Genomic DNA, 144,179 nt, shown 5'->3' with positions numbered 1-144,179 from the left:
TTGGGGATTTTCCTATAAAGTTTGTCCACTCTTTACAAAAAAACACCCAAACAAACAAAACCCAAGGAGTGGTGGGAGGAGTTAGGCAGTAACATTGCCCAGTGAGGCTGTGGAGACTCCATCTATGGAGATTTTAAAAGCCCAAGTGGGCCAAGCCCTGGGTTTCCAGGTCTAGCAGATGCTGCTTTGAGCAGCAGGGGTAGAGTGTAAACCTCCTGAGGTGCTGTTCAGTCTCAGCTGTCCTGTGATTCTACAGCATTCACTGCTTTGCCAGTTGCAGAGGATAAAGGGAAGATGACCCCCAGACAGCACTGCAAAGCCTGTGCTCCAGATTAAACCACCAGAAGTATCAGCCAGCAGACCTTACCTCTGAGAACCCTTGGAATTTGTTGTAATAAAGTGGCTGCTCTGCATGCATCTGCAGCTCAAAAAAATTAACATTTCATTTCAAAATTAACCTGTTTCCAATTAAGGCTCTCCTGTCTGTTACAAAAATGAGAAACATGCACATTAACTACCAATTTTTCTATCATGGAAAAAACAACAACCAACAAAGATATAAATTAACCTGAGAAATGTAGGAATAGAGCTCCCTCTGTAAGCACTAGAGGTGTGTGTGTGAAAGCTGTGAAACGGAGCAGGACAACAATCTAAAATCAGTTAAGCACAAAGCTGGTGTGGAGGAAGGAGGGCAAAATGAAGGAGGCAAAATAAACCATCAAGGCACTGATTTTTTTGTTTGAGTGCAGATTGTGGTGTTGGTTGCTTTTCAAAATGTTTAAGGTGTTCTGAAGATTTCTGAAAGCAGCCTGCTGAGAAATGATCTCTGTCACTGCTGCAGTATTCAAATAGCCAGAAGCTACTTGGAAATCACATGAAATTGTGCAGTGAATGGATTGATAACGTGCTGTCAGCCTCAACTGCTGTCCAGTGATGGCTTGGGTTTTGTTGTGAGCAAAGCCCTGTGTTCCTTCTCCTTAAAATACTGATTTATCTTCTGATCACTTTTCTTAAGCTCTAAGAAACCACTTTGGGCTACCCTGCACTGTGTAGGGACTGCTCTGTGCTGCAGACATTCAGTGCCAGCTTGCCCAGTTGTGCCCTTTGGTAGTAACAGTGCAGACCACTAGACCCTTTCAGGAGGTACCACTTTTCTAGGCTATGCCAGATTTGGACATCCATTTCCATTCCCCCTTTCCAGGCAGATATAAAAACAATGAGAGCATTGGTAACTCACTAAGCCAAGCTGTCACTTGTAGCTGTGCCTTGAAATGTTTAGCTTAAGTACTGTAAATAAACACTCACAGGACCAGACTTTGAGCTTGCAAATGAGTTCTGGTAGTGGAAGGGCATGGAAAAATAGCACACTGATAAACAGTTTATACATTTTTATCTGGAAAACCAGAACCCTGCAAAGACTCGCCACTATCAGCCTGGAGAAGAGGTGGCTCCAGGGAGACCTAAAATCAGCCTTCCAGTACCTGAAGGGGACTATAAGAAGGATGGAGAGAGACTGTTTGCAAAGGCCTGCAGGGATAGGATGAGGGGCAATGGCTTCAAACTAGAAAGGAGCAGATTTAGATTGGATGTTAGGAATGAGTTCTGCATTGAGGAGGTGGTGGAGTCACCATCTCTGGAGGTGTTCAGGAGGAGACTTGATAGGGTGCTTGGTTGCATGGTTTAGTTGATTAGGTGGTGTTGGATGATAGGTTGGACGTGATGATCTTGAAGGTCTCTTCCAACCTGGTTTATTCTATTCTATTCTATCATGAAAGTGGTGGAACACTGGAACAAGTTGCCTAGGGAGGTAGTTGAGGCTCCATCCCTGGAGATGTTCAAGGTGAGGCTCAACAGGGCTCTGGGCAACCTGATCCAGTTGGGGACATCTCTGCTGACTGCAGAGGGGTTTGGACTGCATGACCTTTGTAGGTCTCTTCCAACCCAGACCATTCTATGAGTGCATTTCAGGAATTGGGGGAAAAAAAGGAAATTTTGGGGAGAAAAAGGATAATCTGTCAACTGCTCAATATCTTAGGATTTGCACTTGGCTGTCACTTGCCCAGAAAGAAGCATAGGTCAGATTTTGATTGGTTGATTTTGTTTGGTATTTTTTGTTGCTTACTATTCTCTGGCCTCTGAGGTGCCACCCTTTAGTAGTTATTCATCCTGTGACCATCCTTGCCTTTGTTCTGGTTTGGGTTTTTTGGTTGCAATGCTGCATGCCTTTGTAATACCAAAGCCTCAGTGCTTAGAACCAAGCTTTCCAAACAAGGTAAGAGCTGCTTTGACTGCTTAGGCTTTACAGCGCAGAATACTTTCCTTTGCTACAAATTATTTGCTCAGTCACCATAATGAGAATAACCTTCATGATCTCTTTAATGCAAATATGGTTGAGACAGATGGTGACATCACCTAGAAACTTGTCTCTGAAAGGTTAATCTCTTTCCTAACTAGGAAACCTCATTAGCCAAGAGCTGTCATTCTACCTCCAAATTCACACCTGTAGTGGGGGAAATTGCCAACTTGCACACAGACTTGTAAACATTAATCACCTCTCAGCCAAATGACTTCTTTCCAGTAAATTCTTGCATTCTGCTCTCATATCTGTTGCTAGGAACTGGTATTTTAATATTTGCTCTTTGCAACCTAATATATTAGCTATCTAATTTAACTTCAATACATTTAGACTGAAGCTTCATCTGGGATCTGAAAATTGATCTGTCTGTGCAAATTGTTGTTTTTCCCCAGCTGAGCTGAGACACACACACTCACACTAGCAAATTAAGCCACAATGGTGTAAAAAGATATGAATGACCCTTGTGCTCTGTGTTACCTGAGCCACTTCTGTAGCCTAGGTTAGTCCAGCACACATTCAGGCTGTGTAATGTGCTGCATTGATGCTTGTGTCAGTAGTCCAGATACACAAAATGCAGGGGTTTGGATCTGTCTGTTTGTTTGCTTTCCCTTGCTCAGGTCTCAACACTCTGATCAATATGTCTGTAGAAGCTTCACCTTCCTCCTTTAATGTTTGCAGTGTTCAAAAGGTAGTGTCCTCACCATCATTTCTCTTAAGAGATGTGTTCAGAGGTAGTGTCAAGAAGACAGAACAGCTAAGGACTACTCATAGATACCAAGTGGGTGGATGGGCAGCCAGCCAGCCCCATCAAGCTGAGATCATAGGCACAAGATACTGCCCTCCTCCAGTCTTTTCTCACCACACTACCCCTTGTGAAGTACTCAAAACACACAGCACTATAGCACTGGGCTCTGCACTGCTAGTGTCTAGGTTTAACTGTTTGATTATCACATTAAAGCATCTGTTAACATTCTCTTGAGGGGTGAAATGCCAGCATTCGAATGGGGTGATGAAGTGCTATAATATATATACATAGGCACACATTTATGCATGAGATAGATTTCTCTCTATATATAAATAAATGCAAACTTACCAACCTGTCCCAATTTCATTGTTCAATTTCAACTGGATATTCAACAGCCATGCTCCATGGGGTCACTTACTGAAGACTAGGAGCTTTTTTCTTCCTGAGACACTATGGTCCGGGCAGGGAAGACTTGGACAGCATCATTTTGCACTCTGCCTGATGGAAGTTTCTGCATCAGCCCATGGTTTTTGTCAACATCAGCCTAATGCATATTTGAAATATCTCTACTTCAGGGAGTCTATGCAAGTTTAATGAGGTACTCTGATTTCCTGTAGCTGTAGACACTTTAGCATCAAATCAGCTCAGCTCCGGCTGCAGTAATTCTTTTTTAACAGGAGTTTAAAAAGCGATTAGAGTATCAATGGGAGACAATTAATTTCTGTCTGTACTTTTAGAAATACAGCCCTAAAAATCCTCCAGTTTCAAATCTACTGTATTTTAAATCAATTTCAGAAGGCCAGCCTAAACCCTCCATGAGAAAACTTCCCTGAGCTGAACATGGCTTTCAAAGTGAACCTTCATTAAATAGTTATTGTCCTTTTAATGGAATAGGAATTTTAATGGAATTTTAAAGGTACTGTTGAGTGACTTATTTTGTTTTTCAATGAACCAGGAAGCTTGACAGCCTGCTTTGCATTTGGAGGCATGCTTTCTATTGTATGTGCCAGATGGGGCCAGGCATCTGTAGGGAGCTTTGGCGAAGGTAATAAAGTTGGCTGCGTGGAGATACCCAAATACTAGGACGTCTGTGGGGGCTGACTATGGCCAGCCCAACTTGAACAGGAAATGCCAAGGGCTCTTCTATCTTCATCTATTCTTGAGAGGTGTTTTTTCCCCCAGCATTTTCTTTGGTTTTAGTATTCAAGCACTTAAACGTTGTGGTTGTATTTTTCAGAGAGCACTCTGAGTCATGCTCGGTGAACACTGCTGTGTAAATCATCTATTTCCACTGATTAACAGCTTAAAGCCTTCTCGCCTCAGAGCAGGTGCTAAATTTAGTAACACCACCAAAAAGGCTCTGTCTGTAATCTGTGACAATGTCTTAGCATTAGGTTACTCACTTGGAGTTGAAGTTTATGCAAGCTGCTCTGGTTTGGTCCTGGTGCAGATTAGATTGCGTTAGTCTGTAATGAATGAACGCAGGGTGCTTTGAGACCTATCAGTGAAACATGGCTCCAACAACTCCTCACCATTGCATTTGCTCACAATTAGAAAATCCAGCACCTTACAATTAGTCTGGATGATTTCATTAGCTCTCATCTTGATGTGGGATGTTATGAACAAGAGCTCCAATCTGAGTGCTTTCAGAGTTCCTACTATAGAGATGATTAAGGACAGCGTGTCTGCTCCGTAATGACATTCAAAATGCATCTTGACTTGGGGGTTTTTTGCAGGAATCAAAATGAAACACTTCCATCATCCAAAATTACACAAAAAAAAAATCTTCTGCAATCTGCTGTTTTTCTTGTTCTTTTTTTTCTTCTTTTCCCCATAAGTGAATATATTAAAAGTGGATGGGGAAGAAACAACAACAAAAAACCCCAGACAACAGCAACAACAACAAACCCTCCAAAGCTTCCACCTTTCTGAAATTGAGCAAATTTTAGAAGTTTATTAAAAAGCAAAAAGAAAAGGAAGAAGAAGTTACATCAGGGTTGGTAGTATGAAAAGAGAATGATTTGTACTTTACAATGCAAGTCTGATTTCTTTTTTTTTTTCTGCAACAGTTCTTGGTCATGTTTCAGCATCAGAGAATGCTTTTCTTGTCAGTAAGATCTAACATCTTCTAGCATGTCTAGTCCTGCATTTGTAAGAGGAAAGTCTTATTTCTTTAGAGCACACTGGTTCTCTGACTTCAAGCATTCGGGGTTCAAGCAGGACTATTCGTTCCTGGTTAAGAGAGAAGATACTGAGGAAATCCCCTCACATACCTTCAGCTGCTGCTCTTCTGGCCCCTCTCTCACAGCCCAAAACAGAATGAAAACAACTATTTTTTTTACCTTTAAATACATCTCTAAGTGAAATTGTAATCCTTTCTCTTGATTTACCGTAATGGCCCACAATGAAAAAGAGGAGGACAGCACAGTGAGCAAACAAACTTTTATGATGCTCTCACCTGAAAGGTCAGGTTATACCTTCCTGGTGGCAGTGTCTGTACTGTGGCTGAGGCCATGTGGGGTGGGGCAGATGAGGCTGCTTTGGTTGCATTTTCCCATGGTTTGCTTTTCCTTGACAATAAATAGGCTAATTGTCAGTGTCAGGTTGAGTCTTGATGCCTGAAGGACTGCACAACTGAACAGTTGTGTATTCAAGGTACCAAAATATAGATGAAAAATTTGAGATGATGATGGATGGGGCTCTGAGCAGCCTGATTTAAAGATGTCCCTGCTCACTTCAGAGGTGCTGGACTGGATGGCCTTTAAAGGTCCCTTCCAATCCAAAATGTTCCTTGATTCTGTACTCCTACCATTTGTTAAGGTCATTAGAACTAAGCTTGCAAGACACAGGTGTGGGGATGCACATCACACTGTTCAGCATGGCACATTGCACAGCTACAGCTATCAGCAGCAGGAAGTCATCCTTTGTGTACATAAGTGGGCAAAGACATGCTGAAGCTACCTGTATCACTCACAGGCTATAGAAATTTACAGATAGAACCTCCTCAGTTGCTGCAACCTGTTTAAAAACATCAATGATCATTTACACCAAAGGCAGACCTGGTAAATCTGTGGTCTTTGCCCAGAGTGTGCTTTCCTCTTTAGCTTTCATTTAGCTCTTCTTGGGGGTTTGGAATACTCTGAAGCTTTCTGGGCTCCACAGCTCTTTCAATGGTCTTGACTACCACTTGGTGTGAATCGGCTGATATCAGAGCAGTGTGAAGCTACATTGCTAAAGATCAGGTGGCCACATAGTGTGTGCTTATTGTACCTGGTACTGCATTGTGACAGCACTGAACTCCCATGGAAGAGCATCAGTCTAATGCAATACCCAGTCAGTATATCTGGAGCTATGGAGAACAAAAATCATTACTCTGACATACTAAAGTATGCTGTTTCCAAGTAATTCCCTCATTTTTTTCTGTTTACCTCTCTTCATCAACCTGTATAACCCAAAGTCAATATCTTCACTTTCTCATTATAGCTGACTGGGTTGGTGACTATGCCTTCCCCTCCTTCCCCTTCAGAAATAATGATTTTTCATGGAATTTATTGAAATGCATCAGGCACAGATGAATTAGTGTGGATACCAAAGAGCACAATGGTATGAACGTGTCACTACTACTTGTGTCCTCCCAGGACTGAGAGCACCAGTCCCGGAGAAGGCGAGATGTCATATTCTTGGGCAGCTCACTTTATTCTTCACTAACAAAATCAGCCATGAGTCTTCCATGGCTCAAATTCAAGGCAGAGCCTTTTCTTTTTTCCCTTTACTTATAATTTTTGAAAATAGTGGGAGGCAGTGAGCTCTTGTAACATTTTTCATTGTATAGCATATATCACTGAGCTACATATCAGGCTTTCCAGCTCTATACAAGCCGGAATGTTTGGAGGTCTGAATGACATAGACATTCGATTCAGAAACACAAGGTATGGTCCTGTCTCATGCATATTTATGCTGGCTCTCAACCTGTGAACTCATCCCAGAGGACTTTGAAGAACAAAGAAGCACTCCAGGGTTGTGGCAATGAGCTGGAATACAGTTTATAAAACTCAGAATAATTTTTGTCAGCTCAAAGTCACTATCAAACAAGTGTGCCTCTTGAGTTTAAAAGTAGAGCAGGAACTGCTCTTTATCTTTCTGTAGAAGGAGAGTAAGGCAACCTGGTCCAACCTCTTGCTCAAAGTGGGGTCAGGATATGGCTTCTTCACTTCATTAGAGAATTTACATGAGTGAGGGAAGCACAGATGAATGAGTACTTAGGCACCAGCCTTTGAAATCAGTTTGTACAGGGTAAGTTTTACATCGTGCTGGCATGGTGTGAATTGGTCACTGCTGCTATCTTGGCTATGATCAAAAATTAGTGCTGACAGCTGTCTCTGCAGTTCATATGCTTATCTTCTAATAACAGCAATTCATGTATTTGCAGGGCCTGTTCCTTCTAACAGTCTTCTTCTTTCTCACTTTATCTTAAACCCAAAATAAACCTAAATGAAACAAAAAACCTGCACAAAACACACACACACAAAAATATAAATAAAGCAACAAACCAAACCAACAAACAACACAACTTAGAACAGGATGTGAAGTTTCTTAGGAACCTTTGGACCTTCTGTGCTCCTGACTGGAAAGTGGGATGGAAGCTTCTGCCTCAATCATATTCTTGTCAAGCACAGAAGGACTCCTAAGCCAACTGCACACATCTCCTCACCAAAAGGGGCACCTCTATCTGCCCAGTATTCTGAGAGAAAGCTCTAGGGGAGAAGAAAAATGATCTTAAATGCAACTTATGGCACCCACCTCAGGCCAAAAGCCTTGTAAACACGATTCTGAGGTGTTTGACAGCTACTTAAGTCACCTTGCTGGTATCTGGGTTAGTTTGGGGCTTATGCAAGCTGTGAATCCCCAGTAACTGCCCTAGAAGTCTGACTAGCTACAAGCACTGCAGCAAACTTTTCCTTGTGTTTCAGATCACTTTCATTTATACTGCAGTGCAGCCTAAGATAAAGATATCTCTAAGATCTACGAGTATGCTGCTAGGAACAGAGAGCTGATTTCATATGCTTTTACTCTTTAATTGGCTGGATCTTTGCTGTGCAGTAACTTTCTTCTGGTGAAAAACGGTGATGAAAGGCAAGAGAGTATAATATCTAAATAAAGAGTTGTTAAAACAAGGGGAGATATTCTCAATACCACAATGCCATAGCTCTTCCTTCTCTCACTTGATGTTTCCTGTTTTGAAACAAGGATCTTTGCAACCCAGTGTCACTTTTGAATGGGCCCAGGTGAGTTTGGACCAGATTGTTTCTAAAGGCTCCTTCCAACCTATGTTTTCCCCTTATTCTAAAAGCAAAGAAGAAACCAAACCACCTCACCCCAGCCCCCCTAGTCTTCACTGGAAAGCAGAGACTTTTTTATTCTCCTTTTTGCTTTGTTACTGCCAGAAGAATGCATGCCTAGTCTAGAACTGTAGACACCTAGTGGTTTTCCAAGGGTGAAGAGGCACAAGATGTGAATCTAGAAAGGATCCAAGTCCAGAGCTTAGGGTTTCTTCAAGTCTGGCACTGCTATGTTACCTTAAGGATGAGATCCCAGGGAAAGCAGGTTGTTGTTTGCAGTGTTTGATATCTGTTGATCCTAGCTCCTCATGCAGTTCTCATACAGTGCAAAGGGTCAGGCAAGCAAATGGGAAATTTTGATTGCAAGTCTACCATGTCATCTTCTGCCTGACCTTTTTTGTGAACTGATGCAAGTGTCAGAGGAAGAAGCAAATCTGTGGCTGTGTGTGGGATGTGAATTAGGCTTCTTGAGCGCATTTCTCTAGAATGCATTATTAGTTCTTCTGACAGATGGAGAGTCACTGAGGGATGTTCCAGTGGATATAATTAGATTTAATGGGCCACAAAGACAAAGGAAATATGGGGGAAACGTTGGGGGAAGCTTATTCTTTATTCAGTGTGTTACAGCATCCTAGTGAACTAGGAGCTTACATTGGTGCTTGAAGAAACAACAAAGCAAAGAGGTGGAGACTGAAGCAGAATGGCAGTGAATCACTGAGATAAGATGCAAGTTAGAATGGCTGGTGTGATGTACATGTAATAAAACAAGGCTCTCTTGGTTGACTCACTCTTTTAGATGTGGGACTTCACAGGTGTTCGAAATCATGATGAGTAGTATTTGAATCCAGTCCTCCAAGTATCAGCTGGCTGAGACCTCCCAGCCTGCCTCTACATTGGCATCCTGTCTGAAATGAGTAATGCTGACTTGAAATCAACAGCACCAACAGAGTGGGGAAAGTTAAGGTGATTGTCAGCCAGACTGAAGCATCTGAAAAGGCAAGTGTTCATCAGGCTGCCAATGACTGCCTTAACTACTAAACCAGTGCTTTGCTTCTAAACAGGAGAAGTGGTCATATCTTATGGTGTGCCTAGAAAATATGATGTCTCTTCCTTACTTCCTGCAGGTGCTAAGAAGGAATCGTTGTTCTTTTTCTTTATCAGTATTTTTCTTTTGCCTAGATCTGGGTTTCAAAAAAACCTCTGCACCCCATTTTCTTCTATGTCATACTTGCAGGCAGGAACCATGTGTCTTGGAGGATGCAACTTCCAAAACCACATTGGCTCACCACAAGCAAGGGTTCCCAGGCAGTGTGTAAGCAGCACAGTGTAATTCTGGTGTCTGGCATTTTTGCTTTGAGCTGAGCTTTATTTGTAGGTGTGTAAGTACTTTCAAAAGTACTCATCTGGGCTAAGTAGCAGAAAGAAGAGAGGACTGGGAAGAAGCAGAACTGAAGCATCTCTAAACCCATAAGTTACTTGCCTAAAGTTCTTCATTACTAGAGTCTAGTGCTCATTTTAGAGGGCGAAGGTGAGAATGCCACTGTGCAAGAACAGTAGCACTTAATACCCACTTGGTACGGATGTGACTGTGTGAGATGACAAATATAGCCTGAGTCTTTCTTCCTGCCCTACCAAGAAAATCTGATCTGGAGAGTGAATAGAGCAGTGCTTTGTACTTCTTCTCCCTTAGTTTCTTTTCCTGTAACTTGTACTTTTCCTTCTGAACGTTTATCTGAGCTTCTCTTCTACTTGTGATTCCTAAGCTGACACGATGACAGCAAGGTGTAAAATAGTGCCAACATTTTTTTGATGCATGGTACATCACCTAGCATCCAGGGTTTATATGTTCTCAACTCATTGCCCTCCTTTATTTAGCCATCATGTGAAATCACAGCTTTTGGAGAGCTCTGAAATACTACCCACATCTTTTTTTCAACCCCAAGGATGTAGTATGAGTCACTGTCTCTTTTAGTTCAGCCAGTAACAGCTGTGTTCACGCAGCCTTAACGCAGGCAGAGTGATGTGACACAGCCCTGGAACAAAGCGCATGGTGGGACGCAGCCTCTGTAGAGTGACTGGGCAGTCTTGGAGGGCTTTGTTTGGCAAGTGGGAGGAGAACATCGGTTAAGGGGGAGGGCTTGTTCAGCTTTCTCACTGCAGCCACCTGATTTGGTTGAGTAACCAGAGATTAGAGTCTGAAAAACAGCTACAAAGATCAAGTTGCAGGGTGATGCGTTTTGCCCTTGGCATGGGTTTTGAAGCACATCCCTCTTCCTGTGAGTCATTGCTACTGGATGAGAGGCTGTGGAGGTAGTTACATCAAAAAGACCTCTGGGAGGGAAGGGAGAGCAGGGGCTGCTTCCTGATTTGTTGCATTCAGGGGAGTCAGCGTTGATGATAAGCAGGTAGTGCCTTGGCATGACAGTTGTTCAGGCTCACAGTCTGCTCCTGCAGTGAATAAGATGCTTAGAAAACTTAACTTCAGCCTTGCAGAAATACAGTCATCATGTCTGAGCCTTTTTGGCATGAGAGTGATGATGGCTTAGGATGGAAAGATCAAATCATACATGGGACCCAGAGGCACCTGCAGAGAGAGAGCTTTTTACTGCTTTCTATGAATGAAGCCATGAGACAAGACCAAGGTTTTTCAGCCCTGGTGTCTGGTTCTTTGCTGCCATCTGAAATGTCCCCAGTAGCTTGGTAATGTGACTGTGGCATTGACGCAGCCATTGCTATCCATAACCTCTAGACTGCTAGAGAAACCACACGTTGCCTCAGACTAGCTGCTGTGGTGAGCGCAGACAGAGCAGGTCTCACTTCACCACTAAAGAAACACCCAGGTAACGTCCCAAATAGGGCACTGCTGGCTCAAGGGAGGTGAGAAATCCTTGTGTGAGGGCTAAGATCCCTTGCAGTGTGTGTGTGTTATTTATAACCAAGCCTTTTTAAACCCCACAAACTGGCATATTTGGCTGCCTCGAGGATGATTCTGCTGAAAACACAGATTGTGTGATACAAAGATTTGCCTCATCGAATTTATGAATATCAAGTGTAGGAAAATCTGCTTTGCTCAGAATTTGTAATAATTCAGCATATGTTATTTTGCCACAGACTTTCATTTGGAAAGAGGAAATTGCTCTTAAACTGTTAGCATGGTGGGCCCATATATAGAGATGTCTGTTGAGGAAAGGAAATTCTCTTCTTATGTGGTTTTCTGGGGATTTTTTTGACTATGTCTAGGCTTATCTCTTTGACTTGCTTGTTTCTATCACAGAGTATTCAGGCAGGACATAACTTTGCTACAGCTGAACTGTATTATGCCTGTCAGTGGACTTCTCCTTGGTGAGGCAAAGTGAAGTGAAGCTTGTTTGATTTGATTCCCTTTTTAAGGGAAGCTGAATGCTGGCTGGTCTTATGTTGGGTGAGTGTTCTTGCATGGATTTAAAGGCCATGTGGCCAATCGATATTAAAAAATATTCTAGAAGAACTTTCCTGACTATTCTGAGATAGATTAACACCCAAGATTTTATTTCACCCCCTCACCTAGGAAGTTGTGCCATTTGTTCACCTCTTTTTTTGCTGGCTGAATCCATAGCTGTTAGTTCTGCTGGCTGAGCTCTCCATGTAATTGCTCTCTAGTCTCTTCAAAGTCATCACAGATCTACTAATTACCTTGTTTATTCTAATGAGGCTGGCTGACTGAAGAGTGTTTGTTCAAAGGCACAGTGTGCAGATGTTTCCAAGGAAGCATGTTGGACTGGGTTGATGGTAGGGAGGATAGAGCACACGTGGCATTGTATGGATAGACTGGCAGACTCACACAAGCTGTATAGAGACCAGGCCTGGGTTCACTGTCTTCTGCTCCTTCAGCAGTCTCTACAGAGCTTTTATATAAATCTTTCCTCTACTCTTCTCACCCCCAAATAATTCTGAATTTTTCCACTCCACAAATATTCCCTTCCCACCTCCACTTTCCTCCCCTTCCCAACTCCCAGCGCTGTGGATGGAGCTGAAATTATCTTAGCTATTTTTATTTGCTAACTTGAGTCTGCAGTACATAGCACCTTATTTGACTAAACAGCACATTTGTGCACAAGGACCCAGAGTGATACCAGTGGGGATCAGAAAATAGCATGTGCTTGCTAATGTTCAAATTCCGTCCCATTATTCTCTCCCACCATCCATGGTATTTAGGAAGGGGGGAAAAAAAGTTCTCTGAAGTTTGAAACTCGGAAGTAATCCCTTAATAATTTTACTGCTCCAGTTTTAAATGGAGGACAAAGGAAAAAATAGAAAAGAGCTCTCTCTTGCAGGTCAAGGTAGCAACCTCTCTAACTTTAGATCTCAGTCACTTATCTGATTTTCCTTTCCTTAGTTAGATGTAGAAAGCTCTGAGTTCTGGCTGGTGTGCAGTGTGATGCTTCCCTTTTATTGTGCAGCTTTTCAGTTCAGAAGGTCTTGTATCCTATCCTCATAGCTCTAACTTTGGTACTGCTGAATTAGACCGATCGCCTAGGAAGGGGTCGTACGGATGCCATCACTGTTCTGTCCCTCACTTAGGGGAAGTTCTGGAAAGATGTTTCAGGCTTCAAGGCCTGCTTTGGATCCTTGGAGGAGTCAGAGCTGTTTCTAGGCTGTATTAATCCATGCTGCAGAGACAGTCCCAACTGATCTTAGTGCTGCCACAGATCTGAGGAATTCCTCTGCACCATTAAGCTTGACCCAGGCCCCAGTGGGAAAGCAGAAGTAGGCTCTGACATGGTTTCCCTGTATTCTAGTGTTTGCCCTTCCAGTCTGTAATCCTTCCAGACATTTTAGAACTGTAGGATCAACAAGGTTGGAAAGTACCTCAGAGATCATCAAGCCTGACCTATCACCCAACACCTCATGACAATTAAACCATGGCTCCAAGTGCCACATCCAATCCTTTCTTGAACACCTCCAGGGATGGTGACTCCACCACCTCCCTGGGCAGCACATCCCAATGGCCAATTACTCTTTCTGGGAAGAACTTTCTCCTCACCTCCAGCCTAAACTTCCCCTAGCACAGCTTGAGACTGTGTCCTCTTGTTCTGGTGCTGGTTGCCCACAATGTAAACTACCTCAGGACCACGCTAGGAATCCAGAATTAAAACTGGAAAATATTTTGCAGCTTGAAAGCTAAGGAACTGAGCACTAGGGTCTGAATGGCTTTTTTCTTGTTGTTGTTACTGAAGCTGAGCCATTTGCAATGGTTTGAATTGTAAACTGTTTTCCATTTCCAGATAGCTCTGTAGCCAATTGATCAATTCATGTGGAAAGAAATGAAAGCAAAACTAAGGCCAAACTAATTTTTATAAATAAAAGGAAGAAAAAAAATCCAATTGAGAAACCCACAGCATCCAAAGCCTTGTGCCTGGCTTTCCAGCAATCCATTTCCTGAGTCACAATGACAAAACTCAGCCCTCAGTAAAGTACTGCCGTGCAATTAAAGTCATCTCATGAAGCCTAAACTGCTCTGCCCTCAAAGAAACACTGCATTTATCTCATTAAGGGCTTTTACCACTTTACAATTAATAGAAGACAAAAGCTTCACCTCTGTTGCAGACAGAAAGTAGCTTGAGAGGGGTAAAAGGCTGACCACGATCCAAAAAGGTGTTGATAGGATTGAGCTCCCAGCATCTGCACTGGCTGTAAGGAATTGTGGCTGTGGCTTTCACTACTGAATTTGAAATGATAGGAAATAAAAGAGGTTGCTCATCCCTATCAAGGGTTTTAATTCATGAATGTATTTTGTGACCATTATAGCTAATGTACTCCCACTCTCCTTCGCCACTGTGACCCAAACCTGATCTGCACTCATGGGGATTTCACCACAGGTTTACCCTGCCTTTAAGTACTGCATTGCACCAAAGTGCAGGACTTGATCTCTGCTACTGACTCTGTTGATACTTGGAGCAAATCACTACATCTTGTCTTAAATCTTGGTTTGACTTACACCAAGCCCAATATAGTTCAGAGTGGTGAAAACCTATCACTCTTGCTATGGTGACACCTATTGCAAAGCATGAGCTTGTTCATGCAAGATGGTGTTACCTCTGCTTAGAACATGCTATGGGGCAGAAAGCACTGGGAAGTAAGGAGGAAAATAAGGCCTTGGATTGAAAATCCTTCTAGTTTACATCTGTGTATTCCAGGCAATTTACAGAGAGTGCTCTGATCTACAGCTAGTTAATGACATCTTTCCAGTGATTAGTATGAGATGTAGGTGAGAATTCAGCTGTCTGCTCTAGGGCTTTTCTGTTTCTTAAATGAAAAAGGCAGCCTGAAATATAAAGTTAGTGTGTCTGTATCTCATAGTGTTGGATTCTTATGAACTTCTTATCCTACTGTTCAAATCCTCTTATAAAGTTATTAAGCAGCACATGCATAAGCCAGCATACAGTATAGTACTAGGGTGCTTATTAGTGGTGACCATTTGACTCTACATGTTGAGAAACAGTCAGTTGTTTGGCTGTCCATCTTTCTTTACTGGGAGAAAGAATTAAGAACATATAGGTGGATAAAATGCCTTCATTTTGATATGGTCTCTAGGAAGTGTATATAGTTTCCCTCTTGTCCCATCTGATCCAATGCACTGCTGCTTTGTTTGTTGCTAAAATATTCACCAGGCCATGAAGACAATTGCTTGAAACTTTCAAAATGCAAATGGGTAATGCAAGCAGGGCAATGCTATCCTTACAGATCCTGGTAGATAAGCAGCCCATTTCTGGAGTTTAGATGTGAAATGTGGCATGACAATGCATGGGAGCTGGGGGCAGTTACTGTCTATCTTCCATGAGGAAACTGGAGGTGTTTTGATGGGCTTCTGTTACAATGATTACAATAAGAACAACAACCAAAAAAACCCCTTCCCTTATGTTAGTGATTTACTGTGGTTCTTAATCTTGACATATTTCTTTTCATAAATCCAGGGAATTTTGCAGAAAGAGACTGCAATATCTCCGGGGGAAGATATTAATTGGGATAATTAATGGCATGACAAACACTTGATACACAAAATGCTCTTGTCTACTACTATTCATTCTCTGGCAATTTAAATCACATCCTCTCCTTGGATCGTTACCTTTCCTGCTGGTACTCAATATATATGCTGACAGTTAACACTTTGTGATGGCTTTTAGGCTTTCTGGTTACACACTGAGTTAATTACTAGTCTGTGTAAGGTGAAGTAGCCCTGTACCAAAGTCTCAGGTTTTGAGACTTGTCAGTGGGTCCATCTGAAATGGAAACTGTCTTGAAGTGTCCACATCCAGCTTTTGAGAAGAACAAAGATTTATTTGGGTCTATAAATGCAGGCTATCTTTTTAGATTCATTGCCATGTCTACCATGATTAGCCCTTCCGAAAAGCTTGCTTTCTTTTCCAGCAATTAAATGGATGCTAAAGCCTTGGAGAAACTAATCCCTAGTTGTGTCTGGTTAAATATTTCAGATTGAGGTGATCAATTCAGCAAAATTGTTAGTGTGATAATTAGTTAGGTATGAGAAATAGTGAAATCTGCATATGTTTGAATTCAGCATTGAAGAGAAAATAGGAAGCCTCTGAGGGGAGATGTGTGGTTGCCTTCTGTTCACAAACAGCATCTTCAAGAGGTGTCGACAAATTAGTCTGGGAGTTAGCCAGAAGAGCTAAGAGGAGGTTGCCACCAATAGTCACCTCTTTGTATCATCTCACACTTCTCTCTGTTTCTGTGGCAGGTATACTTCTTCATTTTATTCTTTTATCCTTTTTTTTTTCTTTTTCATACTCCAGGATGCCTCTGAATAGCTGCAAAATGCATGGAAAGCCCAGGTTTCAAATGCATTAAGCACTGCATAAGAGATTGCTGTAGTCATTGGTATTTTAAGTGTAGAAAGAGGATGCATGCTTAAAAGATATTACTTCTAATTCACAGGGCTAGGATCTCAAGCTACAGTTTTATTTTCACCTTATAATATACACCCTATAAATAGGAATATCTTCCTCTCAGAGTTTAGGGTAGAAATGTAAGATATTTGGAGACAAGAATGAAGATGGAAAGAAACCCTTGGACGACAGTGAATGCATTTAGCACATCTGTGAGCTAATATTCACGTTGAGTTATGACATTTGTGTTGAGTTGTGAATGCAAAGGAGACAAAAGAGGAATGGGCCTTTTTGTAACCCTTGGAGTAAGTAGCTATTAATAGGTTGCTCTTTCTGACCTTTAGAATAGTGGAAAACACACAGTTGAGATTATTTTCATATTTACCTGGGAAGCAGTGGAAGCCAGCAACATGGGCTGAGTAGTTATATTCCTCCTTCCTTGGCATGGGATCTGAGCTGAGCGTTAGGCAGGTATAACTTGGGAAGAGCTGGCTGAAAACAAGAGCTTCCCAGCTGGAAGAAGACCATGCTGTGAAGTGTGGAGTATCCTAAGGGGAGGTGCTACAAGGAATAAGCTAAAGAAAAAGTCTGTCTTTTGAAATGTTCTTTAGGAACACATTAAGAAGATGCCTCAATGCAGACCAGGGGATCAGGTGACAGAAAGCAGCCCTGCAGAAAAGGACTTGGGGGTGCTGATGGATGAGAAGCTGGACATGAGCAGGCAGTGTGAGCTTGCAGCACAGAAGGCAAATCACACCCTGGGCTGCAGCACAAGCAGGGTGGTCAGAGATGGAGAGAGGTGATTCTGCCACTTTACTCTGGTGAGACCTCACCTTGAGTACCGCAGTATAGGAAGAACATGGACCTGATGTCCATGAGGATGAGGAGGGCCATGAAAATGATCAGGGGGTTGGAACACCTCTGCTATGAGGACAGGCTGAGGGAGCTGGGGGTGTTCAGTCTGGAGAAGAGAAGGCTTCAGGGAGACCTAATAGCAGCCTGCCAGTACCTGAAGGAGGGTCTACAAGAAGGGTGGAGAGAGATTGTTTGCAAAGGCCTGCAGTGGCAGGACAATGGGCAATGGCTTCAAACTAGAGCAGAACAGATTGAGATTGGATGTTGGGAATGACTTCTTCATCATGAGGGTCACAGAGCAAGTTGTCCAGGGAGATGGTTGGGGCCCCTTCCCCAGAGTTGTTCAGGGTGAGGCTCGACAGGGCTCTGGGCAGCCTGATCTAGCTGAGGATGTCCCTGCTGAGTGCAGAGGGGGTTGGACTGGATGAGCTCTGGAGGTCCCTTCCAAACCCAGACCATTCTATGATTCTGTGGGCAAGGGATATGATTGTTTGAATTGCAGACTTAACTGATCGTGATTTTGCAGTGGTCTTCTCCAGCAGCAGGAGTTTCATTTCCTAATAACCTGTTCCTCCAGGCATGCTTAATTTGAGGTAGAATAAAGGTGTGTTTGTACCCTTTAATAAAACTTTGTTTTCCATGCAATCTGTTAGTTACTGTAAAGAGACCATATTGCTTGCACACACACACAAAATCAGTTCAGCCTGCTTATAAAAATGTCATGGAAACTAAGTAGCTGCTAGGTCATCTTGGCAATAAGTCTCATAGCAGCCTTACAACTTCAGCAAATTTTCATTAGCATGCAAAATGTCATTAATATTCTCCATATTGGTACACAAAGCACAAAAACTTCCACGAGGCAAACACACATTCAGGGCTTATTCCCTCTGACCTCTGCAGAGCATGTGGTGTGTGTCTACATGCAGGGACAAACTGCAGTGCCACTGGTTGTGAGCAGTAAGGCTTTGAGAGACAGTGAGCTACAGGCAGCACTGTGTGTGAGCCCAGGGAGCAAGAGTGTCTCAGGACCAGGTTTGGGGGAATGTCAGCTACATTCCAACCATGATGTTACTAAAGGACTATTTAGAGTCTCCTCACTGAGTGCTATGGCTTATTCTAGGTTGGTGCAATGAGCCTGGAATATTCTGGGGTTTATATAATTCCACACAATTATTTAAGTAACCTCTACAGTCTGACTTGGATTTCAGTGTGACAGCTTAAGTATCTGATGCATAATAGAGGTTTAAATCCATTGACTTTTTTAAGCATTCAAGCCAGTCTCCAGAGACATTTTGTCCCTTTTTCTTGAGTTTCCTGCCACCCCCCTATTTCCTTTTGTTGTTTTTATTTTTTCTGAAATCATTTGAGCCAGTTTCCCTGGCATGACTCTAATCTCCCCTGTCAACAAATAAGAAAGCAACAGAGGAATTGATGACAGCTCTGTGATTCTCTGCTTGGCTGGAGACTGACCTTGCCACAGAGCAGACCAGCTTCAAGACTACTCTCAAACTCCTTGTCCAAAAGTTGCATTAAAAACACTTGATGGGAATGGATGCAGTCTACCCACCACAGCCATCTGTTCACACTCAAAATATTCCAAGTCCAGACATACAGCAAATCAATCCTACAGGATCTACAGAATCCAAGCAGCAAGCTTTAGGAGTACCAGGATGACACTCTTGATAATGTCTGGGTCACTCACTGCTTTCAGATTACTGCACTTTTTTACTTGCCTGTTTTTTGATTTTAACATTTCTGGACACATTTTTCTGGGCTACTTTTTCAGCCTGAACTCCAAGGTACATTTTAAATGACCAGCCACAACTGCTATGCCTTGGTTTAGTCATTAAGAGAAATTACACAGGATCACGGGATGTTAGGGGTTGGAAAGGACCTCTGGAAATCTTCCAGTCCCCTGCCAGAGCAGGACCAGAGAATCCAGCACAGGTCACACAGGAACACATCCAGACAGGGCTGGAAAGGCTCCAGAGAAGAAGACTCCACAATCTCTCTGGGCAGCCTGCTCCAGTGCTTTGTGACCATCACAGTGAAGAAGTTCCTCCTCATGTTGAGGTAGAACCTCCTGTGCTGGAGTTTACATCCATTGCCCCTTGTCCTATCACAGGGCACAACTGAGCAGAGACTGTCCTTTCCTTCCTCACCTTCAGTCCTCAGGTATTGATAGACATTGATCAGATTCCCTCTCATTCTTCTTCTCTCCAGACTGAACAGCCCCAGGGCTCTCAGCCACTCCTCACAGGGGAGTGCTCCAGGCCCTTCAGCATCCTTGTAGCCCTCCCTTGGACTCTCTCCAGCAGATCCCTGTCCCTCTTGAACTGGGGAGCCCAGAACTGGATGCAATATTCCAGATGTGGCCTCACCAGGGTAGAGTAGAGGGGGAGGAGAACCTTCCTGGCTCTGCTGGACACACTCCTCTGCACCCCAGGATCCCATTGGCCTTTTTGGCCCCTGAGGCACATTGCTGTCCCATGCAGAACTTGCTGCCCACCAGCACTCTCAGGTCCTTCTCCCCAGGGCTGCTCTCTAGCAATCACCTCCTAACCTGGTGCAGCACAGGTTACATTACACTTCTAAATAATTTGGTCAATGATGTTAGTTAAAATATATCTTCTTGTAAGGGCTGCAATCCATGCTCTCAACCCCCTTGAATGAAATGTAGAAGTTTCTGCTAGCTTTTGAAGTCATGTATTCATTGACAGACCATAAGCTGATGCCAGGCATTGCCTGCTGCTCTTCCCTGCATTGAGGCTACTGGCAGGGGCAGTCCTATGGCTGGAGAAGGCACAGGCTAGAAATTAGAGCTGAACTCCACCTTCCAGAAGCTTTCTTTGAGATTTTCCTTGTGTCTACTCATCTTTCTTCTTACCACAGGGGTAACAAACCCCATAAATATTATGTGTAGTGAGGGATTTCATTGCCTTTCATTCATCTAAAGTGCAATTTTGAGTACTTACAAAGAGAACAATTTCTGATGGCTTGAGGGGATCAGCTGACTGATCAAACTGCTTACAAAGCCTTGCAGCTATGGTGTGCAACATGCTTCATCTCTGATTTCATTTTTACTTTGCAAGGCACTGTGAAGGCTATTAAAGAGAAATTCCAAAGTCTCTCTGTTTGAATCCTTAGTCTGGCTTTGTATGAACTGTTTGCATTATATCCATGCTCATTTATGGCTTGTATTACCTGCAGTAACAGGACACATCTTCTCAGGATGCAGAAATGGAAATCCATAGGTTGGTTAGCATAAATATTCCAGAGTCATTGTGTTATGCAATGGAATTACATGGTGAATAAGATTTCATGTAGGGAGATGATTTCCCAAGGGCATTGGTGCAAAACGGAACTGGTCTAATGTGGGTGATGGTGATAGAGGAGGATATGATACCATGCACTAGGAACTCCCTGCTCAGTGTTTCGCTTACAGTCTCTCAGCAATTCTAGCTGTGGGATCCTGTCCCCTAAATGCCCTACTTTAATTAGATTGTACTTTTGGTAATTAGTTTTCCTACTGCAATGTAGTCAGTCCTATCTGAAATTCTCTGCTGATGCCTAGGGACATGTTATGTCAAAACCTGGGGAGTGCTAGGATCTTTTGCATTCAAAAGATGATGCATAGTCAAACTTGCTTCTCTCTACCAACACAGTGACAAAAGGAAGGACTCAGGAGACCTTATTGCTCTCCACAACTACCTGAAGGGAGGTTGTAGCCAGGTGGGGGTTGGTCTCTTCTCCCAGGCAACCAGCACAAGAGGACACAGTCTCAAGCTGTGCCAGGGGAGGTTTAGGCTGGAGGTGAGGAGAAAGTTCTTCCCAGAAAGAGAGATTTGCCATTGGGATGTGCTGCACAGGGAGGTGGTGGAGTCACCATCCCTGGAGTTGTTCAGGAAAGGTTTGGATGAGGCACTTGGAGCCATGGTTTAGTTAGTCATGAGGTGTTGGGTGATAGGTTGGACTGGATGATCTCAAAGGTCTCTTCCAACCTAGTTATGTTATTCTATTCTATTCTATTCTATTCTATTCTATTCTATTCTATTCTATTCTATTCTATTCTATTCATCATCCAATTCAGAAATGTTTCAGCAGTTCCAATGAAAATTCTCAAAGAGTGATTCCTGCAGCCCTAGAGCAGGCTGCCTAGGGGGGTTGTTGAGTCTCTCTCTGGAGATATCCAAAACTCACCTGGATGTGTCCCTGTGTGACATGCTCTAGGTGATCCTGCTCTGGCAGGGGGGGTTGGACTGCTGGAGGAGCTTTTGAGGTCCCTTCCAGCCTTTGAAATTCTGTGATTCTTTGAAATTATATCTTGCTTTGAGGTAACTTGTAGCAGCACATTTCCAGCTCTTGTGCCCCCAAAGTAAGAAGGACATGAAACTGCTGGAAAGGGTTGAGGGCCATCAGGATGATCAGAGGGCTGGAGGACCTCCCCTGTGGAACAGGCTGCAAGAGTTGGGGCTGTTCAGCCTGGAGAAGAGAAAGCTCCAGGGAGCAGCCTGAAGGGGGTTTACCAGAAAGCTGGGAAGGGATTTTTTTACAGGACTTGTTGTAATAAGATGAGAAGGAATGAACTGAAGAAGGGCAGATTTAAACTGGATGTTAGGAAGGAATTCTTTACAGTGAGGATGATGAGGTGCTGGAACAGGTTGCTGAGGGAGGCTGTGGATGCTCCCTCCTTGGGAAATGTTCAAGGCCAGGTTGGATGAGGCCTTGAGCATTCTGGTCTAGTGGAAGGTGTTCCTGCCCATGGAAGGGGGTTTGGAACTTCTGTGACCTTCAAGGTCTCCTCCAATCCAAACCAATCTGTGAATCTATGAATTTTCTTCCCTACAAAAGAAAAACACCAAAAATCTAATGCAAGTCCTTCTGTATCTCCATCCAGTTGGAACATCCATCCCATAGGAGGCATCTGCCAGGATGCTCCCATGCTTCAGGTACAGTGAATCAATAGAGTCAGATGGATGGCTGTGGGAGGCATTACACAGGGACATACTGCACTTGCCAGACAGAGACACTCTGGTCCTCAACTGCTCTTTCCATTCCCCTGTGCTGATGCAGATTTTGGCAGCCACAGTGTAAACCAGATTAAAAATAGGCTTCCAGTCTGATTGTTGTTCTAGTGTGGATCACTGAGGTGATGCAGGTTAGAGCACAATCTACTGGAGGATAGTGTGGGAGGCAGAGGACAGGAAAAAGCAGGTGCTGCTGTCTCACATCCCTTTTGCTCTGGAAGGAGGAGTGCTGTAGAACTCTACCCTGACAAAACTGTACTTTTAGGGAATGGAAGTTATTGGGGGGGGTGCAGAGTGGGGGAGGAAGACAGACACTAAACTCCTTTTTCTCCAGTCTGTTCTGTGCTATGAGGGACATTTTAGCATAATGTTTTCTCAAACTGATATGTGGTTAATGCTTTTAGATGACCTGGGTAAACTGGAATATTCTGGGCTGAACAAATACAAACCCCCAATAGATCCTTTTCTTAAAGTAAAAACCTTTTTTTTTACTTCTTTTTTCCTTTTCTTTTCCTCTTCTCTTCTCTTCTCTTCTCTTCTCTTCTCTTCTCTTCTCTTCTCTTCTCTTCTCTTCTCTTCTCTTCTCTTCTCTTCTCTTCTCTTCTCTTCTCTTCTCTTCTCTTCTCTTCTTTTCTCTTCTCTTCTCTTCTCTTCTCTTCTCTTCTCTTCTCTTCTCTTCTCTTCTCTTCTCTTCTCTTCTCTTCTCTTCTCTTCTCTTCTCTTCTCTTCTCTTCTCTTCTCTTCTCTCCTCTTCTCTCCTCTTCTCTCCTCTTCTCTCCTCTTCTCTCCTCTTCTCTCCTCTTTTCTCCTCTTTTCTCCTCTTCTCTTCCTCTTCTCTTCCTCTTCTCTTCCTCTTCTCTTCCTCTTCTCTTCCTCTTCCTCTTCTCTTCCTCTTCTCTTCCTCTTCTCTTCCTCTTCTCTTCCTCTTCTCTTCCTCTTCTCTTCCTCTTCTCTTCCTCTTCTCTTCCTCTTCTCTTCCTCTTCTCTTCCTCTTCTCTTTTCTCTCTTTTCTTTTCTTTTTTCCTTTGCCTTTCCTTTGCCTTTCCTTTGCCTTTCCTCTGCCTTTCCTTTGCCTTTCCTTTGCCTTTCCTTTGCCTTTCCTTTGCCTTTCCTTTGCCTTTCCTTTGCCTTTCCTTTTTCTCTCCTTTGCCTTTCCTTTTTCTCTCCTTTGCCTTTCCTTTTTCTCTTCTCTTCTCTTCTCTTCTCTTCTCTTCTCTTCTCTTCTCTTCTCTTCTCTTCTCTTCTCTTCTCTTCTCTTCTCTTCTCTTCTCTTCTCTTCTCTTCTCTTCTCTTCTCTTCTCTTCTCTTCTCTTCTCTTCTCTTCTCTTCTCTTCTCTTCTCTCTTAACTAATATCTCTGGCTGGTCTGAACTTTCCATCAAGTTGTTCCAGTGTACAATTCCCTACTGGTTCTAATTAAGCAATCTAAATATAAAATATAGTAATGGCCACATCAGCTCAAGTGTTTAATGCCCTTTGCCAGACGCAGAAAGTGCACTCCATTTGCAGTGCAGAGATAGTGCTACAGACTTGTAGTGCCCCTAAAATGGGAACAAATTCAAATGAACTCATGAGAATATTGTTTATAGCAGGGGGAAAAAAAACACAAACAAACAAACAAAACAACCCCACAACTAAGTCAGCTGAAATGTTTTGGTTTGTTAATTTCTGTGCATCCTGTTGAGGAAAATGAGAGCAAAAAAAGCAAAGACCAAGTGATGTTCTCACTTGTGGGCACAACCCTAATAGTGTGCCACAAAACCAGAAAGCCAAGCAGCACACATCCCAAAGCTGAGCAAAGAAGACCTCAGTACAGTAAAAGTGTCCATGGAAAAGGAATATGAAAGCAATTTCTCATTTCCTTTGCCTACTACAGTTCTGCAGCTGTGGCTCAGCCATATCGAGGCAGGGATTTGTACTGAATGTGAGACAAAAAGGGAAGAGTTAGCAGTTTGCCTTTGGGGTGGATGTTTGACTAGGGAGGGACTGGAGCCTGCAGTCTGTTTGTGGCCCACATGCCCAGCTCCCTTCTCCATCGAAAGCACACCAAAGGAATGGAAGACAGAAACTGATCTTCCACCAACCTGGAGTTCAAATGCCACCAGGTAGAGCTCTCAGCTTTGGGAAGCAGCCTCTACAGTGCACCTGCAGATTTCTAGCCCCAATGTGTCTCCTACACAAAACGAGGCCAAACACTTCCCTTGGTGTTCTCTCTGTGGTGTATGTGGATGTGCACTGAGGATGTCAGGTTGCTCTTCCTCATAACACACAACAGAGTTGCTCAAGGCAGAAAATGCTGTCCATATGGGGGACTGAAGTGGGAGTTTTTATCATGGGTGATGTTGTTCTTCACTGACTCACTTTTTTAGGAACATTTTCTCCCACGGTTTTCAAAGGCAAGGAAGCCTGGGATGGGGCATTCAGTCTGTGAAGTCAGAGAGAGGATTAGTCTAACTTTCCTGTATTGTAGTGGCCAACAGAGTTACAAAGCACAAAGTTACTGCATTTAAAGGTTGTTACACAGCATGCAAGAAACCCCTTGCTGTACTTTTCACCTTCATTCCACAAGGAAAACGTGAGTTTGGCACAATTCCACTGCAACGTGCCTCCAGCTCATCCTTTGTGCCCTCACTCCTGTTGTGTATAGAAGAATCTCCTTTTCACCAAGATCAAACTTCACTTTAGAAGCTCTCTACGTGAGCACAAATGAAAAATGGGGAGGTTTCCTTAGGCAACCCTTCAATCTCTTAAGCAGCAAGTTCCCAGATTTTGGACAGCGTTAAAAACCCCACAGCCAAGCCCCATCCCAAAGATTAAGCACACAAAGGGCTGGAGACTAGTTCTGTGCAAAGCCATGACTGGAAACATTGATGGTTAACAAAACTAATACTGATTGTTTAAAGAGCTAATCAGAACTTTGATGTTGACACCATTTGAGGCTGAGGGGGGAGAAAGAGCCTCTCTCTTATTGCCTTGCACTTGAAAATTTGCTCAGAAACTTGAAAAAAACAACCAATTATTGGCTTAACCTCTTAAGTTAGTAGAGGCTCTGCAAGGAAGACTTTGATGTAAATCCATTCAGTCCTCTCTCTACCAACACCGTGATCACTTTAATTACAGCCACGGCATGTGTACAAATATTTATTTACAGCTTCCTACATGAAAGCACAAGGAAAATATGGGAAGAAATTTATATAATTACAGTTGAATGATCTGCATTTTAATTGAGGTTTTACCAAATAATTATGTAGGAAGTCAGGAGCACTCCAATGATGCTGGTGTTATGGTTAAGCGCTTGGGGTTTGTCGGGGAGTTCTACTTTGTTGTATTAGCACCTGCAAGGGCATGAAGACAGGGAGATGAAAATCATTTTTAGTGTAAGGATTTTAGGTTGGTGTTTGGTTTTTTTCTTACTCATATTTGCAGTATTCCACAAAAATATGTCTCTTTTGCCTGGCTGATCAAAGTGCACTGCAGGGTGTTTTGAAGAAGCAGTTTAATTAAAGTTGGTAGTGAGGTCTTGTATCTGCAAAACTCTTAGCTGTGCTGCTATTACTCTCTGGGATGGCTTCTCCACAATTCTTCTTCTCTGAAGACAAAACCACACTTTCTTCATTCTGCATTTGCCCAGGCCTCCAGTTTCTGCCCCATTTCCCCAGCTGTTACTTGACCGATATTGTCACTTACTGAACACAGAGGAAAGAATGAGATACTAGAGGAAGTTGCCAGAACTGCTCCTAAGATATCTGTGTGCATAATTTATGGTAGTGTGACAGTTACCATGTTGGCTAAGCAAGCAAGAATTGAACCAAGATTTCTAATGGCCTGTGATACTATTATTCCATCCTTATTTGGAGCTGTAACACACTCTTCTCCCTTGTTGCTTTGGTCCAGAAGACAAACACACACTTGGTAATAATAAAAGGGATGCTCTCCCCACTAAATGGTGTGGGAGACAAATTTTCCAGAGTGTTTTTCTGCATTTCCTAGGGGCAACAAAATGTCAATGATTACAAAATCTGGGTACCAGCCTCCTCCCTTTCACTTACCCCTGGTAAGTTTGACATCATTGTGATAACAAGCTGGGTGGGAAAGGGAGACCCAAGTTTGTGTCACTATTTGAATATACCCCTCTGGGTATTTTCAGATGTGCAGAGGGATTGCTACCCTTTTGGATTTGAAAGGTCACACCTGGGAAGGAGGACTGAGAGGACTGCTGGGAATGGATTGAAAATTGTGTTTTAATGTGGTTCTCATAATACTCTAACTTTTAACGTGCTGGGTTTAGTTTTCTTGGGAATCTTTTCCTCTTTAGTGCCTCACCCCCCCTGTCCAGCTTTATCCTTTCCTTTGAAGTTCTCATCCATTTAAAATAGCAGTTTCAGTCTGTGGAGTTGTAGGTGGGAAATCAGAGTATTGCCACTTCTGGGCAGCTAGATTTGCATCAGTGACCTCTACCCTACCTCTCCCAAGTGACAGGAGGCTAATTGAGTGTAGACTTGGGTGGCAATTGAAATCAGGCATAGGCACAGCACCTGCCACACAAAGTGCATGGTAAGCAGAAAGCTTATGCTCATGTCTCTGCAGGTAGTGTTCTAGCTGTGTGCATGTGTAAAAATAGGTTGTGTGCTTAAATTATGCATAGGAGTAATCCATAAACAGCCTTCTCTCTTGGCTAAGAAAGATCCCTCATGCAATGCACAAACCTCTCTCTTCTGCATATAGCTTTTACACTCTGTGCCTTGGGTGTTATCCTATACCTGACTTCACTGGGCATCTGTCAGGTTAAATATATATTTTATTTTTCTTTATTATCCACCTTTGTGCTTTACCTCTTTGGCAAGGTAAGTTTTCTCTCCCAGGCATGACACAGAGCTATCTCCAGGTAGGTTGTAGTGAGAGTCTCTGGATTTCACCTCCTGTGGTTACCTTGTTTAGAGTTTTCAGATAATGTATTCTGTGCTTTGTCACAATGCTAAGCAGTCTGACTAATTAAAAGTATACAATCACCAAACAAGCTGGTGTTAATAACAGCAAAATCAATGCTGTGGCTAATTATCTGTACTCTCCTTTAACCCTACCTACTAGACTGTCTGCTAGATTCTGATCCAAGCTTCCAGCAAGCACATATATATGTATATGCCTCAGAAAACAGTAGTGAGCAATGTTGCATTCTTTTCCACAATGAAAATACCATCTCATCACTGCAGTAATAGTGTTGCTTATTATTTGTGTTCCACCTAGCCTGATAAAAAGGATGTTCATTAGCATTAGACAAAATCAGATGTCATGGAGGGTCTAAAGTCTGATACCTACCTCAGAAAAGTCTAATACCTGAGCAAGACATTTTGTAAAGGACAGGTAACTCCATCATATATGAAATATTTTGCCTTTCTCTACAACAACCTACTGACTAGCTGTGGAAAAAAAAGAAATATAGTAATGGAGCAGAGGGAATATCATTGTGGTATCGTCAAAATAATATATCAAGTGTAAATATAACAACTTGAACTGTTTTCCTGTACTGGAATCAGCAGCAAAGTTTACAGTGGGGTCAGGGCAAAGCAGTTGAGTTGATAATGTAAGTCTCAATCCTTGGGGGGAAAAAAGGGAGCTCAGACTATGGTATTGTCCCACGACTAAATATAGGGGAAAATGAAGCCTTTCCCTCTTGTTTGTACTACTGCAGGGTTGTTAAACCCTCAGCAGATGAAAGGACAGATCTGAGTGTGAAAGCATGTGGTATTTTCTGAGTGAAGGATGTTAGTTTTGTGAACCTAAATATAGAAGGTGGACAGACTGCATGACAGTCATAAAATCCTAAAGTTAGTGCAGGAGAATTATAATTACCCTGAGTGTAAAATCGCTGTTTATCTAGTGTCAAAAGAGTCCTGACCCGTGCCAGAAAGAAAGGAAGGAGCCAGCATTTTCAGACAGTCTTTATTCACCGATGGGACCTCCCAAGGTTGGCAGAAGGATATGTCCCACCTTGTGAGAATGGATTTCCTACATAGAAGGTAGATATGCATAGAAAAGGAGACGCTGACCATGTGCAACTTTGTTGGAGGACTCAGGATTCAAAGGATTAGCTGCAGAAACTGAGTGTAAACAAACACCACTTGCCTCTGAAACTGTCTTTATGCAGAAAGCCAGATTGTACTCCTGAGCCTCATACAGCCTTTGCTCTGACTGTTCTCCTTGACCTGCATTTGCTGATAATAGGAAGCATGGAAAAATATCATCTTATTCTCCTTCTCCACCACAAGAATCAGACTGTATGAAGTGTTGGGGGTCTTTTGTATCCTTTTATGTCATCTTCTTCATCTCCTTGGGTGCTGCTAGTTTCACACTGAACTAAGGTTATGGTAAAGCTTGGGTAGGTTGCTTTAGAGAGTTCTGTAGGGAGGCATTGGCCTCTTGATTGCAGAGCTGCCAGTGAAGGAGGTAGCTGTTCTGTAACTTTGCACAACTTCTTACCCAGGGAAAACTCTACAGATGGCTATAAAATGAGAAGTGATGCCTGTGAGAAACTCCCTTTCAGCTTAGGGGGAGGATGGTTACTTCACACTTCATGGTCTTCCCTTTCATGCTGCTGAAAGAGAGAAACCAGGGCTGCCTCTACACTTATTTCTGTCCCCATTCATTTGTTCATGCTGTGGGGAATCAGGTGAGAAGCTCCTGCTCTTCCCATCCAATGCAGCGTTTGTCTGTCTGGGGCTGAGCAGGGTGGTGTTGCATTGAACATACCCCAGGGTACAGACCCATTGCACTCAGGGAAGGCTGCTGAATCCTATACTTAGAAAATAAAAGATTTCTACCCTCTCTGCTGCAAGGGCTTCATTCCAAATCCAACAGCATGGGTTGTTAGTGGATTTGATGCCAGTTGTTAGTTAGGGAGCAGTGAGAGAGAATTGTTTACCTAGAGGGAAACTCATTTTAAAATCCTTCTAAACCAAAAAGCTGCTTCTGTTCTCTAACCCTCCTGTTATTTTTATTGCTTATTTTGTTCATAAAACCCAAAAAAATAATGATGAGAGGCTAAAGGGGAAATGTTAAAACAGTGGCAGAAATAATTTGATGGCCCTAATGAGTCGCAGCACTGCTTTGCTTGCCATCTCTTCCAGTTTTGTATGAGCAGCCAAGTGGACACACATAGAGGAACAGCTCCTGACACTAGCTTGCAGCAAAGCTGTAGGTTCAGCTGCTTGTGATCCCTCAGCCAGTCATCTCCTCTGCCTTAGTATAAGTGAATCCTCAGGATGCTATTGCAACAGTTGGATGTTTGGCTACTTCCAAAAATAATCCCTTATGAATGTCCCTGAGATTTTAAATGAGTAATTTCAGGCTCTGAATCACTGAGATGTGCTACCAGGGGGAAACAATACTCTCATTAAGTTGGAGTTAAGAAGCTATAAAACCCAAGGCTTGTAGAAACAGGATTCTAATTTAGTGGAATACTCCAAACCCAAGACGGAGAGCAAGGACAGCAAATGCCTCTGAACAGCTTCTTGTTGAGCTGCTTAAGCTGTTGTCTGTGGTTTGGTTGCTGAACTGCAAAGCTGTCCTGTGCTGCAAGTCTTCAGCCTCCTCTCACACTGGCTGCTTGGCAGTGCAAGGATGGGACACTCACACCTCCCGAGGAGAATTCAAATTCTCCAGAACCTCTTTAATTCCCAGTAGATGCAACCAGTAATGGCACATGGCCATGACTTGGGTATGTGTTTTAGGCCTGGTCTGACATGGCATCACCTGCTAGCATTGCCTGTCATGGTTACAGCAGGTAGTTTGCCCTAATTAAGGCAAATGACAGAGTGCATCTCCAAAAGAAGAGTGTTCTGCACCAGCTTCATGAGTTGGAAACATCAACCACAACCTAGCAGTGGCATTTTTCATGAGATTGTTGAGATCTTCAGAGGGGCAGATAGGACAGAGTAGCTCTTCTGGCTGCAAAAATTGCTATGATTTTTGTCAGAGAAGCTGGAGAGGCCCCAGAGCTGTGGCAGACCATTTGAGTTTCTGTTGCACGCTGCCGTTCTGCAGCTTCATCAGTGAACTGCAGGTAAAGGCAGGGAAGTGTTATCAGTCTATATGTGTCAGTGTGTTTCCCAGGAGAAAAGCATCGTGGTGTGCTTGCCATAGAGCACAAAATACGCTGAGATATTAATTGCCCATTTTTCTTCTTCCTAATGTCTTTTTATCTCCTTCCAGCCCTAGTGGGACTTCCTTCCTTCTTCCTGCCTCTTTTATTAGCCAGCAGCATTTTTGCATGTTGTTACATATAGGTTGTGTTAAGGTCTTTCCCCCCCACACCCCCCCATCATTGCAATTCTATCAGTGTGGATAATTTTTCTGTGCTGGTATCCTGTAGACCTCCTTAAAAGGTTTGACAGCCTCTAACTGGCATCTCCACATGTTTCAAAGTGCACAGAATGTTAAGTGTAGGCATTTGTATGCCAGCATGTCTTCTAAATGCATTACTGTGCATGTGGAAATGTGTTTTCCTCGGTGATTACACATTTTTCATCTAGGATTTGATAGTCCATTTCAGAGGGCCCCAGGGCCCAGTGAGTTAGTGCCTGGTAATGGGTGCTAGGAAACTCTTGGGAGTGTGCAGCCAGAAAAGACCCAAGGCTTTAGTATTCTCCATGGAAATGTGTGGTTACTGAAATCCACATGATTGAGTTGGATGTGCAATTTCTACCTGATGGAATGACATTTCTGACAGTTTTGTAAGTAAACGTTAAGAAAGCTGGAAAGCCACCTGTGAAATGAGGTTAGGATATGCAGTGGTTTTGACAAGTTTTCAGCTGCATTGTTTACTAGATGAAAAATCCCCTTCTGCATGCCCTAAATAATCTCTCAGTGGGGAACAAAGTCCAGGAGAGAATTTCATTGCAGAAAATTGAGGACCTTATCATAACTTTCCTTTTCGTATTTCACACAGCACTTTCCAAGTGAAAACATTTTCGCTTTTCAAATCTGTATTTTAGATAATGATTGAAAATCATCATCATAGGAAAACAGCAGCTAAATTTAGGACAGAGACAGCCAATGCCCACAGAAAAGTGCAGCTTTAAATTCTAGGAAATGGTTTTCTTGACCTATTTAGAGGTTGGAGGAGGAAATATTGAAGTTCAGAGCACCTCATCCAAACCAGGTTTTGTTTGGTTCCTGGCTGGCTTATTGATTCAGTCACTAATCCCAAATAATCAATGATTTCTGCAGTTTCATCTTTCCAAGGTCTGTGCTGAAAACATAGCTTTTAAATGTAGAGACTGTGATTAATTACTCCCACAGCTATGGATTTCTGCCTTCTCGGAGAACTTGTAGAATAGCAGAAGGAAAACTGACTTGCCTTCATGTCTGTGACTAGAAGGATGAGTCTAGGCTCAGGAGATGACCTGTTTTACTAGACAGAGAACTTGTCAGAGCTGGCAGTAAAATAAAATATCTGAGAGCTTCAGAGGAGTACTCAGACCTCCTCATACTGCTGTAACTGATTCCTCACCTTCCCTTCTTTAGAATAGAATAGAATTAACCAGGTTGGAAAAGACCTCGAGAGAGAGAGATCATCAAGTCCAACCTATCACCCAATACCATCTAATCAACTAAACCATGGCACCAAGTGCTTCATCCAGTCTCCTCCTAAACACCTCCAGTGATGGTGACTCTACCACCTCCCTGGGCAGCCCATTCCAATGGCCAATCTCTCTCTCTATGAAGAACGTCTTCCTCCTTCCAGCCTAAACCTCCCCTGGTGCAGCTTGAGACTGTGTTCTCTTGTTCTGGTACTGGTTGCCTGGGAGAAAAGACCAACCCCCACCTGGCTACCACCTCCCTTCAGGTAGTTGTTGAGATTCTGCCTACCTTTGAACTTTGTTTAAGCAAAAATAACCTACTTCTCTCTACCCCTCCCCAAAAGAATCAACTGTAGGGAAGAATATAAATCATTAGCATTTGTTTTCTTGGATGGCAGTTCAGATTAATTCTTCCTGATGTTTTAGCACATTCCTCATGAAAACAAATGCCATTTTAGAGAAGTGTTCTTGATCCTGAAGTGATATAGAATTTACTATAATAGCAAGCCTGGAGCCCTCAGCACAGGAAGGACAAGGTCCTGATGGAGGAGGTCCAGAGGAGGGCAAGAAAAATTATCAGGGGGTTGGAGCACCTCTGCTTTGAGGACAGGCTGAGGGAGCTAGGGGTGTTCAGCCTGGAGAAGAAAAGGCTGGGGAGACCTAATAGCAGCCTGCCAGTAGCTGAAGGGGGCTACAAGAAGGCTGCAGAGGGACATTTGTTAGAGGGTTGTTGTCTTCTTTTTACCCCAGATTTTTGTTTGTTTGTTTTAAAAAATATGAATTAGTTATAAAAGTGCTTCTATCTCTTGCCTTTTTTTCAGTCAGTGGCTCTTTGACCATTTGTCTTTGGAAATCTACTGTGAGAAAAAGTTTTGTGGTCAACACATTCAGGGCTGGGGTTTAGAAGTCTCAGCATTTAGACACCAGGCTCAGAAGTTGAATTTTCCATATGAGCTCAAGAGGCTGGAGTGTAGAGGTGCTTAAAATGTGGCAGGAAGATGCTGGTAGTTAGGATAGGATAGGATAGGATAGGATAGGATAGGATAGGATAGAACAGAATAGAATAGACCAGGCTGGAAAAGACCTTTGAGATCATCAAGTTTTCTAGCTTTCAAAACAAACACACAACAAAGTTCTTGGTAATTTGAAAAACTACTTTTGCACACACTAATGCCTGGGAATGGTGCTGCAGTTACTCTTGGACTGATTGCCCCAATACACTTGATGAAAATCCAGTTCTTCCTGTCACTGAGGGAGGATGGCAAGTCTTGTGTGTAGCAGAGAAAGTTTATGTGGCTTTGCTGCCAGATTTTTCTGTATTTGGTTTTTCAGCATGTAAATGAAACTTGGTTTGCCACCTGTAAAAAGCTGCTCAGGTCAGTGCATTTGCACATCTAGTGTAACTGCAGGGCAGCGTGGCTGGCTGGCTTTGTTCATTTGCTTTCAATTGCTTGAGGTTACAGTGGTTTGTGATGTCTTTTTTCTTGTAAGCAAGAAGACACAGTCAGCATACAAGCTTTTCTTTCAGGCCTTGTTATTCCAGTATAAAGCTACCATGTTCATAAAGGAGTCAATGCCTGTAGCTAGTGAGCAACAGTCAATACTGGCATGTAGCAAAGTCACCTTCTGCCTCTTGCTGTTCTTTTTATTTTGTTTTCAAAGTTCCCTTCTCCCTCCAAACATTCTTCTTGGAGTAGAAGAGTTGCTGGTGCTCAGTCAACACAAAAAGGGCGATGGCCTGCAACACAGGATGGATCTCCAGTTCATCCCTGGGAGGGCAAAGCTTTAGCATAAGCCATCCCCAAGGTACAAGATTAGATTTGCACCTGGGATCAGAGGCCAGAAGGGTGCTGGGAGTGGGCTACAAGGTTAAGAAAAAGCTGAGCAAGTGTTGGTGCTGACTGGAAATGACGACTCGCCTGTTTCCAAACTTGATGCACCACAGCCTCATGTTGTGGAGAAATTCCTGAGAGAACTGCTGTGGTACAGCTCCTCTTATTCCAGACATTTATCCAATGAATTTGCTTAGAATAATCTTTTGTTTTCCTTTTTACACCCAATAGTGATTTGTTTATATTTTTCTACCTTTTTTGCTCAAAATCTGTAAGTAAATTTTAAAGGCATAGCCTAAAACCACCACACCCCTTGAGGCTTAACTCATTTAGTGCCCCTGCATCACTCTGTGGGTATGGCACCAACTCTGAAATGAAAGATGGATAGAATGTTTCTGCTACCCCACTCACAGAAGGGAGAGGTTTCTGTTTTCTGTCGAGGAAATGCATTGTTTGACAAAGTGATAGCAGACAAAGTCTCCATCAAGACACTAAACCATTCTGCATGCAGCTATGAAGGAATGGTGACTGGAGAAATGGGGAGGGAGTGTAGAAAATTAAATCAGGATGCTCTAAGAACAGAACTGAGTGCCATTGTAGTCCCTTTCTGAAAATGTAAGGAGAGAATTTTGTACTCCCTCACTCCTTTCCCTTTTGCCATTGATAAGAAGCAGTTGTTACCACGTGCCCTGTAGGAAACTGTTTTGTTTCTTTGTAGGCTTTGGCACCTTCAGGATCCTTAGCCTCAGTTCTTAAAGCTGGCAGTAGCAGCCATTTTCCAGGAATCCTCTGTAGCTACATCCTCAAAGCAGCACTCTAAGAAATCTGTTACTCAGGAGAGAATTATCAAGCGGTGGGAACAGCACAGCAGGCAAGCATTTCAGAATGGAGCCAAAGCAGTAGTGAAGCATTTGCCTCAGAATAAGGCAGACAGGCTGGAACTGCAGCAGTCACACAGTGCAGACACATGCTGAGGAGGTGCAGCATTGCTATTTCATCATCAAATCTTCCACATCTGTGTAATGGAAAAAAAAGCATCAGCTGCTCAGCAGTCTGCTCTCTCAGGGTGGACTAGCATGAAGGCTAGCATGGTGGACTAGTTAGGAAGAAGTTCTTCACCATGTGGGTGGTGAGAGACTGGCACAGGTTGCCCAGGGAGGTGGTGGAAGCCTCACCCCTGGAGGTTTTGAAGGCCAGGCTGGATATGGCTCTGGGCAACCTGATGTAGTGTGAGGTGTCCCTGCCCATGGCAGGGGGATTGGGACTGGCTGATCCTTGAGGTCCCTTCCAACCCTAACAATTCTATGATTCTGTGATGTGAAGGCCCAGGTGCTGTTCAGATACATGGTTCAAAGTCACTTGGAGCAATTTGCCCATGCCTGATTTATCCATTCATACAGAAGCTGATTCTAAAAGGAATTCATCTGTGTTTCCACCAGGGACTGCAACTTACACTATGAGATGGGCGTTTAGGTTAGGTGAAGTTCTCCTGGGGTAAGCGTGTCCCACCAAGGGTGTGCAGCCTCTGTACATGTGTGACACCTCCTTGAGGAGATCATTGTACAGCTGTCATTGACAGGAGGAGCCTGAGACTGGACCCCACCTGCCTACTGGTCCATGAGGTGAGGTCACTCTGTGAATGCAGGGAGGGAGACCTGATTATCAAGACCAAGGTGATGGCTCCTGTTAATCAAGTCACAGTCACCCAGACAACATTAACAGAGGTGTTTCACCCCTGAACTTCTTGCTGGTTAATGGTGAAAGGACCAAAAGCACAAGCACATTTGGAGAGCATCCCATGAGGCACAAATTGTGAGCTGGTGTTTGCCCAAATGTGAGACGTAAGGAGGGTGTATTGGGATGGCAGTGAGGTTCAGAAGAAATATGTAATTTAAGACAGTTTCTTTCCCTATAGGACCAATGGAGACAATTATAATTTTTCATGTAGTCTTGGCTTCCCCAAATCTCTGACATTCTCTTAGGCTGTAGCTTCTTAGGACTGCTTCTTTTTCCATCCATCCATCCATCCATCCATCCATCTGCAGTCATCAGATGAAAGCAGAGTTGCTCCAAGTCTGAAGCTTCCCTTTGTCACTCCCCTTTGTCATGTTTTGAGTCACAGTGACAAGCAAAACTGCCAACCTTAGCTCTCCTCCCACTTAGGCAGCAGCATTGAAACTCCTTATTAATGCCACCTCTCCTGGGTGGTTGCAGAGGTATCTACTTTCACAGCATAATTGCTTTCTGCCCCTCATTTTAATTGGAGTCGGTGGGGGGCCTGTGGAATTCCACTGCATTCAGCTCCCCACCCCGGCTGGTTGTGCCTGTGACACAAATTCAGAAAGAGAGAACTACTTTCCAGATCTGCATCTGAAAGAAGGTGTTAAATGAGGGGAAGGGAAAACCAACATCTGAGATGGAAGAGGAATTCGACTGGGGGAAAACAAAATCTTTCCTTTTGGTTCCCTTTACTGGGAGAGAGAAAAACCCCAAGTGGTGAGAAATCCTTCCAGCATTTCTGTCTTCTGGCTTTTGTCTGATGTGGTGCAGCTCGTAACTAGGCTAACCCGACCCTGTAGGAGCCTAGAGGTCATTTGAGGCTAAGCTTAGAAGTCAGTTAAGGTTTCACCCATTGTGCAGAAGTGACCCTCAGTTTTCTGTGCCCTTGGAGTCTCACAGTGTGTAAGGAAAAGGTAACACAAGGCACAATGGAAAGGCAGTAGACAAGGTTACAAACACGACAAATTACTTCTTTCCATTCAGGTGTCAACTTTAGGCTCAGAAAGATGCCTTAATTTTATTGAATATTCATATGTCATTAGAAATGGAGCCCTTTGTGTGGAACAGATAGGAGCCATTTGCCAAGGAAACTCCAACAAGCCTACAGGTTACACAAAATGTAGTCAGGGGTTTTATTCTTGGAGAGAATATCAGGGTTTGAGGTATGTGCTTTAGCTAGATACTTCACATGAAATGAGTAGTAGTAAAATGGTAGCAGCACTGTTATTAGCAGGCTTCAGAGTTAACTTACACTAAGGAGGATGAAGCAATTCCTATCCATCCAAGCTATTGTTTCAGACAGTGACTGCAGATGCTTCAACTCTCTGTAATCTTCCAGTTAATGTTTTCTAAATGATAGTTATAATCATAAGGACTAGAAACTATAATTATTTAAAAGGGGGGGGGGGGGGGGGGGGGGGAAGTGGGCTGATATGACAGCATGAAAAGAAATTCTGTCTCTTGTTTCAACATTTGAAAAGAAGACTCTTTAAAAAAATTGTATTATTACTATTCAAACATAAACAACTTCATAAAACTGCAGAAATGTGCCTTTTTTTGTTAGTTCTCCCCCCCCCCCCCCTTTGCATTTTACAGTTTTGACAGTTTTCAATTAATTGTGCTAGAACTTGATTCCATCTTTTCTTCAGCTTTCCCTTCCTTCTTGGTAAGCCCAGTTACTAGAGCGCTGCTTCAGAACAGCCTAAAAATTCCCCAGTGCCACGCACAGAGAGACAGGAGGCTCTGCACCATGGGTGGTAATTGCAGTGCTAAAGTTTTGGTGCTTTGTCTCTGATAAAAGGCTGATTCCTCTTGCCAGCTCTGCACACAGTTAGGTGTTTCTGGAGAGGACAGTTGCTGGAACGTGTCCAGAGAAGGGCAACAAAACTGGGGAGGGGTCTGGAGCACAGCCCTGGGAGGAGAGGCTGAGGGAGCTGGGGTTGCTTAGCCTGGAGAAGAGGAGGTTCAGGGGAAACCTTCTTCCTTTCTACAGCTACCTGAAGGGAGGTAGCCAGGTGGGGGTTGGTCTCTTCTCCCAGGCAACCAGCACCAGAACAAGAGGACACAGTCTCAAGTTGTGCCAGGGGAGGTTTAGGCTGGAGGGGAGGAAGAAATTGTTCCCAAAAAGAGAGATTTGCCATTGGAATGTGCTGCCCAGGGAGGTGTTCAAAACAGGATTGGATGTGGCACTTGGAGCTATGGCTTAGTTGTCAGGAGGTGTAAGGTATAAGGTAATAGGTTGGACTTGGTGATCTCTCAGGTCTTTTCCAACCTGGTTGATTCTATGATTCTATTCTATGAAAAGAAAGAGATTTTGCAGCAGCAGCAGCAGGCTGAAAACACACAAGGAGGTACACTTGAAGAATTACACTGGAGCAGTGAGGAGGATGGAATAGGGCTCTGCCTGGAACAAGCTGTGAGACATCTGGGCTGCAAAATCAAAAGGGAAGCAGGGGAGAGGTGGAGGCTGCCTGGTGTGAAGCAGAATCCAGATGTTGCTTTGTCTTTCAAATCCCAAATTTTCAGGTGTTGTGAGATTCCTCTCCAGCGTGGTGACCCAGAACCTAATTCTCTGCAGGCTTTAATTCTTGTAATGGGAACAATTAGTGCAGTACACCATGGCAGAAAAGCATCTGTGGCATCTGTAGCATTCAAGTATGTATTATATATGTATTATATATATATAGACATACTATATATATATATATATATACACACACACACACATATATATACACACACTCTATATATATTTATTATTGAACTCTCTCCTTAATGTGGGCTTGCCCTACTGGCAAAGAAAACGTAACTCTTACATGCCAGCCTTTAAATTATCTATTACCTGTGACAAGCAGTCACAGGAATGCTGATTTAGCATTGAATTTAATATGGGCAAGTGGTTTTGGTGGTTTTTTGTGTTGACCCTTGTAAGGAAAAGGACTCCAAGTATCTGGAAACCTGAAGCTACCAGGTTCTTTACTAGGTTGAAGTTATGTTATAGTTAAGTCCCATTTAATGTTACGCTCATTAAAAAAACATGCAGAAATCCTGCTCCTCTGCAGATGAACCCAATCTGACAGACTTACATCAAACTCACAGACACATTTTGCAGTTTCCTCTGATTGCATGTGAGAGTGTTTCATAACCTAATATTCTGCTGGGTAAATTTAGAGTGCTGCCATTAGCTTCGAAAAGCACTGCAGCGAATTCCACCATCCATGCATCTGACTCAGCAAAACTAAACCCAACCCCCCCATTCCTTGACAGGATTCATGTTCTTAATGTTCTGCTTTTGTTCCTTTACTTATTCTTGAGGGATTCTAAAAAGAAAACCAAATTGTTCCACTTTGGGAGGCAAGGAAGCTGATACAGCTGTGACACCGTGCAATGTTTGATCCATTTTCCAACTGAATATGCATTGATAGGTAACAGCTGACATCCAAGAAGCATTTTGTGCTCAGAATTTGTGCACTCCCAGCACTTTCCCTCCTTTTATGGGAGCAGTTGCCTAGAAAAAGGCTTACTTCAGGCACACAACAGATAAGAAAGCACAGCATTTACACAAGCATGCTCCTTCCTCCTTGCAAGAGCTCACATGGCTTGATCAAGCTTCAATCATTCACAGCTTTATCCATGCCATCAATGATAAAAAATGGAGAGAGATAAAATATGCACAAATCCTTCTCCTCTGGGGACTTTCAAGACTCATCTGGATGTGTTCCTGCACAACCTATGCTGGATTCTGTGGTCCTGCTCTGGCAGGGGGGTTGGACTCAACGATCTTCAGAGATCCTTTCCAACCCCTAACATCCTCAGATCCTGTGAACTATTCTAATTAAGAGCTGAGGTAGGTTGTGGGTAGGAGAGAGCACTTTGCACTGGTCTCAGAGTGAGGGAATTAGGAGTTTGGTGCTGATGTTGGTATTAGCCTTCAGGGCGTATTACTGAGTGTCTTCATGCCAACACAACTAAGGCATTACAGCTGAAAAACTGGGCTTAGGCAGTGCCCAACAGGGATCTCTAGGGTACTTTACATCGTTGATTTAGAACCCCAAGCTTTCTCCTAACCATGGTCTGCAGCACCTACCTGAGTCTACCTGGTGTGAACACAGGCACAAGTGTTCTGTGCAGACAGATTGCTCTATAACTCCATTCTCGTTCTGGCCCCTCCTGAGGAAGCAGAGGATACCCTTTGAGCCACAGCTCAAAGGGGCATGCTCACATACATACAGAACCTATCCCCCAGGAGACCCTACTGTTGATGGTGCTCTACCAGCTCTGAGATGAGCCCTTAATAAAGGCCAAGACACCAGCAGCACTCCTGCTGAGCAGCAATTTGAATCCTCTAAGTTGGGGAAACCTGCTGGTTACAACAGTGCTTAAGATGACAGCCATGCTCCTCGACATCTGCCAGTGAATCCCAACAGAGCTAATAGTGGAATGATATTCTCTGAGTTAAAAAATAGTAGGCTAAATTTGGTGGAGAGCCTCGACAAATTATTGGTTTGATAAGACCCCCCCAACAACAAAGCTAGCTTGATGGAGAAGGCATAAATCATCGACATCTCCAGGACTGATAGTGGACTGTAAGTTGATAACTGAAGTGACTAATTAAAGCAGAAAATCCTTGTTTCCTAAACTAATGTATAACATTTGAAGGGAATTAATAGGAACCCCTGAGGCTGAACTAGGGTCGTGGCTTTTAAACTGTGCTGAAAAGCATTGGAATAGTTACACTTCATTGTGAGACAGAGCCTACAGAAAATAGGAACTGTGTGCTAAAAACAGGGACTGTCCTTTCTGAGGAGGAATGTCTGACAGCTAAGACGAATTGGCTTGGCTTTGTCATTTAAAATAGTAACTGTTACTTTGTCAAGTTGTTCCCTCATGGGTAGGCTCTCACAAAATGAGAACAATGATTCCATTAATTTGTGTCTCTTCTGTGGTCCCAGGTGATGTAGTTAATATAGTTTCTGTAATGGCAAGTTAATACTTATTCCTCCTTTGGTGCATTCCTTTCTAAATTTGCCCTCAGCTCACATTATACCCTCTGATAGTGGAGGAGCTGAAAGTTACAAATGGGACTTCAGGCTTGATCTTAAAACAAAAAAGAAAAGGTAGGAGCTATCAGAATGAAATTTCCACCGGTGTCTTCAGCTGTAATTGAGGTTCTGGCTCAGCCGCTTTCCAGTGCTACTCCTCTCCAGAAAGGGACTTTTCCTGCTCAAGCAGGTTGCTCAAGGCCCCACCCAGCCTGGCTTTGAACACTTCCAGGATGTGGTCTAATGGCTTTAGTGGTGGTGTTAGGTCAATGGTTGGACTCAGTGATCTTAAAGGTCATTTCCAACCAAAACAATTCTATGATGGGTTCATACTTCTAAACTCATGCAGTTGATCTATGGCTGTTTATCCCAGCTGAATACCAACCAGTGTCAGGCCAACCCAGTACCTGGATATTGCATAGGGTTTTCCCTCTGTTTCCATTCACCTTTGTGTCCACTTTCCTTTCCTTTGGGTTGTTGTTTTTGAGTCAAATGTCAACTTGCCCTTGGCTTGGCTTCCCAAGAAACTACAGGTCCTCAGTTCAGGAAACCTCTCCAAGGGGAAGATGGAAAGGAGCCAAGGGGTACTGGTCATCAGAAGATCTCCTCATTCAGCTGATTCATTTCTTGAGCTATATGAAAGAAGCCAAGCACCAAAGTAACGCTTTTAGGAAGGAATTTCACCTAAACTCTGCTTTCTGTTTTGTATACCAACCACAACTGAGGGGCTTCAGTGGTTAACAAAGCAGTTGCTGGTGGTCTGCAGAGCTCTAGACATTTGTGAGTGGTCTTCTCAGAGGTGGAAGTGAATACTGGTGTAAAACTTTATTTCACAAAGCAATTTTCTCTTTTTCTAGGGATGCTTCCCTCAAAAGAATAATAACAATAAAATAACATATTTTTAATTATTATTACTAATAATAACCAGGAGAATTAGAATAGAATAGAATAGACCATGTTGGAAGAGGCCCTCAAGATCATCATGTCCAACCCATCAACTAATCCAACCCACCTAATCAACTAAACCATGGCACCAAGCACCCCATCAAGTCTCCTCCTGAACACCTCCAATGATGGTGACTCCACCACCACCCCCGGCAGCCCATTCCAATGGGCAATCACTCTCTCTGCATAGAACTTCTTCCTAACCTCTAGCCTAAACCTCCCCTGGTGCAGCCTGAGACTGTGTCCTCTTGTTCTGGTACTGGCTGCCTGGGAGAAGAGACCAACATCCACCTGTCTACTCTCTACCTGGCTGCTCTCCAGCCACTCTGACCCCAGCCTGTAGCACTGCATGGGGTTGCTGTGGCCAATGTGCAGAACCCGGCACTTGGATGTGTTCAATCTCATGCCCTTGGACTCTGCCCATCTGCCCAGCCTGTCGAGGTCCCTCTGCAGAGCCTCTCTACCCTCCAGCAGATCAACTCCTGCCCCCAGCTTGGTGTCATCAGCAAATTTACTGATGCTGGACTCAATGCCCTCATCCAGATCATCAATAAAGATGTTAAAGAGCACGGGGCCCAGCACTGATCCTTGGGGCACACCACTGGTGACTGGCTGCCAGCTGGATGTGGCACCATTCACTACCACTCTCTGAGCTTGGCCCTCCAGCCAGTTCCTAACCCATCGCAGTGTGCTCCCATCCAAGCCATGGGCTGACAGCTTGGCCAGGAGTTTGCTATGGGGGACAGTGTCAAAGGCCTTGCTGAGGTCCAGGTAGACTACATCCACAGCCTGCCCCACATCCACCAGGCAATCACCTGATCATGGAAGGAGGTCAGGTTTGGTAGTCAGAAGGTAAAAGGGGCATTGGAAAGAGGCAGGTAAACATTTCAAAGTAATGCACCCCAGGGTTATTTGCTGCTCTTTTTTTTTCCCACACCACTGAAGAAAACTGCACAGCTAAAACAGAGTCAGAACGGATGCCAACACTGTCCTGAGTGAGAACTTCAAGGAAGTTTGGCTGTATTCCTTTTCTTTCCTTTTCTTCTTTCCCAGTTCTGTGTTCTTTAAGGAATTTTACTATTTTTTTCCTTCAATAATTAGCTCCCTGACATGGGATGTATATAATTAACAGGGGAAATGGTTTGCATGCTGGCAGTAATAGCACTCTCTGATCTGTTTGCCAGCTAACCGCTGTGGCCTGGTTTTTCAGAATCATTTTGCTCCCCACAGGTAGGAGCAGACGTGTCTGACTAGAACCACCTGCATTTGTTTGCAGGGATGAGATCCTGGGACTTTGTATTTACCTCAGTGGCTCCCAAGAATTTGCATGCAGCCTCAACATTTCCCTTTGAGATAGTCCTCTTTCAAAATATTTGTTCTTTTGGTTGTTGAATGTGAACGATTCCCCCTTGCCAACAGAAGAATAAGGCTGGAACTTCATGCTCAAAGCCAGAGTGTTCAGGAAAGACCTTTTTAAGAAGCTTTGACTGTCATTTTTGCAATGTGCCACTCTAGGTTGTAGCCAGGTGGGGGTTGGTCTCTTCTCCCAGGCAACCAGAACAAGAGGACACAGTCTCAAGCTGTGCCAGGGGAAGTTGAGGCTGGAGGTGAGGAGAAAGTTCTTCCCAGAAAGAGTAATTGGAATGTGCTGCCCAGGGAGGTGGTGGAGTCACCATCACTGGAGGTGTTCAAACAAGGACTGGATTTGGCACTTGGAGCCATGGTTTAGTTGTCAGGAGGTGTTGGGTGACAGGTAATAGGTTGGACTTGATGATCTCTGAGGTCTTTTCCAACCTTATTGATTCTATGATCCTAGGATATGAGGATGTGCTCTCCTTAAAACTTTAGCTCTGTCTTTTGTCAACCAGGACTCAGGACTGTGGTGCCATTCACATCTTGTGGAAAATTGTCCCTAAGTCTGGGGTTTTTTTGGAGAGGCTATTTAGCAGCTGCTATGCAAACAACACCTAGCAATAAATAACAGGGGGAAAAAATCCCCGTTGCAGCTGTATGATAAAATATAATGCATTTTATGCTACTTAAAACTTACTTTTTTGGCATTCAGATCAGGTAAAGTTTTGATTCAGGAGAGTGAAGCTTTCAATCTGGACTTAAAGTATAAATATAGACATAAAGTGAGTGAAGCAGCATGCAATTACTTTGTTATCTTTGTTTTCTGAGCATGAGAATCAGGAGTAATTTTCAGGTGTCTCATACAATGATACATAAATAAATGAGTTATAATAACATGGAAATTAGACTCAAACTGGTTTGGACCAAAGTGGTGTTGGAATTTGCAGCTAAGTGTTTGCTTATGGTCTAGCTTTTCTGGCCAGGTGACAGGAAGGTAGCTTTCACATCTGTGGAAGAAGTTGTTCCATGACAGGAGTTTTGAACAATGCCCTGGTGACCCAAGTGCAGTGCATTTCAGTTCATGGAGAAATGGCTTTTGAAGCATGTTGCAAACCATCTTCATAACTCCTCTGGGTGCAGTGGGATTAAAAATATGATCTCCCAGGAAGCCAAAACCTTTACCAGCTCTCCGCAGTTAAAGCCACATCATTCACAGCTTCTGTGCATCCTTTGCTTTTCTATGTGGAAGATAAAAATAGATTTCCTACACAAAGCTCTCGTTAGGGTGTCACACAAATACACAGCAGACACTGCTTTTTTCTGAATCAGATCATTCTCTGCACTATTTCTTTTGATGTATGGAGTCCTTACTGCAGGGATCTTTCCCTTATCTTCCCTGAGCAGCACTGCTTACTGTTGTCTGTCATTCAGCAGGGCTACAGCAGACTGAGAGTGTACTAAGTGTGCAGCATATGAACACATACATTAAAAAAATAATGTTTAGCTTCTACTTTTTTTTAACTTCCATGTCTTTTTTTTTTTCCAGCTTTCAGTCTTTAAAATGGCAGTGGGAGGGTGGTTCTTGTAATTTTAAAAAAGGTTTCTATTCTTCTTCCTCCAGCTGCTACCAATCAGTGCAGAACTGTGTTTCTCGTACCAGAGTGGTGGCAGCAACAGAGGAGGAAGTAAAAGGAAATTTTTGCTGAGGAAATCTTTGAACCCAGCCAAATATTGCACAGTTTAGATTTACACTGCCACTGGGATGGAGTAGACACAGATACAATGTTTGGAATCATAGAAGGGTTTGGGTAGGAAGGGACCTGTAAAGGTCATCTAGTCCAACCCCCATGCAGTGAGCAGAGACATCTGCAACTAGAGCAGGTTGCTCAGAGCCACATTCAACCTGACCTGGAATGTTTCCAGAGATGTGGCTTCTACAACCTCTCTGGCAAATTGGGCCAGTGTTTCACCACCCTCACTGTAGAATATGTCTTCCTTCAATCTAGGCTAAATCTTCCCTGCTTAAAATGTTTAACAACATTTTCATAGAATCACAGAATTGTCAGGGCTGGAAGGGACCTCAAGGCTCATCCAGTTCCAACCCCTCTGCCATGGGCAGGGACACCTCACACTACAGCAGGTTGCCCAGAGCCACATCCAGCCTGGCCTTCAAAACTAACAGGGATGAGGCTTTCACCACCTCCCTGGGCAACCTGTGCCAGTCTCTCACCACCCTCATGGGGAAGAACTTCTTCCTAACATCTAATCTGAATCTATCCATTTCTAGGTTTTTTCTGTTGTCCTGTCACAACAGACCCTGCTAAAAAATGATTCAGAATAATTATGTATATGACTGTAAGATTTAAGGCCAGACAGAAAGCAAAATTAGCTGCTAGGTGCTCTACAAACTCAGGAGTAACAGGACAATACCTAGCCTGAAGAGCTCACAATTTAGATACTATCTTTCTTTGTTTGCAGGTGTTGATATGTGAGGGTTGGCTACATCCCCTGGGACAGACAATGTCATCTGCTGGATTCCAGATCCATTCCTGGTACTTTTTTTTTCTCCATATTGTGAATCAAATGGTCTTTTTTCTCTGACTGAAGTGATGTCTTCCTACTCTCTGCATCTCTTGAATGTTCTAATCATGGGGACTACCAAATCTGCCATATTTCCTTACATCTGGCTTCCCAGAAGAATGTCCCAGTTCAAAGCAGTCCCTGACGGTACGAGATGGTGGCTACCCCTTCTGCCACAGAATGCTGTTTATTTAATGTCCAGCCTGCTGGATTTCCATACATCCAGCCACCTGTGTTCTCTTCTGTCAGCTCTGCTTTTGGCCTCCCACTGTGCCAGGGGAGGTTTAGATTGGGTATTAAAAAGAAATAACATTCTCCCCTGTGAGAGAGTGGTCAGGCATTGGAACAGGCTGCCGAGGGAGGTGTTCAGAAACTGTGTAGACAGGGCACTGTGGGACGTGGTTTAATGGCCTTGGTGGTGTAGGGTTGCTGGTTGGACTTGATGTTCTCAGAGCTCTCTTCCAGCCAAAACAATTCTATGGTTCTATAAAAAGCATCTTAAGTTTTAGCCATCCCGAGGAACTTACACTAACTTGCTTTTCTTCCAGAGCTCAGCCATGTTCATTGTGCAGTAGTCTGTTCTTTGTGGTCCACTAAAAGAGACTAACAAGATGCACAAGCATTATGGACTACAAAATGAAACCAGGTTTTTCAAATCAGACAGAGATATCTCTATGATTAGCTGCCTATGGGACTTTAAGTGTCTCAATTATCTAATCAAGGTCAATCTGACCAATCACATGGATAAATCTACAACATACTTCTGTACCCTGTTACTCAAAGCCTGCAACCACAGAGCTCAGCTATTAGATGTCTGAATCTGAGATCACCCATTCCATGGAAACAGCAGGAGTGGTCTGGCTCTTACTGGGTCCAGTGTGCAATCTCTTTCTGCCTGAACACTTGAGACACTTCAAAGCATCACAATGACGATTACAGAGTGGTATTATTGCAAGTGGAATGACTAACAAACAGAAGAAAGCCTTTAGTGATCCCCCCTCCTCCCTTTTAATTGAAGGGAGAATAGAAGAAGTGGAAGATAAAAGCACTCCCAATTTGGACAATGTTCCTGTCTTTTTTACTTTTATTTACCTTATTTTCTTATGTTCTTCTAAAAATCTTGACTGCCTGGCTAGTGAAATCACTTGCCCTTGCAGCTGCACTTGACCCTTCTGAAGAAGAAGAGGCAGTGATGTGTTCTCATCAAAAGAAGCAGTGGCTCCAGAATGTTCCCTCTTGAGATTTCAAATAGACATGATCATATCCTTTTCTATTGCTCTAAGATACAAAATACAACAATCACTTGCACTGGAGCACTTCAACCAGAGATGTTATGTCTATGAAAAAAATCTGGTTGGGAAGGTTCTCAGCTACAGTGTTCAGTGATTTTTATCACTGTTGGTACACTTAATAGTGAGATCTGATCCCCCCCCCCCCCCCAATATAAATTGACCTGAATCCTTTTAAATAGATGTTGATTGTATTTGATAGACTCATTGGATAGTAATAGTCTTTACCAAGACAAAATTATCTTCATGCTGTCATTTTGCCCTGAATCATAGAAGCGTAGAATGGGCTGGGTTGGAAGGGGCCTCCAAAGCTCATCCAGTCCCAACCCCCTCTGCAGTCAGCAGGGACATCCTCAGCTGAATCAGGCTGTCCAGAGCCCTGTTCATCCTCGTGGAATCATGGAATCAACCTGGTTGGAAAAGACCTCAGAGATCATCAAGTCCAACCTCTTGCCTTACACCCAACACCTCATGACAACTAAACCATGGCTTCAAGTGCCACATCCAATCCTCCCCTGAACACCTCCAGGGATGGCGACTCCACCACCTCCCTGGGCAGCACATCCCAATGGCAAACCACTCCCTCCGGGAAGAACTTTCTCCTCGCCTCCAGCCCAAACTTCCCCCGGTGCAGCCCGAGACCGTGTCCTCCTGTTCTGGTGCTGGGTACCTGGGAGAAGAGACCAACCCCCACCTGGCTACAACCTCCCTTCAGATAGTTGTAGGGGATTTTGGATTCTTAGAATTCTGGAGCTTTAGGAAAGTGCCAAATATCCTCATCAAGAATTTGAATCTCTTCACCTACGTCTCATGTTGAATATCTCCAGGGATGTTGGTCCAACCACCTCCCTGGGCAACCTGTGCTCCACTAATAGACTCTAAGATTGTTTTAGTATTAAAATAATATAAACCATTATAGAGAAGCTCTGGCAGTGGTTTTAAGATTTACTTCATTTTTAACTTTTTTTTTTTACTCAATTCAAAATTTGATCTCTGCTTTAATTTGAACTGGTAACTATGCAGAGAGATAACAACCCAGTTACAATCAGCATCTTTCACATTTTGCATCTTGTCAAATTTAATGAAGGAAAAAAAATGTATTTGAGCTGTGTTCACTTTCCCATCAGATTTGTAGCTGGCTGAGCATTTGTTTCCTTTGTTCTTGTTTGAGAGCTGTAATGGATTATTATCTGTTACATAATTGTGGGCAACCCTCATCACACACACTTCTATTCCAGTTGACACATGCACTAATCTGATAGAGTGGAATGTTAATCTTGATAATGATAATTTCTGATGTTTCCACAAAAGTTTTCATCCTGTAGTGTCCAAAATGCGCTGTGCCCAACTAAGTCCTACCACACCTTGTACAGAAGCCTCATTTCTGTGACAAAGCTCATTTTGGGCATTGGAATGAGCTTCCCAGGGAGGTGGTTGAGTCCCCAAGCCTGGATGTGTTTAGAGGTGGTTTGGATGTGGTGCTTGGGAATATGGTTTAGGGGTGAGCCTTGTAGAGTAGGGTTCTGGGTTGGCCTTGGTGATGCTGAGGGTCTGTTCCAACCTGAATGTTTCTGTGATTCTGTGGTACACTGAGAAATCCCTTTGCCTTCCAAAGCAAAAGATGATGGCAGAACTGCTGCAGGTTTGCAGTGGACAGTGAGGTTCATTCTGCATTCAGCATTTATGTTTGTGCCTCAATTATTACATTGGCAGGCAGGCTGTGACTACCTGATACAGGAAATACTGTGCATGCTCAGCCTTGGGGTACAGCCATAAGAAAAAATGCATATACATAGCCTGGTGTTCAGCACCAGCTATGCTGGGCATGCTTGCCAGATCTTATTTTGGATTCTATTTACAGTCTGAGCAAAATGTTGCTCTCAGTGCATTTTCAGTGACGTTAGTCAGGAAACAGCTCATGATGGCTGTATTCAACAGCAGAGCAAAGGGAGACAACAGTAACCTGAGGCAAATCCAGCAAAGCCCTGAGAGCTGTAATACTCATCCCATGGGTGGAAAGGCTAACAACTGGACTAACGAATTCAGGAGGAAATTCAGGTCAAGGAAGTTCTGGGAAGGAAAGAGGTGACTGAAAGCTTCCTTGTATCAAAAGCCCTTCAGGAAAGAAAACAAACTAAAACCCAACAAACAAAAAAACCCAAACCAAACCAACAAACCCACACACACAAAAAACCCCATCACCAACAACAAAACCAAACAAATAAACAAAAACCAACCAAAAAACCCAAACCCAAGATCTAATGTAGTGACCCTATGGGAGATATTCAAGGTCAGACTCAACTAGGCTCTCTGCAACCTGATCTAATGGAATATGTCCCTGCTTACTGCAGGGGGGTTGCACTAGATGACCTTTGGAGGTCCCCTCCTACCCAGACCATTCTATGATTCCTCCTGTTCCACCCTTGAAGAGGCTGAGAAAAGAGGCAGGTAGAGCTGACTGGTTCAGTTTGATTACAAGAGACCTTTCTGAGTCCAAGAGCCATCAGGAAGAATCTTAATGACTACCCAAGGGAACAGAATTGAGGTTAAAGCAAAAAAAGTGGAAGAGATTATATTAATTGTCATATATTCATTATCTCTTTAAATATTTGGAGGATGGTTACCCTGAAAGGATTTAGTGCACAGCCAAATCACCATTGCTGCAACCCATTGAGCTAGTGTGGGGCTTTCATGCTATGGTCACATCAGACAGGGTCAGTAAATGGTTATTAAATGGCAGGAGTTTCTAGGAGCATCTGTGCATTGCAGGAAACGGTGCTGCTGATTCCACAGGCTGCTTTTTATATCCCATTCCTATAAAAAGTGAGAAGGAATCATACTGCCAGCAGAGATGTAAAATCAGGTCGGGACTGTCGCTGGTTATTTAAAGGTATTGCAATGCTTTTTGTAAGTCTGAACATATTACATGTTGTATCTTGGAGAAATTCCATCTTTTATAATTACATCCTCTTTTCCCCTCCTCAAATGTTTTTTGCTGTCACCAGAGGATGCAGCACTCTTCTTCCTCCTGCTCTACCCTGCTCTGGGTAGCAGTGTTTTGGTCTCACGGTGAGCTCTCTGAAACACAGATTGGAGTCGCCCCAAAGGCAGCGTGATCTCTGCATCGCTCCCCGTGGCACTGCTGAAGAGGGAGAGCAAGAGGGTTTTGACATGAAGAATCAGGCAGAGGTTCCACTTCTCTCCCTGCTTAAATACAAGCACAAGTCTGTTGGTTTGGCTTCCTCCACCATTACTCGTTCGCCACAGTATAGCCACTTCCTGGAGCAGTGGGAGGTTGATGCTTTCAGCTCCACAAATGCTTTTAGACTTTTTTTTATTCAAAATGCAAACCACCAGTATCCTATTAGTCCTGGGAGTGCTTTCAGAGCATTGGCTAGCTTGTGCTTCCAGTTTGAGGACCTGGTGATTGTAGCCCTTACATGGTCTTGACAAGCAGAACATGGAAGGGGGGTTGGGGATGGAGTTCCTTCATTAGCTGCTCAGTGAACTGCCAAGACTGGACTGAAAGCCAACAAGGGAGGTGTGACTATAACCAAACCACCCAGCCACCTGACAGCAGTTTAGTATCATCTTCTCTGCTACTGAGAAGTGCCTACATGGCTATTACTTGGAAACACAGGCAGATACTCTACTGGAGTAAGAGAGAATGGCCAGCTCAGTGGAATGAGGGAGGTGGTGGAGTCACCAAGCCTGGATGTGTTTAAATGTGGTTTGGATGTGGTGCTTGAGGATATGGTTTAGGGGTGAGCCTTGTAGAGTAGGGTTCTGGGTTGGCCTTGGTGATGCTGAGGGTCTGTTCCAACCTGAATGTTTCAGTGATTCTGAGGAGCACGTGTCTGGTGTTTGCAGTCTAGTAGCCAACGGTGGGTGGTAACAGATATTTGAGAGGAGAGCCTAGTGAAGACAGCCACAGCACATCGGGCCAGATGAACCATGCCAAGAGTGCCATCACGATGGCACTAGAGGGTTATCCTGTTGCCAGTTTCCATACAGACAAAACAGACTTGACCAAGAAATGAAGAGACTATTTCTTACCTGGAATACTCATAAATTGGACTGAGGGGCTTGAGGAGAAGGTTAATCAGGTTTCACTGCAAACGACAGAACCTTTTTGTCTATGTCTAATACTTTCTTGCGACATTCAGTCTGCATCCACTTGGAAACTGGACTCTCAGTAGTCTTAATTCCTTTTTCCCTCAAGAGCCCTGCTTTGGTGGCACCCAGCCTGCTTTCTCACTGCTCTCTGCCTTTCTGGAAAGGTATTAGTGGTTAAAATCTGTGCCATTTATCAGCAGTGTGCTCTGCTCCCTTGCACCTCCTTTGCTCAGCAGTATGGGATGGTGCATTCACCAGGCAGCCAATAATGACATCTATAGCTCCCTTTCTCCATTTTAATTCTTATTTTTAGTCTAGCACATGCATGGAGGTCTGACTAGGAACAACATCTTTTGATTTCATACCTTCCTTTGGGTGAAATCCAGCTCTATTCATGTACCTTTTTTGCACTCAAATATATCAGAGGAATGAATGCCTGTACCAGAAAAAGAAGGTGAAGAACACGGCATGGACCAAAACTCCTTTACCAGCTTCATCTTGCCACTGTGGAGCACTTCAGCAGGTGGGACTCGACAACACAGCAGTGTGTATATATTCCTGGTGTAGGGAGACACTGGGTTGCTCTTATCATACCAGCTGCAGCCAGAGCCTCAGGAGAACTGCTGGAGGCCCAGCACAGAGGATTGCTCAGCATCATCACACCCTGTCACCACCGTGTGTGCAGCCAGAAGCACAGCACCCATACGGTCGCCCTCAGACCACCCATCTTGGCAGTGATTCCGGGTGGCGTTCAAGCGCCTTTACACAGTGCAAAAACTTCAGCTGAGGGCTGGCTCTCATGTTTTATTCATCCAAATTGCCTTCCCAGAAATTTACACTCATCTCTTCACTAGTGAAGCTGTTCCATTTCCTCTTGCTTTAGCGCTGTGCTGCAGTGCTCACATTTCTGCTGAGTACCTTCACTTAAAAACTGATTGGCAACAACCACGAGTCCAATCTCAGTGGAGTGAAGCAAGGGAGATGTAGATTCATCTAATTTGATCAGGCTCTTTGGCGATACCAAGTGTTTGATTTCCCCCCCCCCCCCCCCAGTTTACAGTTCCTGTGGAAGGAAATAAAAGAAATCCAGCTTCTTTTCCTTTATTTTTTTGTTGTTTTCGCTTTTTTGGGTAAGATTTTCGGTTTGACTCATCTTTCCCAGGCTAATTGTCAAGAAACTGACAGATTAGTCGTGGTTGACAAGTGAGTAATTGGGAGAAGAGAGGGAGTGCAGCAGGTGTCGGTACTGATTTGGTAAAACAACAACAACAACAAGAAAAGAGAGTAGAGAGTGGTATGATAAGTCACTGACACAGGCATGACGTTGCAGGCTTCTCACACAGCATGTGTGGAGGATTTTACAACACTTAGAGCATTAACTCCTTACCAGCCACTCGAGATCGGTTCCAAAGGTGACCTTACAAGTTCAGCAGAAGAGGATGGTTTTGAGCACCTGGTTCACAGCACTAACGGGGAGCCAGACAAAAACTAGTGGCTCACCTGTCACAGGGCTGAGCACACAGAACAGACCTTGCAGGGGGCAGACCCCACGCCCTTGTCCTGGCTTGGCTGAGCTAGGCTGGAGCATCAAAGAAGGATGGCATTGCCAGAGCTGGATAATTCCATCCACGCCGCTCTGCTAAGGTCTCCACTGCCCACAGCTGCCCTAATTTTCCCAAACTGTGGCTCTGCCCAGTCTCTGCTCATTGCTAAGAGGCTGATTTTACTGCAAAGCCCAAATCTCACTTGCTGAGTGGAAGAAATGAGCTTTGCACCTGGAGAATCCCTCCAGCTCTCATCAGAGCAGTCTAAGACACTGCTGCATTTCAGAAATCAAACCCTTGGAAATATTTTTTTTTTTTTTACTAACCTGCTGAATCTGCTCCTCTGAGCTCTGTGTTTCCTTGCTTCAGGCCCAATTGTCACTGACGCTGCCTCAACAGCAAGCAGTGGGCTCGACTGATCTCAGTGGTGGTGTTAGGGACAACAGGCCAAGCAATGGGCTCTACTGGCAGATGAAGATGCACTTTTGCTCTGAAGCAGCTGCACAAATAGCATTGCAGCATTTCACCCTCATTGCCTGCTCAAGATTTCAGCATCTTAGGTGCTCCCTTTCAAAAAAAGAAAGCCTTTCCCCTCCACCTAACTGCTAGTCCTGACAATTCATTGGGGATTCAAAGAAAAGATTATTTTTCTTTCTTTTTATTTTTTTTTTCCCCTAGCTTGTGCATAGTTATTAAGACCACAGATGCTGCAGAGCAATTTCTGCTCTGGCTTTCTTCCATATAACCTCCAGTATCTTGAAAACTTCCCTTCAATTTCACACGTGGATTATTTCAGGTGGAGGGAGCCTGCCAGGCAGCTCCATGTAGCGACTCTGTTTCTAATGGAAGGGGCTGGAAGGGAAGCCCTCTCCCAGAGCTCCAAGGTCCTCTCTGACTCAGACCTCAGCATATCACCTCCAAACACCTGTACCACTAGTATAGATCCACTAAATGAGATTTGTTTTGTTTTGTTTTCAGCTTACTTTCCAGATGTCAGTATTGCTTATTGGAAACATGTTTGAGTTCCTTGTATTCTGTTTCCTTTAAAGGAAGGAGGCATCTCCACCAGCCATGTGGAGCAGCTCCTGCACTGCAAAGCATGTGTCAGGTGTGGAGTGCATCCATTCAGCCTTTCACAACGTAGACCTTGATGCAGCAGCAGGGAAGAGAGCTGACAAGCACCTTTGCAGCAGATTTAAATCAGAGGCAAAACCTCAAGCAACATAAAGCAATCTGAGCCAGCCAGCAAAGTCATGCTGACCTTCTGCCAGTACTACTGCAGCCCCAAGGTTTACTTCAGGTTCCTCATCCTCGGGGATGACAGCATTGGGGGAAGCCAGCAGGCCCTTCCCGATGGCTGCCTCTGCTCCGTCGCTGCCCGGCGGAGTGTTATCGCTATGACAACCTACACGTATAGGATGTGCACGGCAGTGGGAGCTCCGGCTGACCTTACTTGCGTGTGCATGGCCCAGGGCTGGGCTTCCCTAACCAGGAGGGGAGCAAAGAACACGTGGATCCACAGGTGACTCTCCCTGGACGCTGTCCTGTTACCTGCTATCAAGTTTGGGATGTAAGGCAAGGTAAGAGCTGTAGGAACACTGGGGAGCTATCATTTTAAATCATCTTCTCAGGGACAAGGTAAAGGGGAAGCTTCATTTTTCTGTCCTGTTTCTATAGCCCTTCTTCAGGAAAAGACTTGCAAGAATATAAATCTGCCCTTCAAACTCTGTCTTCTCCAGCCTGAGCAAAGGTAAAACACTTCCAAAGCTCAGGCACACTCTGTCTCTGCGTGCATGTGCACGCACACGTTGCTTTCTTTCACTACTATGACAGCACATGCTTCTCCAGAGCTATTCACAGCGTTAGAAATACAACTCCTCCCTCCAGTGCCCCGTGTGCGGTTGCCTGGCTCGGGCTCTCTGCTTCCAGTCGCTCCCCTCCGAGCGCGGGGCTGGCGGTCACGACTCTGCTCCAGGTCCCCGCGCTGCGCACGGGGGGAAGGAGGGTCGGGCACAAAGCAGAAGCAGGCACGCAACTGGGCTGCGGAGCCATCGATAACTTACTCGCCTCGCAGCTGAATTGCATAGGGGAGGGGAGGGAGGGAGGAAAGAGGGGGAGGAGGAGGGGGGAAAAGGAAAATCCAGAGAATTCTAGTCTTGCAAATGTAGTGAAACCGAGCGGACGGAGTTCATTTGCTCTAGAAGAGCAGAGAAGAAAGAGGGCATTAAATGAAAAGAAGCAGGAAAGCTCTGTAGCTCTCTTCCTGATAGTAGCAGCGTTTGAGAGGTAAAATGATTCCTCCGAGCAGCACGACTGAAGTCAGCGTGGATAGTGTGGAGAAAGAGAATGAAGTGGAGCAGCCCCCATCCCCAGCATCAACTACAAGCCAGGAATCAAAGGTACTTAGAGAATGATTTATTTTTTAAAAAATGTATTTATTTTTTCACTCCTTTCTTGTTTTCAGGAGAGATGTGTTCGCTTTGATTTTTATTTGGAACCCTGTGCCAGGCTCAGCAGCAGAGTGCTATGAGCCACCTCTGATTGCAGTGTCTGCCCTGACACTCCTCCTTCTGAATTCTCCTTGTCACCTGGGCAGTTCAGGCTCCAGACTGGGAGAATACCTGATTTGGAGATGGTTGGGGATTTTCCCCTCATTATGGTAGGGGTCTGGGAGAGTGGTAGGGCTCAGAGAGGGGATCGATGCCAATAGATGTTCTTAGCTGTTTTCACAGCAAGCATCAGGTCATTTAAAGGGTTTTGTTCATGGTTGGAAAGATTGATTTTTCTCACATCTTCAGAGAAGAGAATTTTGCCTGGGGGCTTGTGGTGTTTTACCTGCCTCACCTTCTCTGTCAGACACATCAGTGAACTTTCACTGTGCAAGGAGCCAGCAGCTGGAACAGGATGTGACAGTTTTGGCACAGTAATCCTTATGTACACCAGCCATAAAAGGATTTTTATTTTCACAGCCTTTTATTTGTTTATTATTTTTAAAACATGGCTAAGTTTACATTCCTGAAAACCAACTTCCAGCTGAAATGGCATGGCCTCTGAATTATTAATGGACTTGCTTAGGAAAAGTTTTTCTGCCTGCTGGTATCCTACTTGGAAGTTAGAGAGGTAAAAGGAGAAATGCAGTAACCTTATATAATGAATGTTCTTTGTAGCTTAGCTGGGTATTCCGGTTCCACTGATCCTCTATTGCTTACTTATAAATTGATACCATGATAGCACCTGACAGAACTTCCTGTGAACCTCATGGTGATGCCATGTGCTGAGTAGACATGTAAGAACAGGGAGGTTTGTGTCATTAGGAGCTTACAGCTGGCTAGAGCATTAGGAGGCAATGCATGAGCAAAACAGCTCCTTGACAAGGGAAGGTTTGTGCTGGCCTGAGTTTAAAGGCAGTGGCTGTCTGGGGCTGATGTGGGAAGACTGCTAGGTTATTCCACAGTTCTAGCTGGGTTTCTGGAGTGAGTCGAAATGATCTGTCTGTGTGGGTAGAGCTCTGACGTGGCCTTGGGATTTTTTAATTTGATTTCTTTAAAATTAGATGCTACACTCCCAAGAAGGAGAGCTGAGGTGTTACCTGTGTAAAACAGGCTCTTCAAAAGAGAAAAGCTCTCCCAGAACTAGTCACTGTACACATTCAGTACTACTGGGACATCGCTGCAGTCTTCCTGGTTAATGGGAAACAAAAGTAAGCAGGTTAGTGGTTTAACCCCAGACTCTAAAGGGATCTGGTTGATCAGTACCTATGTCCCCCCCAAGGCCGCTTTTCTTGAATTGCTGGCTTGTTATTTGTCTAATGGGAAACTCAGCCTCTCTCCAGTGAGGTCCCAAAGGCACCTGCAGCCTGCACTGCCCTGCCAGCACCAGCTCCTCATCTGTGTTAGGCTGTGCACGGGCCCTGGTGGATTGCATGCTCCCCGTACTCCCAGTCGTGGTCCTCACTCAGTGCTGGGCAAGTGATTACGAAGCTTGAGGTGCCACTCACATGGGCAGGCACTTGGTTGCAACGGTGCATGAAGGACTTTCCCAGTGGCTCACAAAACACTGCACCCAAGATGAACTGACCAGCACAAACACTGCACAGAGAGAAAGTGCTGCCTGTAGGGCTCCTGCTCACTGTTTGTCCATCCATGTGCCTGCCAGGATGACAGTAGCAGTTAGGCACTTGTGGCCAGGGAGCAGAGAGGCTACAAACTGGTTTATAATCAAATGTGGCTATCATCAGTTGTGGCAGTCTTAGGAGAATTTGGAGCCATGCACTGGAAGAGGCAAAAGCTGTGACTGTGCAGCTGCTGTCATGACTTGCATACAGGTATTTGTAGTGAACACATCATCTGCACACTTACAGTATGGAACTGCAAACACGAGCAGAAAGCACACTGTGCTGTCGTTTCAGTAGATGGAGTCAAGAGAACATTCTGATCACAGAGGTAGTGAGATAAGCTTGCTTTTTTCAGTCCTAGTAAACAGCAGGCTGATTTCATAAAGATGCTGTTTGTGCTTGGTTTTTTTTTCCAACAGAACCAACGTGCTTCAAAAGCCAAAGACTTTGACAAAGGCATAAGTTAGTGCCTGCCAAGGGCCTGTGAGCAAGCTTTTATCCCACAGTGTTCCCTGTTGAGGGAGCTATCCTGTCATTCACAGAGGGCTAAGCTTGCTTCAAGTACTCTCCGTTGCATAGGTTAACAAGTTCATGTTTGCTGCAGTTACTGCAGAACAGTTTGTGCAGTGTCTAATTACCCCACAGTGACTTGTTTCTGTGGCTAAACACTATTAGGACTCCAAATATAGGAACAGAAACAACGTGGATAATAGCCACCTTCAAAGTACACTTGAAAACATTTCAACAGAAAAACCATTTTGTAAAACTGATGTAGAACTAATGATGCAACAAGCTTGCTGCCAGTCCTGTGTAATCACAGACAACCGTGGCACGTGGTTCCTTCTGCTACTAAAGCCCCGGAAAAAGACTTATCCAGCACACTCCAGGCTGTACTTGGAAGATGGCACGGAGGAGATACTGCAATTCCTGACTAGAATGTGCTTGAGAGGAGGAACTTCAGGCTACTAGGTGAAATTTGGAAGAATGACTCTCAAGTTAGTCATACACCCCTGTCATAGGGGAGCAGCTCAGTTTAGTAAATGCTGAAACCTCCCACCACCCTTTCAGTGCATGTGTGCTGGTGAGCACCCACAGCTGCTGAAAGACTAGACTCACTGAATCACAGAATGTATCTGGGAAAGACCTCAAAGCTTATTCAGTCCAACCCTCAATCCAGCACTGAAGGGTCAACATCAAACCGTGTCCCTAAGCACCAGGTCAACAAGCCACTTGAACACCCCCAGGGAGGGTAACTCCAGCAGTGCCCTGGGCAGACCATTCCAATCTTTGAGAACCCTTTCTGTGAAGGAATATTTCCTAGCACCCAGCCTGAACCTCCCCTGGTGCAGCTTGAAACCCTCTCCACTGGTCCTGTTGCTTGCCACCAAGGAGCAGAGGCTGCCTCCTCCTCACTCCAACCTCCCTTCAGGTAGTTGCAGAGAGCAATGAGGTCTCCCCTCAGCCTCCTCTTTTCCAGAGAGAACATCCCCAGCTCCCTCAGATGTTCCCATACATGTCCTCCTTCTCATGAGCACCACTAACGCCTGGACTTCAGTATACCTCCCAGAATGAGGAAATGCAAATACACTTTCAGTCCACCACATTTCCTGGGCCCGAAGAGCAAGCCCATTTACATGTTCTACCTGCACTTACCTTAATGGTATATTGCTCTATAAAGTCCTTTGGTTTTTATGTCCCCCTTTACACATAGCACCTCCAGTGCTCAATACTGTAACTTCAAATAGGTGTCTGAAGGGTAGCAGGCACGCTGCAGCTGAGCCATCCTGTAGCACTATAGATACCATTGCTCAGCTAAAAGTCATCTCTTGAATAGCTAAGCATGTTACAAACCTATTAATTAGTTTATTAAATTAATTTATTGGCTCTTGAAAACATTTTCTTCATACCTAAGTATGCCTTGAGTGGATATCTCAAGTTTGTTAGGGTAATTTTCTGAGGGTACCATGTCTAGATCTGTAGTTGTTGATCTGATCACACTGCTATGGTTGTAGTTATGGCTCCCACCTGTTTGGGTCCCTCACATCTGGTTTCCAAATTACCAAGCTGACAAAGCCTTCTGTAGATTTACAGCTCAGCAAGGAAGGAAGTCATTAACTAGTGAATCCTAAGGGAAAATTTCCTCCTGGTGGTAACCATCAAGGACACACTGCACACTTGCACAATCACTGCCTTAGCGATAAAAGAAGAAATGTAGTGCTAGCAATCAGAGATCACATTTCTGATGTCTTCTATGTGAAGACACCTTGGGATTTAGCAAAGAAAAATAGAATTTGAAGGAATGTGTGTGTAAAGAGATGTTCCTACACCTGGCAGCATTTCTTTATGCTTGGCAGAGTTGGCACATAACTCTGTTAGTTTTGTCCTTCTCGTATGGAAGTGTCATTTCTCTATCAAGAGGAGAGAGCCCATTTCTGACTCCGTGAAGTGTAAGACAGGTGATACTCACTGTGTTGTGAATAATGGCTGGGACTATTCATAGCCAGTAGTGTATTCCTTTGAAAATTCTTTTACCATTTTAAGTCCTAGATATGGTTTGAGCCAACCATATGCTGGGATGCACCAAGAGAAGTGTGGCCAGCAGGTCAAGGGAGGTGATTGTCCCCCTCCACACTGCTCTCACGGGACTCCCCCTGGAGCACTGTATCCAGCTCTGGAGCCTCTATTACAAGAAAGATGTGCCAGAGAAAGGCCACAAGGATGATCAGAGGGCTGGAGCTCCTCTCCTATGGAGACAGACTGCGAGAGTAGGGGTTGGTCAGTCTGGAGAGGAGAAGGCTCCAAGGAGACCTTATTGTGGCCTTTCAGTACCTGAAGGGGGCTACAAGAGAGCTGGGGAGGGACTTTTGAGGGTGTCAGGGAGTGATAGGACTGGGGGGATGGAGCAAAACTAGGAGTAGATTCAGATTGGATGTTAGGAAGAAGTTGTTCCCCATGAGGGTGGTGAGACACTGGCACAGGTTGCCCAGGGAGGTGGTGGAAGCCTCATCCCTGAAGGTTTTTGCAGCCAGGCTGGATGTGGCTGTCAGCAAACTGATCTAGTGACCATGGGAGGGGGTTGGAACTAGATATCTTTAAGGTCCCTCCCAACCCTAACAATTCTGTGATTCAGTGATCTATAATGTTTGAGCTAGTACCAAGAGAATCAATCAGCTCTGCTGATCTTCAAGTTATTAGTGCTCAAGTCTGTTAAACACCTTTCAGTCTCCCTCATACACCCCTGAAGGGTTATCAATTCCTGCCCCTGCCATTGCAGGCAATCTGACATGTACAAGTTTCTTATGTACAAATATCAGTGGATATCTACAATGACCAAATATTCATGCCACAGCTTTACCAATTTCCATCTATGCTTTTTCCCTCTGCACCACAGATCTATGGGCTTAATAAATCACTTGCACTCAGGTCAGTTAGGTGAGTTGAATAGCTGAGATGTAGGGGAAAGCGAAACCAACAAACCGATCACACTAGGCCTCCAAATAAATGAGGCACCTGAACTATGTATTTTGCATCATAAAAGAGCCTTCTATGTGCTGTTCAAGGAAATGCAGAGCATTATCTTTAAATTCAGGCATGGAAGTTCAGGAGGTGTGGTGCAATTGTCCAAATGCTAACAGACTTGCTGTGTAGTAGATGAAAAGTTACTGAAAAGTAGCAAATCAAGGGAAGGATGAAACATTGAAGTGCAAGCTGCAAGCTTAATTTATATTATTTTAGGTTGGACTTGATGATATCTGAGGTCTTTTCCAACCTTATTGATTCTATGACATCCCTGCTCTGGTCAAGAAGATTGAACTTACTTTCTTCTGCCCTGCTGGTCCAATTGCTTATAGGAGATGTCAAATCCAGCTGTTCATATTAGATTGTGAGGTAACAGAAACAGCTTAAAACTCCTTGGATTTCTATTGGGATTGTGTGGGATTTAAATCAGGTAGGATTTGTGCTCCTCTGTTAGACAGAGATCTTCCCCAGTTAAAGAGTTAATACTTTATGAGGCTCCATAGATGGTTACTCATCAATTAATATTTTAAAAGGGCAGGGAGTATGGTGTACAGTTAGTGTTTCACCCTCTGCACCAGTGATAAATACCCAGAATGTAAACTACTGCTGTAGTCTTCAAGGGAATACCAAGCAGCTTAAAAAAGTCCTGGGAAGGGAGAGGACAAAAAGGGTCCATGCCTCTGCATAAAATGGTGAGTAAGGGGAAGAAATGAGCTAAGTGGTTTTATGTCTTTTGATGAAGTGTGAGGACAAATTGCATACAGGAAGATTTCATTAAGAGCAGGAAGGTAATACTTTATCTGTAACTGCTCAAGCAGACTTGTTCTTGTCTTTAGGTTCATTTCGCCTTTTCCTTCTTTCCTACTCTTTTTCTGATTGAAACGCTCTGGTATTGGTCTTCTCTTTGATATATACATGTCAGATCAGTTCCCAGACACCTCGGGGTATCTGAGGGAAAACAGAAATGTCATCAGTTCATTCTTTTCTGAACATGCTTTCAGCATTACCAAAATAAAGAATGTCTCTTACCTTGCAGTGACTAAATATCCCACGATGGAAATCTGCTGTGGCTAAAAAGGGATTTACTGAAAAGCAAAACAAAGAGAGTTCTTTTCAAAGCTGGAAGACAGTCCACTCCTGCCTTCTCAGTCTCTTAGGCTGTATTCTATTTCATAAGCTAATCCCATTGATCCCATAGGTTATGCCACTACTTTTAAAAGGCTCTCCCAACACCTAGATTCTCCTGTAGCAAAGGAGTGCCCTCCGCTCCTCGCTCCCTTTACTTCCAGCCTATTTCTGGCCAGCTTGTGTGACACTGTAATTTTGGATAATGTTGCTTTAGCCTAAACATCTCTTTTCCATTCTTGGTGCAGGTTTCCAACATGAAGGAACAGACCTTCATACCTCTTCCTAGCCTTTGATTTTCTGTACTAAACAAGCCAGGCTGACATAAACTCTGCATTGTTCATCCAATTCTAGTGGCAGTTCCAGGCACCTGTGTTCTGAAAATTCCTTCTTGAGCAAGAGTGACTGAACTTGTGCTTGCTGTTCTGCATGAGACCTTGTAGAGTATCAGTAATGCTTCACTAACTTTCCCAAAGTCATCCTTTGGACAACCAGAGGCTGACCACCTATTTTTCAGCCATTTTCAGTGGCTCCAGGGTACATTTGTCTATCCTTAACTAGAGTGGTTGGAATCCGATCTCAGGTGCACAAGCTTGCTGTTCCACGGCTGAAGTTCATTACATTTCTGTGACTCCATCCCTCAAGCCCTAGGCATCCTCAGTTTTGGCAGTGCCTCCAACCTCATGCCAGAAGCAAATGGCCTTATGTCATGCCTCATCAAACTCTGTAATAAAAATGTGGAGAGCAAGATTCACCTCAAGATTAGGCCAGCATTATTATTTGAAGAACTCCAACAGCCTTGTTTCAATCTTCTCCTTTCAGCAGTAACCATCTCCTAATGAGCTTTCCTTAGAATTTCTTCACTGCTTCCCTTCTCTTCAGTCTTGACTAATAAATTCCCTTCTGATAACCTGTTCAATAATTTTAATGAAACCCACATAGATAGACTCTCTCTTTGACCCAACACATTTTCCCTGTTGAGACAATTGTTTTATCTTACAATTGGTCTAGAAGGATCTACTTTTTATTTCCTTATTTGTTTTTATCCAAGTACTACTGAGGTCAGCTCTACAAACCTGTATTTCCTTGCTTTTCATGCTTCTTAAAACAGATTTCTGTTCTACTTTTTCACTTTGTGTCATTTCTGGTTTGGTAAAGCTTCCTGAGGAAACTTGTTCCTACACTTCCAAAGTCAAATTCTGTGGTGGAGATGAACCAGTTTCTGTCCTCACTTCCACCTCAGCAGACAAATTGAACTGCTGGTTTCATGTCCCACTGTCCATTTCTGCCACCTCCTTTCTATTATTCCTATTATTTTGCCTGAGGATCACTGTTCTGGAAAAAAAAAGAGGAGGAAAAAAAGTAAGATGAAGTGTTTGTTGAAGTTCTTAGTCAACCTTTTATCACATCCTTACTGTACTACAGCCTGTTTCTTCCTTTTCTATTCCTGACCTGAATCAATCCATTGACATTTCCTTAAATACCTTTTGCTAGGACTTGCTCAGCTTTCCTTGACATGCTTAGACCTAAGGAGCTGTGCTTGAAATCTCCAGTTCTCTTTGTACACTACTGCTGGGTTTTTGCCCTCCTTTTTCTTTCTCTTATTCCCCTCCTCACCATTCTCCTTTTGGACCTTCTGCTTATTCCAAATTTCCTGTTTGAGGTAACTAGTTTCATGCAGCTTGCCTGGAGCAGACATTCATAGAATATTTTTTATCTCATTTCTTTTCATACTCCAGGTAGTGCTGACAGGTTTGCTTTGAAGGAATTCTGTGGCTCTTACACATCCAAGTAATTGGCCATTTCTGATCAGTGATGTTTGTCAATGAAGCATGTCTCTAGCTTCCTACCTCAAACCTAGCAAAGGCCAAGGCTGTTCCACAAATCCATGGCAATCTGTGTTCATCAGCCCTCAGCATTTGCAGAGGGTCAGCATTCCTTAGCAGGTGCAGTAAGCTGTGCACAGAACTATGCTGCTTTCCAGACCATTGCTAAGACCTTCATGCCTTCACCTAGACCCTAGCTTGTGTCCTTTTGAGTCTCCAAAGTGTGACGTGCTCTAAAGAGAGCTGAGAGTGCTGAAGGCTCGGAATTTCTTCAAGGGAATACAGCATATCAGAAACTGTCCCCTTGAAATCTAAAACATGGCTTAGTGGTTCATTTTTCCTTTACATTTAATTTAATTTAACTGGAAATACTTCTCAGTCACCTGGTAAAATCAGAATTTCCTGTATGAGTGTTGTGTGCCTGTTCCTCTTGCCTACCTGAGCCCTTGCTGCATGCCCTGGCTAGGTAGAAGATTGCATGTTTGATAAATTTGTGCTCGTGTTTGCCAGGTAGAGGAATCTTCCAGATGTGAGCACATGGATGGAATATTCTTAACCCAGTTAAGAATAACCCAGTTGAGTTAAGCTTCCAGTTGCACAGGCCAAAATGCTCATTCAGTGTTAAAGGAGCGCCGTCTTTTCCAGGCAAGTGAAGGTCTATGCTCTACCTGAAGCAGAAGTAAAATTTGCATGTTCATTAGCAAAGAGAACCAGCTGTGAAAACAAGAAATCCATGTGTCAAGGGCTGAAACAACCTCACCTTGTTTTCCTTTGACATATGCCTCTGCTTGAGGAACCTGCTTTAGTTCAGTAGATCAATTGATACAAGATAAGCTCCATGTCAGGGAATTCAACTCAGGAACCCTGCAAAATATATTTCCAATGAAATGTAGATGACTTCTGTCCTTGACAGCAGCAGGTCAGTGTGAGAGATGGCTTGTGCATCTTCCTGTTTGGTTTTGTTTATAAAAAAAAAACAAACAAGGAAGAGAGTCTCATGTCTGTAGTTGTGGTGGGTTGAAATTACTTCTCCCCCCCCCAAATAATGTGGAGAAGACTAGCCCCAAAATAAAGTTGCCAGACCAGCTCAGTTGGGGATGGAAGCAAATGAAGCTCTAGTTACAAGCAAAGCTGAAATCTGGAAATATGAAATGCAGGGAATATGTACAAAATATACAAGACATGTACAATATAGAGTTATTTACAATTTATAAACAACACAGAAACTCCTCAGACCCCCTGAGTGGATTCAGGGGACTCATTCACCTCCTCCCTCCCTCCTTTGCATCGCCTCACACGGTAGTCAGAAGAGAGATTCCCCTGACAAGGCCACAGGAGGGAGAGAGGAGTTGCAAGCAGATGCAACAGAAGAAGAGAGAGCAAGAGCGGTTTCTGCCTCTGCTCTATATCCCATTACCAATCCAATGAATTCTACAGACCTTAGCATTATTTTCCTTGTGCATCCAATGGTCATTTACTTTGCTTTCAGTCTTTGCAGTCAGGATCTAGGCTCAAGTTCCCCCTTCAAACTGTAACAGTAGTCTTGCATCAATGTGCTCTGTGTTCACAGAATTTTTCCTTTGGACAGGTCAGGACCCAGTTTTTGCCTGATGAGAGCAGTTTGATGATCACTGTCAAATGGAAGTGGAGTTTTAGAGGCTGCAGTGGTGAAACTTGAAAATGCCATAGCTCTACTCCATTCTGGTGAGACCCCACTGGAGTACTGTGTCCAATTCAGGAGCCTTTAATACAAGAGGAATATGTAGGTGCTGGAAGGTGTCCAGAGAAGGGCCATGAGGATGATCAGAGGACTGCAGCTCCTCTGCTGTGGAGACAGACTGAGAGAGTTGGGGTTGTTCAGTCTGGAGAGGAGAAGGCTCTGAGGAAACGTAATTGTGGCCTTCCAGTATCTGAAGGGGGCTACAAGAAAGCTGGGGAAGAACTTTTTAGGGTGTCAGGGAGTGATAGGACTGGAGGGAATGGAGCAAAACTAGAAATTAGTAGATTCAGATCGGATGTTAGGAAGAAGTTGCTCCCCATGAGGGTGGTGAGACGCTGGCACAGGTTGCCCAGGGAGGTGGTGGAAGCCTCATGACTGGAGGTTTTTGCAGCCAGGCTGGATGTGGCTGTGAGCAACCTGCTGTAGTGTGAGGTGTCCCTGCCCATGGCAGGGGGTTTGGAACTGGCTGATCCTTGAGGTCCCTTCCAACCATGACAGTTCTGTGATTCTATGAATAATTCTGAGGGAAAGGTGTTTCCCAGCCACAGGAGGCTGCAAGTTCCATGTGGAATTGCAGACAGAGTCCTTCAGGGGCGAGCAGCAGCAATGATTTGAGTGCTTTGTTTTCCTGCAGACACAATGTGCTCCATTTCTGAGTGCCATTTCAAAGTTTGATTAAAATGCCACCCATGCACTACATTATTAATACAGATCATTTCAGCAGCCTAGTGTTCTGAATGGAAAGGCAAAATGAAGCTGACCTATAGTAACTGACGATTAGGTTTAATTCAGAAAGAAGCAAAATACTAGAAAGTGGTATTCACAATGCTATTTAAATAACCATTTAGGTATTTTTTTGTTTTCTTAGCTCATTCATCACACTAAGGGAAAGAAATCTTTGCTATGGAAAGCTCATGTGAGAGAGAGCAAAGTGAGCCTGTAGGTTGTTACAGCAAGTACTGTTGAATGTGATCTTAGAAACAGAAGTGCATCTTCATTATCCCTATATTGAACTTTATCTGGTTTTTGTACAGCTTGCTCATGGATAGGGAAGGGTGGCATCAGCTTTAGGTGGCCAGGAGTCAAGATATCTGGTATGACACATACAAGTCACCTCCTCAAACACCACATATTTGTCACTGATTTCATAGAATCAGAGACTGTTTAGAATAGAATAGAAATAACCAGGTTGAAAGAGACCTTGGAGATTATCGAGTCCAACTTATGACCCAGCACCATCTAATCAGCTAAACCATGGTGCCAAGTGCCTTATCCAGGCTCTTCTTAAACACCTCCAGTGATGGTGACTCCACCACCTCCCTGGGCAGCACATTCCAGTGGGCAGTCACTCTTGCTCACTCTTAGGGGTTGGAAGGGACCTTCAGAGATCGAGTCCAACCGCCCTGCCAAAGCAGGATCACCTAGGGCAGGAATTTGCTAGCATTTCCCCTGCCAGCTTAAATGCTGTGGTAGTGCTTCTCAAAGCAAACAAACAGAAAGGCTTGGAAATTAACTGAGAGGCTCAAAACTTTGACCTGGCCTCAGTTGCCTTCATGTATACACAGGGTGAGAAATGGCCTTGGTCTGGGCATCTCTGCCCTCACAACTAAACAAAAATGTATTAGGCAAACAAAGCAACACAATAAAGCTGAGAGAATGCCCCTGTCTCCCAGGAGGTTAAATGGAGGATCCAGTTTTGAGGACATTCACATCCATGTGCATTTTAAAAAGTGTACCTACTGTTATCAACCAGCATCAACCAACTCAAGGATCCATCAGTCACAACTTTTGTTGTACTTCTTAGTGTCCTCATTTATATTAAGTGTGTGCAGCTCTTTCCTCACTTCTGTTCACACATCCTCTTTGAATTCAAACTATCTAATGAAGGAATAATTTACAAATAGACACGAGGTGACTTGTAATGGTTTGCCAGACATGTCTGGTAATGAAATGTGTACTTGTCACAGGATCACAGGGTCAGAGGATGTTAGGGGTTGGAATGGACCTCTAAAAATCATCAAGTCCAAACCCCCCACCAGAGCAGGACCACAAAATCCAGCACAGGTCACACAGGAACACATCCACAGTATCACAGTATCACCAAGGTTGGAAGAGACCTTGAGGATCACCAAGTCCAACCTGTCACCACAGAACTCATGACTAGACCATGGCACCAAGTGCCACGTCCAATCTCCTCTTGAACACCTCCAGGGATGGTAACTCAACCACCTCCCTGGGCAGCCCATTCCAATGACGAACGACTCGCTTGGTGAAGAACTTTCTCCTCACCTCGAGTCTAAACCTCCCCTGGTGCAGCTTGAGACTGTGTCCCCTTGTTCTGGTGCTGGTTGCCTGGGAGAAGAGACCAACTTCTATCTGGAAGCTTTTCCCTGGCTGCAGTTGAAATTTTTTAGTGAAAAGGGGGGGGAAAAAGTACCCTAGGTTAAACTGTACACTCTTACCTGTAATTAGAGAGCAGGTTAGGCAGTAAAGTTAGTAGTTCAGTCTCCCTGTGTTATAAATGGAGCACAGAGCAGAATCATCTTATCAAAGGTGATTTAGAGGAAAAGCCTGCCTTACATGCTCTAAATTAGCCTCTCTGAAGGGAAATCTTTTTTCCATCGACCATAGGGGGCAGCTACAGCCGAGTTAAAAGCTTCAGTTTAAGTAGGGTGAACAGTGCTGTGAAGCTGTGAATTTGTCAGATTGAGGGCTTGACCTTTGCCTACAAAATCTGGTCAGTTGTCTGTTCCCATGGCACGTTAGTCTGTCTGACCGTCCCCACCTCTGCCCGCAGCTCTCTCACAGACACTTGGAAAGGCTGCGGTTGTGTTGTGTTTTGTTTTGTTGTGTTTTGTTTTTTCAACATGGAACAAAATCATTCAAACTTTGAAAATTTTTGCCAAGTGGAAGTGCTGTTTTGCAGCCAGCCCTGTAATGGAAAGTTCTGCACCTATGACAAAAAGAGAGAAAAATGTGAGCCTATCCAGGCTTCAAAGTGCAAAGTGCTGCTATTAAAGTGCAGCCACAAGACAAATGGTGTGCCAGCTTTGTGACGTATGGGCACACAGGAGCCTTTGGCAGGTTCACAGCAGTTAGATCTCTCTCCTGTACTTAGTTGCACTGACAAATGGACTTCATTCTCCTGGCCCTTAAAGATCCAGATGAACAGTTCACTTTTGTTTGTTTGTGCACCCACTCACTCTCCACCTTTCAAGGTTTCTCTTTATTTCCCCCTCTCTATTCCTCTTCTCACCCAAATGCTTTAATCCAGGACCAGGCTTTCTGGTACAAACAAAACTTTTGTCTTTACAGGAAAAATAAAAATAAAAATCCAGGTGTCCAAGCTTAGTCATGTTTAAAGATTCTTGTTATGAAATGGATGGTGGTTCTTCTGGTAGGGGCAGGGAGCTTTTATAAACCCTGTGTGGATGCTAGCACTCCTGCTGCGAAGCATGCTCACAAAAACTCCCCCAACTCTTCAGCTTGCACTTCCCTTTTCACCCATCCCCAAGCCATGCTTACTGTATCCACAAAGAAATGCCTTAAACTGAATTTTACTTTGCTCTGGTGAGACCTCACCTGGAGTGCTGCAGCCAGCTCTGGAGCTCTCAACACAGGAAGGACATGGACCTGATGGAGAAGGTCCAGAGGAGGGCCACAAAAATGATCAGGGGGTTGGACCAGCTCTGCTATGAGGACAGGCTGAGGGAGCTGGGGGTGTTCAGCCTGGAGAAGAGAAGACTCCAGGGAGACCTAATAGCAGCCTGCAAGTACCTGAAGGGGGCTACAAGAAGAATGGAGAGACTGTTGGCAGAGGCCTGTAGTGACAGGATGAGGGGCAATGGCTTCAAACTAGAGATTTAGATTGGATGTTAGGAGCCAAGTTCTTTACCATGAGGGTGATGGAACAGTGGAATGGGTTGCCCAGGGAGGTGGTTGAGGCCCCGTCCCTGGAGATATTCAAGGTGAGACTGGACAGGGCTCTGGGCAACCTGATCCACTGGAGGATGACTGCAGAGGGGGTTGAACTGGATGAGCTTTGGAGGTCCCTTCCAACCCAGACCATTCTATGATGATAGCTTCAATACATTGTCTGGTATTATATGATCTGTTCCTTGCACATGGATGCCTATTTCTATCTTGTTCTCTTTACCTGTGTATGAAGCAAGATATACAGAAATGTAAAACTCAGGCAAAGAGGTGACAGTAAGCTTTTCTTATGCAGAAATGTTCCCCTGTTTTCTTAGTCTCCTTCTTTCTGGCTAGGCAGTTGAAGACAGTGCTAATCAGATTCCTTTTTAACTGCACTGCCAGTGGAGGGCTGTTGAGCTCCTGCCTCTGCAGCAGCTTAGGCTCCTACAGACTTCCCTGGGCTGCAGCTCTTTGCTTCAATAGCCCTGGCCTTTTTAGCAGTCCCTGCCTAGTACCCCAAGAAAAATGCTCTGGGCAAATGATTCCTTGGAGATTATCAAAGCTAGAATGAATGCCAGCAGCTGTAGTAGACCTACTTGAATCCTGCCAGAATGTAGATAAACTTAAAAGCGTTTCACAAAGATTCAAAAAATGACAGCCAAGCCTTTAAACAGCAATCTTACAGGGTGATTTGCCTTCAAGGAGAATTCAGCCACAAGAAGTAGCCATTCAGTCTGGTCAAAAAAAAAAAGTCAGCCCTTTTTTAAACAAGAAGAGAAATCTAATCTTTTTTTGCCCTGGGGCTGCAGGGAGCATGCTATAACAAATACAATATTCCTGAAGTGGCATTAGAGGTAATGTCATTTGGTCTTTACTACCAGCTGTGGAGTTCCAGGGGGGGGGAAGAAAAAAATATCTTCTTTCCATGAGTTATCAACCTTCCAGTACAGTCACACTTGGAGCCACTACTGCATATTAAAAAACCTCAGACAGCAACTGACAGGAGAAAATGAATATGAATCTCAGAAGTCAGCACTGTGCTTGCTCTCCAGTTCAGCAGTGGTCAGTAGCTCTCATTTCTGCTGTTAAGATTTCACACTCCTTACTCAAAGCTGCTCCACTGATAGTAAGGATCATGCCTACTCTTTTGGCAGAACAGGGCAGACAAAGAGAGGTCCTTCATGAGAATTCACCCTCATACATATGATTCTTACTCTTTACAGCTCTCTCTCTGTCCTAACTTGACGTTTTCCTCTTCTTTCTGCTCTTCCCCTCCTCTCCAGGGAGGTGGTGGAGTCACCATCACTGGAGGTGTTTAAGAAGAGACTGGATGAGGCACTTGGTGCCATGGTTTACTTGATTAGATGGTGTTGGTTGATAGGTTGGACTCAATGATCTCAAAGATCTTTTCCAACCTGGTTTATTCTATTCTATTCTATTCTATTCTATTCTATTCTATTCTATTCTATTCTATTCTATTCTATTCTATTCTATTCTATTCTATTCTAATCCTGTCTGCCTGAATCCCTCATGCAGCCCCATGCAATGCATTGTTCCTGTTTAACTCTCTGTTTGTGTGAGACAAGAATTCAGTCTTGCTGCTTCAAAATCCTTCACATTCCTGTCAAACGAGCAGAAAAAGTTAAATCTGTTGGTATCTTCCACCAGCTCTGTTCTCTCTCTCAATACCAAAATGAGGAAATTTGTGTTGGTTTGTTTCTTCATTTTTCTTGTTTTGTGGGTTTGAATTAGTATTATTATTATTGTTGCTGTTGTTATTAATAATATTAATGTTAATATTATTAATATTGTTGTTGTTATCTGTGTTCAGGCTTTCATTAGCCATAGTTTAGATGATTCTGAGGGACTTAAAAAAATCTTTGTAAACATTCAGAAAAAAAATGTGTAGTTCTTCAGAGAGAGTCATTCTCTTAAATTCTCTACCTTTGTGTTTGTGGTATTCTCTGTGTAGCTATTTTTTTTTTTGCATGAAGCTACCTATCTCAGTATAAAAACACATTTTTGCAGTGCAGGCAGTCATTTTAATGTTGAAACCTTGATAGAGGTAATTTGAGGAGGAAAGTGGTGCAGCTGGTGAAGATAAAAATAAAATGTACTTATAGAATCACAGAATTGTTAGGGTTGGAAGGGACCTCAAGGTTCAGCCACTTCCAACCCCACTGCCATGGCCAGGGACACCTCACACTACGGCAGCTTGCTTACAGCCACATCCAGCCTGGCTGCAAAAACCTCCAGGGATGAGGCTGCCACCACCTCCCTGGGCAACCTGTGCCAGTGTCTCACCACCCTCATGGGGAGCAACTTCTTCCTAACATCCAATCTGAATCTACCCATTTCTAGTTTTGCTCCACTCCCCCTCAGTCCTAGCACTCTCTGACACCCTAAAAAGTCTCTCCCAGCTTTCTTGTAGCCCCCTTCAGATACTGGAAAAATATTTGCCACAGTAGAGCCTTCTCCTCCTCTCTCTCTTTGTTCTGCAGAGTTGATCTTGAAACAATAGCTGGCTGAAGATGTTCAGCAGCTTGGAGGTTTAGGGAAAAAAACTGCAGAAGAAATGGATTAGCCTGAGGCAAAGGGAGTGAAACATAAATGATAAATCTCATACACAACAGCTCTTGCCAATTAACATCTCCAAATACACCTATTTACTTTGTCAACTTCTTGAGGCCTTCAAACAGCTTCTTAAAGTGCCAAGGAAAGGTTTAACAAGGTCAAACATCAGGTCAAACAAGGTTCTTGATGTGGAGCGGTGGCCTATTCTTTATCTAGGACACTGAATGCAGTTAGTGCTGGGCATGGCTGGTGTGTAATAACAAGAAGCAAAAAGAGAGACTGAAATGGAAACTTTCTGTACTAGTGGCAGGTTCCTTGGAAGCTGGTACTACAGGCATAATTTCCCCCCAGATGATTTGGAATTGTTTTTCCAAAGTCAGAAAAAACCCAGCCTAGATGTGTTCAAAAGGCCGAATGCACACCACAAGTTGTACTTGGAGAAGAGCTTTAATGAAACATGTTTCAGATGTGGACTGTACCTGGAAATAAACCTAAGCTACCTGGATGCAGAACTAACAACAAGGAAGATGTTATTGAGGCAGGAAAGAATTTAACTGGCACAGTTTAATTGGTAGGTACTGTAGGACCTCAGACCTGGAAATGTGAGATGAAGGAAACTTGGTGGGTACCCAAGTGAAGCATGGAGAAGCCCAGATGAATTCATTATCTTTGCTCAAACTGTGCTGTTAGCAGTTCCCCTAGATCAAGGGCTTCAGGCCAGAGTGGTGCCATGGCAGTAACCCTATGGGTCCTGCTGGACTTGTGATGTCCAAACAGACGGTGCCAGGGTGGCCACAAGCCCTGGCCTTCAGGTGGTTGGCAAGAAGCAGCATCCATAGCATGAGACAGTGTCAGTCTTGAGGAGGAGGGAAAAGAAGACGGAAGGGAGCAAATTTGCTATCAGATTGCACAAACATGCACGAGAAGGGGAAAAGAACTGTGAAAAAGAAAAGTTGGAAGTGAACCAGCAAACACTGCTAGTATTTCGTAAGGCAGACGTTCTTCTACCAAGAAGAGTTTGAAATGGAATCAGGGGAGCAAGTTGTGAATTTTGGACCTGAGTCTCTGTGAGCAGGGAGAGAAAAAGAGAGTCCAGAAACTTATGTGGTCAAATAAGCCCAAACATCTGTGTCTGGGGGCTTGTCTTAAACCAATAGGTCCCATAGCACCCAAAATCTGGCCTTGTGTTTATGGTTCTTTCCTGGATTGGAAAATGAGGTAGCATCAGCTCAGAGTTCAAGCACAGTAGCTAAGGGAAAGGTTTGGGCAAAATTAATTCACACAAAGTTTGAATGTAGAGCAAGCATCTAGGAAAGATGCTGGAACTATCTATATGTTGTTGTGGGCAAGCAGGGATTGACAGAAGAAAAGAGGGGAGAATTGAGGAGGGTTGAAGAAAATCAGCTGGACCACAGGGTGCCAGACATGGCCAGGTAAGTTTTTTATGCAGCATGCAGCAAACCTTTGTTTTTAGTGCACAGTGTGAAACAGTCAAGTGAAGTTTCATTTCAAAACAAAAAAGCCCAGCAGCCCAGCCAAGGAGCTGGCACTAAACAAGGACCCTAGGATCTGGCCCAGTGACAGTAACTTTGTTTTAGAGCTGAGCACTTGCATGTTTTCATTGCAGAGCAATTTTAACAGCCTAAGTTTGGAGCCCTGAAGTAGAACTGGCTATGCTGACAGAATATTAACTATAACAGCTCCTAGCAGATCTGTCTTTCTGGTTTAAGATGGTACAAAGGTGATGAAACAGTTTGTGGGTTGTGGTGTTGATGTAATTTGCCCTCGTTTAGCATCAGCCTCCATGCCAGATGAATTTCCATGTTTACTTCCAGAGACATGCTACCATTTAAAGTATTATAAACCAGCTCTGCTAAAAGCAAAACAAAACAGAAAACAAAAGAGGGGGAAAACAGAAAACAAGAGGGGAAACAAATGGGTAAAATGAATTAGTAAGAAGAATTGCTATAGGTAGACCAGACCAGCACTTTTTAGCAGACCAGTGTAGGGTATTTTGTAAAGGTCCAAGCTGTATTGAGCTTTAATGTCTCCTAATATCAGCACTAGAAAATAATGATGGACAAACACATGATACAATCAAAGATGATTAATGTTACATTGTCAATCTTACATTCTCAATCACATTCACTACAGATTACTCATAAGAAGGAAAAGAAGTAAAATTCCAGCCCTGTTATTCTTCTTCTTGAAGAGTCCCAGCAGGCAGACACCAGTGTAGGTTCCTTCACCTTGGCAGAGCTGCCTGGATTTACATTACTCTGAAATCCAGCCTTTTAATCGCCAGATTTCATTGTGCTGCTTCCACTGCAGCAAAGATTAGTAAATGACTAAATTGGGAAGTTACCAAAGGGAAATCACTGTTCCACTTAGAAGCTGAAATGGAAAAGAGATGTCCAAACAGGCCAGGAAAATGTGGGATTCCCAGAAGGGATGTCAGAGATAACACTCCAAATCCATTCTATGTCAAGAGATAACCCCAGGTGTAGCTCATCCTAATGGGGACAGAGTATGGAGATGAGTGGCTGCTTAGCAACCAGATGCCTGAGGTGAAACCCAAAGTACCAAACAAGATGTTGTAAAACGTGTATCAGTCTAGAAATTGAAAGTACAGGATGTTGACTTGCTGGAGCGTGTCCGGAGAAGAGCAACAAAGATGGTGAGGGGCTTGGAACACAGCCCGGTGAGGAGAGAGTGAGGGAGCTGGGGTTGCTTAGCCTGAAGAAGAGGAGATTCAGGGGTGACCTTATTGCTCTCTATAACTACCTTAAGGGAGGTTGTAGACAGGCAGAGGTTGGTCTCTTCTCCCAGACAACCAGCACCAGAACAAGAGGACACAGTCTCAGGCTGCAGCAGGGGAGGTTTAGGCTGGAGGTTAGGAGTAAGTTTTACACAGAGAGAGTGATTGCCCATTGGAATGGGCTGCCTGGGGAGGTGGTGGAGTCACCATCACTGGGGGTGTTCAGGAGGATACTTGATAGGATGCTTGGTTGCATGGTTTAGTTGATTAGGTGGTGTTGGATGATAGGTTGGACACGATGATCTTGAGGGCCTCTTCCAACCTGGTCTGGTCTGGTCTATTCTATTCTATTCTATTCTATTCTATTCTATTCTATTCTATTCTATTCTATTCTATTCTATTCTATTCTAAACTTGACAGAAAATGGAAACACAATTCCAAACCATCTCTTGCTTTCTCCATGAGCTTTCCTGTTGGTTTCAGGAGGAAAGACAGGTGAGAATTCTGTTGTCAGATCACAGGATCAGAGGATGTTAGGGGTTGGAAGGGACCTCTGGAGATCTTCCAGTCCAACTGCCCTGCCAGAGCAAGACCTAGAGTAGATCATGAAAGAGAGGCAGGAGCCACACTGAGGTTTGCAGCTGGTTCTTCTAGCAGCCATGTTTCATAACCTGAGCTGTCAAAGATTTCCTGCAGCTGGTGCCACCTATGTTGGAACAGCTGTTTAGCAGCAAGGAGAATATAATCCTGGATATAAATACAGGATTTGGAGTCTCTCCCTCTGCTCCTGAAAGGGACAGCTGTTCTTTTGCCAGGTGAGTCTGAAAGCCCTGGGGGTGTTTATTCTAGTATCATAGTATTGGTCAGGGTTGGAAGGGACCACAAGGATCATCTAGTTCCAACCCCCCTGCCATGGGCAGGGATACCCCACACTAGATCAGGCTGGCCAGAGCCTCATCCAGCCTGGTCTTAAACACCTCCAGGGATGGGGCCTCAACTACCTCCCTGGACAACCCATTCCAGGGGCTTCACCACTCTCATGGGGAAGAACTTCCTCCCCACCTCCAGCTTCATTCCATTCCCCCTAGTCCTATCACTACCTGAGATCCTGAGAAGTCCCTCCCCGGCCTGAGTGATCTCTGGAGGTCCCTTCCAACCCCTAACATTTTGTGATTCTGTGTAGGGGGAGGGATTACACTTAGGTTTTTATATAAAAGCCTCAAAATGTTGTGAATTTGGCACGTATACAAGTATCATTATATTTCTATTTGCATACATTTCCTCCTTGTTGCAGGGTGTTTGAAACTGTTTAAATGACTATGAGTCTTTTGAAGTTAGTAGGAAAATATGTTTGGCAGGGAGGACAGAGCGAGCCCAGGGTAAGCCACAGCTGCAGAGTATCTGCCACAGGAGTTTCTCTTTTTATGCCTCAAGCCTAAGCATAGAATTCAGAAAATAATGGAGTTGAGGAAGGATTTCTCTGAGACTTGATGGCAATTGTTACAGCTAATAAATTGTGTTTCCTCAAGTCTGTTGCTCGCTGGATTGCATTACGTTGTCCTGTCTTATCTTGAGCTGAATTTTGAAGATATATAAAGGAATTTGGAGCTCAAGGGAGACTTTCTCATGTTTTCAGTCCTTAAACTTTCAACACTTGATTTAATGTTTGTCTCACGTATTTACTAATCCTGGTTCCTTGCAATATCAGAAGAAGGCAGACTCGAAACAATGGGATTGTTTCAGACCCACTGCAAGACCAATTGTTGAGAAGTAGATGATTTCCCCCCCCTCCCCCCGCCCCCAGCTTGGTTTAAACCAAACCAGAGGGAATGGCACAGAATGAAGAGGCCTCCTAAGCAAGCAGACTGTTTGGCTACACATGCAGACTGCACCTCTTGATAATTTAGAGATCTGCCAATTAGAGATGCAAATGCACAGCTGCCAAGGATGTCGTACATCAGCAGAGGGCTGAGAATGTCTAATTCACAGTGACATTTGTGGCAGCAGTGACAACTGAGCATCCCTTCAGGTGTCATACTTTCAAACCCTGAGGCTCTGCCAGGGATTTTTGCTGTTACACACTGGCATGCCAATCACAGCATCTCGTCGTAGATAGGACTCCCTGTGTGAAAGAAAAGCACTGAAAAATCCCTGCCATAAAAGCTTGACATCCTACATTGGTCTGAGGATCAGTGAGTCAGTTAGAGTAGGGCAGGGAAGACAATCTGCGGGTGACAATCAGAGCAGCAAGAGAGCAAAGCAGAAGAGCTGGAGGTACCCAGTAACTCCCTCACCATGTTCCTGTTAGGTGTTTTGGAGCAAGTCTCCCCTTTGACTCGGCCAATGCAGTATTCAAGCAGTTGGACTATTGTATTTATTTGTTTTCACAACAATAACAAACACATTTGTTTCAGTGCCAGCTCTGCAACCTGTTTGGGCAGGTACACAAATACCATACGTAGCAGAGTCTGCAATAAGGAACACTCCCTCTTGGTCTCTAGTGGGTTAAGAGCATACAGCTTCCAAGAAAGCTGTCTAGGGCAGAGACAAGTGCCTGATAGGGACAGATTCTCAGGCTGTATAAATCAGCTACAGTTGAAGTCAGTTTAGCTAATTCAATTTGTACTAGTAGGGCATTTGTACTATTTATTATGTAGAAAGAAGGAGGCAGGGAAGGAATCAGCTTTGCTCACACATTTTATCACAGATGCTTTGCCAATCAAGAATACCACTCCCTTAAGAGCCTGAAAGATCCTTTTATCTCATTAATGCTATAAGACATGATACTTCTCTCATCAGCAGGCAAACACAGATACACATTTATGAAATTGCATACTGGCTTTGGGCATTTCATGATCTTATTTTTGCTCATTAAACTGCCAAGACAGTGCATTTACAAATCAAATCCAGGAAAACAAACAAACCCAAACAAAACAAACAGCAAACCCCACACAAAACAAATAAGCAAGCAAACAAAACCCAACAACACGCTTGGTTTCGCTCAAAAATCACTTACTTCTGTATGGCACAGCTCTAAGGAGAAAACCATGAGCCTGCATGCTCACCAAAGGAGCTGCTTTCTTGCTTGTTCTTCATCAGCATGGCTAGCTGAAGCCCAGCAGTAACACCAGGTCACCTCACACCAGTCCTTAACAAATCTCCTTAGCATCTGAAGTGTGTTCAGAGGGTTGCTGGTACAAACTGAATGCTCTCTGACCCAGAAGATGAACTGCACTTACTAGAATAGATATGCTATCCATCAAGACCTTTGTAGTGTCCTTTGTTTGGAAGGCTTTTGGTACCTTTTTGGAAGTACCTTTTGGTTATATCCCCTGTACCTGACACTCTGGTGGATCTATGCAACATTATCTGGGCCCGATGCATTTGTGTCTTTTGTTGACAATGTGGGAGTCAATTAACTTAGAAAGTTGCTCTCAGAAGCTGAAAGGAAGAAGAAAGGGTTCCCTGCAGAAGGTGAATGTTTATCTCACAGCAGAGTGAAATCAGCTGAGCACTTTTAGCTAAACAAAATAGTTACATTTGGGAAGAACTGCAGGAACCAAGCTGTCTTGATGGCCCATTCCAACTTCTTTAATACCCTGCATTATTGGTAATCCATCTTATACTCTCTTAACACTAGTGTAAAGAAAGGGATAGAGAAGAGCAAGCCATATATTTTCTTTCTGATAGTTTTTTACTTTAGGTTTTTGTTGCTAGCAAGTAGCAATAGCGCAGACAGCTGATATCTGAAAATGAGGGCCTGATTATATGGTCTGTCAGTGAAGTACAGCCTGGTTCATTTGTTCTATTCACCTGGAAGTGAGTTAAGAGTGGAAATGTATAAAAATTCTCTCTGTGTTAGCCCCATGCTGCTCAGGAGCCTCTGCTGCAGGCAAAGGTGGTTGGCTGTGCCTGAGACTGGAAGGAGCCCAAGCACGTAGTAGATGTGGTGCTTGGCGATGTGGTTTAGTGGTGAACTAGGCTGTGCTGGGTTAACAGTTGGACTCAAGAATCTTAAAGTTCTTTTCCAACTTAATGATTCTATGATTTTATGTTGGTTAATAAGTTGATGTGGGAAGGCTGCATGGGGGGTTGCTCTGAAAGTCAAAGCTAATGGCCCAAGCAAACTGATGTAACCTAACACACAGCTTTTCCTCCTAGTAAGCAATGTGAGATTGATAAGGAGAGAGCTTCAGAAAGGGGATTGCAGCATTTATGTGTAGGATGTAGAGGGAATGAGGCTTTCCCTGAGCTTTGAATGGTGAGAAGGTGTGATGAAATAGTTGTGCCAGAGAAATAGTGATGGCATACGGGACACCTATCTTAACATTTTAGCCTGGTTTGGGAGTGTGGCTTCAATACAGATATCCTAGTTTTTTTGCTGCACTCCCCACGCTGGTCCATGTTGAGGTGCACAGAGCACAGAATAAATGGTTTGAGCATTTGCTTGTGTTCCAGATGTGCATCTAATTTATGCCAGGAGTAACAGGCTGGGCTGATTCCCAGTACTCTGTGCCTTGAAATACTCTCAGTGTGTAAGCTGAGTCCTCAACAGACCCTGTTTCATTTCAGCTCCTCCTGAGCCATGCTGACTGCTAATGTAGCTGAGATGGAGAGGCAAGGGGGAAAGAGTTTCTAGTTATCAGGCAGCAGTTAGGAGCCCAAATAAGTGACTCTTTGTAAGGTGGCCAGTGCTGCAGAGCTGGGGATTATAAAACAGCTCAAATCGATGATATCTTCCTGACATCTGTGGGAAGTTCTTAAACCCAGATTGTAGAGAAGAATTGTGTGCTTACAATGCTTGTCAAATAAAGTTTCCATGAGGGCAGGTGCAATTCCCACTCACATCAAATGCAGTGGTACCTCATTAACACTAGGAGTGAATTTCAATAGCTGCCTTTTGCTGCCTCCTCTTTTCTGGTTGTAGCAGCTAATGAGTTGCAGCACAGGGGCTTAGGAACTGAGGAGGCGCTGATAAACCGTGGTTAGTCAGAGCTTCCTGATCCCTTGAAGCCTGAACATTCAGTGTTTTGGAGGAATATGGAGATTGTGCTGGAAGATACTGGAAGAAGAAAGTTAACCAAGGTCTGAGCTCATTGAGCTATTGCCCTTATCTCTGCCTTGCCTGCAGGGTCAGTATGTGCAGTCACTGGCAGCCTGTATGATTGATAGCTTTTTGCTGAAGACAAACTTTTTTCCCCCCAAATCTAATTTCTAACCATAGGAAACAGTGGATTTGATATCAAGAGTTCATGTTTCTGAAGTGCCAGTGTTGGGAAGTCTCGTGATGCTATGGCCAGTCTAGAAAACTGTTGTGCTTGTGGGGATTTTATTTTCAGTGTGTTTAAATGAAAGCTAAGTTGTAGCCTTCCTTGCAGGGAAGAAGATGTGAAATGGTTAGGAAATTCATCTCAAATATGTTTCTTAAGGCCTTTCTATGTTTGGGGTTGGGTTTGGTTTGGTTTGGTTTTCAGTCCAAAGACTCAATTTTCTACTGAAGTGTGGAAGTGTTGAGTGCAGGGGGACCCTAGTCAGAGGTTTTCCAGAGTTTGGTAGTGTTTCTTCCTAGGGTTTGGACTCATTCACTTTGCAGAAAGAAATTACAGACAGTAAAATCTGCATGCTTGCCTCTCTATTGAAAGAGCTGATTCCTGCCTCAGGTGAATGTTATAGCAGCTCTGATAGGAGCCAGTGACACCACAAGTGCATGCATTTTATGCCTCTATTTAATTGCATTTGAAACCTTCCAGCAGAGGAACAAACCTAGGCCACAGCAAAGTTCAAGATGAGGAGCCGGTGTTATTTAAAAGTAAGGGAAGTGATGCTCACTTGCCTGCAGCATAATAATCACTTAAGCTTTTATGCTTTTACAGTTTACATTATCTGTACAACATCAGGCCCTTGCCCTTGCCTGGGCCAACTTTTCCTGAGTAAACAATCCCATACCAGTGCCCTACTTCAAATTCTTTCATGGGCATAGTATGAGAAAGGAAATTTGGATCCCATTTTAAAACCTGCTGCCAATCTTCTGCTGCCCTGTATAATCTCACTTATGCAAGAAGGGTGTAAAACACTTCTCAGCTGTACTGAGCAAAGAGCATAATGAGCTGTGCACAGTGCTAAGCATTGCCTCTGTTCTGCAGTTTTGCACAGTCACTTCCAACCTGTTTGGGATAGAATAGCTGCAGCCTTTCATTGGTGTTTTGGGTGTGCAATGCAAGCCAAACAGGTAGTTGTCTCCCAGCCTGAATGCAAATGGATATGAGATCTGCATCTGGTTACCAAGAAGAATGCCCACCTTGTCTGGAAGCTGTGTAACTGCATTAACAAGGGGCAGTGCTCAGGGAATAGCAGAGGGAACAGCCTGCCAAATCTCTGAATGGATAGTTCATAGAATGCCTTAGGCTGGAAAGGACATCTGCTATGAGGACAGGCTGAGGGAGCTGGTGTTGTTCAGTTTAGAGAAAACTCTGGGGCACCTTAAAGCTGCTTTCCAATAGCTGAAGGGAGCCTACAGGCAGGCTGCAGAGGGACTTTCCATAAAGGTATCTAGCAGCAGGACAAGGGGGAATGGTTTCAAGCTGAGGGAGAATAGGTTCAGACTGGGTCTTAGGAAGAAGTTCTGCAGTAGGAGGATGGTGAAACTCTGGAACAGGTTGCCCAGGGTGGCCAGTTTGGATGAGAACTTGAGCAGCCAGGTCTAGCTTGATGCCTCTGTATCCCTGCCCACAACACTGACTCTATGTCTTGCTCTGAACATTGTCCTTAGAGAAGCATGGACTGTGCACACTTGCATGCCCACCATGGTGTCTGTGGTACCTTTGGACATGAAGAGCCTGAATGCTGAATTACCCTTCTTGGGAAAACTGTTGGTTTTTCTGCCTGAGGGAGGAAAGGTTGTTGGTAGATCTCCTGGCTGGCAAATGGCTGTGCATAGGGAATGGGATGAGGATAGTTAAGTTGAGAGCTCCTTAAAATGTACTGCATACATTGTCCAAACTAGCAGGAAGGTTGTTTGATGGCAAAACAAATACTGTATTGCACAGCTTGGTCTTCTCTCTGTGGCAGAGGCAGTGTTTTGGAATAGAATTAACTTCATGTGTTACTGTAGAAATGGATGACAAATCAATAATGAAAGCCACTGCAGTCACCTTGTGCTGTTGTAATTCTCTGCGTTTTGCTACACTAATTAGGTCTGACTTGAGTGAAAAGCATTTCAGGAGCAAGGGGGTGAATTATTGTTGAGTTCTTGCCTGCCACTGGGGAGATGAAGTAATCTCAGTACTGAGTAACCTCAGTGATTTCACAAGCCACTGACTTAACATCCAAACAGCAAAGGGAAGATCTCACATTTTGGTGTAGTTGTGCAGTGCTTTGGGCTCAGCTAGTTCAGAATTTAGGCTTCAGCTGAAAGAGCTTCAGAAACCAGAGACTGCTCTTACCTCCTAATTGACATTTAATGACTTAATTGCTCTTATTTACACATCCACCCACAGACTGATTGTTTCTTGCAAACAGGTGAGTATTTCCTTCACCTGGAAGCATTTCTTCTTCTGGAGAAGCCAGAGAGAGTTGAGAGTGGTAGGGTGAGCCTGTGACTCTGAACCACCCCCCATGCCCAAAGTCACCATGGAGAAGCAGCTTGGGGAGCAGAATGCAGTTTGTTTCCACTTGGCAGACCCAACCACTGTTAGCTGGAGGTACTGGCACCTCTTGGCCTGTTTATTGGACTCAGGGAGTTGACTCTGAAGCATGGGGAAGGCGGCTGTAGTGTGTCCCTTCTCCAAGAATAAACTCCATGTGTTTGAAGGTTGAAGAGGGACTTACCCCGGGATGCCTTGAAGCACCTCACTAGCAGCAGGCTTTTGGCCATGCCATGAAAAAAAATGGATGGATCAGGAATAGAATCCAGGGAGGGTAAGTGCTCTGAGGTCACTAAGTCAGTGTGACAGATCAGTACCATGCTTTTTTGGGAAAGTATGTGAGCTCCTTTGCTTTATAATAGCCTGAATTATGATTCCAAATCATCATTGCTTCTAATGTAAACAGCTTCAGATATAAACCAGCCTTGCTCAGACAGGCTGAGCAGCATGGAAAATTTCAGTTGTTGCATCACATTCATCCAGAGAATTGCAGCAGTGATTGGATTGATTTTGTAATGGTTGGAATGAGGCTGAGTGAAAGGTGATATAGAGCTGTGACACTTCAGGGACAGCAAACATGAAGTGGATGCAGAGCTGGCTTGCCTCTCACCCAGGCTCCACTTGTGTGCCATTGGAGTCTACAAACCTGCATGTTTGTGTAATTGGTATCCTGACAGCTTCTATGCCTCATCTAGTGACCTCCTCAGCTTCATATGAAATTGGGAGGAGGGGAAGGGTGAGAGGAACTCTGATAAGGTACAAAATGGTTTACAGGTGAGGAGTTTGAGTTAACAAACTTAAGTTAATAATGCCTTACTCTGCTTCTCAATAGACACAATATGCACAATACCATATACAAGGACAGATGTCAATGTGTGCTCCTATGAGTGTATTAATGATTAATTGGCTAATTAATATACTCTTTCTGCTGCCTAGCCTTCGTTCCTTCAAAAACATAAAAGAAAACAAGAATTTCTCAGCCAAAACTCCACATGATTTCTGTTTATACCAAATTCCAGGAATTAAAGTGTATCCAATATATATGCAGCATTCACTCCTCTGGATCTGCCATTTAACTGCAGTTCCTGAAATGGCTTCACAGGCTGCTTAAGAACCATGCAAGGATGAATACTACTCAAAGTTCTCTTATGCCTGAATACAAAGGATATGTTCTCCAATGTGTACAACTCTCTGCAGTACCACTTTGCTTTGTGCTTGAAGGAAAATACCATTAGAAGTTTTTTGTTGGGGATATCAAGTTTATTGTCTGTCAGAAAGCACCTGTAGAGTGCTTTTCCTGGTTAGGATGTGTTCTCTTTGCTCTGAATTTGATGGTTACATTTTAAAGTCACAGGATCACAGGATGTTAGAGGTTTGAAGGGACGTCAGGAGATCGATCAGTCCAACCCCCCTGCCAGAGCAGGACCATAGAATCCAGCACAGGGCACACAGGAACACATCCAGACAGGGCTGGAAAGTCTCCAGAGGAGGAGACTCCACAACCTCTCTGGGCAGCCTGTTCCAGGGCTCTGTGACCCTCACAGTGAAGTGCCTCCATTACCCCTTGTCCTATCACAGGGTGCAACTGAACAAAGCCTTTCCCCTCCTTCTTGACTCCCAGCCCTCAGATTTATTAAATCCCCTCTCAGTCTTCTCCTCTCCAGACTGGAAAGTCCCAGGTCTCTCAGCCTATCCTCATAGGGCAGTGCTCCAGTCCCTTCAGCATCCTGGTAGCCTTCTGTTGGACTCTCTCTAGCAGCTCCCTGTCCCTCTTGACCTGGGGAGCCCAGAACAGAATGCAATATTCCAGGTGAGGTCCCAGCAGGGCAGAGTAGAGGGGCAGAAGAACCTCCCTGGATCTGCTGGACACACTCCTCTGAATGCACCCCAGGCATTCAAGATGTGCCAGTGGCTCCTGGGTTCCTTTGCCAGCAGCACAGCCCAAGCCCAGAAGTCTGGCTTTGGTGTTAAGGAAAAGGCAATCATTTTGACTGGCTTGTCTGTTGCAGCTGCAGAAGCTGAAACGATCCCTCTCCTTCAAGACTAAAAGCTTGCGGAGTAAAAGCGCAGACAACTTCTTCCAGAGGACTAACAGCGATGTGAAACTGCAAGTGGACTTGATGCCCGAGGTGAGCACCAGCACTGGGCAGCTCCCCAGCTCGGAGAGCCAGGCCTCCTCCCCTACCAGAGCCCCGCAGCTCTCGGAGAACAGCAAGACTCACGTTTTCCAGGAGCACATCTTCAAGAAGCCCACCTTCTGTGATGTCTGCAACCACATGATCGTGGGTAAGAAAGTGTTCTGTTTCCTTTCTAACCTGTGTGGCTGCCTGCACGGCGATTTGCAGGATGACCTTTCCATAACTTGTGAGCCAAGATGTCTGCTTCAGAGTATTCATGCAAAAAGGATCTGGACTTGTGTCCAGACAGGGAAAACACGGGCTACTACGAGTTGTATGTGTGCTGACAGGTCTCTTGCCTTGCAGACACATTCTGCTAGCACAAATTACAGTTGGGGGTTTCAGCCAGAGTCAGTCTCCTCTCTTGTTGAGGTTACACTGAGCACCAAGCACAAATCCTGTTGCCTGTTACGCCAGAAACAGCAGAAATCCTTCTTTCACATTGGTGTCTGCTATCCTTACTTTTTTGCCCCACAGCAGGAATTCTGACTCTGGCTCCTTGTGTCTGCCCTGCAGTGCACTTTTGCCCCTAGTTCCCGTTCACTGTGGCAACCATGCCTGCTTCCTTCAGCTCCCTCACATCTCTCCTAAGTGACACTTGGGCAAGGTGTAGCATCCGCTTTTGTTTGCATGGTGGCTGCCTAGGACACATGTTTAGGGATACCAGTGCAATAGAACAAATAACAGCTGAATTCACATCTCAAACTTCCCTGGGATTCTTCCACCTGATGGCTGCTACTCACAAAACCTAGCACAGACTGATGTATTTGGAAGATCACCTTGACTTCTCTCCAAGACTGTCCATGGATGTGCGAGATGCTGCCAGGGACTGCCTGACATAGCTAACAATTTATTATTGCACAGAACCACAGAACTGTCAGGGTTGGAAGGGATCCCAAGGATCATCCAGTTCCACCCCCCCTGCCATGGCCAGGGACACCTCACACTACAGCAGGTTGCTCACAGCCACATCCAGCCTGGCCTTCAAAACTTCCAGGGATGAGGCTTCCACCACCTCCCTGGGCAACCTGTGCCAGTGTCTCACCACCCTCGTGGGGAAGAACTTCTTCCTCGCATCCAATCTTAATCTCCCCTCCTCTAGCTTGCATCCATTCCCCCAGTTCTATCACTCCCTGACACCCTAAAAAAGTCTCTCCCCAGCTTTCTTGTAGCCCCCTTCAGATACTGGAAGGGGTCAGATAAGGTCTCCTTGGAGCCTTCTCTTCTCCAGACTGAAGAGCCCCAACTCTCTGTCTGTCCTCACAGGAGAGGAGCTCCAGCCCTCTGATCATCCTTATGGCCCTTTATTATCTTCAGTGTGCAAACAACTTCATCCTGAGTCTTGCTTGTAAATTAATTTTCAGTGGAGTGTGAAGACCTACAAAAGCAACCTTCATGCTCCAGATTATCTCTGGGGCTGTGCCTTGATCAGGGAAGCAGTGGTGGTGTGTAGCTGGAGATGTAGAGTATGCATGGTCAGCCCTGTGGGAAGCTGCAGGAGTTGCTGGTCAGAAGTCTGGTCCTGGAAACCCACCTTATTGTGGCCAGCTTATGTAGATGATTTGGTCATCCTGCTACTTACCATCTAGTTGTGCCTGCACAGGAGATCAGGAATGACTTTGGTGGCAGTGTAGGAGTATAAAAGTGGGTGTCAACGTTTCTAGGTTTATAGAAAGGACAAGCAGTAAAACACTGGCTTAGCTTCATGTAGGAGTGCTCTAGGTCTTTGAGTACAAGCTATGGGCTGTAGTTTCTCTAGCTTGCTGTAAGAAACTCCTGTCCTTTTGCATGGAAGCCTCTGCCTTTCAGATGAGAGTGTGGGAACTTGTTGAAAGATGTTGCTAGGATGGCTCAACCTTTTTCACAGCTTGATACCTCCTTTCCCACAGGAGGTTGCTCACTGTCCTCAGCCTGGGTGGGAAACAAGTGTTCATTGGAAAGGGCAGCTGTCTGTAGAACGTTAGATCTGATACAAGTCCATAAATTAAAGAAGTAAACACATCATGCCTGGTTTCACCTGCTCTGTGCCACAACCCTACTGGATTCAGGGGAGCAGTTTTCACTCCCCATTTTTGGTGTTATTTTGCATTTTTTAATTAAGTTTATTTTTCTTCCTTAAGTGGTAGAGCAAGTCAAAAGGAGCAGGAGGAAAGCATCAATACCAGGCAAGTTCCTAGCTCAGGAATTGAAAGGCAATCTGGGAGACAGGCAGTTGAAACAACTTTCTGTATGGAAGCAGGCCCAGAACTTGTCTCCTCCTGTAATGTGCACGGATGCTTTATTAAAGCTCAGCTTCACAAATATGTACTGCAAGTATAAGTCCTCCACATTTCTGGCATCTTCTCATGAAGTTGTATGGAGATTAGTACCCTCACTAATCTGCATGACTCAGCAGCACTCAAAACACTGCTGCTCAAGATGGATCATCACCGACAGTGAGCTTTGCAGGGAGTAGCTCCAGCAACACCCACCGAGCAATCCGTGCTCTGCCCTGGGATAGGAGAGTCCTGAAGCATAGCTGGAAGCTTCAACACATCAGCTTTAACCCCAGCTGCCTTCTGAACATTTCCTGCTCTTCTCTATCCTATCAGGGTTTCCCTTTTCTATTCTGTACCTTAGCCACTTCATTAAAGAGAGAAGCCTTTGCTAACTGCTGAAGAGGCTAATGTGATCCATTTTGTCTGGCTGAACCAGGTGAATTGCTCTGACCTCTTCCAGCTCATCTTTGCTTGGTGGTATGGCAGAAGAAGTTGTCAAGAATTCTGCCTTATGAAGTCGTAGAGTCCAGATACCCTGATTCTGACAGACAGATACCTACTCCATTCCTCTAGTCATCTCTCTTTGATCCTTACTGCAGTCATAGCTGGGTTTGCTATGCTGTGTTCTGGGCAGCATGGGAGAGCTGGGTGTGTGTTCTGAGCAGCATGGGAGAGCTGGGTGTTGCTCTTTGCAGCTCAGTTAATCCATAGAAGTTGGGCATCTGTTGCTTATGGGAACGGGGAAGCAAAACAGACAGCTTCTCAGGAAACAGTGTCAGGCCTGCTCCCAAAGGCAGACTGAAAAAAAAAAATCCCTTCTGTGCAAGGACTCTGAATTTACACTTGCAACATGGACCCTATTTGTTCTATTTGTGTTCTTCAGTCGGTGACATTTAAGAGTAATGAGTCTATGCCTTTAAATTCCTTATTGATGAGAATAAAGGCAGGCAGATACATATTTTGAAGACGAGGGGAAAGAGTCCAGGAAAATCTCAGCTTGACTTTAGATGGTTTCAATTTTGCCACCAAGAATGGTTCCAGGTTCACCTTAAATGGCTCTCTGATCTATGGAGCAAGCAGCTGTGTTTGGTACAGGGCAGCGTGATGGACTGTGCATGGCATGAGAGCGCTGTTCGTGCTTCAACCTCGCGAGCATGGCAGAATCTGCAGCTTCAGAGAGAGGAGGACACTCAAGAGTAGAGGCAGCAAGTATTCTCAGCAAATTTAAAGCAAAGGAACATGAACCATTATCTTCCTACGAAAAGCACATGCATCATCTCCCCTTGATTGCTAGGCTCTACGAGCCAAATGTTGCATTGGGATGCTGCACGTGTGCCTGTTTGTTCATTTGAAAGCTCTACAGTCGTAAGAGAAAGGCCAAATACATGTAATTGGTTTCAGCATTCAGAGAAAGACGTTTATGAGGATCAGCATAATGCAAACTTACTCATTCAAATGCTTCTCATGTGCCAGTGTGCACTTGCAGCTCAGAAAGCCAACCAGATCCTGGGCTGCATCAGGAGAAGTGTGGCCAGCAGGTTGAGGTAGGTGATTCTCCCCCTCTGCTCTGGTGAGACCCCACCTGGACCACTGTGTCCAGTTCTGGAGTTAGTACAAGAGGGATCTGGAAGTGCTAGAAGGTGTCCAGAGAAGGGCCATGAGGATGAGCAGAGGGCTGGAGCTGCTCTGCTAGGAGACAGACTGAGAGTTGAGGCTGGTCAGCCTGGAGAGGAGAAGGCTCCAAGGAGACCTAATTGTGGCCTTCTACTGCTGAAGGGGGCTGCAAGAAAGCTGCTGAGAGACTTTTGGGGGTGTCAGGGAGTGATAGGACTGGGGGGGAATGGAGCAAAACTAGAAATGGGTAGATTCAGATTGGATGTTAGGAAGAAGTTGTTCCCCATGAGGGTGGTAAGACACTGGCATAGGTTGCCCAGGGAGGTGGTGGAAGCCTCCTCCCTGGAGGTTTTGAAGGCCAGGCTGGATGTGGCTGTGAGCAACTTGCTGTAGTGTGAGGTGTCCCTGGCCATGGCAGGGGGGTTGGAAGTGGCTGATCCTTGAGGTCCCTTCCAACCCTACCAGTTCTGTGATTCTATATTCCAAAGAAGCTCTGCATATTGGTTCTATACTTTTCTCACAAATAAAATAAGGGAGACCATTTCAGGTTTAAGGGAGCCCTGAGGAATGCATGGAGGATCCCTTTTATTTTAATGGGGCTTACTTGTAGCATCAAATACTCCACTCACCAGTTTTTGTACTGAAGTCAACAGAAATAATTAATGTAATTTCAGAGCCAATCTCTAGTATGTTTTCTGCTGCTTATTGTTATGCCACTGAGAGCTCCAAGTTCAGGACTGAGGTTTCAGCTCCGTGCTGGCTACATACTTTTCTAAATGCATCCACTCATGGGTATCTTGTTGCAGTTTGGCTCTTACAAACCCATTCATTTGCTGTCCTTACTAGTAGTATTTGTTACTAATACCTAGCCCTGGCAAGTGAAAATGTTGAAAATCCAAGTATCTTGTGGAATGTATCATAGAATTGTTAGGGTTGGAAGGGACCTCAAGGATCATCTAGTTCACTAGATCATTATTTTAAAAGACCCTGCTTTAGTTATTGTCCCTCACTGTGAAAAGAAAATCAAGTCGGAACACCTCTGTGTTTGCTGTGTTTAGCAAAAATGTGGTAAGCTTTGGCAATGCCCAATCAAATTAATATTGCATCAGAAGCAAGATCTTGCTCTTTTTCAGTCTTTGCTGTGTCATCAGTCACCTCTGTGGCAAGTTACTCCTGTAGAAAACATGAGGCCAATACTCTTAAAAAACATTGTGTGTTTAAAAAACAAAACAAAACACAAACTCCATCTGTAGACTTCTCAACATTTTAGTCATTTGCAGTTCATTTCCTGTGCTGACTCATGTGGGGGGAAAAAATGCTGTTTTCTACACATTGCAAGCATACTACATACAATTAATGTATTCCCATCCAGCACATCCATATCCTTCTTGTAGTAGTGGCTCCAGAACTGGACACAGCACTCCAGGTGGGGTAGACATGTTTTACAGTGAGGGTGGTGAAACGCTGGCACAGGTTGCTCAGGGATGTGGTAGAAGCCCCACACCTGGAAACATCTAAGGCTAGGCTGGACAGGGCTCTGAGCAGCTTCATCTAGTTGAAGATGTCCCTGCTGACTAAAGGGGGTTGGACTACCTGATCTTTAAGGACTCCTTCCAACCCAAAGCATTCTATGATCCTATGATTTGAGAGACCTGGGTTCTCACTCCAGTCAGTGCTGAATGGCTCTGAGAACCTAAATCACCTTGCACTTGTGAGAATCGGTGTGAGCGAGAGATATTTTGAGGTACACAAACCCACGGCATTCTTTAACATATAGCTGCAAGAACTGATGCAAAGGAAGAATTTTAATGTACCTGCTATCTTGAAATTGAACCTGGCATCTCTTATAGTTTCTATCTTCAGTTAATAACTCCCCATAAGCACAGAGCTTCCCACTTTGGAGAGGAGCCCTGTAAGTCGGGCTGTAAGAAGCCTTCTGGCAGTGTGAAGTACCACATCATCAAACTGTGCAGTATGTAGTTAACTGTTAGTTATCAACTACTCAGGTGTAAATCATGCCACCTGGACTCCACAGATTCCAGAAAGTGGATAGCTTGTCTGTTAAACTACAGATAGTGGGGATGAACAGATGGAACAATGTCTAAACACACTGTCTGCAGCGTAGATGTCTCATCAGTACAACTCCCATTCTTAATGAGCATCACAGGAAGGATCCAACTCATAGAGCCCCACTTGCAGCTACAGAGGGCCACACATGACCCCTGCATTCAAGTAATGTTTTTCTTTGGTTAATAAAGAGTTAAACATACTTTAAAGCAAATACTGGAAGGCAAATATTTAGTCTGTTTATCCTCTGGGAGGGCTTCCTCCTCTGAGATGAGGCAAGAATGTTATCAGTAAATTGGATAATCAGGAGCTGCTTAGCTGAGAAAAGAGGGTGGAAATATATTTTAAATTCTAATTTGTCCTTGAACAGCATCAAGCATGTTGCACATTTGTTACCAGATAATTTTCAAGCTGACTGTAATTTGAGGGAAATAGCTATTAATATGAAACTGCAGTTAATCCCCTGTGAAAAGAGACTTTAAAGATGTTGACCAACATTTGCTGCCTAATTAGACGGAAAACAATAACATTTTGTAGCACATCTATAATCAGTGTTTTAATATCCTGTTGGCCAAGATGATTTTTAACCAAAAACTGCATTGAAAAGCTGCTCACTGGTGGCCAATTGCTCCTGAGATCAGCCCCTGGTGATGCACAGAATGGTAAGCTTCAAGCTTTGTAGAGGCCTAGGGATGAAGTAGGATACAAGATCTGGGGGGTTTATGTCCTGCTGTGTACTTCTCCTGTGATCACACAAGGCACTGAGTATTTTTAGATTACATGCACCTTCCTGAAGCTGACCTGCTAGGACAAGCATTGTTCTTCTATGTTTAGAGTCTTTGCCAGGGTGTCACTGTGAGGTGGGTAATGACATTGCCACGTAGCCAGCACAAACACCATCTAGAAGGGAAATTGATAGGAGCTTCACCTTATTGGGAGCTGCAGAAGCCATAAAATGAGGCAGCTGGCACAAATCCTTTTGCCAGCATGCAGAGTGAAATGCCTGCTCACACTTGCTCGTTGCTGTATTTAATGTAGAAGGATGTCTCAGAGACCAGTGGCTCTTGCAGATCACGTGGAGCATGGCTTGGGGAAGAGTGGCTTGAAAGTTGCTTTGCTGAGAGGGATCTAGGGGTACTTGTTGACAGCTGATGGAAGATGAGCCAGCAGTGTGCTCAGGTGGCCAAGAACACCAATAGCATCTCTGCCTGTATCAGAAGTAGCATGGCCAGCAGGACCAGGGAAAAGGTCTTACCCCTGTACTGGTCACTGCTGAGGCCTCACCTCAAGCAATCTGTTCAGTTTTGGGCTCCTCACTACAAAGCCTTTGAGGTGCTGGAGGGTATCCAGAGAAAGGCAACAAGGCTTCAACACAAGTCCTATGAGGAGGTGGTGAGGGAGCTGGTCTTGCTCGGGCTGGAGAAGAGGAGGTTCAGGGGAGACCTCATTGCTCTCTACAATTACCTGAGGGGAGCTTGTAGCAAGCCAGGGGTTGGGTGCATCTCTCACAGATGTCTTTCAAAATGAACCATCTGGAAATTTTTTAGGCTGTTTCTTAACTAAAGAAAGCAAAGTGGTAGTGAGCTCTTGTCAAGGGTGATACAGTATAAATGCTAATGTGGAGAGGATCTGGACACTGGTTTTATTGAAGAATCAGTGACATCACAGCTTTTACCCTACTTTTTCTCCCCCTCCCTCCCTCTCTGCTGGTCTGAGAAGGCTGGGCAGAGAGCTATGTGTGTTCCTGCTGAAATGCTGCTTGCAGTAACCCGTCTCAAGCACAACTGGCCACGGATCACTACATGTGATCCAAGAGAAGAAACAGTACTGGAGCAGAAGCCTGCATGTGGCCAGATCTTGACCATGAACTGGATTTTAAGTGGAGGCACCTGTAATTATCTTCTGTTGCTGCTTCTTCCAGCTGCATCACTATCAACTCTGAGAGAGGGAGGGAGAGGGATTGTGGCCATGGTAAGTCATACGTCAGCAATTTGTGTGTGAGGCTTTCTGCTGCAGGCTCTGCCTGTCAGTCTGTGCTGACAAAACCCAGGAGCAAGGAGAGCTTGTGCTGGTGTGGGAGTGTTTCTGCTACAGGAGGAAGGAGCCAAAAGCCTCAGTAAGTTTGAAATGTTAGAAGGCCAGCGAGCAAATGGCTATTTACATATCAGAGGGCTTCTCTAACTAAACCTTTTATAGTCCTAATTGATTGTCCTAATCTTCTGCGCACAGCAGCCTCTCATTGCATACCCATTGATGATGGAGCTCTGTAAGCAACAGGCAACATTAGAAAATCCATGAGCAGAGAGGATATTAAATTGCTTTGTTGAGGGCAAAAGTGCTTTGCTGTTCTTTGATTCTATGACTCTTCCTACACTTTCAGCCAGACCAGAGCACTGCTCATCATTTCACAGCATAGCTCTTGTTCAGATGCTTGTTGTCTTTTTCCCAACTCCAATAGAATAGAATAGAATAGACCAGACCAGACCAGGTTGGAAGAGAACTTCAAGATCATCGTGTCCAACCTATCATCCAACACCACCTAATCAACTAAACCATGCAACCAAGCATCCTATCAAGTCTCCTCCTGAACCCTTCCAGTGATGGTGACTCCACCACCTCTTTGGGCAGCCCATTCCAATGGGCAATCACTCTCTCTGTGTAAAACTTCCTCCTAACCTCCAGCCTAAACCTCCCCTGGTGCAGCCTGAGACTGTCCTTGTGGATGGGCACCACGTTGGCCAGCTTCCAGTCTTCTGAGACGTCTCCAGTGAGCCAGAACTGCTGAAAAATGATGGAGAGTGGCCTGGCCAGCTCATCTGCCAGCACTCTCAGCACCCTAGGATGGATCCCATCTGGTCCCATGGACTTGTGGGGATCCAAGAGGCTGAGGCGATCTCTAATTAGCCCCTCCTGGAACAGAGGGAAACTATGCTGCTCCCTGGCTCCTTCTGCCAGCTCTGCAGGCCAGCTGTCTGGAAGACATGGTACAAGGCCTCCAAAAGATGAAGATTTTCTTACACATAAGTGGCCCTACAAAATTCAACTGCTTTTTTCAAAGTGTTTCAAAACACAGAAGAGGAGGCAGGACTTTTCATTTCAGCACATGAGAGCACATTTAAGGTGCAAACAGCCTGAGTCTGCCTACACGGAGATCTTAGTTGAGATCTGACTTTCATCATCTTTGTCTCAAGAAGAGTTACTGAGCACACTCTGTTCACTGAGGCAAAGATCAGCCACTCATCTCTGTTTGTCCCTCCTTGGCACACCACTTGTCAGTTGGGAGGTAATTTCAACCCACCACACCACTCCATGTTTTGTCTCTTCATGTTCCCTTGCTCTTCCGTGTTCAGCTCTGGCACCACCATCATCTCTGAAGCAGTTCAGCATCACATTCCTTAGGCAATTCTCCTTTGAGCTGTTTTCCTTCTGAGCAGAGCAGCTTGGTACAAAGACCTCCAAGCACAGTCTCAGGAGTGAGCAAAGGAGGTATTGAGATACCAGCATCAGTCTGTTTGGAGTAAAGAACCTTAGATATGATATATTGTGTTTGGGTTTTAGAGAGCTGGGAGCTTTTCCTTTGATGATAGTTAGCTGTTGGTTTATTTATCACAGCATTCCAGCATCTTAATTAACATTTAGCTGATAAAAAGCCCCGAGGTGATATTTTAAGACATATGTAGGTGGATGTTTCCTTTCAGGGACAGACATTTATAGCAAAGCTGTTGAATATGTGAAAAGTGCATTGCAACAAACCTCTTGTGGCCTCACAGCAGCGAGTTTCATCCTCTTGTGATCAACAGGCATCAAGAATGAGAATCACTTTTTCACCAAAAGGCAGGAAAGGCCTATGTGCATTTTAAGTAATTCTCGTTGTTCCTGAACCACAGAATAAAAAGTCTGGCAACACTGGAAGTTCTTTGTCAAGGAGTTACAGACTTGGTTTGCAATAAGGATGAAGGCATTTCCCCTTGCTGATATGTATGATTTAAAACCATGAAGTTAGAAAGGACTTTATTTCTGCAGGGACATTTTTCATCTCTGTTAGAGCCTTGTACAAAACCCTGCCTGTTACTGCTCGAGTTTTTTCTCAGCATGCTGTTTTCTAAAGAAAGCTGTGTCACTAGGAAGTCACTTCTAATTTTATGCACTGTTTTGTAGCCTGCCTACACACAAGGCAAATTTCCTTGCTATTTAAACATTGGATATTGTTGTGTGGGGAAATTGTGTAGGCTAGACACTCAAACAGACCCACACCTCTCAGTGACATGTAATCTAAAACTCAATCATTTGTCAGGGCAGGTGCCATGGCTGGTCCTATTCAACAGAACATAAATACAGATGTCCCAGCTTCTCTCCACACCCCATTTGGCTCAGACTGGCACAAGATGGACTCAGGGCAATGGGGTCAGGTCCAGACCTGGCAGCTTGGTGCCAGATGGAAAGATTCCTTCTGCATCTCCTATGTGTTGTTGGACATCCTTGTACAGTGTAGCCCCATCCCAAGGAGCTACTGTTTTACCCTACCCACAGCACATTTTGAGCTGGCAGATTTAAATGTAAAACAAACAAACAAACACCCCCCCAATAAACCAAAATTCACCCCAAACAAACAAACCAATCCCACCCACAACAAATACTCAACTTACTAAAGAGTAAAACTTTTGATGTCAACCCTGTGCTGCTGCTGTTCACACACACACACAAGCCTAAATAAGATGTTTTGCTTAGTTTTCTCTGTGTGTTTTGAACATTTCCCTCCCATATGTCTATTATTCATGCACGGAGTGCCTGTACCCAGTGTGCAACTGCATGTAAACTATCTAGTCAGGTCAAAACAGGATGATAGCCAGAGAGTGCAATTTCATCTCCTCAAAAAAAATAAAAAAGGAAAATGGATCCTCTTAAATCATCAAAATGACAATGCAAAGGGCTGCCATAAGAGATTTGTCTGTGGGTCACTCAGGAACGATACACAGCAGTCCACAAAATTATGATGTCCTCCTCTTTTATTTTCATCTCTTTTTTTAGACAACCCATGCAGTCCTCTCTTTATCAGTGGCAAGTGCAATAGGAAGGTGGCTAATAGTAGAATAGAATTGAATAGAATTAACCAGGTTGGAAAAGACCTTCAAGACCACCCAGTCCAACCTATCACCCAACACCATCTCATCAACTAAACCATGGCACCAAGTGCCTCCTCCAGGCTCCTCTTGAACACCTCCAGTGATGGTGGTTCCACCACCTCCCTGGGCAGCACATTCCCATGGCCAATCTCTCTTTCTATGAAGAACTTCTTTCTAACATCCAGCATAAACCTCCCCTGGCACAGCTTGAGACTGTGTCCTCTTGTTCTGTTGGAGTGATAATGGTAACAAGAATTTAGTGAGGTGGGTGTTTGTATATCAGTCCACACACCTGGCAGCTGTGTGCCCACCAAGTTGCATTATCAGTCAAGCATCAGATGGCAGTGACTTCCAGAGGTCAGCCAGGGAAATCTGGGTTCAGACTTTGTTCTGTAGCTCTCCTGATGGCCAGCAGACAATCTGAGCCACTGACCTCTTCACAATGTCAGCCAATGGAGCCCCAGCATCAGTTAAGAAGAGGCAGAAGAAGGGTGCTAGAAGTTAGGACAGAGAAAGGGTGAATTTCCCAGGCAACTGAGGAGGCTGAAGGGCAAGCAGAAGGATTCCCAGTTCATCCTTACAAACCAAATGAATTGTGAGATTTAGCCTCCAGATTCTTACCTTTAAAGCTGTGGGTGTCTCTGCTCTACCCACAGCTCTTGGCTGTGGCAGAGTAGGGGAAGGGAGAGGCCAAGCACTTGTCCAGCAGCAGCCAGCTGCAAGAGCAGAACATAGCCATGGAGGAATCCTTACAAAGTCTCCCTTTGAGCATCAGAGCTTTTACACAAAAACAATTAGTTGATATGAAGGAGAGGGCAGGAGAGGAGGATGCAAAAAGGCCTAGAGATGACTGCAAGGGCCCCAGTGCCATTTCAGGGACTTTCCTTTCTCCTTCTAAGGTGACATCCTGAAGCCTTCACTGCTGCAATGCTGGCCCAGCTTGCTTAAAATTCTCCTTTTCCCATGAATTTTGGCATGGAGACAGCACTCTGGTGACAATCACAAATGCTCCTGGGGAGGAAGGGGCAAGACACTCATTATTTTTATCAGCCTCCCACAGCAGAATTTGGAGCTCTGTGGGAAATCTGTAATTTTAAATGTGTTTATTTATGAAAGTTTTAAATCAAAACAATTTCTGACTGGCATGTTCCTCTCAGCTACAAGGATAGAAAATAGTGGTTGGGTCATAGCTGGAGCAGCTGGAGGTGACAGCCTTCTGTGGCTCTCTCCCTTCTTTCTCTCTTTTATAAACCCAAATGTTTTTATTCTGTCCTTTGTTGTTTGTTGTGTGGGGTTTCTTTCCTTTCACTTCAGCATGAGTGCCTAATATAGTTATCTTTATGCAGTCAGTGTAAAATCATGTTGTTACCAACATTTGCAGGTTTGTTTCAGATTTCTCCAGGCTGTGGGGCTCATTTTCCCTCTCCAGCTATTAATCTTGTGTCGAGCCTCGAAACAACAGGCAGGAAAGCATCAGCCAACTGCGCAGGGGCCAAGAGGATCATAAAGGTTCCCTTTGCGTGTGTTAGACAAACAGAATCCTCATTTGCATTCCTGAAGATAAATGTCACTCTCCTGAAATGCAGAGTAGTTGCTGACTTACTTTTATAGGAGAGCCAAACATGAGGACTTGGAATCAAATTCTGCCTCCGTCTCTTTCTGCCCACAAATCTTCCTGTTCACTATATGTTGAGGTGCTCTGTTTCCATTTAGGCTTCCTCTCTAAAAAGGCTTAGATTTACAGAAGTCATGCAGCGTGTCCTTTGGTTAATATTTAAGGTCAGTTTATCAGAACAGTTTAAGATTCAATTTTCTGGGGCTGTTCTGGAAACCCTAGCCACCCGTTTAGCTATTCAAATGGGAGCTGACCCAGTCAGGGAGTATTTCTAGCAAGGTGTTATTAAACATGACCTGCTTTTCAAAGCAATCTGTCCTTCCAGGGCCAGGTGTCTGGGTACATTAGCTGGTATCTAAAGGAAAATGACTGTGGTAGAGCCTCCCTCATTTGGAAGTTTATTTAAGAGCTGCTCAGATACCCTGACATGAAGTTTCCTTATTTGCTTCCAGTGAAGCCCTGCTGCTTCTGCCAGGTTTGACTTTTTCATTTGCAAAAGAAAGAACAGACTGAGATGATTTATAGCTAGATGAATGCACAGGGCATGGAGGACATACATGCAAATGTATGTGTGAGTAGATTTTTTTCCCCTCTATGAATTTCATGACTCCATTGACAGTCATGTTTATGAGCACTACAAGCTAAACATGCCTGGTACTTTCCACTCTAAACCTGCAGGTTTAGTAGCTTGCAGTTTTTACAGCTTGGACACCAGCATCTAGGCCAAATAGTGCCCTAGCAGTAACACCTCTGACAGCTGTCCCCATTATTCCCTAAAGTGGGAGCCATCCTATCCCAAGTTTTGACAAACATGCTCATATTGCAAGGCATAAAGAGACATAGACATTGGGCCTGCAGGAAAGCTTTTCATTGCCTGGTATTTGGAATTAATGTAATATGGTACTCAAGAGATCACAGACTCACAGAATGGTAAAGGTTGGAAGGAAGACCACCAAGTGCAACCCCCTTGCCAAAGCAGGATCACCTAGGGCAGGTCACACAGGAATGCATCCAGGTGGGTCTTTCAAGTTTCAAGAGAAGGAGGCACTCTCCAGGCAGCCTGCTCCAGGGTTCTGTCCCCCTTAACAGCAAAGAAGTTTTTCTTCACGTTGAGGTGGAACCTCCTGTTTACCAGTTTGCATCTGCTGCCTCTCATCCTGTCGCAGGACACCACTAAAAAGGTATTAGCACCTTCTTGCCTCCCACCCTTCAGGTACTTGTAAACATTAACAAGATCCCTTCTCAGCCTTCTCTTCTCCAGACTGAACTACCCCAGGTCTTATGCCCCAAATGATGCTGAAGGGTACACATCGACCAGTGAAAGCTAAAAACTATTGAAAAGAGCTGCCCCTTCTTTCCACACTGCCCACCCTGTTCAGTGGATGGTGTTCCCAGAGTGGAAATAGTGCCAATCACATCCCTAGACTGCAATAAAACACTGGCTGAGCAGAACCTTTGTTTTGGCATGCTCAGCATGTGACAATTTGGTTAAGTAATTTTAGTAAGCATCTTTGGAGATGGGAGTGGGAGGGGTGATTGTTTTGTGAAGGTAATAACAAAGAGTTCATCAAGCTGTTGGTCTACTCCCCCTTTGAATTAAAACCAGGGAAAAAATGGTTAGGGTACTCCAAGCCTAGATGAATTGCTGAGCTTTTAGTTCCACTCTTTCTGATCCACCACAAGTGGACATTATTCCTGGTGGGCTAAGACATTTCAGTGACTACTTTATACCAATGGCTTCCAGCTGCACTTTAAGGTTAGCATAAGGGGATTTCTGCTGGAGGGAATGGATGGTAGGCTGCAAGCAGGCTGTGAGCTATTTAGGGGGACAGGAAGCAAACAAAGGGGTAATGGTCAGGCTTGCAGGTCACCAAAATATGTTCAGCAGAGGTCCCTGAGGAGAGTCAGTATCCCAGACTACATTACTTCTGCAGGAGCACATCCAGATGCTGTTGTGGCCATCTCAAAGGTGAACTTTCTCCGTGCTCTTCCCTTGCCCCATGCTTCAGTCTACAGAAAGATTAACCCCGAGGGAATAAGCACAGCACAGCACAGAGAGTCTTTCCACTCCAAACAAGCCCTGGTAGCCTATGGGAGATAAGTCAAATGATACAAATTCCCCTCAGCTTGCCTGCCCCGTTGTGGTGAAGGTGTGAGTGTCCTTGCCATTGTCATCAGCATTTACTTTAGTCATTAACGCCACCTCTTTTGTACCCGTTCATCTATGTTCAGACCAAATTCCTAGATTTCCTGTGCTCTCTGGGAAAATGTATTAGCAGATAACATCTGAGCACCTTGCTATACCCTGTGCCACTCCTTCAGGCATAATGAAGTACCTCTTACCCCAGCATGACTGTAGGACTGTTGCTGTACTTACTCAGCTTTACATAACTTGCTTGCAAGATCCATGTTCTGCCTGCCTTTCCCCCCTTTTCAAACTACCAGAGTACCTTCCCAAACTAGCCCCACTGGGGCAACTGCAATATCAGCAAGCTTGCTTACATGGGAGGCCAAAGCCTGATGCAATGGGTAAAACCTTGCTCTCACTTACACCTGTATTGTATATGTATCTTCTCCATAATGTGAGCTGAGGCACAGCCACAGGAATCTCAGGAGCTTTTGGATCAGATGCATTGCAAATGCAGAGTTGCCTAATCTCTGGCGTGCAGCTTTGAGATAGTTTAGCCACGATTCTCTGAGGAAGATTGATTTGGTGTGATGGAGATCAGAAACTGAAGAAGAAATAATTATCCTGGGGAAGAAAAAGAAAATCTGCCTTGTAGAAATGCCATCTTAAGAGCTTGAGATATGGTAGTTAAGTGCAAATACAGAATAAATGCTGCTTCTTTAAGCCCTTTAGTTATTCCACAGTGGGAGGCAGGGAGTTACATGCAAATTATTTCCAAGCTGCCTAATCCCACAGTAAACCAAGTAGTTAGAAGTGACAATGACTTAAAGATTGAAGCTTTTGGTAGTTAAAGGGAATTTAATTTTTATTTGAAAAGACTTCTTGTAAACTCAAGTGTTTGAAATACTTTTCCTCTCTCTGAGGCCACTGCTTACCTACTAACAGGTAACAAATGACCTTCAGCAGCAGAAATATAGAGTTGTTCTTTTATCATGTATTGTCTTACTCATTTTGACATGAGCTGGGTCTCTTTAGCCTGGAGCAGAAGATCCTGAGGGGTGCCTTCACTCATGTTGATGTGCAGGGCAGTGTCAGGAGGATGGAGCCAGGCTCACTGTCCCTGGAGGTGTTCAAGAGGGCACTGGATGTGGCACTTGAAGCCATGGCTTAGTTAGTCATGAGGTGTTGGGTGATAGGTTGGACTTGATGATCTCTGAAGTCTTTTCCAACCTTATTGATCCTATGAGTCTATGATTCTATGATTCTGCTCAAGGATGTCCAATGGCAGGACAAGGGGCAATGGGTGCAAGCTGGAGCAGAGGAGGTTCCATGGGAACATAAGGAAAAACTTTTGCCTTGTGAGGGTGACAGAGCCCTGGAGCAGGCTGCCCAGAGAGGTTATGGGGTCTCCTCTTGTCTTCTGCCTGGATGCATTCCTGTATGACCTGCTCTAGGTGATCCTTCTCTGGCAGGGGGGTTGGACAGGATGAGCTTTCAAGGTCCCTTCCAACCCCTAACTTCCTGTGAGTCTTTGTGATTCTGTGACCGATGGTTTCTGCTTTGAAGGAGCTGGGGTTTGACTGTTGAAGGTAGCACAGGTACCTTGCATTCATTGTGCACAGCATTTTGGCGAGCAGTTCCCTCGACAAACGTGTGGCTCTTGTGATCATGTGGTTACAAAACGTAAGGACCAAGGTCTGCCTCATAATGTGAACACTGAGATGGGTGGAAGGAAAGCTGGGAGAGGCTTACTGCCTTTTCAGCTGAATCCCAGGAATAACTTGGCACAGCAAGCAAGAGTTATGTCAGTGCAGACCAGCATGGAAATAGAATTAGATACAATGTAAGCACTGACGCCAAATCCCTGTTGTATAGGCAAAGTGTGATGTCATTGTCCCTTTTATTTTTCCTTCCACTCTATAAATATAATGAAAGAAAATGTGGAGGAAATGCTGTGTTTCCTCACTGTGTCAGTGGCTGATCACCAGGAAGGCTGATTCATAGCTTCACGATCAGCTAAGAACAGCACAGAAATCAATACTAGTTTGAGCACGTGCTAGTGAGAGGAAACCAGACCTGGAAAGTTCCTCACAGCACAGTGATCAGAGTGCAGCCACACTGAAGAGAAAAAGTGAAAACAAACAAAAACACAACAAAAAATCTAGGGATGTGTTCTTCTAGCAAATCCTCTGTTTGCTAGGGAAAAAGAATGGAGGAATGAGGCAAGATGCCTGCATTAAACTGAGCAGCAAAGTGCCCTGTGTGGGTTCAACTGAGCAGAGCCAGGCAGGCAACTAGCAGGGGGCAGATGGTGACCCTACTCCAGGGTGCTTAACCCCATTCACACTCCATCTCTCCAGCAGTCTCAGCAGGGAGGAAGGGAGGATGTCAGTTCCTTCTCCTGCAAGAACCACACAAGTGAAACATCTGAGCCTGGCCCCCTGCAACCATCTCTAGCTCCTCCTGCCTCCTTCTGTCTGACTGTCTTGGTTTGAGTGGACAGAAAGCTATTTTAACCCTCCACCAACAAAGGAGAGAAAATGCTCTCACAGAATTGGAAATTTAAATGGAAATACTGTTCACAAATGCAGACAGAAATACAAAATACACAAATTCATATTCAGCTCAGTTCTCCACCTGGGCTGTTTTCCCAAAACCTCACTAGGCCAAAACCTTCCCCCCAGCTGGACCAAAACCCAGGTCTCAATGTAATGTCTGTGTACACAGCGGGTGATGGGAATGAAATAACAAAGATTATGCTTTCCTGTGTCCACCTCCTTGCACTTCTCTGGTACTTGGGGGACTTTCAACTCCATGGTTAAGACATCCAGTCTTAAACCCACAACAGACTTGAAAGTGGCCACTTCAGGGATCTCTTGCCCTGAAAGCTGTCCTGCAGGGCTCAGGTTTTGTTGCTGACTGGCTGAGCCCTGCCCTACAGCGCTTCTTTGAGGCACGGCATTTCACTGAATGAAGCCAGCAGCACATCCATGGCAGTGACTGCACAAATAGCCAGGAGCTACAGGAGTACTTTCAGATGCAGAACCTCTTCTGACTAATTTTTCTATCATGTCTGACTAATAAGGGGTGGTTAAAATGTCAAGAGCTTTTGGGGTGGGTTTTCTTTTTATTACTACCTTGTTCCTTACTCACTCACACAGTAGATGCTAATGAGCTGACACATTGTTTACTCATTCTCTTTATACAGTCAGGTGGGGATAAAAGAGCTGGTGTAGCTTAACTGTAACTTAGGAAGTCTTATGAGTGCATGAATAAGAGTTCTTTTTGCCTGGAAGCAAACAGACCTGGCTTTGTCATTGCAAAACTGCTGTTGTCCAAGTGGAAGTCTGCTTCTGCAAGGCAAACTTCTCCTGAAGGTTCATGTTGGGTAATAGGTTGGACTTGATGATTTCAAAGGTCTTTTCCAACCTAGTTAATTCTGTGATTCCCTACCTGTGGCACTGAACTTTTCCACTCACAGTGAAGGAGGTGAAGGTCAGGCCCATGGACTGCTTGCTGCCACACACAGGGATGTGCAAAGAGCCATTCCCTGCACCCTTTGTGCAAGTGACAGCAGCAGTCCCTTGGCTCCTAGGTAGGCAATGGGGAGGGAACTGGCTTATCACACACTTCTGAAGCTACCTCTCATCCCTAAAAACCTTGTTCCCCATTAGTGGTCTGGCTTCCCAGGGCAGCTTCAGAGCCTGGGTGGTCTTTCAGTAGCTCCCTCTGCCATGCATGGCCCTCAGGCCAAGCCCTTTCAAAATAGCAGTGCTGATGGTTTTGAGGCAGACACCTCACTGATAAGGCTATCATACAACAGAGCATAATCCAATATGTATCTAAAGGCAGCAATAGCCTAGGAGGAGAATCTGGGAGAGAAAGGCTTCAAATGGAGACATTACAAAGAAAATGTGAATATATTAAAAAAAATCCCAGGGAAGCTAGAGAATGCTGCAACTGCTTGTTCAGGTCATTTGCTACATGTGTGGAAACTGTTGATTCTGACTTACTAGATCCTTTCCCTGCACTTCCCAGGGACAACTGCTAAGCATGGACTGCGCTGCAAGGCTTGCAAGATGAGCATCCACCACAAGTGTGCAGACAGCATTGGACAGCAGCGCTGCATGGGCAAGCTGGTAAGTGAGCAGGGCAGGGCAGCAAGTGCCATGGGAGACACCAGCTTGTGCTGGGGCCACCTACTTTGTGGGCCTGATGCCCTGACTGGCATTTAGCTGGTGCATGAGCACAACTGATACCAGGTCTCCTTACCGAGGTGGGAAAAGTAAAGCCAGGTAGTGTCCTATCATCAGCTTGGGTAATTGCTACTACTCAAAAACCTGAATGTAATGTAAACCCTTCCAACCCCTAACATCCTGGGATCCTGGGAACCTTCTCAGAATGATTTTTAGCGTGCCACAGGGCACTGTTATTTGCCATATTGTGATATTCTTTAATGGTATAGCTTGAGTTGGTGACATTTGTTTCTTTACAAATGAACATTGAGAGGGCTTCTGGTGATGACTGGGGGAGCTGTTTGACCTTGCAAGACAAGACCAAAAAAATAAAACCCCAGAAAAAGCAGGGGAAGATGCAGTCAGTCAGCAACAAACCTTAGAAAAACCTGCAGAAAGACTCTTAAGTTCCTTGGGTTTCACAGGTGCCTACATGGGAACACATGGCTTTGGTGCTGGGGTAAGGAAGGGTAGCCACATATTTAGCCTACATGGGAACACATGGCTTTGGTGCTAGGGTGAGGAAGGGTAGCCACATATTTAGCCTACATGGGAACACGTGGCTTTGGTGCTAGGGTGAGGAAGGGTAGCCACATATTTAGCCTACATGGGAACACATGGCTTTGGTGCTAGGGTGAGGGAGGGTAGCCACATATTTAGCCTACATGGGAACACATGGCTTTGGTGCTAGGGTGAGGAAGGGTAGCCACATATTTAGCCTACATGGGAACACATGGCTTTGGTGCTAGGGTGAGGAAGGGTAGCCACATATTTAGCCTACATGGGAACACGTGGCTTTGGTGCTAGGGTGAGGGAGGGTAGCCACATATTTAGCCTACATGGGAACACGTGGCTTTGGTGCTAGGGTGAGGGAGGGTAGCCACATATTTAGCCTACATGGGAACACATGGCTTTGGTGCTAGGGTGAGGGAGGGTAGCCACATATTTAGCAAATGCAAAACAGTGCAAATTCCTGTTACATCAGAGCAAAGGGAGAGGGAAACTTCCCAGCACCTCCGATGATTCAGCACTTCTGCTGCAATTCATTAGTGCTGCTTTTGTATGACACCAAAGCAAAAGGGGAGCTGAAAACCTCTTCCTCTTTCCACAGAAATATGAGAAACTGGGTTTGTTTTTTTTCCAGGAGAAAAATCAAATCAATCCCAAGCTCCCTAAACCCTACAGTGACTCCACAATGGGAGGCAAATTTGCAGCTGTGCCACGCTGTTGTGCCATGTGGTGGGTTGAAATCATCCCCCAACTCATTTCAAGAATCACCCACCAAATAAAATTGCCAACCCAGCCCAGCCCAGCCCAGCTGGAAGCAAAGGAAGCTGTATTTGCAAGCAAACTAAAATCTAGAAACCATGAAATGCAATGAATATGTACCAAATATACAATATTTACAGGTATCTACAATTTATAAACAAGGACTTCCCCCCTCCACCCCTTTCCCTCCTGTACAAGGGAAAAGAGCAAAGCAGAGGATAGCTGTTAGCCACAGGAAGAATGCAGCCAAGGTCAGCAACAGCCAAGCAAAAGCTGCCAGCTAGAGTGAAGAAGCTGAGAAAGAGACAGAAATAGTTTATACAACTAGCTTTATGTTAGTTATCAGACCAATGGGGTCACTACCATCTGGAGCTCTGTGTCCAGTTCTGGAGCCCCTATTACAGGGAGGATCTGGAGGTGCTGGAAGGTGTCCAGAGAAGGGCCACGAAGATGAGCAGAGGGTTGGAGCTGCTCTGCTATGAGGACAGACTGAGGGAGTTGGAGTTGTGCAGTATGGAGAGGAGATGGCTCTAAGGAGACCTTATGGTGGCCTTCCAGTATCTGAAGGGGGCTACAAGAAAGCTGGGGAGGGACATTTTAGGGTGTCAGGGAGTGATAAGACTGGGGGGAATGGAACAAAACTAGAAATGGGTAGATTCAGATTGGATGTTAGGAAGAAGTTCTTCACCATAAGGGTGGTGAGAGACTGGCACAGGTTGCCCAGGAAGGTGGTGGAAGCTTCATCCCTGGAGGCTTTTAAGGCCAGGCTGGATGTGGCTGTGGGCAAAGTGATGTAGTGTGAGGTGTCCCTGCCCATGGAAGGGGGGTTGGAACTGGCTGATCCCTGAGGTCCCTTCCAACCCTGACAGTTCTGTGATTCTGTGACTTAGACCTTATCATTATTTTCCCTTTTACATCCAATGGTCATTTATTTACATTCTGCCACTTTCTGCTCAAGATCTGTGGAAAATTTCCAAGGCATCAGCCTAAAGCTGCCACATGCCATTAGCTGCAGAGTTGACTTTGTTTCTGCTACACCAATGGTGGCGGCAGTGCTCTTCACTTGTCCTTGCTTTCTCTCCCTCCAGCCAAAGGGATTTCGGCGGTACTACAGCTCACCACTGCTCATTCATGAACAGTTTGGCTGCATCAAAGAAGTGATGCCTATTGGTAGGTTTTGATTGCTTTTCCATTCAGTCTCCCTTTGGCCAGTGCTCTGCAACAGCAGCGGCAGACTTCCAGCCATGGTGTTTGCCCTCAGCAGCCTTCCAGCTCCTTTCGGTGACTGAATGTCCTTCTGCCATCTCAGGAAAGGACCACTTCAAAGATACAAAGCTGGAAGAGGAGAGGGTGTGTTTATTGTGTGTTTCACTCCAAACCCCATGTGTACAATTTGTTTATATTAAGAACTAGCTGAGATTAAGGGTTAGAACTTGGAAGGCAAGTCCAGAGGAGGGTAGCAAGGCTGGGGAGGGGTCTGCAGCACAAACCCTCTGAGGAGAAACTGAGGGAGCTGGGGTTGCTTAGCCTGGGGAAGAGGAGGCTCAGGGGAGACCTTCTTGCTGTCTACAACTACCTGAAGGGAGGTTGTAGCCAGGTGGGGGTTGGTCTCTTCTCCCAGGCAACCAGCACCAGAACAAGGGGACAGAGTCTCAAGCTATACCAGGGGAGGTTTAGGCTGGATGTTAGGAAGAAATTCTTCCCAGCAAGAGAGACTGGCCATTGGAATGTGCTGCCCAGGGAGGTGGTGGAGTCACCATCACTGGAGGTGTTTAAGAAGAGACCGGATGAGGCACTTGGTGCCATGGTTTAGTTGATTAGATGGTGTTGGGTGCTAGGTTGGACTTAATGATCTCTGAGGTCTTTTCCAACCTGGTTGATTCTGTGATTCTGTGAAGGGAAGAAACCCTGGAATATTGAGGTGAAGGTCTGAGCTGGGAAGAACCAGAGAAAAGGCAGGGAGATCAAAACAGGAGGCATTCAAATCACTAGTACGGTTTTAGAGGGACATTGGTAGATTCCTGTCCTGTTTAACCCATAATTCTTACTTCTCTCATATTTTTTTCCCCTTATTAACCATGTCTGTGTGTTGTCTGAGTGTATGAAAGACCAGATTTTGCTCACTGTAATACCAAAAATCTGAAAAGAAACATTTTAAAATAGAGAATGTGAGTTGGTTCTGGAAGAGTTGTTTCCATCAGTGCTCTGACCAGGGAAGCCCAGCAGTTAAAAGTAAGCAGTCAGTTCACAATGATCTTTCTGAGGACACTTTGTTGGTTTTGGCAGCTTAAAAGCAGCCAGGACAAGTGAATGGCATGGAGTTCATCTCTGTTTCTCTTTCTAAAGATGCATCTATCGTTTTTGCCAGCAGTTATGGAAGCATCTTGAACTAACTGGCTACCAAATGAGGTGTGCTTTACTCATATCAAAATGCAAAGTCTCAGTGCTTTGGCCTAACTTTCCCTCCTACTACACAGTGGGATGAAATCGGCTTTATTCTATGTGTCTACTGCCTTGTGCTGCAAGGGAGGCTGAGGTCTGATAGTGCAGAGTACAGAAGAGGATTTGAACTGCATTTGCTCCTGCCAGCTGAAGGCATCCATTTTGTTGCCATGGGAGATAACTTCTGGAGCCCACTGTGAGGGAGAGGGGGAGTGAGAATTTGAATGGACGTGTGCCAGCAGGGGTGGTGGCCTTTTTGGCTCCCCCTGCCCTGAGCTAGGCAACCTGGAGCATGCTCCCAACAGCAGGTACCTGCCTCCAGACCCCATATGGCCACACAGCGAGGATGTCAGTACCTTTCAGGAAAGGTCTGGGCAATCTCCTTTATCCCCACCAGCCAGGTGGGAGCATGGTGAAGGTAGATGGGTAAGGTGAAGGTAGATGGGTAAAGGTGAGGGCTCACCTATGCCAAAAGGATGCTCAGATGCATTGCAGGGTTTTACCTTCAAGTGTCTACTGCTGAGAGCCTTGTAAAAGGTCAGTGTCAAAAAGAAGCAGAAAATACGGATTAAAGGCTCTTGGTGCTTTGTCTTCCTTGTTTCAGTGTAGGCAGTGGTGACTGGGGAAGGGGGATGGCAGGTGAAGAGAAGCAGGGCAGTGGCAGGGACACAGAAAGCCTGTAGGAGGGGAGGATGATCTTCACAGGAGCAGAGAGGCAGCAGATCATGGCTAGCAAAAGCCAGTTCCACTAAGTTCACCACAGGTGTTTTTGTCAGGATAGTCTCTCAGCTTGTGTCAAAGCACAAGAAGAGGCAGGTGTTCCTCCAGGTGGAGCAGGAATGTGACTAGAAATGACTTCCAGGGATTAATGCATGCTTTGCTCCTTCTGTTGCAGCCTGTGGAAATAAGGTTGACCCTGTGTATGAAACTCTCCGCTTTGGGACTTCCTTAGCCCAGAAAACTAAAAAGAGCAGCTCTGGAAGTGGGTCTGACTCTCCCAACAGAAACTCTGTAAGTACCCCACATCTTCCTTCTGTTTTCTTTCTGGAGTAGCAACAGCTGTTCATCCACGAGAGTTTGCATCAGGATTCACCAAACTTGTATTTCAAGCTGTCAAAAAAACATTACAACCTCACCCACAGCTTCCAAAATAAGCCCAAAAAACATGTTACCTTTTCAAAGCCAGGCTGTAATCATCTTTTAGATGACTCTTGAGGGAAAGAGAAAAAACACAAATTAAGCTAATAATCTCCTTTTATCAGACTGGAAAAGGAAATTACATTCTTTTGATGCGCATGTACAAGTCAAAGTGGAATGAAGACGTTTAGCTGTCACGCTGGAGCAGATACATCCTGCCTGGTGGTGGTGGTGGGTATTTACCCTTCATGCCAGAGCAATAGGTTGGAGTCCTGAGAGCCTAGATTTAGAAGTGCAAGCTCCACAGTACAAGCCCAGCTAAAATGAAGCCACTGCTACTGCAGGAAGGCAGTGGACTGGCAGCTCTACCCCTGCAGTGTAGACTGAGGAAGGAGGCCTCACAGATTTGGGCTCCCATCTCTAAAACCCAAGCACAGGCAGGTGTGCTCAGGTTCCTGATCCCAGACACCAGATTCTCACCTTCATGTTTGCATTCATCATCTTTTATGATAGAAGTCACTTTCTTCATGATCATGACAGGAGGGCTGGAGAGAGAAGACAAGGGAAACGATATTTACCTTAGCCATGCCTTTATTAAATCCATCCCTAGTTCAACAGTAAAAATTGGCAGTTTCTTCCTACAGAAATGGTTGTTTCAGCAGCATTGGGACCCATGAAATCAGGAGCTCTGTCATGGTGCTGAAGGAAAGCTTCATACCTGTTCAACTCTCATAAACAGGCACTTAAGCCTGTGCTTGAGGCTCTCTTTTTTTGCCAACAGACCCTCTCCACTCCACACACACATGCCCCCCACCCCATGCCAAAAGAAAAGAGGAATCACTGCTTGCTACACTTAGAGGCTAAGCTGCCTGTCCTGTCTGAAAATCAGGCCCTCATTATCTGGCACTCTCTTGCACTCACCTCAGGATAAAAATGCACAGGCACAGAGACACAAAGAGGCATTTTCTCCAGGCTTCAGGGTTCCATGTTTAATTTACCTGCTTATGTTTGGCACAACATTTTCCTGCCACTGAGATGCACTTTCACTCATCTGTAACCTCTGGTGGTATAGGTGGCCTCTAAACAGATGTCCATTTGTGCCACATGGGGGGAAAGGAGAAAAAAAAAAAAAGAGAGATCATTTTAAACAAGAACTAAGTGAAAGCTCCAAGGGAGTTATTAAAGGACATGTCCTCTATTCACCCTTGTTTGTGCCTTAGAAGGAATTTGGCAATTTCCATTCTCTTTTAAAACTCAAAATGACTTTGCCACCTGGCGTGTTGTGATTACAGCTCTGCTCTTTTCTCTTCTTTTTTTTTTCCCCCCCCCAATTATTTAATTTACTTGGAAACAGAAGCTCTACAAATGTAATTATTGCTTTCTAAATCAATAAAGCATTCTGTTGAATTATGAATGACAACTCAAGCCTAGAAATCACGAATGCTGCGTCAGTTTGCCCTCAGGAGCCGATCATAGCTAGGTGGGGTGTGGGTGTAGAATGAGGAGCACAAGTTCATTGTAGGAATTTCTTCAGGGTATTGAGGCTGAGAGAGAATACAACATGTATCAGGGTACAGAAAATAGGAAACATTAAAGAACTGGATAAACAGACACAAGAAACCACATCCTCTGGGTTCTCTTTGATGTTTCTATGATAACTTCTGCCAGTTCAAGCCTGTGGATTGAGAAAAAGACTAAAACCAGGGGCAGGCACAACCCTGATCCAAGTTATGAGGCCACAAAGCTTTACTACTGTGATGTGTGACCCAGGAGCAGGCACTGACCAATGACCAGAGCAGAGACAGGACTCAGAGACCTTAGAGCCCAGGTGAAAATGCACCAGAGCAGGTCAGCTGGTAGTATGTGTGCAGTTAATAAGGCAGAAGGTCCAGTGGTCCTCACTTCTGTGCATCCTCTCAAAGCAGAAGTAGCCATGCAGCTATGAGCACCATAGGAGCTTGTGGCTGTGCTGTCCCCCAGCCCTAGGTGGTGGGGTGTGCTTCAAGGCTCTGTCATTTCACCAAATCAAGGGCACAAGGGACAACTGGGATCCTAGTTCACCTTTCAGGTGGTGTCCAGGCTGCCATGTCTCTGCACAGAGGGACAGCCATCCTGATCCAAACTCGCCAAGGTATTTTTAACAGGGCTGAGCAGTGTAGATGAACCCTCTGTGACTTTGCAGCCCAAATTCTGTATTTCCCATAAAAGAAAGTGGCCATATGCTGCAGAAGCCTACTGCTTCCTTCAAAACTCTGCTTCTGCAACCCACATTGATAGAGGAAGTCACTTGAGGTGATGTAAATGTGATTCCAGCTTTTGCTAGGGTTTTTTTTTTTTTGTGGATCAGCTTCTCTAAAAAGCAGCTTAGTCATTTCCATTAGACCCTTTGTCATGTAGATCTGGACCAACAAATCATCAAAGGTAACTGAGAACACTTCAGGAGTGAGGTTTTGGGTGAGATATGTGCTGAAGAAACAGTCACTGCACATCTCATAGTGTACCCAATCAAATATGAAGCTATGAAGCAATTATGAAGCTAGTCTGTGAAGACTGAGGAATACATCATACCAGTGAGCTGAAAAATAGCTAGAACTTAATATTTCCACAAAGATAATCTTTCCCTTCTCCACCCAGCAAGCCTAAACCCCCTAGATAGGCTCTACACTAACTCCCCACTAACATTGCTGTTACTGTGCAAGACCTGCCACAAAAGGCTGAGTCTTAAGACATAACAAAGCAGTAAAGTAGAAGACTCTTAAAACATCAAGGGGGGAAAAAAAGAAAGATAGCCACAAGATACCTGTGGCATAAATCTCTTTGCTCATTAGTACCTTTAGATGGAGAAGTAGCTAGAAAAGTGCTAGACACAGGAGATAAAATTGTCCAAGTACTTTCTAAGAAAAGCTTTGCTGTCAATACCAGTAAAAGAAATAAACAAATAAATCTGTAAAGCAATTCAGATTTTGAACTCCCTGAACAAAAGCAGTGAATGTTCCCCACTGAGCCTTTCTTGCTGCAGTGCAGGCAAAAGTCTGCAAAACAATGGGCAGAGCTGTGTGTAGAGTAGGACTGCAAAGTGTCATGGAAGTTAAACCCTTCCATGTGTCTCAAACTCCTGTTAACAAGAAGTAAATAAAACCTAGGGGCAGGTTTTCAGATTAGAGAGAGCACCTGGCTCAGTATTTGGAATCTTTATGGTTATCACCCAAAAGAAGGCAGGTGTGGAGAGTTCAGAAAGTGAAGTTCCGTAAGGTCAGATATGTGCAGAGTTGTTTGGAGCAGCTCCTGGCTCCTGTCAGGCTCTGCACCGAGAAGCTGACTACCCAAGCAAAGAATCTGGCGCCTTATGCGGAGCACACTTCTGAGGCTTGAGATTGTCATCCCACGTTTTCCAACACCCTGGAACAATGGGTCCCTAATCATGACTGACATTAATGTAGTACAAATAAGGAATTGTAGTGACTCTACCAACAACATTTGTGTGATTTTTTTCCTAACCGTACCAGTCAGAAGACTGTTTAATAGGCAAGTGAGAGCAGGGATCTGATGACTGGCTTAATCAGCTCCCATCATATTCCAGCTCCTCCTTTCACAGCATGCTAACAGAGTCAAAATCACCCTTCCATCACAGGGATTCTGCTGAATAATGTGGTCAGGGTTAATAAATTAATCCTTACAATTATTGACTAATGTGCTTGGGAGATACCTACTCAGTACACCTGCAGGATCTACAGATTCCCCCAAGCCCCTTGTGTTTTACACAGGAACCACATTGTTTAACGTAACCCTTTCTTCCTTCACTTTGACTTCACTTCATACTGCACACATCTTTTGTTCTGCAGGCTGTGAACTTGGTCTGAAGTTCTTTCTGGGCTTTTCCTGCTCCCTGTGAAGCAGATACTTGCTCTGCATCACCAGTGATGGTGTTCTGAGCAATCCCATAAGGTTGATTTGCCCAGCTCTGATAGCACCCAAGTATTGCATTCCTGAAGGCTCTTGTGTGGTCTTATTTCACTTCACTGCTCACCTTTTCTGGCTTGTCCCATCTCCTTTGCAGACAGCTGACCTGGCAGAAGTCCCTGAGGAAGGTGGTAGCTCGGCAGGCACCCTTGACATAAGCAGGAAGCGCAGCAACAGCGGTGAGTGCTGCCAGGCCAGGAGAGCATCTCCAGAGGTATAGGCCTGTGTCCAGCCCATTTCACGTGTGTTTATGGCCTGTCCAGGTTTTAGCAGTGCTCTGATTTTCAGAGCAGGAGGTGTTGGGGGATGCTGTAGATTGTGCAAAACCTCGAGGAATGCTTTTTGCCATTTTGATGTAACCCAAGCCGCCAAAGCTTTCTCAGGTTGCAGGGACCTGACACTGGGTGAGGTCCAGGTCCGTTCCCTGTCTCCTATGCTTCACAAGCATGACTTTAGATTAATCACTTCATGTGCTTCATTTCCACTGTGGCAAAGTGGAACAAAAATTGTTCTTGCTTTTCCATATGTCTGATTTGTCTACATGTCTCTGCATACCAAAACTTCTTTAGGGCAGGAAGTTTATCAGATAGCATCCATGTGTCTGTAAAGCATCCAGCACAATAAATCCTGATTATAATTGCAGCTTCTCAGTACAGCTATAGCATGTGCCCAGTAATGTGAACAGCCCAATTTTGCTGTCTGCTTTGCAATAGAAGAGAAATGTTTTTACAGCATTAGTATGATGGGATTTTGAGACCATCATACCAATCAAGAGCTTAGAAAAAAATCTCAGCCACTGGGGGATGATGTTTGTGACCCTGTTCTTGATTTCAGTCATGGTGAGGGAAGCATTAAATGCAAAGGGTTCTGGAGCACTAAGCAAAACTTCAGGTTTCATCAGGACAATTTCTGTAGCAGCACTGAAAGGCTGCTTTGCTGAATCTCACATGAGATACAGACTAAAAAAAGGTAAATCATAGTGAGTAAATCTTCACAGCACCCCCAGTGCTCCCTAGATTCTGCCAGCAGTTCCTGTAGGTGAAATGCCAGCTTCAGGTCTATTTCCATTTTGTGCTACCACCTCATTCCTTTCCACCCTTCCTAGCCCTATCACTTCTCACTCTCTTCAGTCACTTTCTCCCCCTCGTTTTGGGAACATCTCATCTATGTTATCTGCTTTCCCCTGACCGTTTGTCAGCTTTCTCTGCCTTGCAAGTGCAGATTGACCTGATCCGATTAAGGCAAAAGCATTCAGTCTGCTTCACGTTGTGCTCTCCTGCCCACCTGAGATTTCTTTGGCCCTGCTTGAGTTTTCAGATGACTTTTTCCTTCATTGTTGATCAGTAGTTTCATTTCTGAAACCCAAAGAAACGTTGTTGTTGTTTTTTTTCCCCCTCTGGGATCTGCATTCAGTGAGTGCCCTGGAAGGCGTTCAAGGAAATTACGCAGGGAGATTAGTTGAAAAACTCAGCGTGTGTCGAGCCTCCAAATAACTTCCCCGGCACATTAGCAATTCCTTTGATCAGCACTGGCTTTTTACAAGCCATCCTTCAGAGGCTCAGGGTATAAATTATGCATCAGTCACTCCAAAAAATTTCCCTTTGGTAGGTTTTTAATAAACTGCCCTCGCTGTGTGCACAAGCTATGGAAATGGCGAGGAAAAAAAACCCAAACCCAAACCTTTTGGGGCTGTAAGAAATCCTTGCCTTTTGCCTTTTTATTTGTCTGCTGCTCCTAGGGCAAACAAATAGGAAAATAAATGAATTTCTGTTGTGTGGAGACATGAACTGCTTACCTCCATGGCCTTGAGAATCGAGTTCCTAGTAACATCCAGAGTCCATGAGCTAAAGAGAGATTAAAAATCTAACAAAGTAAATGCAAAATGTTGTTCCAGGGTGATTCACCTCTCCTCTTGCCTTACTTGTCCACTGCCTCTTTAGCACTGCCTTGATGAATCAGATCCATCCCAGTTCATTTTCTTCTTTTTCCAATAAAAAAAAGTAAAAAAAAAAAAAAAGTCTTCTGCAAATAAGATTTTAGTGAAATGTTGGGGGGTGGGGGGAAGACTCATTGCTGGAAAGGAAACAGCAGAAAAGACACAGCCTGCAGAAGGACCCAGCACGTGTGTGGCCATCCCTCCTGTGAGAACAGTCGCAAGGGAAGCTTCTTTGGTCAGGCTGTGGAATGCCCACTATGAAGTAAGGCTTCCTAGTTCCCACCTGTAAGGTGGCATTCCTAATCCCCAGCCCTTCAGCCTCCTGAAGTTGGTTATACTCCTTCCGTGCTGTGCGTTGCAATCTGTAACACAAGCCAAAGCACACTTTAAGTGGTGTGTATGAGCCTGTTATCAACAGGGATTCCAGGAATTACCCCTCAAGTCAAGTATGGGATATCCTCCCTCCAACCTTAGGCTTCTTGAGCACTTCTCAGACCACTGAGGGTGCAGTCCAGCTCCCTCTTCACCTGCTGGATCAGCTCCACAGCTCAGGAGACTGCACATTAGTAACTCAGCTTTGTTTTTTCTCTCCAAGCAGAAATTACCCCAAATGTGATGCTGAAATACTTCCACTTCATCTGGTGAATGACTTTCTGCAAGCCCCAAATGCTCCTGGTTGCCCAACTCATAGCTCACCAGACTTTTTCCACTTGCCCCCCTTAACTCCTTTTCCTTTGGATACAAAACCAAAGCATAGCAATCTGAATAGGACCAAAACACTGCCAGGTTGTACAACAGCAGCATTTTAGACCCCTCTGTGCAGATGTCAGATATCCATATAATCCTGTACTACAAGATACCAGAATTTGATTTTATTTTAAGTTTTTCCTTCTTCTACTAGTGACCATTTGAAGGGTGAGAGTCTCTCTGCCACAGGACTTGGTGAGGAGCACAGTGAGCCCCCCCCAAGTCAGACCATTTGGGCACAACTTGAGGCATTTTCAGGTTAGATGCTGAGGGTATCAGGTAACATGCTGCCTTCACATTCACACATTGGACTTCTGGACTGTAATATGTGTCAAACAAGCATCAATCAGCTCCTGAAGCCATTACAGCAGAGGGTAACTGATGAGGCATCAGGCATGCTGAGTGCTGTGACTGCTGTCTTACTCTGTGAGTTTCTGGTTTAGTAACTTAAAGCAGCGTTGCACACATACAGGCCTGTGTCTCAGATAACCCATCCCAATGTGAAAGCAATTCCAGTACCTCCTAGAAGATCAGAAAGAGGCAGTGTCCCTCAGATAAGGACTGCTGGAGGGGGAGAGAACAAAGAAGGAGGCTATCAAATATTTAGAGGGCAAGAAGGGGGCTTTACACAGTATTGCTTACATGTGGTCATCAGGTTGTGCAGGTGCTTGCAAACAGAAACACTGCTCGTGCTAGACAGGAACATACAGCAGTCAGTGTGAGGGGGAGGCTGCTGGACTTGAAGAATGCAATTAGGGGACCTAGTTTCTCTTCCCAGTGCTGTGCTTGTGTGTACTCATCTGATCAACATGATTTATTCGTTACAAGGAGGAATTCACCAGGACCAAGCTTGCCTGGTGCCCTGTGCCAGTGATCTGTGTGCTGTTTTGGGGAATGGGCAGGGGGTCAAAGGAGAGCAGAAATGATCTGGGGGGCAAGGGAACAGGTTAAGATGGGGTGAAGAGTCTCAAAGCCATCCTGCAGCGTAATGTATTTGCTTTCTTTCAGTGTTTACATACTCTGAAAACGGCACAGAACACTTTGGAGAAGAACCAAAAAGCCTCCATTCCCCGGTACGGGCACACATCCTCATGGAATGCAGTGGGAATGGGAAGTCACATAAAAGTCTGCTCTAATGGATAGCTGGGGACCTTGAGTAGTTCTGGAGAAGCACCCATATCTGACCATCACGTCCTGACACCATTTATGGGACACTGACCACAGCTGGAAGCAATATACAGGGCTGGATTGTTCCTTGGTTTACCCATTTAGGGTTCCTTTTTTCTTCTTCTGTTTATTGATATTGTAAACACAAAAGCTCCAGTCTGGAGGCCATGTCATTAAGATAGAACTACAGGGGAGGTTTAGGCTGGATGTTAGGAAGAAATTCTTCCCAGAAAGAGAGACTGGCCATTGGAATGTGCTGCCCAGGCAAGTGGTGGAGTCACCATTACTGGAGGTGTTTAGGAAGAGCCTGGATGAGGCACTTGGTGCCACGGTTTAGTTGATCAGATGGTGTTGGGTGATAGGTTGGACTGGATGATCTCAAAGGTCTTTTCCAACCTGGTTAATTCAATTCAATTCAATTCAATTCTATTCTATTCTATTCTATTCTATTCTATTCTATTCTACAGTGGCATAAAAATCACAGGTATCATTTAGAAAATTATTTAGGGCTGGGTTTGCCATTGTAGTGGTTTTAGGCTATGCCTCTAAAATTTAGTTAATGCTGGGGGGAAACTTCAACCCACCACAGCTGCCTTTTTTTTTTCATTCTATTTTTTTCCCCTTCAAATTGGCAGTAGAGAAAGTGAGGACAGAAAGTTTTCTCTGAAAAATCCAGCACAAGCAGCTTTCTCCTTAAGAAGGTCATTTCCCCACCCTTTTTGTGCACCTGTGGACTTTCCAACTCTGTCTCCATCCATAACAAGGACTGCATGACAGACATATAATGGCAGCAATGCACTTCTGGGCTCTCCAGAGAAGAAAGCTGGGCAAGGACCTTTCAGGGTGTCAGGGAGGGATAGGACTGGGGGGAATGAAAAAAAAAAAAACACTAGAAGTGGGTAGGTTGAGATTGGATGTTGGAAAGAAGTTCTTCCACATGAGGGTGGTGAGAGACTGGCACAGGCTGCCCAGGGAGGTGGTGGAAGCCTCATCCAGGCTGGATGTGGCTGTGAGCAATCTGCTGTAGTGTGAGGTGTCCCTGCCCATGGCAGGGGGTTGGACCTGGCTGATCCTTGAGGTCCCTTCCAACCCTGACAAGTCTATGGTTCACTAACAGAGAGCAAAAGGCAGACTCTTTTTGAAGATCTCACTCAAAAGACCAGCTAGGGCAGATTGTATCCTTTGATCTTGGGGTTCAGAAATATTCTTCCTAAATGAAGACAGTTACTGCTTTAGTGGCTTGCAATGTAGCTGGGCCATAATCCTCCAAGGTGTGAAAGCAATGAGATGATTCCAGTCTATTTCTGGGAAGATCAGGCCCTGGCTTCTCAGTATCAAGCAAAGTGAAGCAAAGTGCTGTACAGGGCAGATATTGAAACCTCCTCTTTCTCTCCTTTTTTTCCCCCTTACAGGGACCATTTTATAAAAGCACGTTGCAAATGAACACCTATGTTGCCTTGTACAAATTTGTACCACAGGAGAACGAAGACTTGGAGATGAGGTAAGGTTCCAAATATTTGTTAGCTAATATGACCCATGAGAACTGAGAGCCAGATGGCTGTATATCACTTCGGGGGAGACAGGGAGGGTTCATTCTGACCTTTCTACTAAATATTTTTCATAGGGCTATCCATTTGTAGACACAAAGATGCTCTCATAGACAAAAAGCTGCTGAGCAGCTTTTTTTTTGACAAGAACTCAACAGTAAAAGGTTTCAAAATGTGTTTAGACTACAATAGGAATAGAAATAGAAATGAGTGGAGTGGAATGGAATGGAGTGGAATGGAATGGATTGGAATGGAAGGGAATGGAATAGAGTGGAATGGAATGGAATGGAATGGAATGGAATGGAATAGAATAGAATAGAATAGAATAGAATAGAATAGAATAGAATAGAATAGAATAGAATAGAATAGAATAGAATGAAAGGGAGAAGAAAGGAATAGAATGGAAGGGAATAGAATAGAATGAAAGGGAAAGGAATGGAATAGAATGGAAGGGAAGCGAATAGAACAGAACAATTGGAAGGGACCTCCAATGATCATCAGTGGCTGTCTGACCCCCTCAGGGCTGCCCAGAGTGGCTGAGGTATCTCCTTCTCTGAAGACATTCAAAACCCACCTGGACACATTCTTGTGAGCTGCCCTGGCAGGGACATTGGACTGGATGATCTTTCAAGGCCCTCCCAACCCCTAATGTTCTGTGATGAGCATCTGTCTTTCCACCTTCTGAAATTCAGAGCCTGATTTCAACCACTGGTATACAGCAAACAGATTGCCCCCTTGCAGGGATTAGCATTCTAAGTCTAGGCAGCAAAAGTAACATAGATCCAGCTGGGGCTTCAACTTTGAATCCATTGTAGAGATTAGAGACCTCTGTGTTAGCCTTGCACCAAAAAATATCAGAAAGCAAAATCTGCAGGTCTGCCATCGAAAAAACTCAGTGCTCAGACCACTGGCATGCAGAGAGCTTAGGCTCAGCTGCCATTTTTCTCTGACAGCCAGACAAGTTTGCATTTTCTAAGTTAGTTTTCTAACAACCAGGCTGAGGGGTGTTTGGCGATCTAAATCCTTCCTAGCCTCCCAGAGCAATAAAATCACAGCCATCTCTGCTATCCTGAGCCTCTTTTCCTTGTATGGCCTAATTTGAGGTTCTGCAGCACCCCTGAGGTGGCAAATATCCCAGCCCTGGAGCTGGGAAGCTTGGGCATCAGAAAGGTATTCCCACCTCATCACTTCTTGGGGCTTGGAAGAGGGGAACATTGTTCTGAAAAGCCAATCAGCATGCTGGGGAGGAAAGGACCCATGGACAATGTGGGGGAAAAAACGATGGCTACTGTCTAGAAGAGGTTTCATAGAATCCCAGACTGGCTTGGGTTGGAAAGGACCTTTCTGTGATTCTAAGGGCTCCCCAGTGGTGTTGCAACCTGTTCACTTTGAAGTGGCAAGGTGGTCTCCCTCAAAACCTCTTCAAGTGTTACATGGTAACTGCAATAAGGGACTCAGATGTCCTTTCCCACGAAACAAATCTTTTACTACTGGGTTACCAAGCTGTTTTTCTCTAGCTTCTTTCTTACCTCACCAGCATTTAATTATTCAAAACGCATCAGAAGAGCTCCCTGAGGGGGCTTGAGGAAAATCCTACCCTGTTGCCCCACTGACAGTGAAAGCTGGAAAACTCTGCTTCAGGTTGTGCAGTGTTAGAAGAGCCAGTGCCTATTTCTCCACTTGTCAGCAGCAATGATAACCACTTGGAAAGTGAACCAAATCTGTACCTGCAACCAGATCCTGCAGAGGTCCACATCTTTCGTGTGTGCTCTGAAAGAGGCCCTTAAAAATTGCAGCCATTATCCATCTGAATGCTGCAGGTGCATTTGCAAGCTCTCCTGCTGATGCCTCAACAATAATGTGAGCCTAAGAGAGAATGCAAGGAAAACTGAATAATTAGAGGTCAGCCATTAATTTTACTAAGATCAAAGCAATGCTGTTGCCAAGCAGACAGAGCTTGCTGAGGTTAATCCACTTGGAAATGGACTGCCACTTGCTTTCTACAAGGCAGAGCTATTATAATTGCATAATAATGTTGACAAAGTGACACCAGTGGGGGGAAGGAGGTCAAATAGCTGTTTGAGTACCTGCACAGAATCAGCTCAGCACATTTTACTATTAACATTTCCAGCCAAATTATTCTCCTAGTTCAGCTGTGGAAGTAGTCAGCTGGATGCTGATACTTAGCAATTACAACCCTGCACCATGCATTGTAAAGGTAAATATGTCCCATTCAGATCCAAAAGGCATTCTTGGGCAGAATTGTAGCCCTGCTGACTAATTGCCTTTGTCAGTTAAATAGAACTCTTTTCCTGCTGCCTCCCTTCTGCAATCACAGCTTGAAAGCACAGATGATAAAGTGGTGTGTCCCAACAACGTGAAATGTCTTCAAGTAGCAAGATAATGCTCATAACAAATAGAGCCTGTGTTTGAAACAGTTTCTTGCTAAACAGGAAGCAAAACCTCCAGCTCCCAGGTGTTGTCTAGCCCCAATATACAGAAACATTACCATGTATGACTGAAGGATGCCTTTGTGCCTCATCGAGTCTACCGGCAGGGAATACTCCAAGGAACACCTTCCAGTCTCTTCTCCCAGGCAACCAGCACCAGCACAAGAGGACACAGTCTCAAGCTGTGCCAGGGGAGGTTTAGGCTGGATGTTAGGAAGAAGTTATTCCCAGAAAGAGAGATTGGTCATTGAAATGTGCTGCCCAGGCAGGTGGTGGAGTCACCATCACTGGATGTGTTTAAGAGGAGACTGGATGAGGCACTTGGTGCCATGGTTTACTTGATCAGATGGTGTTGGGTGATAGGTTGGACTTGGTGATCTCAAAGGTCTTTTCCAACCTGGCTAATTCTATTCTATTCTAAATTGTGGAAGCTGACACAACATAACAGTGTTGTTGAAAGAATTGGGGCTGTACAGCCCCAGTTAATTCAGGAGACCTTGTAGCTGCGTTTCACTATCTGAAGGAGACCTCCAGAAAGGCTGGTGAAGGACTGTTTAGAAGGGCTTTAAGTGACAGGACAAGGGCAGTGGTTGGAAACTGGAGCAGGGGAGATTTAGGTTGGACATGAGGAGGAAGTTCTGCACAGTGGGAGCCATAAAATACTGGAATAGGTTACCCAGGGATGTGGTTGGGGCCCTGGCCCTGGAGACATTCAAGATCAGACTTGATATGGTCCTGGGCAGCCTGATGTAGTTGGAAGGTCTCCCTGCTGACTGCAGGGGGGTTGGACAAGATGACCTTTGAAGGCTGCTTCCAACCCAAAGCGATCTGTGAATCTGTGAATGAAGAGTCTCTTAACTAGTGTTCATCTTCTAATTACAGGCCAGGAGATATGATCACTCTTCTGGAAGACTCCAATGAAGACTGGTGGAAGGTATGTGCTTATTATTTTATATCTGTTCTCTTTGCAATGGGAAAAACATGTTACTCTCAATACCAAAGTTGTATTGAAGCTACTGATACTGACAGTCTTCTCTCAATGTGCTTTCTCTACAGGGGAGAATTGATGACAGAACTGGATTTTTTCCTGCTAACTTTGTTCAAAGAGTGCAGCACGATGAGAAGATTTACAGGTGTGTCAGGACTTTCATTGGCTGCAAGGAGCAGGGACAGATAACTCTGAAAGAGAACCAGGTAAGTCTCCTTGTGCTGGATCCCTACCAGACTTGAGCAGCCATCAGTCTGACCAACCACTGCAGGAGAAGTTGTACAAGATGAGCACAGGCAGGTCACAGAATCACAGAACTGTCAGGGTTGGAAGGGACCTCAAGAGTTCCAACATTAATTATTTCTGTTGACTTCAGTACAAAAACTGATGAGTAGAGTATTTGATGCTACAAGTAAGCCCCATTAAAATAAAAGGGATCCTCCATGCATTCCTCAGGGCTCCCTTAAACCTGAAATGGTCTCCCTTATTTTATTTGTGAGAAAAGTATAGAACCAATATGCAGAGCTTCTTTGGAATATAGAATCACAGAACTGTTAGGGTTGGAAGGGACCTCAAGGATCAGCCACTTCCAACCCCCCTGCCATGGGCAGGGACACCTCACACTACAGCAGCTTGCTCACAGCCACATCCAGCCTGGCCTTCAAAACCTCCAGGGATGAGGCTTCCACCACCTCCCTGGGCAACCTGTGCCAGTCTCTCACCATCCTCATGGGGAGCAACTTCTTCCTAACAGCCAATCTGAATCTACCCATTTCTAGTTTTGCTTCCTAACATGTAATCTAAATCTACCTTCCTTGGATCCATTCCCCCTAGTTCTATCACTACCCAACACCCTACAAAGTCCCTCACCAAATGCTGCTCACTGCAGTTTCACTACCAGATTTATTGTCTGAATGATAATGGTGTCCAGCAGCCAGTTTAGAAAAGTGTTGGCCTTGTGCAAACCCCTCCTCCCTGCTAAGCAGCCAAGATGTTCAGTGCTACAGATGTTCAGTGGGATGCACCCTCCTGCTGACTGCAGAGGGGCAGCCTGAAGAGCACAGAGTCTTAGAGGCAGACCTTGTGTGCACAAAAAATGGTCACTGTTGGAGCTAATCTAATAACAGACAACGGCTCCCTCCCCACACCTAAACACATTAACAGAGCACCAAGCAAGCCTGTAAAGCTTCCATTTAATTTGTGTTCACTGTTTGTAAATAGGATGAGGGGTGATGGGTTTAAGCTAAAAAAATAAAAGAGGGGAGATTCAGAACAGATACTAGGAAGAAATTTTTTGCACTGAGGGTGTTGAAATACTGGCACAGATTTCCCAGAGAGGTGGCAGAAGCCCCATCCCTGGTAACATTCAAGGTCAGACTGGATAGGGCTCTGAGCAACCTCATCTAGTTGAAGATGTCCCTGCTCACTGCAGGGGGGTTGGACTTGATGACCTTTAAAAATCCCTTCCAACCCAAAGCATTCTGTGATTAATTGCTGGTGTCACCATTCACACACCCTCCCCAGAAGCTGTCATTTATTCTAAACTAGAAGTGCTGCTGTGTGATAAAGTACAGCCTGTACAGTGCAGACACTCAGGGTCCATTCAACCTGGCATACTTGCAGCAGTTCCTTCTACTTTGTGTCCTTCAGGTGGGTTCACTAGGCCAAAGCTACATCCAGCACTATGAGGTTTGCCTTTGGTCTGATTTTAGACATGATTTGTAACACCATTTTAACCAGTCAGTCAGTACCTTGAAGTGTCAGGCCTTGTGATGCTGCCAGAGAGGCTTGCTGGGGTAAAGTGAGAGAAGAAAATGGCTCAAAGCCTGCCCTTAAGGGAGAGTCAGGCTAATGGCATAAGCTCATCTAAATAGGAGGATGGCTGACCAAGGGTGAGGTGCAGCTCAAGCTGTCTGGCAGCTGAATGAAATAGGAAGTTAGATTCTTCTCACTGCATCTTGTGAAGCCCAGTGTGCTTCCACCTCATTTAGGGACAACTTTGGCAGAATTCTTTTGTTTGTTTGTCTGCTTGCTAGGGTTTCTTGTGCTGTTTGGGGATTTCTTTGGGTTGTCACTGTCTGTTTTAGCTGTCTCTCTCTGGGTGCAGTGTCCAGAGTGCTGGGAGTGCAGTATATGTTCTATGTGCAAAGTACTAGCTTTTGCCAGGTTAGAAAGGGAAATTATTCATTACCACCAGTTCCTGTCAAGTGTCACTTCAGCCAGAAAAAAATCATGAGCTTGTCTAATAAAGTATTGTGACTGTAGTATGGCCAGTTGTCCCAGTCCGTGCTGTTAATCCACTGGATCAGATCCTGTGGGGTCTAACAAGAGTCCAGAGCCTTTCTGACCACAAAGTCAAGGTTGATATGCCAACAGAAAAACCTTTCCAGGGTTCACTGATGGATTTGTGGGTCCTGAAACAACTTCAGAGGATGCTGGGTACCACAGGGCTCCATCAGGAGTCCCTGGGAAGGAGGCAGGCATAAGCCCTAATGTCAATAAAGCCAAAGTATTAACAGGGCAATAAACCCCAGCCTATGTCTGTGGGTTTCCACTCTTTAAGTTGTCTCACACACAATACTGGCTGCATAATCTCTATCTCTGATTGTACCAGCACTTGCTGGAGCTTTTTCCAGCCCACAGCTTCTGCTCTAGCATACCCAGATTCACTACTGCACATGATGCAACTGCTGCTTTGCCTGGCTAGAGGGTCTGATGTGACTTCTTTTCACCAAAGTCACTGTGTGTAATGTACCACCAACATTAGCAAAACGTGCTAATGTGGCTTAAAATGCCACCAACACTTTTGATCATCCTTATTTGTAAAGAGGTCATAACAGTCTGTTGTTTGAATGTCTGGTTTTGCTCCTCCTGTATCATCCTACCTAAATCAAGGAAATCAGTTATTTTAGGAAAACCTACTCACATGCCTCCCTGCCTGCCTCCCTGATGTCCTACAGCCACAACTAATACAAATTGCTTTAGAGTGAAGCTTTTTGTGACTAAATAACAGCATGGATTTGCATTTGCACAGGTCATCTTGTCCAACAGAAATGACCCCAAACCATGACATTTGTAACCAGGCTGGCAAACCAAAAGCTCTGTGTCTCATCCAGATGTGGACTCTGAGTTCAGGTAGCAACAGAGCCACGTTGTGATGGATAGGGTTTGTAGAAGTCACTAATGCAAGCCAAAAACATCTCCAGCCAGCCACTGCAGTGAATGCAAACAGACTGCTGCTGTTGTGATGGGCACAACCTCTGAACCAGGGCTGTCAGTCTTCCTGTCCCCTTAGCACCACAGCTCAGGGGACAAACTTCCCTTCTAGCCCAACACCCAGTCTTTCACATTTCTAAAAGAGCTGGTCAAGAAAGGTTCTCTGTCTGCCCTGGTGAGGCCACACCTAGAACATTCTGATCCCCTCAGTTCAAGAAAGACCTCAGGGAACTGCTTGAAAGAGTCCAGCACAGAGCCACAAAGATGCTGAAGGCAGTGGAGGACAGGCTGAGGGGGCTGAAGCTCTGTGGCTTGTGGCAGAGGAGCTTGAGGGGTGACCTCATTCCTTTTGATAAAGATGTCCAGGGCAGTGTCAGGTGGATGGAGCCAGGCTCTGCTCAGTGATATCCAGTGACAGCACAAGGGGCAATGGGTGCCAGCTGGAGCAGAGGAGGTGCCACATGGACATAAGGAAAAACTTTTTCACTGTGAAGGTGACAGAGCCCTGGAGCAGGCTGCCCAGAGAGATTGTGGAGTCTTTACTGGACACCCTCAAAACACAGCTGGAGGTGTTGCTGTCTGACCCACTCTGGGTGATCCTGCTCTGGCAGGGCAGTGGGACTGGATGAGCTTTGGAGGTCCCTTCCAACCCCTAATGCTCTGTGATTCTGTGGCTTTTAAGCACATTAACAGCTATGTGCAGATATGATCCAGCTGCTGCAGGAGAGCCTTGGGGATGGGCTTAAACATATCACGAGGCTTGATTCAGCAAGGCAAGATTGCAGCCCAGGTTTCCAGCCCCAGAGGACTCACCTGTCTTGGATCTTCCTGTGGTTAGTCTGAATGCTTTGTTGCTACCTGGCTTTTTTACCTCACTGCTTACAAATTAGTATTTTGTATTCCCACATTTTTCATTCTGGGATACTCTAAAAGGAGATGAGCTTCTGTGAGCATGACTCAGCTGCCTTGGAAAAGGAGTTGCATCACAGGGACCTACGCATTTGGACTGAATCACTTAAAACACAAGCCCAGAGCAGAAAGTGATGTTGCTGTTCTCATGTGCTCTTCAGAGCCGGCTACTGCCCCTCACACATAGGCTTAAGGAGAAAAGGACTTTTCCAGCTGTCTCTGGCTTTCACTGCTGTCAGCCTTGCTGAACAGGGATGGGTTTCCCCATTCAGTGGCACACAAATTTTGCATGAGTACAGAACATGGGTACAGGCCATTGTCCATCCAGTGTAGCTCAGGTCATCTCTAACACCCTAAGTGCTGTGAGTGAAACAAGCTGGTGCTCTCGGTCCAAAAGCTGATTATAAACCCTGCCATCACCCTCTGCACTGTGAAAGCTGAACTACTTACCATTGCCATCCACAAAGCTCACCCAGGCAAGAACTTCAGCACACAGGCACTCACAGCGTCCCTATGCAGACATTCTGAGAGACAAACAGAAGCCTTTGGGTTTCAGTCACCTCTTGGCCTGGCACTGTATGCAGGCTCCAGGACAGCTCTTGAAGCTGTACTGTCCTCATGACCGAATTCCTACTTTGTCAAAAGCAGTCTGTGGCTGACAGTTTGGTTAAATAGATGGGAGAGAGAAGATAAGCAGAAGCCAGCTGCAGAAGATTGGGGCAAGTTCAAAATCACTCCTGGACAAAGACAATTTGCCACCAGTGCCTGGCTGTGGAGCTTAAAGGATCATTTCCTAATTGCTCATCTCCCTCACTGCTTGGGGCAGACTTGACAGGTAAAAAATCCTCAGGGCAGGTGTTGACAAGTTCAGATAACAGTCAGGGACCCTCGGGGACTGCCCTGACCTAGTGTAAGAGGTCCCTGCCCATGGCAGGGGGGTTGGAACTAGATGATCCTTGAGGTCTCTCCCAACCCTAACAATTCTATGATCCCAAGAGTTGTTTGGGTTGGTTTTAGTGTTTTGTGGCTTCTTTTTTTTTTCCTTTTTAAAGCAAAATGAGGTGCAAGAATGGGGAAGTGACTTCATAACATTAGATCCCACTGCTGGATAGTCCTGGGGATCACTTGATGACTGAGAAACAGCCTGAGATGCAGTTTCTTACCCTGTGGCTTACTGCAACACTGATCTCTTAAGGCAGGATGCAGTGAAACAAACCAAAACCCAACCCACAACTGCTTGTCTCCATCTGTGAGTCATTGCAGAGTGGCTGCTTGGTGGCTTGTTGGGCCAGCAGCCTTCCCCCCACAACGTGCCAGCCCAAGCTGCCATTTTAAGCAGTTTCCAATTTGATACAGACAACTGTGATCACCTGATGGGAGCTGTGGCACCTTATACCTTCACAACCATCATGTTTGCCATCTATAACCACAGTAGGCTTTGGCTGATCAGGTGGAGTCTGAAACCCTGGATGCTTACCTGGGGGTTACTCCTGATTTACACCTATCTAAGAGTCATAAGACAAATCCCAGTGCTTGTAGGTGAAATCCTTGGCAGCACTCACAAAAGGGGATGAGGGCAAAAGTGGCCAGAGATGGTGGTGTGTTCCCTCTTCTCTCATGCCACAGAACTGGGAGCAGCTCCAGGGCTATGCAAAGCTCCAGCAGCTACTGCAGCCCCAGGAGAACTCCTGAGTCACACAGCACTAGGAAAGTGTGGCATAGTGTGGACAACCTCATTCTGCCCCTGTATATTCCCTTCTCCAGGAAGAAATGGGGGAAAAAACCTCTGCCTTCTGGGAACTGGCACATGCAGGGCTTAGTGGGTTACTGTGAGAGAATTTCAGCTGGAATTTGGGAGCATTCAGTCAATGGATTAGTAGCTGGAGAGGAATTCTTACAGGAAGGCTTTGTACTCTTCATGCCCAGTGAAGATCTAAGGTTACTGCTGTAGCACAGCACTCCCTCTGATACCAAGGAACAGACATCAAACCAGCAGCAGAACCAAAAAGCCCCTCTGGAAAAAAAAAGACCAAATCTGCCATCCTTTTTCACTCCAAAGCTAAAGCAAGCCAGTGCTCGGGTTCTCTTTTGTCCACAAATCATTCTGCTGTCAGGACAGGACACCAGGGGAAAACACGCTGTTCTTGCAGTGTGTTTTGCACAGCACCAAAGGTTCAGCAGGAAGTGCAGCACAGCTACTGAGCAGTGCAGACCTGCTGGGAGTCCCTTCTGGAGTCCCTTCTGATTGTTTTGGGGTCTTTACATGCTTTACACCGCTCCACCTCAAACGGTGATGGGACTGCAGTGGGAGCAGCTGCTGTGCCAGGAATTCATGATCATAAAATCAATTTCTGGCTTTTTTTTTTTACCTTGTTTGAGTGGTAGGAAAGATATAGTTCCTTGACACAAATATTTAAAAGCAGGCATTTACCTTTGTGTGGCCCTGTGGTCAAGTGCCCAGTCTGAAGCATCAGTGCCAGTGGACTTGCAAAGTGTTTGGCCATTACCAGAAGTGTCTCTGGAAGGGTCCCTAAGCGACAATACCTGAGGTCACAAAGGTCTTCAAACCCTTACCTCAATGTCGTGTTTGGGTTATTGTACAGACCATATGGTTTCACCACAGCTGACTCCAGCTGGAGTAGGTGTTACACACAGACACTGGCAGAGCTGGATTCAGGTCTCACACTTTCTTATTCAAACCAGACACAGGTAGGTGCAAGGTCTGAGCAAAGAACACAATCCACTGTTGATCTGAGAGGTATCTGAGCTCCTTAAACTTGCAAATGACAATTTTGGAACTAGAGGGTCTGTGGAGTCTCCTTCTGTGGAGAGTTTCAGACATTGCTTAGAATCATAGAATCAGTAAGATTGGAAGAGACCTCAAAGATCATCAAGTCCAGCCTGTCACCCAAGACCTCATGACTACTAAACCATGGCACCAAGTGCCACTTCCAGTCCCCTCTTGAACACCTCCAGGGACGGTGACTCCACCACCTTCCTGGGCAGCACATTCCAATGGCTAACAACTCTCTCTGTGAAGAGCTTTCTCCTCACCTCCAGCCTTGGAGATGTTCCTGTGCAACCTGAGCTTGGTGAAGCTGCTTGAGCAGGGAGATTGGACTGGATGAGATCCAGAGGTCACTTCCAACCCCTCCGAAGCTGTTATTCTGTAATAAGCTTGCTTTCAGATCAGCTGCTGCAAGTAGAATAGAATAGAATTAGCCAGGTTGGAAAAGACCTTTGAGATCATCAAGTCCAACCTATCATCCAACACTATCACATCAACTAAACCATGGCACCAAGTTCCTTATCTCTTCTTAAACACCTCCAGTGATGGTGACTCCACCACCTCCCTGAGCAGCACATTCCCATGGCCAATCTCTCTTTCTGGGAAGAACTTCTTCCTAACATCCAGCCTAAACCTCCCCTGGCACAGCTTGAGACTGTGTCCTCTTGTTCTGGTGCTGGTTGCCTGGGAGAATAGACCAACCCCCATCTGGCTACAACCTCCCTTCAGGTAGTTATCACACCTCAGCACCATGACCACCTTTCACCCCCACCTGTTGAGGCAGCCAACTTGCTCATGGTCTGAGACACCCATTGCTCTCACACACAGCCATCTAAACCACAACCATTACAGTAGGGTCAAGTCCTAGCCTGAGTTCAGTACAAAGTTCTTGAGGACCTTACTGTCTCTCACATAGCTCTGTCTGTGGCAGTGCAGGGAGGCAGGGGAAAGGTAACTCTAAATACGTGAGTTTGAGTTTCTTATCAAAGAAGTGAGAGTCTAAAAGGCATTGTTCTGCTTACAGAAGTAGCTTGTAGGATGCCTCACCCCCCTGATAAACAGTCTGGATCATGGCAAAGTGTTTCTGACTCTCATACTTGCTTTGCATTCAGATCTGTGTGACTTCTGAGAAGGAACACGACGGCTTTATCAAAGTATACAGCGGGAAGAAGAAAGGCTTTGTCCCCATAGATGTCTTGGAAAACATCTGACTTCAAGAGCTCCCTTGCTGCAGTAGGAGCCTTTTGTTGGCAATGCCTGTCTGCCTCATCTCTCACTGTGTCAACCCAGATGGGCTGTCTTGAGGATGTTCAGGGGAAGAGTGAGAAAACTGCAACTACAAGAAGTGGGGGGGGGGGGGGGGAAGGGGGGGGAAGCTCCTGAGATTGCCACAGCAACAACACTAAGAAAATCAAAAAAGTGGAGTGCTGGAAGGAAGCTACAGTCAGAAACCAGTAGGGAAATGAGAGGTCCTTGGGTACTAACAGGAATAAGGTAAGGAAAACAAAGCAAACCTCTGGGCTGATTTCTGGTGCAAGATGGCTGCGACAACCCTGATGGAGACAGACAGCTGCTTCTGAAGGACTAAACTCATGTCCTGTCCTCGTGTCTTAGAAACCTGTGGGACTGCTCTCTTGTCTGGAGTGTGTATTTAGGGGGGGGAGGGGGGAAGAATACCGTTCAAACTGTCCTGTACTACAGTCCAATGCTTGTAGTAGAGTGTGGCTGTGGTTCCCCAGTTTTGTCCCCGGTACCAGCCGATCGGTTTAAGCGTTGTTCAATCCTGGTGTTTAGTCTCATACCCCAGCAGTTTGGAGACACCCTGTGAATGTCAGTTCAAGAAATGCACTGTGCCCTGGAAGCTGGCAGCTTTCTCTGCAATCTTCCCATAGGAAAGAGTAGCGAACTCCTGTATCCTTTTGTTTTCTCTGTACACCAACAAAAGCTCTCAGCCTGCGCTGGGTGTGATGCTGCTCTCCTAGCTCACCCCTACAGCTGCTCCCACCGTTTGCAAGCCTGCTTGGGATACACAATAGAATACAGAATTGACCAGGCTGGAAAAGACCTTAGAGATCATCCAGTCCAACCTATCACCCAACACCATCTAATCAACTAAACCATGGCACCAAGTGCCTCATCCAGGCTCTTTTTAAACACCTCCAGGGATTGTGACTCCACCACCTCCCTGGGCAGCACATTCCAATGGCCAATCCCTCTTTCTGGGAAGAATTTATTCCTAACATCCAGCCTAAACCTCCCCTGGTGCAGCTTGAGACTGTGTCCTCTTGTTCTGCCTCTCTGTTTCCTGCACTTTTCTCTGGTGGTGAAATGCTGGGAGAGAGCCACAGGCTTGAAACGTTTTATATTCCTCCTTGTTTGTTGCACTTAAAAGATTTTATATAGTAATCCTATTTATAAAGAAATAAACCAAGTGACTGGCCCCCAGAAGACTGAAAATGCTAGGAGAGGGCAGGCTGCACACAGGAGTGGAGTCTGTAATCCACAACTGGCGGCAGGAGGGCACTGCTCTTCCCCTTGTGCTCACTCACCAAAGGTGTCTTCTTCATTTGCTAAACACAAGGTTTGCAGATTCAGCACTAAGTGCGCTGACAGGAACTCCTCCTTGGCATTAGCCACCATCAGCATCCCACACATCTTCTCCATCCTAGTGAGACTGTGCAGGCAGCTCTGATTTGCTCACATAAGCCTCTGTCTTCAAACATATTCTGGTTGTATGAACCTTTTGGTACCTGGAGAGTAGGCTGTGGGACCTGTGGGTCTTGGCCAAATTATGCAAGCCAGCCAGTGCCAATCTTGTTGCAGAGCAGGGGCCTTATGATGTTTAAAGACAGGGAATCTAATTTCCAAGTGTTTAATTGGGTGTAATTGCACTAAATACACTTAAAGAGCTTAGCATGTATTATGACATAAAGTCCTGTCCCAAGGCTCCCTGCTGAATTCATGCCTTATTTGACCAGCTTGAGTCTGAATGTCAGTCTTTACTTTGATTAACCCCAAACTGATGTCCTACATTCTGATACTGCAAGAAGAAATTCACATGCTGCCAGGCTGGAACAGTTGGCAGACTGATGTGCAAGGTGGAGACTGCCCCTAAGATCAAACTGCCAGTCCTGCTTCCATGCACTGAAGCCCTTTGAATCTCACAGACTCACAGAATGGATTGAGTTGAAAGAGACCATTCAAGGTTATCTAATCCAACCCACCTGCAATCAGAAGGGACATCTGCAGCTAGAGCAGGCTGATCAGAGCCCCTGACAGCCTGACCTGGAATGGTTCCAGGGATGGGGCATCTGCCACTTCCCTGAGCAACCTGGGACAGGTCTCACCACGCTCACCTCAAAAAATTCCTCTTTTCTCTCCAGACTTAATCTCCCTCTATCAGTTCCAAACCATCACCCCTTGTCCTGTCACAACAAACCCTGCTCAAAAGTCTGTCTCTGGCTTTCTTCTTGGCCCCTTTAAGTCCTGAAAAGCCACCAGAACATCTCCCTGAAGACGTCTGTTCTCCAAACTGAACAACCCAAACTCTCTCAGCCTGGGCTCATAGCAGAGGTGTTCCAGCCCATGGATCATCTTTGTGGCCCTCCCATCATTGCTGTGGCCTCCCCTGGCCCTGTTCCTATGTACCAATGTGTTCTACAGCCTGGGTTTCAGTAGCTGGGTTGCCCTGTTTGAGTAGCTGCTCTTACTTGAAACCTCCTGAAACCCAGTGCACGTGACCAGGAGCTCACAGAGTAGGTGAGGCTTCAGCCTCAGCGACCTTTTGCAGCTCTTACTTAGCACTTATTTGCAGAAGAGGAAGGTGCAGATGCGACAACAACTGCTGAAGCCTGGTCCTTCCTAACATAGGAAGTGATTTATACCAATTAGTCATGGCCTGGCTGATCACAAGTATCTGATTTCATATCTTCTGGGGGGAATATCAGCAATTTATAAATGGTGGTGGTTGGTTGGTTGGTTTGTTGGGGTTTTTTTGTTTCAGTTCAAACATTTACTATTTGTCCAGCTGATTTTCCTGAGCACCCAACAAATTCAGTGCAAGGACAGAGGACTCTGCTAAGCCTTAAAGATGAAGAGCAACAGCAGTACAGACCCATTTATCCACTCTGCTTTCTAAGATGGTTTTGCTGACGCATTCACCCCTTGCTCAAAGGCAAAACACAAAGGTGTTTGTTAGGATTCCAATGTTTGCTACTTTTGACATGGGCCTGCCAAGAGGACAAAGGCAGCCTGCACTAACCTCTCCCCCTGTGCTGTTGTTTACATGAGTGCATCCTTCATACTGTGACTCCCTCCTCTTTCAGTCTTCAGTGATTTCAATTTGTCCCAACAATGTGCATCACTTTATTCAGAGAGTGGTTTGAATATTACCTGCAACTCACAATGGCCTTTAATCAATGTCAGTTTGATTCCTTTTGATACCGAGCAATAAATAATCAAGTGACTGAATGAAAACAAAAGACACCTTCTGTGGACTGCATTACACCTGAGACAGCATCGCTTCTGAACCAAAGCCTTCATGGTTATCTTCTCTTTCTTTGTGCTGGGGGGGGGGGGGGGGGGGTTTGGGGGGTGGGAGGTGGGGGTATTTTTGTCTTTTTACTGGGCTTTTACTGCCATTTGATATGTAGATATAATTTATGCCTAATTTAGCAAGAAGCACATACATGAGTCTTACTTTAAGCATGCGATTCAGTGGCTGTTTGCATGCTTAAAGCTGAAGCACTTTGCTGAATTAAGGTCATTTTCCTCAGATTTATTTTGGATGCCTTACTCTGAAGCCAGGCAAGTATCCTATCATACTTTTTTTTTTTCCTACCATACACAGCTTGCAGTAGATACTGCATTAGCAAGCAGTTAGAAGTCAGATGGAAGATGGAAGGGCCTTTATCTGGCATGTGCTCAGAAAAATTGAATTTTAGGAGATAAATGCTGTTCAGTTTCAATTTAATATCCTGCTCAATAAAGACTATGTGATGGTTGGAAGGAGAAGAGGAGTCTATGTTTCTTGCTTTCTTTGCATAAACCTAAACCCATCATAACAGCTGCTCCTGAGCATGTCTGTTTAAAATGTACCGCACTTGGCTTTGCCACTTCCAGCAAACCATTTCTGAAGCAGTCCCTCTGCAATGTGCACAGCAGGGGCAGACTCTAATCAAAATTCCATGATGGGGCCATCCTGAACCTTTGTTTCAGGCAGATCAGAATTGTGTTTTGAGCTGTTCAGCATCTCACCACAGCACAAAAGTGGCTACAGAACATTCTCCTAAGTGCCAGGAACAGTTGATCAACCTGAGCTGAGGATGAGCTGCCTGAATCCTCCCATCCACAACTACCACACTCTGTTTATGACCATCTCCCTGGCAGTTCTGGCTTCCTGCAAAGGCAGATGCTGCAGTGCAGAGCTGTGGACTCATTGGCCCAGGGGAACTGAGACACTCCTAGAAAGATTGTGCATCTTCAGCATTGTTTGCAGGCCTATTTGTAATTCTTTATTGAGATTCAATTGTTGGAGGACAGCACCCAGTGCTATTGGAGGAATATGTGCAGAGCCAGCAGGCAGTGACACTGGAGATGTGCAACAGCCATGACCTAAAGAAGCCACCAGAGACCACAGAGGTTGTCTAAAATGGCACTATGCAGATGCTTTGGAACATGAACCCATCTCATTTATTTTAAACAAGTCTGATTTCTGTGAGCACACAAATGACAGATACCTTCCCCTGAAGGACATTGACTGAATGCAGCAAGCCACAGCAATATTGTCCCTTTTAAAGCCCTGGTAAAATGAATCCTTGAATGCCACAGGGACTGGAGTTCAGCTATTATCTCAGACAAGATTAATCAATATTACTGTTCTCCTAAAACTCCATGATGTAATTTGTCTGATCTAACTGTTAAGTGTCTACATAAGCCAGTAAATCAATCTACTCTTCCCCTTCCCCAGAAAAGAGAGGAATGTTCTCTCCAGCACAGCAGTTTGTTTGACTGAATAAAGACTTCTGCTTTTGCAGGAGGGAAGATGTGGCTCAGAACTGCCTGTTCCTACCCATCAAACCCCAAAGAAGCATGGGACACCTGGGTCAGCTGTAGACCTCAGAATCATAGAGTGGTTTGGGTTGGAAGGAACCTCCATAGGTCATCCAGGCCAACCCCCCTGCCAGAGCAGGACCATGGAATCCAGCACAGGTCACACAGGAACACATCCAGACAGGGCTGGAAAGTCCCCAGAGAAGGAGATTCCACAACCCCTCTGGGCAGCCTGCTCCATGGCTCTGGGACTCTCACAGTGAAGAAGTTCCTCCTCGTGTTTCTATCCATCGCCCCTTGTCCTATCCCAGGGTGCAACTGAGCAGAGCCTCTCCCCTCCCCCTTGACCCCCAGCCCTCAGGTATTGGTAGACATTGATTAATGTTTCTATTCACTGGTGATGACACTGAGCTTGTACAGCAATGAAAATAAATGCTGCATGACAGAAAGTGAACAAGCACCAAACCTGTCAGGTTCTGTTTAAAACACAAGGAGAGAGAGGAGGGTGAAGGATATTCCCATGCATACTTCTGTACTTTGCTCTACTCTGCATAGGGTCAGATCAACACAAGTGTTTAAGTTCATATCTGAGACATTTCATTTAAAAGGGAAAAAAAATGTATCCCAGCTTCTCATCCAGCTTCTCATCCAGCTTGTGCACACACACACATACAACACACACAACACACACACACTTTGTACAGCAAGGAGAATAAATATTTTTCCCCAGTGGGAACTTATGTCATCACAATGTTAAGCTTTCCATGGCTAAAAGGAGCATCTGACTCCAAGAGAGACATGAGAGCTATTTTTGCGACCATTCTTTCTACAGGAAATTGTTATGTGCCCAGGGAATGAGCACTTGGCAGGGGCTCCACCAAAGAGACTCAGACAAACTAGAGCTGGTCTGCTTCAAGTCAGCATGTCTGTCCATCTCCTGAGTGCCTCAAGGAGCTCAGTACAACACCTGCCAAAATTAAGGTCACTTTTCCAATCAAATAGGCTTTAATTATTTTCCTGGTTTATTTCTGTGCATACAGGCAAACACATAACCTTATACATGCAGACCTTGCATTCAGCACCAGCAGCCCAATGGCATGGGCACACAGAATCACAGAATGGCTCAGGCTGGAAGGGACCTCAGAGACCATCTACACCAACCTCCTTGTCATGGGCAGGGACATCTCTCAACTAGACTCAGCTGCTCAAGGTCTCATCCAGCTTAAGGTCAATAAACCCCCAGGGAGAAGGCAGCCATAATCTCCCTGGGCAGCCTGTGCCAGTCTCACCACCCTTGTACTGCAGAACCTCTTCCTCAGCTCCAGTCTACCCTGCTCTGCCTCAGGTTCAAACCATTCCCCCTTGTCCTGTCTCTAGACACCCTGATGAAAAGTGCCTCTACAGCCTTCCTGCAGGATCCCTTCAGATATACGAAGGTAGCAATGAGGTGCCCCTGGAGTCTTCTCCAGGCAGAACAGCCCCAGCTCCCTCAGCCTGTCCTCATAGCAGAGCTGCTCCACCCCTTGGATCATCTTTGCAGCCTCCTCTGGACTCACTCCAACAGCTCTGTGTCCTTCTTATGCTGGGGACATCGAACTCAATGCAGTATTCCAGGTGAGGTCTCAGCAGAGCAGAGTCAAGGGGCAGAATCCCCTCTCTTGCTCTGCTGGCCACACTCCTCCTGATGCAGCCCAGCACAGGATTTGCCTTCTGGACTGCATGAGGGCACTGCCAGCTCATGGTGAGCTTCTCACCAATCAATGCAGCCAAGGCTCTTTCTTAAGAGCTGGTCTCAACCCAATCTGCACCCAGCCTGGGACTGTGGCTGGGACTGGCCTGACCCAGATGCAGAACCTTGCACTTTGACTTGCTGGACCTCATGCCCTTAAAAATCTGTCCTGGCTGCTTTCCCCTGGCTGCTTAAAGTCCTGGTCCTTTCCACATACACCCCATGGGAAAGACACATGAATTTACCCTCATTAGAATGAAATTGCTAATTGCTGTGCTGCTAGGGCCACAGGCTGACACTACAGAACCAAAAGAGATGTTCTAGCTTTGCATCACAAACAGGAAAATAGGAGAGGGTCCTGTGGTTAAAATCCAGTGTTTAGCAGAAACAGTGCAGTAGCAGTCCAGAAGTAAACCCTTCCACACATCTTACCTTATCCACATAGCCCCCTCTGGCTGGCAGGGACGGTCCAAGTGGCTCTGGCAGCAGCTCCCACCTCATGCTCTCGCCCAAGGACAGCACTGCAGGTGCGTGGGCACAAGCACAGGGCAGAGAACCTCTGGGCTGTTCCTGCTGTGCCCAAGCCGTGCCAACAGACCCTCTTTCCAGCTGTTCTGCCTCCCAGGGATCATGTCAGTTTTGTTGATGGCTGACCACTGCCTGCCCTTGTGTCTGGCAGGAGAACATCACCAAAATTATCCTAAGCAAGCAGAAGCTAAACAAAGCAGCCAATGTGGCAGCAATCCCCCAAATGTTGGAGTCTGGCCTCCCTGCACAGCCCTGGGGTGTTGCAAAATGCACTGCAGAAAGCAGTCATTGGCCCTGCCTCCCTGGAAGCTGCTGCTCAGGATCCTGCTCTGGCTGAGCAGGCTGTACAACCTTTCACATCAGCCATCCCCACACTCACTGAGCCTCACTCTGTCCTGCCAGGAAAAACCTTTCAGGCCCATCCAGTGCATCTGCTCTGCTAAATGCTTGCTGTCAGCACAGAATCACAGAGCATTAGGGGCTGGAAGGGACCTCAAAAGCTCATCCAGTCCAACCCCCTCTGCCAGAGCAGGAACACCTGGAGCAGATCACACAGCAATGCCTCTGTGAGGATTCTGAGTATCATATCTAGAGAGGGAGACTCCACAACCCCCCATGGCAGCCTGCTCCAGGGCTCTGTCACCCTCACAGGGAAAATCTTTTTCCTCATGTTTCCATAGAAGTTTCTATGCCTCAGCTTCCACCCACTGCCCTTTGTCCTGTCCATCACTATAGCTTTGGTTCCAGACTAGCCAAGGCAAGACCTGACAACCAGATGGAGCAGCATCTATTGCAATATTGGAGGCTGCAAATCTCTCCATGAAAGATGAAGATTCAATGACTGCTTCGTGGAAATGCCTTTCTGCCACTGTCTTGGGAGCAAGGGAAGGCAGAACTGTCAGTGCTAATGAGATATAGAGCAGGCAATGTAATTATCATCTGAGAGCCTGAGAAGGAGGAGGCAGGTGTTGCTTTCAGGGTTCAGTGCTTTCCTAGCAACATCTGCTAACCATCTCACATGAAACCCTCCTCTGCACACCAGATACAGCCTAATATAAAATGAACTGCTTTGAGTGCATCCAAAATATCCTAGGTGAGAAGAAAGTCACACTTGAAGCTGCCTTTAAACAGTGCCAGTCCAAGCAGGAGTGGAGAACAGGACCACAGATCACCCTTAAACACAGTAAACATGTCACCCTTGCTTCCTGACATTCTGCCTCCAAGACCATAGAGCACCACAAGTCCCTTCTTCCTGAAAGGGGATCATCAGCTGTGCACAGAGCAAATGTGACTCTGCTCTCCTGAAGGCTGAGACATCAGATGGTTAACCACGGGTTCGAGGCCACTGTAGGAAGGAGACCCCAGCTGACATTCACCTGATCAGACTCAAGGGGTGCTGAGAAGTAGAGGCAGCTCCCACTGTAGTGGGAATGGTGCAGTGAGGCTTAGGGTACTCAAAAAGCCACCAGGCAGTTGCAATAAGGATGAGAGATCACTACTCAAATAGGCAAGAGGTGTTTGGGAGCCTGGTTTTGCCCAAGCGAAGATGGAGGGAGGAGGGGAGACCTTGTGGATCTAAACCAGAGTACATAAAGCCTGAGTACAATGGCATAAACCCACCTGAGAGCCATGTGGTTGACTGGATCCCTGTTCATCTGTGCTACTGAGAACAAGTGGTTAAGGGTGATAAAAATCCACTAAGCATGGGACAAGGTAAATGAATCGAGACTGCAAAGCACACTGAGAATTTTGAACCCAAAGTGCTACCACAACACCAACAACTGGCAGCAGCTGCTCTGTAAATCCCTGTGGACTGACTTAGATTAACTCCAAGTGCACAAGTGGAGAGGTCTGAAATGACACCCACAGAAAGTGCTGCTTGCTCTTGGGCTTGCTTGGATTGCACAAAAAATTAGTGTGGCCAGCAGGAGCAGGGAGGTCATTCTGCCCTGGACTCAGCACTGGTTAGGCCACACCTTGAGTCCTGTGTCCAGTTCTGGGCTCCTCAATTCAAGAGAGATGTTGAGTTGCTGGAATGTGTCCAGAGAAGGGCAACAAAGCTGGGGAGGGGTCTGGAGCACAGCCCTGTGAGGAGAGGCTGAGGGAGCTGGGGTTGCTTAGCCTGGAGAAGTGGAGGCTCAGGAGGGACCTTATTGCTCTCACCTACTCCCTGAAGGGAGGCTGTAGCCAGGTGGGGGTTGGTCTCTTCTCCCAGGCAACATAACAAGAAGACACAGACTCAAGCTGTGGAGGTTTAGACTGGATGTTAGGAAGAAATTCTTCCCAGAAAGAGAGATTTGCCATTGGAATGTGCTGCCCAGGGAGGTGGTAGAGTCACCATCACTGGAGGTGTTTAGGAAGAGAGTTAATGGGGTGCTTGGTGCTTTGGTTTAGTTGATTAGATGGTGTTGGGTGATAGGTTGGACTCCATGATCTCAAAGGTCTTTTCCTGCCTGGTTAGTTCTATTCTATTTTAACTGTGTTAGCAGGCACTGAAGAAATCTACTTTTGCCACCAGCCCAAGCTGACCAGAGAAAAGAGCTTTTTCTTTTCCAGTTGTGTTCACTCATTTAAATGTTTTTCAGGCAATTAACACAGGGCACCAAAAGAGCTGCTGGCACTTGAAGAAGACTGAAACATTTATTATCATTCTGGTTTCCCTTCCTGAAATGATTGAGGTGAAAGAAAGATTAGAAAGAGAATCTTTTCTGGGTTGTCTTACTTCCCTTTTGCCTTTCACATTTGTTGCAGGAATGGAAAGTCATTAATCACCTACCAAGATGGCAGATAAGAATTACCTTTGGGGCTAGTGGGGACTGGAAAAGATCATTTAAGCCTGGCAGTTAAGCTGGGGCAGGCACTTCAGTCACAAGCAAGGAACAGGTGAGAGGCAACATATTTGGGCTGGTGTTAAGAAAAATGGAGGGACCAAGACAAAAAGTAGTTCATTAGTTATAATGTGGAAAGAAAAAGATGGAAATCAATGAAGAAAAAGGCTTATAGAGACAGTCCCAGTTTATTTATAGTTTTAAATCATTCAGCTGGAAACCTCTGGCTCTGCCTCTCTCCTAATTATGTTAGCCATGTCAGTACTACACAGCCAAAGCAGTGGGGGCCAAACAGCCAGCTCTGAGGCTCCAGAAGAACACTTCAGAGGGTGATTGCCTTGTGCATCTCTGACAAAGCTTTCTCTCCCAGGTACGCTCCAGGGACACCACAGCTACACCTCCCCCAACGATGCAGCTACTCAGTTCCATAAGCTCTCACTAAGTCCTTTGCTGGGTTTATGCAGCCTGTGCTTTTGACACAGCCACCAGCAGTTCCACCATCCTCCTCACACAAGCCCTCCTCTGTGCTGAAAGACTTTCTGGGCAGCTCCTGCTGACCACTCACCTCCCCCAGATTTGCTGCAAACTTCCAGCGTTGTTTGGTGTCACCAAAACACCTCCTGCTTAATCTGCTTCCTCTGGAATGGACTCTTTGGCCCAGGGTGGTGACTTCCAGATAAATTATCAGCCTCTCAGGCATCACTCTTCCCTTGTAGCTTAATTTTTGGGGTTTAAAAAGAAAAAGTTTCAACAGGGTCCCCTTCACATTGCAATAGGTAGCAAAACAGAGAGGTATTCACCTCCTGGAGCTGGCAACTCATCCCTGTGCCTCACATGTGCAGCATCCAGTTCAGACTCTTTTCATTCTTGAGGAATAAAAGGCTCATTTTTAATAACTCTCTGATGCCTTCTAATCAAAGTGCAATATTGGGTGCAATAAGAATTTTTTTACCCAAATATCCTGTGTGACTGCTCACTGGAGCATGCAAAGCCAGGCTGATCTAAAGCATCAGTCTGGAGGAAATTGGAGAAGTTCATAATAAGCTCTCAGTCCCTTCTGCAATGCAAGATTAGCAGCATTTCTGCCTGGCTTGGCTCAGCCTAAGCCTTCGAAGACTAATAACACCCAAAGCAGCTGTGATTAAAGTGCACACACTGGGCTGTCATGTAGTGGACACTCTACTCATTACAGCCCTGCTGGCTTCACAGGAGAGTTGCTCTGCTGTCTTTTAAGGTACCAAGGCTGTTGTGATCAGACGGACTCAAAATAAATCCCCCAAAACTGAGAATAAACCTCAACAAAACCCAACCCAAACCAACCAAAGAAACAAACAAAAAACCCCACCAAGAACCAAACCAACAAAACAAAACAGCATCAAACAAACAAGTTCAGGTAACCATTTCGTTCATATTGGCAACTTGAAACTAGCTCTGCTGCCACGAGGCAGAATCAGCTTTCCAGACATGATGTTTTCTTCAGCTATCCTGGCTGGTCCAGCTCTCTTTGCATGCATTAGTACTGCTCAGAAGTGAGGCACGACTGAGGGTACATCACAAAGCAGAGTCAACCAAGCCTCTGAAACCTGAGATTAAAGGGGCAAAGCTGCAGGAATAAATGACAGGATAGACAGATAGGGCTTGGGCATACAAATGGGATGGCTCAGAATAAGGTTTTGTTTGTCATCCAGCCCCTGGCTGTTGGCTGTGGACATGCTTTGTCTTCCTAGCATCCTAAGGGAAGTCTGACTTAAGATTTAGAAGTCTTAGACTTCTTAGAATTAAAATGACTAAAACATGAAACCTTCTGCTACCAGGTCCTGCTACACTGGTACCTGAGGGTCAGAGAGTTGAGTATTTTCCAGTGGCTCCTTGCTTTTCACCCTCTGGTAAAGACCCCCAGGCCACCAGCCAGCTCTGCCCAACTTCAGCCTGCAAGGAGAGACACAAGCAGCAGCTCTGCTGCAAGAGAGGACTCAGCACAGCGACCCATTCCTAAGCAGCAGCCCTGCAGGGTGGTTTCTGCAGCTCTGCCCTGCATCTTAACACAAGCAGACACCTTTCTTTGGGAGGAAAGCTGCACCCTGGCTTTGTTCCTTCATTAGAGACATTTGTGGTAGAAGTGCTGCACTCCTGCTCAATTGGTTTATTTCTTTGTTTTCCCTGAAGACTCTAACTTGAGAACTTATCTTGCACTTCTTCCTTTGGATTTCATGTTCCTCATATGGTGTGCTTTATGGTGCTGTATGATTTCCAGTGCTGCTTACAGCTGATAAATCTCTTTGCAAACCTTGTTTTGATTTAAGGAGAAGACTGCACATTCCTTCCACTATTCACACTCCTCCTTACCTACAAAGCACTTGCAGACCTTGGTGCATGAGCTGAGCAGAGCATGTTGGCACCTCTGCCGCTTCCTTTGGCAACACAAGAGATGGCATTTTGGACAACTGGAAGGAAAACAAAGAGAGGATGCAGAGATGACTGAATGACAAAATGGTAGGGGCTGGAAGGGACCTCTGAAGGTTGTCCAGTCCAAATCCCCCTGCTAGAGCAGCATCACCTAGATTAAATCACCCAGGAACATGTCCAGGTGGGTTTTGAATGCCTCCAGAGGAGGAGACTCCACAACCTCTCTGGGCAGCCTGTTCCAGTGCTCTGCCACCCTCAAAGGAAAGAATTTTTGCCTTAGCTTTATGTGGAACCTCCTGTGTTCCAGGTTGTGTCCATTGTCCCTTGGCTGGACCCCACCAAGAAGAGTCCTGACACTTGCCCTTTAGATATTGATAAGCATTAATGAGATTCCCACCCCCTGCTCTCCTCTTCTCCAAACTAAGGAGATCATCCAGCTCTCCCAGCCTTTCCTCATAGGTAGATGTTCCAGTCCTCTTATATCAGAGAGCAAAGAGAAGGAACAGTCCTCTCTAATCTCTTGCTGCTGTCCTGGCTCTGTAGATAAACACACATATGTAAGTTAATTATCAAAAAATTACTGTCTCAGCAGTGAGATGCAGCAGCTGATGTTACAAAAGGAGAGATGGTTTTGAATTAAATTAAAAGAAGACAATCACTTCATAATGGCTTTTCCAGACCATAAGCATCCTTCCAGCAAAAGCAAACAACCAACAAAAAAATCCCTGTTACTGTAAGAGCAAATAAACTTCCACCCCCAAATTGCCACAACACTGAGAGCTAAATCCATGCAAGTCATGTATTGCTTGGCCTTACTAGCCCTGTGCTGGGCCATGCCACTTGCCCTTTCGTTCTGCCTTGCCTTCCGCGGTCAGAGGGAAGCTGCTGGAACAGTTCATTGAAATGTTGTAATGTACATGGCTGGGAAAGACATCTTGTGTTGGGCCAGCCACACACCCTCCCACTCCTGCTAAATCAGCACTACAGGAAAGCCAGCTGAAAAGATTGTGTCTGGCTGTGTGCAAGTGCAGAGAGCACTTGGTCGCTGTTCACCCGGCAATAACAGGGAGCAAAAGCACCCCTGACAGCCTCTGATCCTCTGAACACTAGCAATGGCCTCTGTTTTTCTGAGGACTAAATGAAGTATCCATGCTCCATCCTTGCTTTTAAGTGGTGCCCTTCATCCCCAGTGACTTGAGATCCAGTGGTGCTGGAGGGGGTTCATATGGGCAGAAATGGAGATGGAGGACAGACTAAAGAGGTCCCAGTCCTGCTCCCATTGAAGTCAGTTCAAGAACTCCCATGGAGAACGTGATCCAACCTCTCACTGCCTGTGTTTCAGTGTTGAAAAGAATTAAGGAACAGGTTGAACAACAGGGATTAGGAATGATTTATGGGATTTTTTTTAACAGATATGTGCTGGGAGAGGGAGAGAAGGAAGGGACAGAGACACGTGGGAAAAAGTCTTAAATTTCAAGAGTGAAACATAGCCATTAATAATTAAAATATTTAAGCTGAATGCTTGTATACATACTTCTTACAGAAAAACCATGCTGGATCTAGTGATGTCCAGAAATACCTACCCAAGGAGATGTTACATCCCAGGTGAGGGTGATCACAGAATCACAGAATCACCAAGGCTGGAAGAGACCTCAAACATCATCGAGTCCAACCTGTCACCACAGACCTCATGACTAAACCATGGCACCAAGTGCCACATCCAATTCCCTCTTGAACACCTCCAGGGATGGTGACTCCTCTACTGTCAGTCAGAGAGAGACTTTCCAAGTCAATTCCATGTGAGGTGACAGATCCTGGACAAAGAAAGAGGCCCAAAGATACCATCGAATCCCTGTCTCTGTCTATGAAGGAGCTCTAGTGCAACAATTTGAACTCCCTGGCTTTCCAACAAAGGATGCAATTGCTGGCCTGAAAAAAACCAAACAAGTAAGAAAAAGAGAAACCAACAGAAATTGGTATGAAACAAATGACCATGTAGAAAAATAAATAATTATATCATCTAGAAATTTCCTTAGTGCTTTTCATTTTCCTGGTTTGTGTCCTACTTGGATTTTATGCTAAAGACATGAGGGAAAGAGCTAGGACTGTCAGGACTGGGAGAAAGGAGTCTGCAGAGTATGTTCAGTTTATACTGAAGCTATATTAAGAACTAATGCTGAAGTTCCAGTTCAGTGCTTGACAAACACAGCTCCAATCTCTTTGGAAGCTCATGGCAGAAGGTAAAAGTCTTGGTCATGGACAAACCAATCCATTCAATCACTGCTGTGTGCTGGCATCTGCAGATGCATCTCTCCCAGACCATTGAACAGGGACATTTGTTCTCTAAGACAAAGAAACCACAAACTTTCAGAGCAGGACAGTCACATCCTGAAACTCACTGAAAAGGACATCATGGAAGGGGAAGGGAAAGGAAGGGAAAGGAAGGGAAAGGAAGGGAAAGGAAGGGAAAGGAAGGGAAAGGAAGGGAAAGGAAGGGAAAGGAAGGGAAAGGAAGGGAAAGGAAGGGAAAGGAAGGGAAAGGAAGGGAAAGGAAGGGAAAGGAAGGGAAAGGAAGGGAAAGGAAGGGAAAGGAAGGGAAAGGAAGGGAAAGGAAGGGAAAGGAAGGGAAAGGAAGGGAAAGGAAGGGAAAGGAAGGGAAAGGAAGGGAAAGGAAGGGAAAGGAAGGGAAAGGAAGGGAAAGGAAGGGAAAGGAAGGGAAAGGAAGGGAAAGGAAGGGAAAGGAAGGGAAAGGAAGGGAAAGGAAGGGAAAGGAAGGGAAAGGAAGGGAAAGGAAGGGAAGGAAGGAAAAAGGAAAACAGAAATGCATGGCCTGCTGTAAGGGAGTTAGAGTTACCTTTGCAGGCAGCACAGAGAAGAGGAACACCAGCTGCAGAGCAGGTGCTGAAAAACCTGATGCTGGAAAAGACATCAAAAATGATGCCAGATACATAAAGAATTCCTTGCAGCTAGGCTGTTCTTTAGAAGGTCATCAAAAAAGATGGTTTCTGAGTCATTTGCTCATCTGGTGTTATTACTTTCAGAGAGCAAGTCCATGGCCAATGACAAGTTCCTTCATCCACAAGTGACATAAAAAAGCACCAGGGACTCAAAGATGAACGAGCTAAATTCAGACCAGAAATAAAGGCCACATTTTGAGGAGCAAGAGCAAATGACCAGCTGGGCAAGACAGCAGCAGCATGGTAAAGTCTCAGTCTAAGAAAGAGGTAACTTAGAATATAATCTTCCTCCTGCACTGAAGCTTCTAGCCTCAAGACAGCAAGCCTGTAAGACCAGGAATAACCCAGGAAACATAGGAGATGATGTAAGGGCCATATCTGAACTTAACCTGCCTGAGCCCTTGTTGGAAAGCCTTTGGATTGACCTAGAACATTAAATGGGGAAGAA

At 44.9% G+C, this 144,179-nt stretch overlaps 1 protein-coding gene across 1 annotated transcript; it reads left to right on the top strand.

Moving 5' to 3' along the window:
* Window positions 1–54,414: 54,414 nt before the first annotated feature.
* Window positions 54,415–128,572, top strand: STAC (SH3 and cysteine rich domain). The gene is made up of 11 exons (XM_054177124.1): window positions 54,415–54,664; window positions 83,469–83,745; window positions 102,480–102,580; window positions 105,034–105,115; window positions 107,283–107,398; window positions 111,582–111,663; window positions 115,176–115,240; window positions 116,747–116,835; window positions 120,214–120,265; window positions 120,388–120,525; window positions 128,345–128,572. The coding sequence occupies exons 1-11, from the start codon at window positions 54,557–54,559 to the stop codon at window positions 128,441–128,443; spliced, it is 1,209 nt and encodes a 402-aa protein (XP_054033099.1). The 5' UTR covers window positions 54,415–54,556; the 3' UTR covers window positions 128,444–128,572.
* The last annotated feature ends 15,607 nt before the right edge of the window (window positions 128,573–144,179 follow it).

This window comes from Dryobates pubescens, chromosome 38 (genome assembly GCF_014839835.1).
Source record: "Dryobates pubescens isolate bDryPub1 chromosome 38, bDryPub1.pri, whole genome shotgun sequence".
NCBI lineage: Eukaryota > Metazoa > Chordata > Aves > Piciformes > Picidae > Dryobates > Dryobates pubescens.
Note: the sequence above shows the minus strand (reverse complement) of the source record. Positions and strands in the feature narration are given on the sequence as shown.

Coding starts and splice junctions, on each gene's coding strand:
- STAC (XM_054177124.1), top strand. CDS start 54,557: ATGATTCCTCCGAGCAGCACGACTGAAGTCAGCGTGGATAGTGTGGAG. Junction 83,746..102,479: donor CTGCAACCACATGATCGTGG/GTAAGAAAGTGT, acceptor TGCACTTCCCAG/GGACAACTGCTAAGCATGGA. Junction 115,241..116,746: donor CAAAAAGCCTCCATTCCCCG/GTACGGGCACAC, acceptor TCCCCCTTACAG/GGACCATTTTATAAAAGCAC.